Source organism: Protomyctophum bolini, assembly GCF_963924005.1.
Source record: "Protomyctophum bolini genome assembly, chromosome: 17".
In the NCBI taxonomy this organism is placed as follows: Eukaryota; Metazoa; Chordata; class Actinopteri; order Myctophiformes; family Myctophidae; genus Protomyctophum; species Protomyctophum bolini.
In genome coordinates, this window is record NC_137878.1 from 17,295,961 (window position 1) to 17,415,897 (window position 119,937).

General features: G+C 40.2%; 8 protein-coding genes across 11 annotated transcripts; 2 read left to right on the top strand and 6 right to left on the bottom strand.

The window, feature by feature from the left end:
* Nucleotides 1-720: 720 nt before the first annotated feature.
* slc9a1b (solute carrier family 9 member A1b) lies at nucleotides 721-17,160 on the bottom strand. The gene is made up of 12 exons (XM_080787759.1): nucleotides 16,070-17,160; nucleotides 11,706-12,166; nucleotides 9,239-9,489; nucleotides 8,928-9,145; nucleotides 8,574-8,770; nucleotides 7,590-7,679; nucleotides 7,127-7,197; nucleotides 5,488-5,658; nucleotides 4,273-4,387; nucleotides 3,266-3,370; nucleotides 2,080-2,149; nucleotides 721-1,627 (listed from the first exon to the last, which is right to left on the bottom strand). Exons 1-12 carry the CDS (start codon nucleotides 16,353-16,355, stop codon nucleotides 1,407-1,409), a joined length of 2,256 nt encoding a protein of 751 aa, XP_080643885.1. The 5' UTR covers nucleotides 16,356-17,160; the 3' UTR covers nucleotides 721-1,406.
* A 4,289-nt stretch (nucleotides 17,161-21,449) lies between these two features.
* On the bottom strand, nucleotides 21,450-23,371 carry LOC308331912 (putative transmembrane protein ZNF593OS). Its single transcript, XM_080787453.1, has 3 exons — nucleotides 23,244-23,371; nucleotides 22,714-22,809; nucleotides 21,450-21,605 (listed from the first exon to the last, which is right to left on the bottom strand). The coding sequence occupies exons 1-3, from the start codon at nucleotides 23,286-23,288 to the stop codon at nucleotides 21,456-21,458; spliced, it is 291 nt and encodes a 96-aa protein (XP_080643579.1). The 5' UTR covers nucleotides 23,289-23,371; the 3' UTR covers nucleotides 21,450-21,455.
* Nucleotides 23,372-24,419: 1,048 nt separating this feature from the next.
* cfap69 (cilia and flagella associated protein 69) lies at nucleotides 24,420-36,995 on the bottom strand (the record flags this gene model as incomplete). The annotated part of the gene is made up of 23 exons (XM_080787113.1): nucleotides 24,420-24,593; nucleotides 24,756-24,839; nucleotides 25,289-25,375; nucleotides 26,726-26,923; nucleotides 27,526-27,602; nucleotides 29,039-29,176; nucleotides 30,042-30,234; nucleotides 30,390-30,471; nucleotides 31,708-31,826; nucleotides 31,970-32,082; nucleotides 32,267-32,431; nucleotides 32,827-33,055; nucleotides 33,410-33,531; nucleotides 33,644-33,692; nucleotides 33,952-34,075; nucleotides 34,219-34,396; nucleotides 34,663-34,815; nucleotides 35,048-35,149; nucleotides 35,252-35,328; nucleotides 35,419-35,528; nucleotides 36,285-36,350; nucleotides 36,704-36,763; nucleotides 36,906-36,995. The coding sequence occupies 23 exons, from the start codon at nucleotides 36,993-36,995 to the stop codon at nucleotides 24,420-24,422; spliced, it is 2,790 nt and encodes a 929-aa protein (XP_080643239.1).
* A 357-nt stretch (nucleotides 36,996-37,352) lies between these two features.
* On the top strand, nucleotides 37,353-47,424 carry kdm1b (lysine demethylase 1B). The gene is made up of 21 exons (XM_080787423.1): nucleotides 37,353-37,492; nucleotides 38,073-38,215; nucleotides 38,538-38,659; nucleotides 38,786-38,875; nucleotides 39,128-39,239; nucleotides 39,589-39,702; nucleotides 39,986-40,024; nucleotides 40,458-40,650; nucleotides 41,468-41,652; nucleotides 41,881-42,051; nucleotides 42,525-42,599; nucleotides 42,701-42,835; nucleotides 43,208-43,379; nucleotides 43,561-43,688; nucleotides 43,822-43,953; nucleotides 44,044-44,118; nucleotides 44,235-44,351; nucleotides 44,599-44,724; nucleotides 45,158-45,280; nucleotides 45,577-45,729; nucleotides 46,073-47,424. The coding sequence occupies exons 1-21, from the start codon at nucleotides 37,477-37,479 to the stop codon at nucleotides 46,154-46,156; spliced, it is 2,505 nt and encodes an 834-aa protein (XP_080643549.1). The 5' UTR covers nucleotides 37,353-37,476; the 3' UTR covers nucleotides 46,157-47,424.
* A 6,175-nt stretch (nucleotides 47,425-53,599) lies between these two features.
* LOC308331334 (putative C-mannosyltransferase DPY19L4) lies at nucleotides 53,600-72,467 on the bottom strand. Of its 2 annotated transcripts, XM_080786729.1 has the most exons (19): nucleotides 72,051-72,467; nucleotides 71,522-71,740; nucleotides 71,270-71,394; nucleotides 71,090-71,180; nucleotides 70,781-70,902; nucleotides 70,345-70,490; nucleotides 69,079-69,202; nucleotides 68,796-68,930; nucleotides 68,364-68,495; nucleotides 67,203-67,304; nucleotides 66,815-66,888; nucleotides 66,425-66,583; nucleotides 65,671-65,790; nucleotides 64,716-64,836; nucleotides 64,085-64,141; nucleotides 63,462-63,544; nucleotides 59,566-59,695; nucleotides 56,073-56,231; nucleotides 53,600-55,902 (listed from the first exon to the last, which is right to left on the bottom strand). In XM_080786729.1, exons 1-19 carry the CDS (start codon nucleotides 72,121-72,123, stop codon nucleotides 55,738-55,740), a joined length of 2,337 nt encoding a protein of 778 aa, XP_080642855.1. In that variant the 5' UTR covers nucleotides 72,124-72,467; the 3' UTR covers nucleotides 53,600-55,737. The 2 variants fall into 2 exon arrangements, with proteins under 2 accessions (XP_080642855.1, XP_080642856.1); XM_080786730.1 differs by lacking the exon at nucleotides 66,425-66,583.
* Nucleotides 72,468-74,281: 1,814 nt separating this feature from the next.
* On the bottom strand, nucleotides 74,282-88,028 carry LOC308331536 (uncharacterized protein). Of its 2 annotated transcripts, none has more exons than XM_080787004.1 (25): nucleotides 87,896-88,028; nucleotides 86,579-86,698; nucleotides 85,832-85,948; nucleotides 85,595-85,711; nucleotides 85,207-85,326; nucleotides 82,974-83,102; nucleotides 82,628-82,756; nucleotides 81,840-82,061; nucleotides 81,609-81,710; nucleotides 81,388-81,516; nucleotides 81,143-81,259; nucleotides 80,885-81,001; nucleotides 80,375-80,491; nucleotides 80,156-80,284; nucleotides 79,819-79,935; nucleotides 79,561-79,677; nucleotides 79,034-79,150; nucleotides 78,815-78,943; nucleotides 78,478-78,594; nucleotides 77,112-77,231; nucleotides 76,436-76,534; nucleotides 76,198-76,290; nucleotides 75,964-76,071; nucleotides 75,725-75,835; nucleotides 74,282-75,102 (listed from the first exon to the last, which is right to left on the bottom strand). In XM_080787004.1, exons 1-25 carry the CDS (start codon nucleotides 87,948-87,950, stop codon nucleotides 74,897-74,899), a joined length of 3,054 nt encoding a protein of 1,017 aa, XP_080643130.1. In that variant the 5' UTR covers nucleotides 87,951-88,028; the 3' UTR covers nucleotides 74,282-74,896. The 2 variants fall into 2 exon arrangements, with proteins under 2 accessions (XP_080643130.1, XP_080643129.1); XM_080787003.1 differs by having other exon boundaries at nucleotides 85,595-85,714.
* A 44-nt stretch (nucleotides 88,029-88,072) lies between these two features.
* ints8 (integrator complex subunit 8) lies at nucleotides 88,073-103,900 on the top strand. The gene is made up of 28 exons (XM_080787727.1): nucleotides 88,073-88,214; nucleotides 89,126-89,264; nucleotides 89,622-89,796; nucleotides 90,120-90,260; nucleotides 91,407-91,478; nucleotides 91,880-91,931; nucleotides 92,133-92,315; nucleotides 92,821-92,928; nucleotides 93,673-93,825; nucleotides 94,474-94,574; nucleotides 95,176-95,317; nucleotides 95,768-95,838; nucleotides 96,081-96,256; nucleotides 96,640-96,770; nucleotides 97,041-97,151; nucleotides 97,322-97,526; nucleotides 97,952-98,073; nucleotides 99,778-99,953; nucleotides 100,499-100,532; nucleotides 100,635-100,694; nucleotides 100,827-100,888; nucleotides 101,337-101,455; nucleotides 102,007-102,110; nucleotides 102,488-102,538; nucleotides 102,629-102,702; nucleotides 103,023-103,087; nucleotides 103,317-103,360; nucleotides 103,703-103,900. Exons 1-28 carry the CDS (start codon nucleotides 88,191-88,193, stop codon nucleotides 103,817-103,819), a joined length of 3,012 nt encoding a protein of 1,003 aa, XP_080643853.1. The 5' UTR covers nucleotides 88,073-88,190; the 3' UTR covers nucleotides 103,820-103,900.
* Nucleotides 103,834-109,105, bottom strand: LOC308332093 (G1/S-specific cyclin-E2-like). 2 transcript variants are annotated; one of them, XM_080787729.1, is made up of 12 exons: nucleotides 109,036-109,105; nucleotides 107,979-108,012; nucleotides 107,816-107,873; nucleotides 107,586-107,633; nucleotides 107,198-107,346; nucleotides 106,748-106,883; nucleotides 106,359-106,505; nucleotides 105,903-105,998; nucleotides 105,588-105,722; nucleotides 105,209-105,320; nucleotides 104,936-105,090; nucleotides 103,834-104,697 (listed from the first exon to the last, which is right to left on the bottom strand). In XM_080787729.1, the coding sequence occupies exons 2-12, from the start codon at nucleotides 107,990-107,992 to the stop codon at nucleotides 104,620-104,622; spliced, it is 1,128 nt and encodes a 375-aa protein (XP_080643855.1). In that variant the 5' UTR covers nucleotides 107,993-108,012; nucleotides 109,036-109,105; the 3' UTR covers nucleotides 103,834-104,619. The 2 variants fall into 2 exon arrangements, with proteins under 2 accessions (XP_080643855.1, XP_080643854.1); XM_080787728.1 differs by having other exon boundaries at nucleotides 107,586-107,636.
* Nucleotides 109,106-119,937: the final 10,832 nt, after the last annotated feature.

Sequence of the window (119,937 nt, forward strand, 5' to 3'; positions counted from 1 at the left end):
ATTTCAGATAGACCAATTAAAGCTTATCTTCACTTTACAAGTCTCAAACAACTTCAATTTACATTTTATTTTTTAAATATAAAAAAATACATGTCTTGACACAAAAAGCAATACATTTCAAGGCAAACATGTGAAGAGCAAAGGGTTAGATATTAGTAACTAGTATTTACCAATACTGTGCAGGCAAGATGGACATTTATTTTATACGTGGTATGATGATTTGCACCTTTCTTCAACCACATAAAAATAAATCATGGTGGACACATAATTCCCAGGACAGCAGATTTGACGAGTTTCAGGCCAAAATGCAGATATCTTCCATTTTTAAAATGCATTAACTGAAAATAAAAAGAAATACCGGTATGTAATATTGTTGAAATCTTGTGAATGTGAAATAAAGATAAGTGCAACGCTTCTAAACAGTTTGTTTTAACCTGATTCAAGTAGTAAATGGGTTGAGTTGACCCAATTAGGGGTGTTAACAGTTAACTGAACTAATTCATTTAATCAATTATGAAGATCTAAATAATCAAAATGATGCCTGTAGAATTACTATTTTACCGACTTTTGCACAACACTTTGTTCTACAACAAAGTATAAGTTAGGCCATAGGTGCTTTGTTTTTTCTTTTTTGTGTCAATTCTTTGATAAATAATAAAAAATCACACCCGTGTGAACAGAGTGGTGCAACTCCACTCTCTCTCCCCCCCCCCCCCCCCCACTCTCTCTCTCTCTCTCTCTCTCATTAGCAGGCAACTGCAGCACTCTCTGTTTCTGGCACAACAGCGCCACTACTGGTACTCATTCTCGTGCTCATTAATGTCACAGGTGCACATAGGTGAACAACACATAGGCACGGACATTGCTGGTTGTAGGAGTGGCACTCAAAAACACAATTGTTCAATCTCAGTGCATTGTTTGATGGGACAAACCCCACCCATACTTCAACCAGCTAAAGCAAACATCATAAGGATTTTCTGAGACTATTTGTACCCAGGCTCAGTTTGTTAAGACAAATATTGATGACCTGACAGCTCTTTTCCTTTTGAGGAAAGCCACACGATTATATAAAAATCTAGAATCTATTTATTTCATTATTATTTTGATCTACTGGATGATAAAAAAATATATTAACTTGTGAAAAAAGGTACCAGTATGTCAATTCAGATCTCTGATATCATCTTATATGATCTCATATGATAAATGACAATAATGGCACCAATATTAATAATTAATTGCTTTGACTCCCATTCAGATAAAGATATGAATACAGATGATTATCAGAGGAGCTCCCATAAGTAGTAGCAGTAGCATTAGCTCATCCCTCATTGTCTTACTGTTGGCTTCAAGTATTTAAAAAAATGTGCTCCATCATGAGAGGAAGGTGCATCCCTGGTCTCTTCCACTCACTGATTTGGACCGGGGTCACTAAGGCAACGCGATAGCTTTAATTGGTCTTGGTCGTCCTTCTTTTCTGTTCTGTCCGAATCCATTTTGGCATTGTCTGTGCTCTGGGGGGCTTCATCCAAGAACCCAACAGTATCAGCTGAGCTGGGAGTCGGTTGAACAACGTGGACATTGGAGGCTCCATTGACGTGATCGTCGTCAGCACTATTAACCTGATGGTCTGAGAGACAGAGTTGTGTTCTCAAAGAGCTCTTGGAGACTAAAGCGTACTCAATAGAGATCCATTCCATTCTCTCAATCATGGAACGGCATCAACCTTTTTAAGACTTTAACTATTGTTTTGTATTAAAATGGGGGCTTTGTCAATGATTCCTTTAAAAAATAAAAACGGGGCTTTAAGATTATGTGCCAATTGGGGCATTAAGATATGCAAACAAATAACAAATTGTACTTTACACCTGATGCCCGCTGTCTAATCATATGACCTACTGAAAGTCTATGGAAAATTACATTTAGAATAAAGACACTCAAATTGGAACAATTATTTTCTTTTTTTCTGTCAAATGGGGTGCATCAACTTTCATAGACACAGCTTCAGAGTCACCACTAGTTGTGGATAGACATCCTGGTCAAACTGAACCACGAGTACATGTGTGCTGTAGCTGAACTGACCTGATTCAAAACGAACTCTCCTCCTGGGTACGTCTGGAGCTTTGGCTGGTACCGTGAGGTAGTGACTCATCTGAAAGAGTAGTTATTACAGTATATCAATTTATAATTTAGGCATTGCAGACAGTAAACAAGGACAACACAAGGTAGCATAATACATAATCTGTATATTGGGGAGCCCACTGGCCTAGCGGTCCAGGCGCATACCACATATAGGCACATGCCTGACGACCTTTGCATGTCGTCGTTGCATGTCATTCCCTGTCTCTTTCCACTATGTCCTATCAATAAAGGCAGAAAAGCCACAAAATATATATATATATATTTCAAACACATGTAGTTCACATGTAGTTCTTATATGAAGAGATGATAGAGATCTAATTGAAATGGGGATTTCAATGCAAATAAAAAGTACACAAACCTGTGGACTGGCGCCCTCTACTGACAGTGACGTAGGTGCTCTATCTATTGTATTATTATATTGTATATTGAGGTCAACCAGGTCACCAATGACCTGGCATCTGTCTACATAACATGCTATATAGTAGAGACCCTGGGGGAACACAGTCAACGATGCACTATATAGGGTTTACAGTAAGTTGTTAAAACAACCTCAACAAACAAACCTCTAGGGCAAAATTTAAAAATAAATGTTTGTACCCCCTCTTTTTCATTTTCTCTCCCTGCGAGATACTGTATTTTGTGTACAACTGCTGTCGGTATGAACAATAAAAAACTATACAAAACATTTGCCACTTTGCCAGCAAAAACCCATCTAGTGAAATTAGAAGATCTACAAGCTCACATGTTGCTTTACTTGATCTGCTATTTTCACTACTTCTTTCAATTTATGAATGGAAATTATTAGAAAATGTTGGAATTGCTTTTAATTAATGAAAATGTGTGATTTTTGTGTTTAAACTTTTATAAATATTTTGAAATTTAAATAATATATACAGTATATATATATTTATTATTTATTACATGGCTTGGTTGAATGCTTGATTCTGATTGGTCAATCGCTGAATTCAGCGGTATGTTATTTCTTGATAACAGACCGCTCTATAACAGCCTAATCAAACCCTCTGAGCACCAGATGTGCGGCTGCACCCCGCTTGATTTACTGCTGTTTCCTAGATGGGAAACAATGATCTAAAAATGATTAATATCTGTTGCCGTTAAATCGTACCCTCCTCTCCATCTCCACTCTCTGCTTCCTGAAGCGAACTTCACTGACGTCTTCCGCTGCGTCAAACGGATCAACCATCAGGTCATGTCTGCTATAGGAGCGCAGCTGAGGAAGGAGTAGAAGACATAGTATGGTTTAATTACCTTTTCAATAAATGCATTCATACTGTATACACAAACAGTACTGCGACTCAACTGAAAAGTATGCACCGTATATGTACAGTACTAACTGATCGCAAGTCTTATTGACCCTTTCTGAAGACTAATAGTGAAGTATGTCTAAATAAAAAACACTTGGAGTGGAGTGGACATTTTATGCTGTATAATACATTGTATTTATTATGGTCCTTACAACGTGTTATACAGAAAAGAAAATCACAGTACATCATCTCATTCCAGCAAAACACAATTTGCGTCCTCACCTTCATCATCAATGTTTATGTTAGGCAATGTGTGTCCAATCAAAATGGTCCATTCATTGTAAATCGAATGGCACTTTAATGTTTGTGTAGAACAAAGTTTGTGCACACACACTAAAAGCTGGACATAGGAGGGGCTAGCTCAAAAAACACACTGTTTTTCTCTCTGCGTGTTCTGAGCCCTTTTTAGCTGCAAGGATAAATGTCCTGTTCTAGCTGCTGGGGGTGCTGTTGAGGGAATTTTCAACAGGTATTTCCTGCAATGTGCATGACATTGAAAATGCTGTGGGAAAAGCTTCCCACGGGCGACTGTCCACCACAGGTTTGCTGATACGGAAAAGAGAAATTACACAAAGGGTGGGGCGTGCAAGCCATATGTACTGTAATAGATCCTTTAACATAATGTGTCTATGTAAAGAAAGTCCTCTGCCTATCCTAGATTGATCTAGTAGTCGTCCTTGTGAGGACAAATAAAGCAATTTACATCATGCCCTAAGTGCAAGCTAAATCTAGCAGACTAAAGTTGGAGTTGCATAATCTTTTTTAACTGTACAGTGTCTATATGATGAGTCACTTGTTTTGCCCTTACCCTTTGTTTGGTCTTCTGCAGATTGTACCTAAGGGCCTTTCGGATCTCTTCCTCTCTGCTTTTTGAGATCTTTGGTATAATCCGATCTCTTGGTTGAGCTCTGGGCTGGATGTTCCTGCAGAGACACACACCATACAGTACATTTTCCCTATACAGCACAACCATATAAAACCATATATGAAATAGCATGACAAATTACTTAGTATTTTATGGTTATGTGAAAGTTTGAAATGGAGGATTTAAGAGAAACGTCTACCGACTCCCTCAAGAGCTACTGACATGCTGCCATTCACTGACACACTATAAGTATATTCACAATTGCTCCAATTAACTAATTAAGCCCTGTTTTATACTTCATTGTACAACAGTGTATAATAATTTATCTGATCAATGGCTCACAAAGCTTGTAGGAAATGTGTGGGGGGAAAGAAAAATCACACAAGGAAGGTAGTGCATGCACAAACATCCGTGGCTCAGGTGCAAGACAAGCAAAAGTAGCATGCCAAAAAAATCACGTGACGTGCCCAAAATAGGTACTCCATATACCAGATTGAAAATATTTAAGCCCTCAGTGCCCAACAGTAACATCATTTACAGTAGTTGTCTAGGAACAGGGTACAGTATGTGAATATGTACAGTGCTGCTAAAAGAGTATATATTATATTGTATGAACTTCCCCTGGAAAAACGAATACATTTATTTCAAAGTAGATCTTTCATTTGCCTTTGTGTATCTTGAATGTAATATTTGTGAATTAATAACCGCAGAGAAATCATCCCTCCAGGCTTCCACACACAGCACCTGACACACACATACTGTACACAGAAAGAGAGAGGTAGAGCGAGAGAGACAGAGAGCAAGAGACAGGGAAAGAGAGAGAGAGACCTGCAGTGTGCCATTGCCGACTTCATCATTCGACATTAATGTGATTAGTGTCTAGGTGGGAAATTTGTGTAGACCTTATATGCCAAATCACAGTAATATGTTCAACTATGTTTTACAATTCATCAGAGAGAGAGACAGAGAGAGATGGAGTTTGACGTTATGATGTGAGACAATGTATTTTGCTACAAACACACTGCAACCATTGACTGATATCAAGTCAACAGAACTATTTTTTTTAATGGAGAGCAGGAGGCGTGGCTGTGCAGTGCATCATAATTGGAGCATGCCTCCAGGCAGAGAGCTGTAAAAGCTTATATATCTGCATGCTACCTCATTGAGACGGCAGTTAGCGAGGGCGACTTGGCTGAGCTTCCACTCTCTACTAGCATGATGGCCTGCTTCATCTCCAGCCTGTTGTAGAAGGAGATCAGCTGTGGCTCCGAGGAGCGATCCCCTGCTATCAGCCACTTCTTCACATAAGTCTTGTTGAAGCGGTTGAGCCTGGTGACATGAGTATAAAGCTAATTATTGTTGCATGAGCATGACGCTCATAAATTATTAAAAAGAAACACCTTTTATAGCTCAGCGACTGTGTCACTCAACAAAAATAACATAATTTCAGCTGAAAACATGTCGGCACAGTTGAAAAACGTTTACTTCTGTTCAAGCAGTGATAATAAGAAATATATGTTAACTAGAACTGCACTCTGCCGAGTGCATACTTGCTTGTTGCACACTAGTAGGCCATAAATGGCCTACTAGTGCGCAAGCAGAGCGCGCAAGTACTTTCGACCGTTACAAACCGCTACAAACTGTCAAATATCAGTTTCTGCCTCTATGTATATGTCATTTGTAAGTTGATTAGCGGTATACTGTGGTTACTTTGCGCCCTATGCACCGTCCCAGCCTTTTCGATGCGTATGCACCGTCCCAGCAATGACTAATGACTAGACATACGTATAACTACATTATACTATATAGAGTATGTAGTTGTAATTTGATTAGCAGTATACTGTGGTTACTTGGTGCCAAAAAGTGACAGCCGTCTTTTTCAACCGTTTTTATGTGTATGCAACTCTGTGCCTGGTTTGCTGGGACCAGATTACACATTACGTCATCGTTGAGAGCTGGGACCAGAGTACATGGTGTGTATATGTATGACTAGCTCTCAGTGATGACGTAAGAGAAATGGTCATCTGTGTAATCTGTCCCAGCAGACCAGGCACAGATTTACAAATTACAAATTTCAAATTACAACTACATATAGAGTATGTAGTTGTAATTTGATTAGCAGTATACTGTGGTTACTTGGTGCCAAAAAGTGACAGCCGTCTTTTTCAACCGTTTTTATGTGTATGCAACTCTGTGCCTGGTTTGCTGGGACCAGATTACACATTACGTCATCGTTGAGAGCTGGGACCAGAGTACATGGTGTGTATATGTATGACTAGCTCTCAGTGATGACGTAAGTGTGTATATGTATGACTAGCTCTCAGTGATGACGTAAGAGAAATGGTCATCTGTGTAATCTGTCCCAGCAGACCAGGCACAGATTTACAAATTACAAATTCCAAATTACAACTACATATAGAGTATGTAGTTGTAATTTAATTAGCAGTATACTGTGGTTACTTGGTGCCAAAAAGTGACAGCCGTCTTTTTCAACCGTTTTTATGTGTATGCAAATCTGTGCCTGGTTTGCTGGGACCAGATTACACATTACGTCAACGTTGAGAGCTGGGACCAGAGTACATGGTGTGTGTATATGTATGACTAGCTCTCAGTGATGACGTAAGAGAAATGGTCATCTGTGTAATCTGGTCCCAGCAAACCAGGCACAGATTTGTATACACATAAAAACGGTTGAAAAAGACAGCTGTCACTTTAAAGAGACCGAGCGAAATTATTACTTGCGCGCTCTGCTTGCGCAAGTAATTAGGATATCTGGATTAATTACAAGAAAACATACTTGTCCTTCCAGTGGTGATGTCCATAATGGCCACAAATGCTTTCAATGCCTGCGAGCAGATTGTCCAGGAACTAAAGCAAAGAGAAGATTTTAATTATCAGATATTTAGTCTATGTCTATGTTACAAGGTGCTAGGTGAAATTTGAGATGACATGTCTCTTTTACAGTATATCATGATCCAGGCGAAGAATTACATTACAGCTACTTTTTAAGCACTTCATTATTGACAGCCATCACTGATAGCAGGTGTTCAACATGAATAGCACATTTTGGTTCCAAACAACTTCAAAAACTACTAATAATAGAATTTGCTGTGCAGCTTCATGCTCACTGGAGAATTAAACAGAAATGTCCTTGTGACCTAGACCTAGTAGCCGTGTCTTCCACCATTAGGCCAAAATGGATGGTTATGATTACAGCTCACTTTTTATACTCTCAAGATTCCACTATGAGCTGCCTGTACCTGAGTGTGAATTTCCTCATTAATGGTATGTTTTGTCTCCTTCTTCTTCTTCACTGCCAACAGGTCAACCAGTGGCCTGATGGTCATACCCTGAAAACACAATCATGGACGTAAGGGACAAGGAAAGCATAACAGAGAAATTGGAAGAAACATTAAAACACCAAAAATGATATCCTCACACATGCATGCATCAACTTTCCTCTTGAGACTATTGAGTGAAATCTTCCCTCACATTTAAGAACCAAACGAAAAAAAAGTGTTTCACATGCCTTAATAATACATTGTTTCTCTCCGTTCTAAGAGACCTTGAACTATGAAAGACTTCTAATTCGAAAAGGAATGACTGTCTTTCTATCAGTTGTTATACTAACCTACCCCACACACATTTTTATTTAACGTTTATTTAGCATTATATTTATTATTGTATATTAAAAGGTGGTTTGGGATTGTATTCTGGAAAATGCAACATGTTGCATTTTCCAGAATACAATCCCAAACTTACTTGCTCCAGAGCAGGGCCAGCAAGCCCAGGGCTAAATGGGGTGGTAGCCCACTTCAAACTACGGTAGTCAGACCATTCTCTTGCTATGGGCTATCTCACAGGTACTTAACCCTGGGCTAAGTACCTTTTAACAATTATAGATAACTAGTCCATATACCCGTTTAGGTACGCATTATTTTTTCATTAACCCGTTATGCAATGTTCAGCCAATCGCAGCGCAGAATGGCACATCTTCCAGCCAATCGGCAAGTTCTTCACTTGGTGCGATGCTAAACCAATGGGACATCTCCCACCCAATCACGCCAGCCAATCACAATTTGCGTCACTTTTCCATCTTCACTTTTCTGCCCTCATTTGTTGTACCCACTACTAAAATTATTTGAGTAGATGAATACATCCTAATGAGACTTGAGATTTGAATTAGACTTTTGGTGAGCCTTAGCCCAAAACAATATTGTGAATGTGAACCATTATTCTCTCACCTGAACAAAGACTGTGAAGAAGATAACAGTGATGATGGCAGTGAGGAACAAGTTCTTCATTTTGCTATTGGTCAGCAGGAACCCCAGGGAGAAAGCAATTGCCCCTCGTAGGCCACCGTAGGCAACAATGAACTGATCCTTTTTCGTCAACTTGACAATACGGAATTGATTTATGATGAAGGTCAGGCCAATCACTCCTGAAATACACAAACAGAATATTATGATGCAACTAATACATTAAACAACAATGTTTTAGTTATATATTCATAGCCTTTTTTGACAAAGACAAAGCGTGTCAATTAAAGTTCAGTAATAGAATAATCATATTAATAAAATATCCCTCTTTAAACTGACCGAGTACTCTTGACAAAAGGCAAAGGATGACAGTGAGGATAACAAAGGTCCAGTTCCAGGTGTGAGGGCCAACAACCGTGGACACGCCCAGGAAGATGAATATGAGAGTCTCACTGACGCTGCTCCACATCTTTAGGAAGTATTTAATGGTGGTGTAGGACTTGTGGGAAATATTGGCTTCCACATACGGTCGCATTGTCACCCCACAAGCGATCAATCTGTACGGAGCACAGTTCAGGTGATTGAAAATGATTGAAAACGAAATTATTATTAATATTTGTATTATTATGATCACTTCTATAATCACTTACGACATGATCCCTGACAGATGAAACACCTCAGCGGAGAGGTAGGCCATGTAGCTATAGAGGAAGACGAAGAGGGGCTCGATGACGCGGGTATGCGAGGTGAACCGGGAGGTGAAGGCACCCAGCAGGCCATAGATGGCACCCACCATGATCCCGCCCAGCGAGACCACAAAGAAACACACCACGCCCAGGAAGGCATCGACCAATGTCACCTCTCCAGCGTGGCTGAACTCTTCAAACAGGTGGTACAGAACCTGTTTGTCATTAAAAATATATATATATATATTGTTATTTAATTAGTATACAAGAAATACAATATTGAAAAACTGGATTCTTAATAGGACTGGTTGTTAAAGATGGCTAAATATTCTATCCTGACTCCGCCAGATTGCGGCAGTATTGAGTTCACAAGTTCCCTCCTCCTGCCTGGATCTGGGCTCTCTCAAGCAGAAACGATAAACCGGAAGCAGTGGGACAAAAACGATGATATCTCCATAATAATTGCGAGTTGTAGTCTTGTTAGGTTGTGTTTACATTTGCACTGTGGTAGCGCTTCAATACGTCATCTGTCATCAGTATCGTGTTGATACTTTGGAGCAGGAGGAGGAACTCACTGCTGCTACCAGCTGGCAGAGTCAGGTTATAAATATTCAGCACAATTGAATGGATTGGAGATGTCCTCTTGGGTGGGGTGGAATTGTCAATGATCCCGTGGTGCCACCAGTATGACACATCTTCAGTTGTGTGCCCCGACCTCATTGGATGTTTCGGCCACTTATCACAAGACACCCTCTGCAGAGGTTTGGCCCACCACAGACCTGGGTGTGTGTTGCATGGTGGCACCACGTGGTCATCTGGAAGCCCATGTTGCGTCCCTACGTTTCAGCCCCAGCCAGTGACTGCTCCGTTCTGCCGCAGTGGAAAGTTCTTTGATTGCCTTCCGTTGGGCCTGACCTCTGATCCCTACTTCTTTCAGGAGCCTTGTGGTGGAACTGGCTACAGAGCCTCTGCTAAGTTGACATACCGCAGGAACCACTAGCAAAACTCCTCCTGTTGCTTTAATTCCCTGAAACCTGAAGTCTGACTGGAATTGGCCTGATCAAGTCCAGTCTAAACTCAAATGTTGGCATACTTATCTAAATTGATTTATTTGATTGATTGGATAATTTAGTATAGAGGTACGATTGGTGACTAGCCCCTGGCGGATGGAGAGGTTTGTTATGTGGGCAATGATTGGAGCAATAGAAGGGGCAGCATCTCTGAGCAATTTGGGTGGGTTATTGTTGGGGCCAGGGGCATTATTTTTCATCAGTTGTCAGTCACCATTGTAAAAAAGTACACTAGAGTGTACACTAGAGTTTTGTAGAATGCTGGGATGTGCTTTGCTCCATAAAGCCCAGAATGAGAGGGCAGTATTTTAACCAGTGTGGTGACTATGGTTGTAAAGAAGTTGTTAAAGCGATTAGCCACATCCAGCTTATCTGACCATGCCATCCAAATTGATGTTTGCAGATCTGGTTATCAATTTCTTACTGCAGACTTAGGCTTCACTCAAACCTTTCGATCTAGCATACAACATTGATGCATGCTAGATGTATGAAAGGGTTTGTTTACATCTTGCCTCAATGCATTTCCAATGGAAGTCACATGGTTTGACACAACATTTGTATGGCTTTCGGCTGTGTTTAGACTGCCCCCCACCCCCTCATACAACAAAAATGTTGTGTCAAACCATGTGACTCCCATTGGAAATTAATTGCGAGCTTGCATCAGTAAATAAGTCTCATGCATCAGCTATACATCAATCTGTTATAAACGTGTGAGTCAGGCCTAACAGTTTAAATATCTTCCAGAGCTCCTGCAGTTTTTTTACGTTTTTAATTGAAGCTTTTTGCAGTATTAATTAACCCATTGACGCCTGGCACAACCTATATGTTATTCTACCTTTGATGCCGGCACGCTCTCTGTGTCTCATCAGCTATTGCTATACATGTAGCAACATAACTATTTTAAAAAAGAATTAATTTGAGGTCAGGCCCTAGAAGGCGTTCCCAGATTCGGCCTCAGGCATCATGGTCATGCTAGTTACCTTAAAAGAACATTATGTTGATTCTCATCTCAAATATAAAAAGAACCCACTACTATCTACACACAACACCTCCAAAACGCAATTAAACTGCCTTTCAATGCAGTGTCCGTTTTCATTCAAATATGCATATTTCAACTCAAGTTCATACTGTATGGACACACTCCATGCACACAAACAATACACGCACGTACGCCATATACCACAAATATACCTATATCAAAATCCCTACTCTTTATTAGGAAATATTGATCTGAGATATTTTGTCAGCCACAAAGGGAAATGTGCTTCTAAACAGTCAGTGTGATATTAGTATCTCTGCATGCATATGTTTTCATAACAAGATCTACCATTCTGAAAGCAAATCTATCACCTGTCACTCACCACAGTGACGGCGTCATTGAGCAGCGACTCCCCAAACACCAGGATGTGAAGTAGCTCATTGATTTGGATCTCCTCGAACACGGCCAGCACTGCCACGGGATCCACGGCCGAGATGATGGCTCCGAACAGCAGGCAGGACAGCAGGTCCACACTTGCCAGCTGGTCGCCCTCCATCTGACACACAGCGTACATCGCCCCCCCCATGAAGAACGTGTTCCACAGGGTGCCCACCACGGCGAACACCAGGATGGTGCCCAAGTTTTCAGAGAAGGCCCGGATGGGCAGGAAGTAGCCTGCATCGAGGATGATGGGAGGCAGGAGGTAGAGGAAGAAAAGCTTGGAGTCGAGGACTGGCGCTGTCTCGCCAATGGCTTTGATGAAGCCGCCCACCAGCAGGCCCACCACGATCAGCAGGCAGCTCTCTGGGACCACGCCAGACACCCGGGGAATCACATGAAAACCTGAGAGAGGGAAGGACGAAGGAAAGAGAGTAAGAGTAACAAAGTTATTCTGAGTAATCACTTATTCTATGATGAAACTTGTATTTTTTAAGATTTGTTTTACGCTTTTCTGCCTTTATTGATAGTATCAAGTGAAGAATGCAGGAAAAAGGGAGAGAGAGAAGGGGAGAGACATGCAGAAAAGGTCGTCATGAACGGGACTCGAACATGCAACGCGCTGTCAAGCCAAAGCCTATATGTGGCATGCGCCCCCGGACCACTTGGTCAGCGGGCGCCCCATGATGAAACATTTCTATCCTGATGAGAGTGGTCATGGTCAGTGTTTCAGGAAGACAATGCCCCCCATACAGTGGGCATGAGGGGTCAATGAATGGTATTATTGCGACTGTAGGTCACAGATTACTATGAAAACCAGAAAAACCATGCCACCATATATGGCCGTCAGTCCGTCACGCCTTGTTCTGGCATTCCAGATGTTGATCCTTCCCCACCCGTCCTTCCTATTCGATACCTGTCCATTCAAACTCTAGACTGGCCTGCCCTAAAGTTATTAGCTCAGCTGCACCCAGCGAAAACTAGAGTTCTCAACAGGCCAAAAATGGCTTCTAACTGGGCCCTAACTGGGCTGGCCCAAGGCCCCGCCTGGCCTTACTAATTAGCACACATGTTTCGCCCTACCTGGCCCGAAAATGTCAATAAAAAAAACAATAAAGTACATATATGCCATTCCCAGACCTGTAGTTTCAGCATGCCCTCAGCAATTCTCGCCCTCAGGGTGTCTTACTGGTGAGCATATAGCATAGCATATAATTCAAGTTATTTTCATAACTTGAATTATATAGGCCTTTAGTCATTAGATATCAAGGTCTAAACCCAATTGAACACCTGCAGGAGATTTTGGACTGACGTGTTAGATAGAGCTCTTCTAGCCTGGTAAACCCCTCCTCCCCCTTGAAAACATTTCAAAAAATATGTCAAGGGGGAGGGGTGTACCAGGCTAGCCCTCATCACCACCATCATCAAAAACACTAATGAGGAAATATACAGTATTTTGTTAGAATGTGGGTTACTGCACATATATCGTCTATCTGTCATACATCGCTCCAGATAGAGACTTGTACAATCTACCGAGGCACACTAAAGCAGTTCTGGCAGACCTAATTGGTTTTTCCTATAATTGGCCAATGTCCAACGGTACATTTAGGGTCCATTCAGAATTTGAATACACTAGACCGGTGCCCGGCTGTAGAGCACTGAGTCAATAATGATGGAAGTTGGAGACACATGCCCCACCCGTGTCAGAGTACCCGTTCCACCCATCTGTCTGTGTCCCTTTTATGCCCATATATGGAGATTTCTGTATCTGTCTCTCTGTGTCCCTTTATTCCTATATGGAGTTCTGTGTCAGGCATGCCCAAATATGGAGTGTTGTGAACAGGCCAGCTCCATATATGGAGCATGGGCCTGTCTGTCCAGAGCCCAGACAGAGGCCTTTTGTGGCAGTTCTGGACAACCATGCATGGGTCCGACCGTCTCGACACTGGGCACGACACTGGGCACCCCAACGACTAATTTGAAGTCGTTGGGGCTAACGGTTCGCGAGTTACGTGCATTACAGCCGTACACGTCACATGTCTGTAGACGTACAGACATGCAGAGACGTGGTGCATTTATAGATAGATTTTATATTCATGAAGCAGTTGATAATCACTGTAGTAAGGTTATATCCTACTTATATAGGATGATGATCTTGTTAACGACTTGTAGTCTATTAGATGTGTGTGTGTGTGTGTGTGTGTGTGTGTGTGTGTGTGTGTGTGTGTGTGTGTGTGTGTGTGTGTGTGTGTGTGTGTGTGAGTGCTTATGCAGTACTTGTTTGGTTTTACGGTTCCTGAAAGAGGTTGACTTTTACTTTTTGTAATCATGTGAATGGGGCTCAGATTGCAAACATTTTGCCATGGATAATGTATCAGCTACACTCTTTCAGAACCAATCTGTCTATAAGTAGCCTTGCGTGGCCAGACAGTTATGAATGAATAGTTTATTTCGATCTTTTTTCTTTTTCAGAGAGACATTACAAATAAAACAGTTATTTTAAGGTGCTCGAAAAGGCATAGGCGGAAGCTTATAGCTTATTAGTGCCTATCCTTATCTGCCAGCACAAATAAATAAAATTGCCCTTGGCAGTGATATAGTCTGGCCATGCGAGGCTAGTCTATAAGGAAGTGGGGCTGGAGAACCTTGCCCAAATTTTGAGTCATACCATCATACGTCATAGAAAAAAAAATAGACAACTGCCACATGAAGCCATGCCATTATTTGTCTTGAACCCAGTCCACGTAACCAAGTAGCCCTTTGATATTAAAACATTGTGTGTGCTTTGATGGAGCAGTGGTTAAGAGTCGACGCACTTCTCCAGAACCAGAGAGACACACCTCTTCTGGCCTACGATCATACTATTTCCTGTGCCTGTCACACAGTGTCCCTCTCTGCTTTCCAACTGTCTTAATAAAGAACAAGTCAAGAACGCGCAGGGGAGTTTACTGCCAATTCTTCAGAAGAAAACTGTGTCCAACTGAGAGCCCTCATGGTCATTACAGCAAAACTGTGACAAGAAACGATTGTGAAGGCCTAATGTCAATAAGCAAAAATAGAATCCCTATATTAAGTTTAGACTAGCTGAAGGCAAAATAGCACACAAGCAGATTAAGGAGCTGCGCCTACTGTAAATACATCTTGGCTGCACAAAACAGGCGGCTCCTTATTTCTGCCTCATAATAACTATTATCTCGTCGCCAATTTCTTTTAGTGTTAAATCACCAAGTTGTCAGTGTGTGCAAAGACCACAGAAGAGCCGTTTTGTCTGCTCTCTGATGAATGAGGCCTTAAAGTGTCAGTGACACGTGAGTGGGTATTTGTAGGACTGTCTACAATATTATTGTGCTGTGATAGTGTTGTTTTGTTGTGTGCAACGACTCTTGTCCCCTCCTTTCCTCTTTGTTTTTGTACACTGGGGTCTTTGTTATCAAGGAGAGAGCACTGGGGCAGGAAGTTGGACCGGCCCTGAGAAAGAAATGCTGGACCAATAGATAAGCAGAAGGACAGCTGTTATGCATTCAGTTCAGTGATAAACCACCAGAGCAACCACTAATGTGAATCACTCCAGCAAAATGACATGCATTACAGTAATTCCTGTCGGCAGACAATCTGTATCCTATATTCCAGACATACAACACTGTGGCAGTGTAATTGTAATTGTAATATAAACTTATAAGAATTTAAAGGCCTTATGCTTACAATTTACAATATGTAGAGGCCAGGCCCACCAGAGAACTCTAGCAAGATGCACCCCTGTTCACTAATTTCAAGTTGTTATAAATACTTATATTAATACTTATATAATATGCTCACATAGTAGCCTATGGTCTGGAATTCACACATCAGAGAATACTTATGGGCATGTGTCTAAGTAAAATATAAAACACTGGCTAAGGTCACATGATAGATGTGAAGTTCAGTCCCTAAGGTGATCCATTTTAAACCTCTTGTGAACAACTGCTCCATGCCATGCCTTGACCCTTGTACCAATCATCATGGGTCCAATTACACTCCAATCCTTTAATTTAACTATTCTATTTTTAGTCGATTGCAGCAAACGTTTTGTGCTGAAGCTGGATGATAACGCCTGGCTGTGCTGATGTTAGTGGCACATTAATGAAAACGTTTTAGTGTGGCAGCCTATCATGTCACTCCTAAACAGCATTGCGCGTGAGACGCACACTGGCGTTGATGGCCCTGATCTGATGGTTGTGATATTGAATATTAATCAATTTGGTAGGCAGTTTTTTTTATTATTATTACTATAGGCTACATTGGGTAGGGAAAAAACTGTTGTGCACTCACCAAGTTTCATTAGCAGGGCGAGGAGGATCCAAAGTGAGACCTCGAAAGGGATTCGTACGTGGTCGTAGTTGAAGGAAAGGACGGGGAACGCTTTTCCATGATGGGTGTGGGTGACATTAGTTTGGTGATGATGGTCCTCTTCTGCAGAGGTCTCGTTGCTTGGAGTATCACGACTGTCACTTGCGGTGGCTGTGGCAAGGAGGAGCAGAACGACAAGACACTGGACTGGTAGACGGGGTCTTCTTGGTCCAGAAGACGCCGCCGGTAGGCTTAAGAACGCAGTCATTTCTGACTGGTCTGACAGTTTTAAACACAATTCTCAAAATGATCCTCTTCCTGGACAACTCGACAGCAGGGGAAGGTGAGGACGGTGGAGACTCGCGAAGTGATGACGATGCGCCATGGTGAAGCGCAGACTTTACGCAAAGGCTCCCCCGGTTATCTCTGGACTACACACCACGGCTGCAGTGTAAAAACTGATTATTAAATGTCGTGACCATTCTGACCAAATGAATTCTTTTTTGTGATAGTGACAAGTACATTTTGTTTCTAACTGACATTTTGCATGGCTACTGGTCGAATTCGCGCGCCTGTCAAATCGTTGTCCATTGTCATGCGACGAGCTTTTCTACTGCTGCGCCCATTGGTTGTGCCAACTTGCCAAGCCTGAACTGCCCTGCAGTCCTGTATTTAATTCAGCACTAATAGCACGAGTTGTTGCATTAACATAACGGGGCTCACTGACTACCAAAATGCAGCAGCACTTGCAGCAGCAAACTGGTGATAAGTGACCTCTGCTGGTGTGGAGGAGGAGCGAGCAATTTCAATAGCTCAATAACTCTGACAGTCAGTGTACACTGTACACTGAGAGTTACCGAGCTGTAACGGGCCATTGGAACCCTCTTAAGGAAGCCTGAGGGTACCTGCCTGGACCCTAACCTTGCGTCACCAGGCTTTCCACCTCTGGACTGTCTAATCTAATCAGATGCCATTCATTGACAGATTGGGTTTCTGCTAAATGCCTCAATTGTAAATTGTTCCTCTTGACAGAGTCAAAGACAGGTACATAAAATAAATTAATGGACACCTGGGAAGATTAAATGGTTCACAATGGTTGTGCCATTGTCACAAAGAAATTGTGAGTTGGGTCAAGCTGAAGCAATGATGACCATGTCTAGTCTAGACTAGTGTCATCATTCATTTGTCTTAATGTAAAACATTCTAATAGCTGGGTCCCAATTCGTTTTTTCCAATGGATTCTCCTGTTGGGTATGCTAAATGACATACAAAACATTTGGGGAAAAATTACTTCTGGAAAGGCATCGTTTTCAAGATGGTGTCCATGGTGGCTGCAGTGAGCTTAATATGCCTATATAAACTGGGTTGGGATTTATGTATGTATGCATGTATGTATGTATGTATGCATGTATGTATGTATGTGTGCTGTATGTATAAAGTGCCTTACATCACCAGCCAAATCAGTCCAGTGACTGTCCATAATTTACTGTTCACAATAAGGATTATGTTACATTAACCACTTAACGGGAAAAAAAATATAGCCTATCTATATGACCTTGCAAGCTTGTTGTTGCTTGCTATTTCATTTTTTTTAAGCGTTTCTATTTATTTTGCCTATAACGTCCAAAATTGGGATGCCAGTGTTAAAAGGGTTAAACACAAGAATTGAGTTTTAAACATGGCTGGTTCCCATAGCCTCAAAGTTCATATTCTCACTGCAGTTGAGAGCTCTGGAAATCTCCTGGGAGTATGGAGACTAATGTCTTGAAAGTTTGAGTAGCATGCATTATATATACAAACCTTTATGGACATTCATTCAGGGTTGAAGGAAATGGCTTGCTCTAATGCATGACAGATAGAATTGTGCTGCATAGGTTACATAATAAGTAGACACCATGCAAGCATAAACTGTAGCTATGGGTAGGCTACCCAAACATAAAATGTGAATTGTAAAGCCCAAACGACACCAGTTGCAACTCCTTTCAACTCGCAACTAGTCCAACTCCTTGCAACAAAACAGTTTTAAGGTCAACCATACCAATGCAACTCCTTGCACAGTGCAACTGATATTGAGGATAACGGTAAAGTATAGTTGCAAGTTACGATGCATTGTGAGCTTGTAGCTTGGCTATTTTCGGTTAGTCAAAGTAACTACTGTATTAAAGCTGTAAAATAAATGTAGTGCAGTAAAAGGTACAATATTTGTCTCCGAAAAATAATCAAGTAAATCAAATGTACCTCAGGGTCCTACTTTACATTAACGACATGAATGCTGCCTGTAACTGCAAATTGTTCCTGTTTGCTGACAACTCAGCACTCCTGATCTCGGGGGAGGACAAAATGCAGGTTGAGGAGGCTCTCAGTTTGGAACTCACCAAAATCCAAACTTGGCTTAATTACGCTTACCGATAACAAACTCTCACTACATCTCAGAAAAACAGAATCCATTCTTTTTGGGAGCAAACATGCTCTCAGTAAAGTAAATGTAAATGATTTCAAGGTCAGAGGGATGACATAGTAACTCCAGCAAAGAAGAGATTACATTTCTTGACAACAGCTATGTGAAAGTATGGCAACCAGGGTAAACCAAAAAGTAAACCAAAGAACAAGATTTCTGGGCATAATTTCCTCGTTTGTCAACAAAAGTGCTCTCAAGATAGCTGCTTTGACTATGCTTGCACCTCTGGGTTCTGTCACTAAAGACCAAGCTACAAACCTACCAAAACAAACTAATTCGACTACTCCTCGCCCTCGGTCTGGGGCCCATGACCCATCTTTTTGCAACCTATTTTAATAGTCTAGGGTGGCTCCGGGAGTTAAGCAATTGAAATTGGGACAGACATTTAAAATTGTAAATGCAGCTTTGCCCTTTATGCCCTCTGTACCCTCCCTCGACTCCCACAGCCACAATACAAGAGGAAGCGAGAACAACGATCTGTGTCCTTTAAAACAGGCCTGAAAATCCAACTTTCAGCATGCCAAAGGGAGATGAAATGATTACCCCCCCCCCCCCCCCCTTTAGTCTAGTGACTAGTTGACTACCCCCACCTCCTTATAACCCCCTTCTTTGTTCCCCAACCTGTACATATTTTAGTTATTTTTACTTTTATGATGATTTGATTATTTTGATTAATTTGTTGTAATTTTTCATGTCATGATTATGAATTGAATACCCAGGACCTGAATGGAAACAATACCGCAAGGACTTTTTTCGATGATCCCTTTGGAAGTGTGTTGATTTCTGTTTGACTGTACCAGTACTGATTACATTTCTGCCAATAAAGTATTCAATCCCTCCCCAAACGAAAAATCGGTTTGAGGGAAAAGGAAGTTCTGGAAGATTGATGACTACAAAACAATACTACAACATGACATAGCGATATCATCCGCTCCCGACCGGTTCATGAACCCGAAATGGAATGGTGCCCAGGCTAGGTGAATTGAACTTGTGCCTGAGTAAATGTACACTATAGTGAGCTTTCTGAGTGAAAGGAAAACATTTTGAAACATTATGTGCCTGTTAAGTAGAACTTGCCTCTCCACAATTTTGCCTGGTTTATTTTTACAGTATAATAGCCTGGGAAACCCAGACGTTTTCTTTCTTCTAGGAAATAAAACGTCTGGGTTTCCGAGGCTATTATTACAGTACCACCACATACCCTGTTTTTCATTAACATGTCAACTAACTTACATTTTTAAAGTTGATACAAACTTGGTCAACTTTCTCCACAAAAAGCCCCAAATCCACATTTCCATGAAAGCTCAGATTCATATAGTTAATATTGAAACATGCAGACATTGCGTCAAGTCTGTAAAGAGTAGTTTACACGTTAAAATGTTTACTGAAATCTGAGTGAGGAAAAAATAGTTTTAGTAACAACACTTTGATAGAGGATGTTTAACCAAGAAGATTTTCAGTTTGAATTTGAACAACAGAAAGCTGTATAGGCTAGTTGTTTGCTGTTATGGATGTGATTGTCATTACATCATGGTGGCATAACAGTATTTCAGAGTCAGACCTCTGAACTATATAGCCTATGAGTATACGAAAACACATGCATGAGCAGGCCATGATATCATAGATATTTTAGTCATTTAAAGTTACTATACCAGGTGCTCAACCACAAGTTTTGGCCAGTCATATTGGGACAGCGCTAGAAACAAGTTAAACCACAAGCAGTGTACAGTAAGTGCACCACCTGGTGTTAATGCTTTGGTTAACAAGATGAACAGTGTGGCTTCCTCCCCTCTATGGTTCTCGTTCGCAAATCATCAGAACCTCTGAGTATAAAATCACTTCCCTCTGCTAATTTCTCTCACATGAATCACTCCATACAGGCATACACTGTGTGCAGTCATCCAGTAATGTGACAATATCTGTCTCAACAGCACTGTCCACATGGATGGTTCCATTGAAGGGTAATGGCGTTATGTTACATAAGTGTTTCAAAGTGTGACAGATGCCAATATGTAAGATTCCCAAATTCTGCAAAGTACACATGCTAATCATGGCATTTGAGTTTTATTTGACATTTCATTAATCAAAAACGATTACAGTTATGTAAAAGATTATATCGAATTACTCAATCTTGAGTGCCAAATGCAAAGCAAAAACAGATCAAATAAAGAATTGGTTATCTTCTGTATTCTGCTTAGCAAATAAAAGCAAAAAACATTCAATTGGTTGTGTTTGTTTTGGGGATAAACCTCTACCATCTAAATCTAAGACACTAAGGTGCCAGAGTATCAATGCCAACATACTGTATTACGATGTTGTGAGTCAGTCCTTCTGGAGCCTTCGTAATATGCAGAGGATTATTCAGAATTGTGAAAATGTCAAGACAGAATATAAAGAGTAAATGATTTACAGGTTGACAAATAATTATTTCCATACAATTACAATAATCTGTGGAAACTGTGAAATAAAGTAATAATGAAGTCTTTGCACTATTATCAAGTAACTATCTTCATTTTGCTCCCATAAAGTGAAACATTGACATGGCGTTTAAATTAAATCAAACTAAGATATTTTCCTGATAGGACACTTACTTTTTCCTTTAAACACGATACAAAGACACATTCTTACTTCCTTCAAGTATAGTTAACCTAAAAACGTCATTTTCTCTCCATAGCGTGCGTCCATTACAAACCTTTTCCAACATACAAAAACAAAGTACTTTCCAATAAAATATATAATCTCTCATACCAATTTCCATTGAAACTTGGGAATTACAGAACAATTGCAACTACAGGGCAGAGTTCTGGTAAATTGTCTAACTTTTGCAAAGGATTGTAGCCTGGATAGGTATTCTCTCTTCCTCTCTGTTTAACCTCACCTCTTCCTAGTGACCAGTGAGGGCCCAACACTTCAGGCAGCTTGTTGTTTCAGATGAACCCTATCCGCCATTTGTCTGGTGCTGTACAATGACACTCCGATACCCACTGTGGCCATCGTCATGGCGATGGGGTTGATAAGGCTGCTCTGTGGCTGTATCTGGACCTCACCTGAGACCTGTCTCTGGAAATGGGGGAAGACAAGCACAATAATAATAATAATAATGGCAATAATAATAATAATAACGGTAATAATACTAATATACTGTATGACAAATATTCCTGTAAGCTGACACCAGCTGAAAGGTAACCAGAACAATAGGCCCCTCAGAACTCTGGGCTCCATTTTAATAATATTTTATATTTACATTCATTTTATAATGGGGAGACAAATACCGGTAGATATATTTCTACAATTGCTACGAATTGCTACAAAGTCTGTGGATGGATAGCCAGTCAGTTTGGACATAAACAAGAGGTTGAAGGGAAAATGTAGGTCTGATAACGATGTACCGTGCATGTTCAAATCATACTTTAGTCATCATTTCAGAACACATATACTCTCAGTGGCCACATTATTGGGTATACGCCAAAGTCACATCATGGCATGCGTCACATGCATTCTCTTGTTTAGCAGAACTGAATAGTCTGCGTATTACTAACTGCTGGGTTACAGTCACATGAGTCACTGTTTGTGGGAACAGTTTTGTTCACAGAATGTTTATTTTACATAATTTAATTTACTATAGCCTACAGTAAAACTACTGTGTTCAATTTAGGGTATTAACCCATGTCAAAACCTGCCTTAGTGTTGTTGGGAGTTAGTATTACGTTTATCACATAAATCATGAGGTTTGAGGTTATATATAATGTAATCTCCTGACAGCAGGTAGATGAAATATTAATTGCCATGTTTATGAGCTCTGCTCCTTCACAGCAGCATTACAGCATTTTTGAGTGGTGCAGCTACTCAAATACGTAGGATGATCCGGTATATATAAAACGCTGTCATTTCTGTTATTTCTCAACTGTTTCAGACGTGGGGCGGCTCGTCAGAACTGGACCAGCACCCTGGGTGCGTTCCTTTGGGTGTGGAAGTTCCAGTGAAAATGTCAAGACAGAATATAAAGAGTAAATGATTTACATTTACCCCCCCCCCCCCCCCCCCCAGGGACCCCAACATGGAGTTGCTTATAATCCATCAATTTCAGATAAATAATTGAGATTGATGTATGTCAGCTTGGTGTTTTATGTTTTATTATTATAAAACTATTATTTGCCGTGACACTAACCTGGAGAAGACGGAAGTAACCAGGGGTCAATCTTCCCAGTCTGATAATCATGTCTGCTGCAGGAGATCCGCACATGAACTCACAGTCCGACTCCACCTGCACGGGAACCATTTTTCTTGTCATTATAGGATTCAGCACAACTATTCTCAATCTAAAGCCAGTGTGAAATATAGCTACAAATGATGCATTAAGAGAATTTGCTCAGCAATTAAGACAAAACTTATTCACTTCTTATGTACTACATTGTCCATGGAGAGCCAAGTGAACCCACTTCTACAGAAAACTTTCTTCACAAATGACAAATAAAATAGCATTAAAATTCTGTTACTATGCACTTCTGCCATTCTCAACAATCACTTAAAGAAATATGACTCCAGTGACTATACATTTTAGTGTATAATTTTTTTTCATTCATCCAACACCATGGAATTGAATGGACTACCTTTAATAAAGAAAGCACAAACTCCTTTTACAAAAGTTGACAAGTTGTAAACCATGGGAAAGAGAAAGCATGCTGGCTCCATCCTTACCTTCATCAACCCCTGCAGCGCACTACGTTCCCAGACAGACACCATGCGTTAGCCCTGAACAAACAGTGAAAGCCTGTTGTACTGAGCAAGAGCCGGTATATCCCACTCCCAGGTCCTTTGTACAGTGCATACACCCCAGTCCCATCCAATGGGACAGACAGACATGAACACTCACAGTAAAAGCCCTGGGGCTGTCCAGTCAGCAAATGGGAAGAGAGGAGAGAAAGAGGAAGACATGCTTCTGTGCATAATGTTGCATGCATGATGGAATATGTGTGTTACTGTGCTGCAGTAGCTTATGTAATGTTAGTTAAACATAAGGCATTTCTATTCCTGTGATGTCATTGGTAGCTACTGAATTAACCACTTTATATGGCTCAGTTGTAGAGATTTACTATTGCACTGCACCATCACGAGCAGAAAAAGAAATGTTAGTAATTTATATGTTTCTAAAGTTCTTCCTATTTTTTCCTTAATTTTTCTGTTTTATACCATCCATGAGCCTACTTGCTCTAACCTGCAGCAGACATACTGTAGAGGCGAGCCTGCAGTGGTCACAAAGGGTAGTTCACCCCAATGGGGGAGGGTAGACAACAAGATGCTGATTGTGCAAATTCTGACCTCATCTCTGCATCTGTTCACCCAGTAAATTACATCACCACACAATATTTACAATTGCTGACAATGAACTGACAATGAACTTGAAAACATTCACATACAGTTTAATAATCGCAATATTATATATCTGCATCTTTTGTCTTCAATATAAAATGACCAAAACGTTACCACCATCATGCGAATACCGTAACCAAACAACCAAAACAAAAACAATGAATATAATCTTTTTCATGTAACTCGTAACCTAGTGTGAATACTAATGAATTTACAGCATGAAGACAGACATACCGCAAACTAAAAACTAAAGACAACAAAATAAAAAGGTGTGTTTACACTCCACTACATCCCTGATATTTATATGATTATTAATATTTACATTCAGTTTTATGCTAATACAAACTTACTGTAAGTGATTGGAAGAATGTTTATTGCATTTTCAATGTATCTAATAGTTGGGTGTGAGCGCGCGCGTGTGCGTGCGTGTGTGTGTGTGCGTGTGTGCGTGTGTGCGTGTGCGTGTGTGCGTGTGCGCGCGCGTGTGTACACATAATTGATTATTTATTTGACTGAGACAGTGCTGAAGTAGTCAGGGTCCTGTGTTAAAGAGGAGACATTGTCCTGTGCTTGCCCATGGATTGGCACTTTTTCCAGGGTCAACTCAGTGCCGACAAGGGTCCCCCCACTCAGAGGAGCACTGCTGTTGTTTAAGTTCATTACTCGGCCACAAAAATTCTGAAAAAGCATGGACGCACACGCACAGTATGAGAAGGTGCATATTTAGCTATTCATGATGTACAGTACATTCATGTGGATTCTAGTATGATCAATGTTAAATTAAATAGTTGTAAGCCTGATAGTGCACAGATTTATTGTGTTTAGTCTTTGTTGTGTTACCTCAGTAGGATGAAACACGGCATCCTTGTGCTTTGGTTTGGGTCTAGTGGCTTCAACATATTTTTCCCTTTGAGATTTCACTTCCTGGGGACAAAAGGCTTGATATAATTAAAGATGGAGTGCCATGATTTTTTCCACCCTAAAACACATCAGGTCTTATTGTTATAAGGAGGAATAATCTTTTCAAACAGTATCGTTTTTATGGGGGCACCCCCACCTGTACTGTAGTTGTATGACAAAGGGGGAGGGGTTAGGGGAGAGGCTGATAGTGTGATGTCACTATATTACTGTTTTTTGGCACGTTTGACTGTCAAGGGTTCAGCCTCTAGGAAGAAACCCTAAGGGAAGACTTCATTGCACATAAAAAGGACTCCAGGGTGTCTATAAGTACTGTCACTGTCATAGACACAAAATACAAAAGTGGCACTCCATCTTTAAACTATAACCTCGGCTCTAACTACACTGAAGCACCTAATTGAACCTTTGCGAGAACAGTTAAGTGATGTGTTTAATTGGATCGATGTGATACAAACCTTTAGTATATTGTAATCCGATGTCTTGGACACGAAATGGTCCCAGGACTTAGCCATGAGCTCCTGTTGCTTCCAGTGAGACTTTATCTGTGTGATACAATTTACAATTTACAATTTAGGCATTTAGCAGACGCTCTTAATCCAGAGCGACTTACATTAAGCAAGAACAAAAGCATGGGAATACATCACATAAAGACATTTATCATGAAACATGATACAAACACAGACATTATTAGGACTAATAAATAAGTCAGGTTCCCATTTCTTAAAATCCTATACCTTTGCAGTTTTTGTAACAAAACACGTTTGCATGTTTATATTCCCATGTTCACCTCTAAAAGGGTATTTGCTGTGATGACATACATAAATGTAACAGTTAGAGTACAGAAAGTCCACAGAATTATAGAAAATTAAGTGACTACTTAAAATAGTCACTTCATTTTCTATGGACTTGGACACTCCCATATGGTGCATGTTCATGTTCAAGTCCCTTTTATTAATTAAAGCAAACGTAATTGCACGCACATCGACAGGGTGACTGCCCCATGTGGGTGCTAGGCCAAATAAACTATATTTTTTCTTATTGTCTTTATGATAGTACAGTAGTAGGAAACGGGGAGAGAGAGAGAGATGGGGAGTGACACGCAGCAAAGGCCTTCGGGATCGAGACTCGAACATGCAAAATAATTTGCCAAAATATTTTGCCAAATAATTTGCCAAAATTATTTGCCAAAATATTTGACAAAATTATTTGCCAGACCACTACGCCAGCTGTCCGGGCCAAAGGATCACTTTATTGATCCTCACAGGATCTTCATCAGGTCAGTATAAAAATGCACGTTTCAATCATTTTTAACCCTTGAATTGAAACCCAGAATTGTGTACCACCCTCACTGTGTGCCACCCCCACAAACAGCAGGTGAGACTCATTACCCTTGAGGAACTGGGATTTTGACATGTCAAAATATACTACAATGTACAAACATACACAATTACAGAATACACAATGCAATTGTATAAAAAAAACATTTATAAAAACCAGATTATTGGCCTATTTAAGTTGTCACCTGACTGCAACATTTTCTGTAACTCTACTCAATACCATTATTCAAGTTCCTTTTATTGTCATTCATAACTTTACTTCAGGGATGCACAACAGAACCAAATTTGGTTGTAACTTGTAATGACTCCGTTAACACCACAGCTTTGTATGTATGCTCTAATGGATTTGTATGCCTCTGCTGCAGACAGCCGTGGCGGCCTGGCCTGAGGCATGTTACGCCCTACCTTGATGGCGGACAAAAAAAAAGAATCATTGCACCTTGGAATTCTCCCTGGGATTGACCAGATGAGCAATACCATTGTATTTTAGCCTTGCAGTTACATAGTAAAACCGACTCATCAGTGTGCAACTGAACATCTCTCATGCTCACTCACCTCTGTGTACATGGTGTTCTCCTCACTGATGTCCTCCTTCTGTTGGTGCTGCATGATGCGGCCCTGCTCTGCAGCCACCCTGCGGGCTGTGTCCTCTGTGATCTTAGAGATGGTGTCGAGGGCCTCCTCATCAGGGGTGACCGGTCTCACACCTTCCAGGGCCAATTCCCTGCCAATTTCGTCCCACACCTCTCCAACCTAATATTGTCACAGCGTTAGATTTCGGTTCAGGCCCATTTTCACAGGTTTAATGTTTGCCTTTAGTTCAATGTTTGTTTTGTAAACGCCATTGACAATGAAGGGGACATTTATATCATCATAATGTGCCATTTATGTCATATTGTCTCTTTATTGTTAATGGCGTTTAATGTTTGTGTTGGCACCGTTTGTTTTACATCACCATTACATCACCTAATCAACATGAGTTAGACTTTAATATATTAGCACCCCTCACTTCACACTGGTGTGATTTTTATTTATTCATTCAGCAATGGTTGTTGTGTTGTCTGAAATGAAAATAGATAATTTTACAAGGATGATGATGATGATGTAACTAATTGTTTGGTTGTATGTAAACCCTAACTAAATGGGGAAGTCAATTTGGTTCCACTTGTACACTCTCAGGTACTTAGTTAATTACTTAACTGTGCACATTATACGTATTACAATCAAACATGTGATATTTTTATATGACATTTACCGGTATTCTAACCACCCATCCAAAAATATGAATCATACAAATGCATGCCTGCATCATTGTTCACAGGGTTATAGTAACACATGTACAGTAGCCTATCTACCTTAAAGTCCAGATATCGGTTGACGATACAAAGAGTGACGTAATCCTTTGTTGACAATCCCGGAAGGTCTTGAAAACCTGATTGTATTAGAAATGAAGATATGGCAAGATAATGAAGCATTGACTTGCAACAATAATTAGCCCATCATATCTAACTTGTAAAATTAGATATGATGTGTCAATCTAATTATGCACCATAAAGTGTATAAAATGTATCAGTTTCGTAAATCAGTCAATTTGTGAGATTGTCTGTGAACACTGGTTCACAGACAAACACTGGTTATCAACATGGGGTCCAGTGATGCCTCATTAGGCTATGGTAAGATACAGATGAACCCATTATGACCCGAGGACGATTCTACAAATGGCTGCGTACTGCCCCTCTGAAAATGTAGCCTGGGCAGCATTCCATTTCGTGTTTATGATCCGGTTCGGGAGCGGATAGTAACTTTCGTCATGTTGTAGTCAATGATTTGTAGTCATCTGTCAGGAAACCACAAGGCAGAATCAGTACTATGAATGGGTACTTCTTATTCCGCCTTGTGGTTTCCTGCCTGATGACTACAAATCAGTGACTACAACATGACGTACATTACCATCCCCTCCAGACATTTTGGAACACAGACCAGGCTTTCCTCCGAGGTGGAAAGCCTGGTGACGCGAGGATACTGAAAATGTATTGTGCCAGGCAGGGAGCCCCAGAAGAGAAGACTTTCGATATTTTTAAAAAATGTTCAAAAGTAGCAATGTAATCCAGCAATGCAATCCACGTAACGAGAACCGTTCGCCCCACCGACTTCAAATTCAACACACACGGTCCACACCCCCACAGGGAGTGCAGTGCCGAGATCGAGTCCGTCTGACCCACGGTTGTCCAGAAGCGCCACAAAAGGCCTCTGCAAGGGCTCTGGACAGGGCCTCTCAATAATATGGAGCTGGCCTATTCTGAAATCACAACACTCAATATTTGGGCATGCCTGACACAGAACTCCATATATAGGAATAAAGGACACAGAGAGACGGATACAGAAATGTCCATATATGGGCATAAAAGGGACACAGACAGATGGGTGGAATGGGTAATGCATTATAGCCGGATGGGGCATGAATCTCCAACTTCCATTGTTACCGACTCAGTGCTTTACAGCCGGTCCACACACACACACACACACACACACACACACACACACACACACACACACACACACACACACACACACACACACACACACACACACACACACACACACACACACACACACACACACACACACACACACACACACACACACACACACACACACACACACACACACACACACACACACACACACACACACACACACACACACACACACACACACACACACACACACACAATATAAAAATACAAAAGAAAAAATACCACAAATCTTTTAACATGATAGATTTTAGTGCTGGGGGGTACCTTGCAATATCCTCACGACCCAGTGGGCCTCGGACAACAGGTTTAGAATCACTGAATTATACATTACCTAGTTTACAGAAGATGGAGTAGATCTTGGAGCGCTGGTTCTCTGAAACATCCATGACTGCTGCACTGCATCTGGTGCCAGGGTAGGACACCTGTTCTGCCTCCTCTTGGTAAGAACTTAGGATTGGCTTCTTGGGATCTGATCATAAAATACGGAAATGAGAAAAACAGAAAACAAAACATATAGCTCCATCAAACTTGGTTTAAAAGAGGCATCTAAAGTGTTGATTAGGGCATTAGGCTACACAGTATACCAGTAAAACGCCCTGAGGTCGCATGCACTCATCCGCCTGTGTGACGGCAGACTGCTGGGTGAGCGCTGGAGCTTTGGCATGGGGGGGTCAGGTCAACATATGGAATGAATTCTGTTCTTGCCATATGGCCATATGGAGCGTGTCTTGAGTGTACAGGGTTTTATGAGGTCAGCTCAACAAGAGTTGCTGACCGGCTCCATATATGCAGCTCTAGGATGATCCAGTCTTCTCCATGTATGGTTATCCAGGGTTAGATGAGGTCAGTGTCGTGATCTTCATATACAGTATGGAGATGGTCATATAATGGTGGCGGGACGTGTCACAAGGTGTCATGAGGCGTGACCATATATGGAGGCATTAAGGGTCTCCATGATGTCACTTGATGTCACGAGGTCAGATGGTGTGACGGACGCGAGACACAGGATTTCATAGTAAATGCGACCTTCGGTCTCAATTAACAAAAAACAAGTGAAAATGGAAGTGATGACACAAACAAGTGAGAAGACAAAATTAGAACTGGAACACTTTAGATAGCAAGATTAATATCATAATATATAGAGCTTTAACCTTTTAACAAAAAAACATATCAAATATCACTTACTCTACCTTTAAATGAGTGAGCATGTAGTAGTTTAGTGTATTGGTCATCGTGGCCCTCTGGTTGCGGGACAGTAGTCTAACCTTCAGGCACACGTAATAAAAATAATCTAAATCAGATCAAACAAAGCTGTTAACCAGCCATGGACTGACCTGTGATCCGTCCATGTGCATCTCTGCTGACCCTGAGCTCCGCCTCCTCCTCCCTCCAGAGATGTAACAAGAGGTGTGGTGCTGTCTGGCCCTTGTCACCCCTCCAGCTCCGTATGTGAGAGAGAGTGTTGGGGTTATCACTGAGTTCTAGAAGGGTTGCCAGCACAACACTGTGCACGCTCCTGGGGCTCGACTGAAAGAGACATTACAAATTGGAATCTCTGGAACGGCATCAAAGGCCTCGTGGACATTGTCTCATTTGTCTGACGTCTCTATAGTATCAAAGCCTGACCCCAACACAACAGCTAGTCTGTAGGCTGGTCCAGCAATTTGAAGAAAAATACTCACGTGGAGTAAGTCCAGCAAGAGAAATGCCCCTTCTTTGGCCAAAAAGTAATCTTCTGTCGTGTAGCAGCCCACGATACAGGACCTGATAATATGATACAGAACACAAATTACACATTATCCACAATGGAAACTCGAAAAAGTGCCCCTTGGGACACCTGTCTCCACCAGGATAAGAGCGCTGTTGCGTTCATGATTTGCAGCGCTTCGTACAAAACGAAAAAGTGCACAAACCAATATTTATTTACAACTTAATATGAATCAAAAAAACAATAATACAGTACTAAGGTGGAGTGTGTTAATCAGTAGATCAGTAGTGTAAGTGAGTGGATGTGTGGTACTGGGTGTAGTCACGTGTGGGGTGTTGAATGGTGCAAACAGATGCTGCTGCTCTCATGGAAGGAGAGAGAATCCGAGTGTGGCCACACCCAGCCTCTTATAGTGCACCCTGGGAACACTGGCCAGCTGCTCCCAGTGCACCCGATTGGCAACTCGGCAGGACCTGTGGGAAGCACAAGACTAGGCTTACCTAACAAACCACACAGGCCCTAGTAGACCAACTACAGGGGCTGTGACAGCAGTTATAGGTAAAACACGAATTGGCCAGTTATAGCGCCACCATGAGGCTGAGTGGGAATGTGCATGCCAGATATAATCACATGATGTATTCATGTTTTGCTGCATTTTGTTCAAAATGGAGCACTCCTGCGAACTTTGGAAGCCAATGTTAGCTAATCAGGGTGGAGTATGATTGGCCGTTTCGTTTAATGGATAGAGAGACTCTGTACCAATTTGGGTGATGTTTGGACAAAATCTGTAGTACTGTCAAAAAATGTGTTTTGCAAAAATCGGCCTCCTGGTGGCACTATAAGAGGCCCATGTGAAGAATTTGCAGCAGAGGTTCAACTCTGAGTGTGTGCAGACTGCATAGTTTCGCTGGGATCAAGCCAACGGTGCCAGAGATTAGCTGTCCACAGACGGACGGACACACGGACGGAGTGCAAAATACTCTCCCCATGCCTTCGGCCCGGTGGAGACAACGTCCCACGTCCCAAGTCCCTAGGACTTTTTGTGTTATCCTTTTAGCCCAAATGTATGACTGTATCCGGTGCTCTTTGCATGTCTGTCTAACAAAGACAATCAATCAAAAATGTCATGTGAAATTTTAATGGTACAGAAACTATTTTCTGCCCGTTTGCTATAAAGTCATATGACTTTATTGTGTCCTGAGTCCTGGGGGACCTATAATGTTGATTGTTAATTAATATGGGACTTTACTTCATGAATTGATTTATCGAAGGACTGTGATAGATGAACTGACCAGACACAGTCCACTGTGGAGAGGAGGAGCTTGTTGTGTCCCAAACCACTGTAGAACTTCGCAGGGTTTATCTTCAAGAAATGCACTGCCATCTCAACTCCTTCCGTGCCAAACAGTTCCTAAAGCATAACAAAATATTAGCAGTTAGCACAAAGGGATCTCCAATGATTAGGTTTGGGTTTCTAATGAAGTTTTATTTTGAAAAAGGTTTTAGATTCAAAATAATAATATGAATTTTCCCAGTTCATGTTCTGAGCGCTACCTTTCTGTGCAGGTCATTCTCACACAATGCTGAAAGGATTAGCTGAATATCGACTTTGATCTCCATAGTCACAATGTCTTCATCATGGCTGCTTTCCATTTGCATCAAAATCCCTACAAAAAATAAAAACATGATTAATTGATTAATTAATAAAAAATAAAGAAAGAAATGTAGCCTGGTATAAAAAAATTGATTTTGGTGTGGAGGTCTTCAGCAACAAACTAATGTCAATAAAGATTCTGATTTGAACACATACATTTATAATAGTTTAATCATGGAGGATCTCCCACTCATTACCTAGAAGCTGGCTGATGGTCCCTTGATCACAAAGGTCCTGGTTGACAGTATCATTTCCCAGGGAAGTCATGGACCTCAACACCCTGATACAGTAGCACATCTGAGCCTTCTTACTACCCTTCTCTCCAGTGCTGTGGAAACCAGGACTCTGGCCAAAGGAAGTATCTACACACCAAACAGAGCACAGAGATGATGAACTGATGGAAACATGTTGGTAGCCTTTGACAGTGGGTTATTTGTGTCTCACATAAACTTTAGAGTGAATTCAACAAACAGGGGAGAGTTATTTGGAAGGAATTCATAAACTAAAACTATCATTTAGTGTAAATTAATTTACCACCAAACCTGCATCAAAAACCAGAAGGTTTTTAGTTGATCTGCTATTCAAGAACAACTCACATAAGGTGAACAGCTAGGGATTCAGTGTATTGCTCAAAGGCACATGTTAATTGATGGACGCATTGGCTTTTGTAGGGATCAAACCGCCAAACTTTCAGGTAGTGTGCCTAACAGCTGGGTCACCCTACCAAGATATATCCTCTATTCTCCTTCATCCCCACCTTGTTCAGTGCACCACTCTAGCAGTAGCAGGAGGCAGTTGTTGCCCTTTAAGTTGATGTAGTCCTCCAACATGGGTGGTGCTACAGTGGCCAGTGTGGCCAGGCCCTGGAGCAGCAGCTCCTCCTGCTGTGTGGAAGACCAGTGGCTCACGGACGGCTGGCCTGACGAGGAGATGGGAGGCTTCACCAGAGTTATCAGAGCCAGCATTACACGGCCTTCTTTAAAGAGCTGAGAAACACAGAGGAAAGCCAGAGATACACAAGTTGAGAGTGACAAACAAATAACTACTGAATATCAAAACCACAAACATGACACACTGTGTAGCACACACCGACAGTTCTGTTGGTCTTGTGCATTGTGTCTTTTTTTTAATCCAGCCTCACTGAAATGTATAAGGTAAAACTGTAGACAGTGTCTATTTTGTTTCTATAAGTCAGAAACTGGAAATGATGCCAAATGTCAGAAAAATAAACAGAAAACACATTGTTCCTACTTTTGGCTCCTATTGCCTATTGGTCCACAACTATCCCATTGATTCAAACAATAGCATGTCATTGTTACAGTCTGAAAGCTCCAACTGACCTGCAGAGCAGATGTGTCCTTTGACAAGATAACCACCAGGTTTAACAATAATTTCTTCATCTCAAAATCTTCATTGTTATAGGTCAACTTCAGGTTGCGGACCAAAGGGTTGTGACTTTTGACTGAAGAAACAAGATAAATGAAGCTATTTTTATTCATTAGCCCACTGAAAGCGGTATTTATTTGAAATAAATTGAATTGCATACTGAAAAAATAACAACAAGGTAGCCTCACTCTCTGGAAATGTGACAAAAAGCATGAGCTGCTTGGCAAATAAACTCTCCTGAAATAGAGTCAAGTATAGAACAAAAGATGTAAGCGCAAAACAACAACATTAAATTACTGAATATAGTTATAAATTGCCTGGAATCCAGACAGAGGCACTCGTTCAGCGTTTCTTTTTTTTCCACTTAAGTCAGTGAACGGACTGCAAATCAGTCTGGATTCCATGGCTAGTTAATGAGCACAATAAGCTACACAGTTTTTGCTCAGGTTATGTGATTGGCTTATCAATGCAATCATTATTAATGTGCTCTACTTACAATGAGTGGGCATTTGGGATTTGCAGCTACAAGTGTTGTGATCACGAGCAGGTCATTTCTGAGTTGGAGATCATGATGTTGCGAACCATTCAGCAACAGATGAAAAAATGCTTCTTTTAAAGCCCTGTGATATAAATAAAATAACGACAATACAAAAATACAGACTAAACTGAATGAAATTAGCTCTGATCCATGAGAGTGAAATAATTTAAACGAAATGGACATCACCCATTCCCTTAACCTGTACAAATTTAAGTGTACACATACACCATGCAGTCAATGTTGCTTAGTTGAGAAGTGACCTCTTCCTTGCAGCCTCTTTCTAGCAAGTTCCACAGGATTTCTGTGGAGCGAAACAGGATTTGGCCGGACGGGTCGGGCTCATTCATATGTAGACATATTGTCTCCGCTCCCTGTGCATTCAGTATTAATGCACAGTTTATATCTAGAGTGGAAAATAAAACATGATTAAAGAGGTGTGATTAAAGCAACCCATTGACCCAATGACATTGACAAAATTAAGGACACTTAAAGTCACTTTTGATTGTTCCTCCAGATTTTTTCTTAGGTAGTAAAATGCTTAATGCACTTGACAGCCGACTACTTAATCTAATGAAGGAGGGTAATCTCTGTTGGATTGACATGAGTGATGGACTCCAACCGGCCTTTAACTCCCCGACCACTTGTAGAAGAATAACAGCAGTTTTTCACCTGAGGAGCTGGAGAGGATCTGAAGTGTTTGCAGGACCTGAAGTTTCACCTCAGGCTGGTCTTCTAGTAAAGCCATGGAGAGGACCATGGTCTCAGCCAACCCACTCTGCTCCAGCAGCTGGAGCTTGTAGCCAGCATTGGTGGGTTGGATTCCTAAAGAAGTATACGGTAGTTAATAATAGCATCAATCCTATATGTGAGATAGTACAGTAAATTTGAAAGAAAGAAAGAAAGAAAGAAAGAAAGAAAGAAAGAAAGAAAGAAAGAAAATAACCACAACACCAAAAGAGCAAAGAGAGGGTCTCACTCATTGACAGTCTAGAGATTGGGTTAGATGTGACAGATGTGACCATTGGCTTTGAGGGACAAGTTGGACAACCCATACCATCCAACAGCAGCTGTTTGGAAGCCACTGAAGTGTAGAATGATTTGACAGAGTCACAGATCTGGTGTCTCACTTCAGCATTTGAAATTCTCATCAAACACCCTGCAAAGTGAGAATACAAATGTGTCTGTCTTGATTTGGCCTTAAAATAATACGTGTAAACACCTGCTCTAAAGAAACTGCTATAACGGCTAGTACATATACCCATGTAGGAGAGGAATTCTTTGACATCACATGCATAAATCAACTCATCAGATGTCTTCTCCTTTAGGAAAGGAAGCCTATAGAAGTAGAGGAGCACTTCAATATGAGGCTACTTATATTGATTGAGATTTGAATTTGTATGTATGACTTTTGATTGAGACGCTTACCTGGTAATTTTGAGTGAATCACACAACACTGAGACATATTCAGGGTGGTCTTTCACTCTCTCAGCACAAATATTCAGAATCTTGGTCATGCAAACCAGCTCTCTCAAAAGCTTGACAGTTGATTCAAGAAACTATAACACTGAGTGAAAGCTTGCAAAGCACATTAAAAGCCTGAGTTATAATTTGTCGTGTGCCATGTCACACACTGAAAATAGCCAATCTACAAGATACAAATTGGCACACAACACCGCACAACTAATGTAAATCATCCATAACCCTACAGACACATGCATCATGACAGAGACAGGGCGATATGAGTCACCACAACACTGTTATTTTCAGAGTGAGGAAAATGCTGACAAAAAGCAATGCAATTTGTAAATTGGAACCTTGAGGATTATGTGCAAGTCCCTGTGGACAGCAAATCTATTAAAGGAAAATGAAACCCTATGCCGGTTTGTCGCTTATTTTATTGTACAGATTAAAAACAGCAGAGGAGCAAAAACACGACAGGCGTGTAAGCAACGCAGCTGCAGCTAATGAAATGAATAATGGGTATGATAAATGTTGGTGTCCCCAGAGCCATGGGTGTGCCAATTTGCAAGCCTAGACAGTGGTCAACAGTATTGTCATCATTGCTTGCATTGGCACACCTAAATATAACACAAATTCATTATCAGTGATGTATTCACATGTTTTACTTAAGTAAAAGTATCAATATACGGTAAAGTAGAAATGTCCATGTGTGTACTCTGCATTCAACTATAAATCAGTAAAGGGTTTCTTGTACCCCCCTTTAACATCACTCTGTCTGAGAGGACAAAAGTGAAGAAAATGTTCAGAATTAGCACAAATAGTAAGGATACAAATCCATTCTGGCATCTCTTCAACAGTTTCCTCAGTAGAAAAATGTGCCTCTCCTTCAGGGTAACCTTTAACAAAAGAACAATTGATTAATTAATTCATGTATTATTATTATTATTATTATTATGAAACCAATAACAGAGAAAGGGAAAAGACATCCATCCAAACAATTAAAAATGTATTTTATTTTATATAATGTAAAACCCGGAATTCAAACTCAGGTCTCCCGCGTCAAAGTCTCATATCTTTCTAACCAGTAGACCAAAGAAGGGATATCCCTTTAGACTTTTAGGATCATCAGGGTGAGGCTCTGAGCCACTACTATGCGCACGCACGCGCACACACAACACACATAACGTAAAATGTAGAACCCATCAAACAAGCAAGGAAATGATAGATAGGAAATTATGTCTTCACTTACTGTCAAGGGATCCTCCAGGAGATTAATCACCTTATTGAGATCAAGGCTTTTAGTTATGACCTGCAGAAATGTAATGTATAGAATAATTAAATTCAATCAATTAGCAGCAAACAAGACACTCATCAAATAAAAAGATACATTTGTAATGCAGTAATAGAACACACATATTCCAAACAAGAAAGCAGAATAAGAAAGTGTTTACCCCATGAATATACCGCTCCTTGTTTATTCCTGTTTGTCTGATCACCGGGATTTCAGGTTTTCTTCTTTGAGCAACTTTGCTTGAATCCATTTGCAGCTGACAAGAAACTTTTAGCTTATGACACTCTTAGGTAAAGCATAGCGAGAACATTTGGAGCCTTTTTAAAACAATGTGTGGTTTCTGCGTCTTCTACAGCTGCCTTCAGTTTGCGTTAGAATTATACAGATATGATGATATTGACCTTTATAGAGTATAGTGGTCTTTAAGCGGTGCTCCGCGGACCACGGTGCGTTTTCTAAAAGAGTTGTGTGCTTTTCATAGAGTTATGGTCCTTTTATGTTGAACAGAAGAGGGTATCTCCGTTGCTATGGTTACTCCCGTACGGCGAGCAGTAGACGTCAAAACTCAAAGCGCACCTCCTCTTCCTTTAAAAAAACGGAAGTGGTTATCTGGAGACAACAGCGCATTGATTGCTCCTTATAATAAAGGGAGCGACTAAATTAAAGTATTCTTATAATCCGATAAAACATTCCAGTAAATCCTGCGTCGCAGACCAAGAACACAGTCAGCTATGCTGACAGACACAGGTGAGTGTTGATCCCATGCTATTGCTATTTTTCGCCATGCTTGAAGCGTCACACACTCTTTCTGACAGTGTTATTGTTAAGCTGGCTGGGACAGCTTTGCTGCATATGGGCACATTATTTGTTACCATTCATTTACCCTTAAAGACAACAACAATAACTATAATAATGATAATATTTCGACTCACGCCATATCAAGGTTTTACCATTTGTTTTGTTTACCACAACAATTAGGTTACAGTTTTACGTCTGCTTTATAAGCAGACGCAAAGTGGCCACTTTAACGCAGGCGTTCCTATTTTGGGATGAACATTTTTTTAATTTTCGAAATAATACATTTCAGCAAAATGGGGCTTAAAGGAGTAGTTCACCCAAAAATGACTAATATTATATTTTCCATCAATCACAATTACACATCCCATGAAGCCTTCAATGGGAAATCTCCATTAGGCCTAATTCAAGGCTTCATGGGGTGTGTGATTGATAGAAAGTAAATATTATTTTTTTAACTACTCCTTTTAAGTGACTACAAAGGCCCCATATGTGTGCTTGGCTGTGTGTAATCATGTGTTGGATGTTACAGATTATACTGGGACTGCCTCTGGTGCTCGGCGGGGGAAGAAGAGGAGCTCAGGGGACTCCCCAGGAGATGGTCAGTCCCTGCGTGCGTCTGGAAGGCAGGTCAATGTCCGAGTGAAACGCACCAATAACCCTCCACCTGGGCAGGTAAACTAAGAATTATACTGCATATATTTTATATTGGATAATTTTAATGTCCCACAGCCTCGGGGGAAATTCTGTCGGTATCGGCTTCACCCAGCTGATGGCTACTTGGTATTTACAAATTGACCATGGAGGGTGTTTGCAGTCAGGGGTTAAATTGTTTTACTCAGGGAGCCATAACCAGCGGTGACCAAAGCTGACATTATTCTTTTAGTTTTTAATAGTACCTGAAGGTTACCTAAACTGTCAGTGGTTTAGGTGATGCAAGTGTTTATATAATATTACACACTATAGATTGCAATTCACACCAGATGACACATTTCAGGCCAAAAGGAAAGCCACAGACACGGAGGAAGAAGAAGATCAATCCGAGAAGAAGTATAGGAAATGTGAGAAAGCAGGTTGCTCTGCCACGTACCCAGTGTGCTTTGCAAGTGCATCTGAAAGGTATCAATCAAATCTCCACATTTTGAACAACTCCTTCAAAACACCTGTCCAATTAAGGTTGCTTATCATTTAATGTAATAAAATAAAAAACAATGTCCTTACTGTGTTCTTTATGTCTCTCATCAGGTGCGCCAAAAACGGATACACCTCTCGCTGGTACCACCTCTCCTGTGGTGAACACTTCTGCAATGAGTGTTTTGATTACTACTATAGAAGGTAAAAAGGGAGATATGGAAATAAAGACAATTCCCTTTAGCCACATTAAAAAGATGATCTGAACATGAGTTATGCTTAATGTTTTACTTCGTATAGCAGTGTGTGTTGTGCTGGAAATAGCAGATCTACAAGCTCACATTGCTTTGCACCACAACACGTTGTGAGCTTGAAGTTCGGTTATTTTCGGCGCACAAGACCGGCACTCAACAAAAGTATAAATCAGGCTTTACGTTTCTGTTCCTAAACTGTCAGCCACAAAGACGGCTACGAAACCTATTCAGCCTGGAAGAAGGTGTGGACCAGTAATGGGAAAAGTGAACCCAGCCTTAAAGCATTCATGGCAGATCAGCAGCTGCCGTACTGGGTAAGAGCAGTGAGCCATTTAAACCTTATATACTTTGTTGACTTGTTGTCCCCCAGGGCTCTATACTAGGCTTCCTCCTTTTTCCATCTACACTAAACTTGTGAGCTTGTAGATCTGCTCATTTCGAGTCGACAAACATTTGCCCCACAATAGGGATTCTAGGGTTCACGTGGTTAAACACCTGACACATGTTTTGTCTAAGTCTCCATATTCCTGTAGCCTAACTTGTACTCTGTTTTTAGGCAAGCAGCACTCACTCACTGTCATACGATGAAAAATAACTGAAGCTTGAGCCGTGTACGAAAGGTGTGGTTCTAAATACATGGTTTGGACCTCTGTTTCTGAGCAGGTTCAGTGCACTAAACCAGACTGCACGAAGTGGCGCCAGCTCACCAAGGAGATCCAACTCACTGCTTCTCAAGCAGCAACATATCGCTGTGGCATGAAGTTCAATAATGTCAAGGTAAATACACCAGCTCAGTGGCCTTGTGATTAGAGTCATACAAAAGAGTAAGACTATAAAAATGGTACTTGAATCCCTCCCTGCTTGGCACTCAACATTAAGGGTATGATTGGGGGGGGGGGGGGGGGGGTAAGCCTCCGTGCTTCAACCTGCCTCATGCTACAGAAACGGAAGATAGGCGCCTGACCTATTGCCATGGCAAAATTACTTCCATAAATACATAAGAGAAAAGGGTTAACAGGCTGTTCAGCATATTTCATGCTTGTCACAATGTTGCTTACAGAGTGAAGGGTCAGACCAGTGCTCCCAACCAGAGGACTTGGTGAGTGATAAACAAATAATAATACAGCTGAATGTGTGGTATACCACTATAATGTATACCACTGGTATAACACTATAATCCCAAGCAACTTTCTAGGCAAAGCACTGCTATATTATTTTTCTACTTTAGGTTCCAGTCCATTTTTCCCAATAATGTTTTCATAAATCATTTACCAAAACATATGACTAAATACTGTATGATGCAGTACTTTTACATGGTTAATGCTGGTTAACTGTACACTAATTCCTAGTTTAGGCTTGTCATTATTGGCAAAAACCTGGCCAAATATTTACGTTTTGTATTGTATTTTGTATTCTTCTAAAAATAGCCAATTGTATGTTCACAACGTGTATATCGGCTATCGGTCTGTTGTTTTAGGACAAACCCATCCAATGTATAGTAACTGTTATGTTGTTTTGTCTACACTGTATAGAGAGTGGCTGAAGTGATAGACAGCTGGTGGCATTCAATGCTGATCTTGCCACCACTGTTTAAAGACAGTCCAGCCAGTCCGTTCCTTTCTGCCTACTACCCTGACTGTGTTGGCATGAGTCCATCAGGATCCCCCATTAACACTTCTCTGTCAGACCTGAGAGCAGAGCACTGCAGAACCGTCCAGCCTCAAAGTAAGTTTGGGACATGGAAAGGAATGGTCTAATTTGACTGTTTCATGTTCTACCTGGCATTTGAAAAATCTGCACACCAGTATTGTGCTCAACATTTTCACTGTGGAGCTAGAAATGGCTTAAGCCTTAAAGGACCACTTCACCACTTTTCAACCTATCTTCATATAATTAGTCCTCACTAATGTTCATGATAAAATGCCACCATTTTTGTCTACTCCGTCTGTGTCTCATAGGAGGGCTGGGGGCAGTTCAGAAACCCGTCCACCAGTGACATCATCGATGGGGAATCCAAGCTAATAGAAATTGCAGGCCTTATATTTCTGAAAAGTTGCAATGCGATAATGAAAGCCATCGTTCTCATGATAATAAGAATCTAAATATTTTTTCAAATCAATCTTATTTAAAAATATAATCTAAGCCTAATGATGATTTCACTGGTGGATGGGTTTCTGAACTGCCCACAGCCCTCCTATGAGACACAGACTGAGTGGGAACAAATTGTGGTATTTTATCATGAACATTATTGAGGACCAATTATATGAAGATAAAAGTGGTGAAGTGGTCCTTTTTAAGGCAAATTATTCCCATTTGAATTTCATGCAATACCTCACTCAACCATTTCTCTGGTTCATGTTTGGCATTAAATGCAATCCCTTTATGAAATGTATTTAAGTCTAACCATTACAGGAGAGCAGCTTACTCTGAGCTCCAAATTGTGCCATTAAATGAATCCTACCAGAATGTACCTACCGGTATGTGTATGTATATTACTATATTCTTATATTTTAGCCATTACAATAATGCTTGTTTCCCACAGTTCCAGGTATGTGTCCTTACTTCCAGCCCTTCTATCAGCCCAATGAGTGTGGTAAAGCCCTGTGTGTGCGACCAGATATGATGGAACTGGATGAGCTGTATGAGTTTCCTGAGTTTTCTCGAGATCCCACCATGTACCTGGCACTGCGAAATCTCATTCTGGCCTCCTGGCACAGGGATTGTACGGTACAGTACAGATTACTAACAAATAATTATCTTTTTCTTGTTTGATGCATTTAAAACTCTGTGCAAATGTTTGCTTCCTTTGCATGTAGCCTTGAAGTGACCACTGGCACCTAATGTGTATGAAATCACAGTTGCAACAGATGGAATAAAATGTTTCAGGAGAAACTTACCCTTGAAACAGTGAAAAACAATTGAACCTCCTTTGTTTCATTCAATCGACTCATTCAGGAGGTGCTGACTCCCCAGAAGTGCGCTCAACATGTCATCGTCCGTGGCTTGGTTCGTGTGCGCTGTGTGCAGGAGCTGGATCAGGTGCTTCGCTTCATGACCAGGAAGGGCCTCATTAACACTGGAGTGCTGGCAGTCAAACAGCCTCTCCTGCCTGAGAAATACCGCTCTGTGAGTGTTGACTCCTGTCATTTTTCACCTCCTTTTGTTTTTTGAAGTAGCAATTACTTTGGCCCTCTTTTCTACCCAATTTAGTCGTTAAGCCAATTAATTCCCCCTCTGCTTGCCACTACTGTTTTACTCTACTGGCTCACCTGCCAGTGAGGAGCCCACACCAGGAGGAAGTAGAGCCTTTGTCCTACTCCTCCCACTCAACATTACCCGCTGAGAGGAACCTCCCCAGTCTATAGGACTACATGCAGTGACAAATATCCCCACACGGCTTTCGAAACCCCTAGACTCTGTGGTGGTGGTACTATACCGCTGCGCAACCCGAGCGCTTTTCACCTTGACTTATTCATGAAATAATTTGACAGGTGTTGACTCTTGATTTGAAGCATCTCAGCGATGGTAGAGTATCTTGCTTTGACAATTTTAGGTAAAATACTGCATAGTATCTCTGTACATTTTTCTTGTCTTCGCAGAAAAATGTGATTGTGATCGGAGCGGGGGCGTCGGGACTGGCTGCTGCACGGCAACTGCAGAACTTTGGCACGCAGGTTAGGCTGCTAGACCATCAAACTAAAGTATCTTAGTAAATTATCTTCCAGTAGATTTCAGCAATGTTCCCTAATCCTGTGCAATATGAATGATGTTCCAGGTGGTGGTGCTTGAAGCAAGGGACAGAATTGGAGGCCGTGTGTGGGATGACAAATCTCTAGGCCCCACTGTGGGCAGAGGAGCTCAGATTGTCAATGGCTGTGTGAACAACCCTATCGCTCTGATGTGTGAGCAGGTGAGACTATTTTTTTTCTTAGACTTATGTGTGAAATCCTTTGAATAAAGTTTGACTTTACCCACCTAAAGTAAGGAAGTTAATGTTTGTTTTACCAGACAGTCAAAGGTTGCAATTTGAAATGTCTTGTTTTCTTTGCTGGCACACAGTCGTGCTGTATGTCATCTGATCATCAACAATATTGCTAGACAAGTTGACAGTCAATTGTACATAAAACTGAAAAGTAATGGCAAGTAGGATGAGATATACACAGCTATATCTGAAAGGTGGTAGACCATGGATTGAGAGATCAGACCTGTGTCTATGTTTGGGCGAGACACTCCGCGTGAGATAAGAGAGGCATAGATGTCATCTTACCTTTCTTGTGAGCAGATGGGTGTCAAGATGCACAAGCTAGGAGAGCGGTGCGACCTCTTCCAGGAGGGAGGGCGGGCCACTGACCCAGCCATTGACAAGCGCATGGACTTCCACTTCAACGCCATCCTGGACGTAGTGTCGGAGTGGAGGAAGGACAAGTCACAGAACCAGGATACCCCTCTAGGAGGTCCTGCACTGACATTACAACATTATTATTATGAAGATTATTATTACTCTTTGTTCCACACTAAATAAATATTTGGATGCTAATAATAATAATACTAATAATAATTGTATAGAAGAACATGCATTCTCCATAAAACCCTCCATATAATTAATTTGTATGCATTTTCATCCATTCCTTACAGAGAAAGTCCAGGAGGTCTACAAGAACTTTCTGCAAGAGTCTGGTATCGGCTTCAGTGAGTTGGAAGAGAAAGTGCTTCAGTTCCATCTCAGCAACCTGGAATATGCCTGCGGAAGCACTCTGGACCAGGTCTGACCATATTTGAAGCTCTTCAGAGATTGTGCATGCAAAATAAATTTCAATATTTTGTTCTGATGTTTTCACCAGTGTTGAGTTTGCATCATGTCAGCCATATGATTTAACATTAATTGTATTTCTGTAGGTGTCAGCTAGATCCTGGGACCACAATGAGTTTTTTGCCCAGTTCTCAGGAGACCACACCTTGCTCACCAAGGGCTACTCTGACATCCTCCACAAACTGGCTGAAGAACTTGATATACGCATTAAGTGTCCGGTTTGTCATCTCTAAGTCCCTTTTCAAATGTCACTCTTGTCTTACCTCTGTTGTGTATATATTCAATATATTGTAATGTTTTTGTTTAAGGTTCAGTCTATTGACTACTCAGGTGATGTTGTCAAAGTTACCTCCACCAATGGCTCTCAGTGGACAGCACAAAAGGTAAAAGTTAAATTAAATGCTTTCCATTGTGAGATAAAATGGAATTACAGAATGAGTTTAAGTGAAAAATTATGAAATAATTAATTTAATTTGAACACTTTTGCACCCCTTTTTAGGTTCTTGTTACAGTTCCATTGACTTTACTTCAAAATAACTTGATTCAGTTCAATCCTCCACTTCCCGAAAGAAAGCTGAAGGCAATTCATAGTCTTGGAGCAGGTATCATAGAAAAGGTGAGTAATAGTTTTGAATTTTACTGGCTGTCGACTACCACCAGCTATCATTCAAAACTTTGTAATCTTTGACTGGTAACTGTGGCGTAACCTCAAATTTGCTGTATTGTATAAGTCATGCTGCTTGCTAAAGTGCCTGCAGAAGTTGATTTTTAGCAGAATTTCTGAGATGTACTGTACCACAGTGAATTTCCTGCCATGTCTTGGTCACTTAACAAATGAAACATTGCTTTAAAACATTCTGCAGATCGCGCTGCAGTTTCCATACAGATTCTGGGACAACAAGATCCAAGGAGCAGACTATTTTGGTCACATCCCACCTAGTCCGGACAAGAGAGGGATGTTTGGTGTCTTCTATGACATGGATCCACAGGTTTGAATTTGAATGTTTTTACCTGATAAGCTGTGATTAAAGAAGCACAACGGCTAATATTACCCAGGACTTGTCTTAACCTATGAGAGAACAAATGAGATTTGATTGCTATTGGCTCTAATGGTCAGGGTGGAAAATAGAAATAATTGACCGTAATGGGGTTGCAACTATCGATTATTACTTTTTCAATTAAATCGAATAATTTAAATCTGTTTTAAATTATGAACCTGTCTAATTATACTATATCGTACGACAGTATTAAAAATGGTGAACTGTCTATATACTATTTTCTTATTTACGTCATAAATCATTTATTAGAGCTTTCGATTGTTTATGTTGGAGAGTCCTATTCATTTGCTTTTTAGGAAAATGAGATCCTTGACCTCTATGAACTATTAATGTGGCACTAATTCCATCTTTGCATGATCTGCAGGGTAAGCAGTCAGTCCTCATGTCTGTTGTCAGTGGTGATGCTGTAGCTTGCATCAGAGAAATGGAGGAGAAAGAGGTGGTAGAGGAGTGCATGAAGGTCCTGCGTGAACTCTTCAAGGAACAGGTAACACCATCACATTGTGCAAATGAGTAGACTAATCCTCATTTACAATAGTTTACCATTTGAGTGATCCGGTCATTCATTTAGAATGACTGGATCGATAGTGTTTATACTGTAGATCGGCCACAATACAAACTACAAGCGCTCAATTGTTGAAATAATGCAAGTTGACTGAGGATGGATGTAGGACTGCAGCTTTCCTTAGAAATTACCTGGCTGCATTCACTCGCATGCAGAGTTTGCAGTCGGTTTCTATTTGCTTACAATCAATGTAACCTTATTTCTTTCCTTTTAATTAGGAGGTCCCAGATCCTATGAATTTCTTTGTCACCCACTGGAGCAAAGACATATGGGCTCAGATGTCCTACAGCTTTGTGAAGACCGGAGGCAGCGGAGAGGCCTATGACATCATTGCTGAGGACATACAGGGAAAAGTCTTCTTTGCTGGCGAGGTGAGTTTTTCAGTTAACTCCGTCCTGTTGTATGACATGGTGTTTGAATTGGGTGGTCCCTGGTTGGCTGGGTGTCTCAACGAACCCTTTTGAGGGTGGAAAGGCAGGTGGGGGAGGGCACATGGGGAGATGAACTGCATGCTTTATGTCCTCCTGAATATGAAACTCCTCACTGTCAGATGGAAAGAAGCAGACTGCCTACAGGGGTCAGCAGCAACAAGGGACTGTAGTGCAGGGGGACTTGAAGAGGAATTGACAGGACTGAATTGGGGTAATTGGTGGGGTGGGTACACTTTTTTGCCTTTTTTTTCATGCAATTATTTCTATGGCTTTATATTGTCAGGCAACCAACAGACACTTTCCTCAGACTGTGACGGGGGCATATCTGAGTGGGGTCCGAGAGGCCAGCAAGATGGCTGCCATGTAAATCTTCCCAGAGAACACTCCAAACACCAGCACAGACACATTGCACAGAACAAAACCATCAGGCAGTCTCAACCCATTCCCAGTTACCGGATTGTTCTGCATGAAAAGAATGGACTTTTACCCACTGTTCTGTACTCTGTACTGATCGGTAAGACTGTTTCCAAACAGCAGGAGCAAAGAGGGCTTGTCAATTAATAGGTTCAAATCATCAAAGCAGGAATTAAAGCACTTGTATTTTTCCAAAACTAAATAACAAGAAGGAAAAACATGAGATTGTTTCGACAGCTGCACAGTAGAATTTGTTGTGTTAATTTAACTTACCCTTTCTGGTAATTTTTTTCACTCTGGCTACACTAGCTCTTTTTGACCCCCAGTGGTGTATTAATGGTGATTTATACTTGGTTGGCAATAGCAGATCTATAAGCTCACAATGCTTTGCAAGCTTTTAGATTGGCTATTTTCCCCCCAAGTCTAACACAGATAAGATAATATCTTTATTTGTCACTGTATGAGACATACAACGAAACTTTGTGTCGTTGTATGTCTTTATGTGTGGCTTTAAAGTTGGTCTGAATATGCCATAAAAGCATTTCTATTTACTGAGATTTTCATAACAATTCCGTTTTGAGTGATAAGGATTTATGAAACATTGGCATACTCTTAATTGTTCACAAACTAAGGATTTTAGGTACAGTATATATACCAATGATTTCCACATCTTAAAAGGAGTATGGTAGGCTGTGTGTCCACCTGTTGGTACAAATTGTGAACTTAAATGGCCTCAAGGATAGTGGCCTCTGTAGTCTTTCTGCATTAGCACTTTTTGATTTAGAATGGGTCATAACTTTGTGACAGGCTGACTTTCCTATAAGGTTGATTATGTTCATAAAACACCAAATAGTCCACTTTCTCAGGGATGTGATCAGGACGACACCAAATTGCAGAACATAATGAGAGAAAAGCAAGGGAACAGGACATCTTCAATAGAAATAACTGAGTGTTGTCAAAACAAATAGTAAGAAAATCACATCCCTCTTAAGGATTCTTTGAGATACTTGAGAATTTGTGTCCACATCTTTGGAATGGGACAATATTGAAAGTCATCTTTGAGTAATGTTAGCTATTGAAGCTTTATTTGTAGGTTCCTGTATAGCGTTTACACTTTATTTCCAAGTGTCAATACATCTAGCTAATCACGTTCTACCATCATGTTACTATGCCTGAATATTTATCCTGTACATGTGTAATAAAAGGAGCTAATAACTGCCATCATATTGTCTTGCTTCTGTACAAGTTACTATGCACAACTACATGGAAAATGCTATAACACCGGACTGGCAATGGTGCTTGCATCATTAGTGCCCGACTGCCCGTCGTTGATGACATATCCTACAGTGGTTCTGCTTAAAAATCAGTGGAAAAGTGAGTTCACTAGAAAGCACCAGGAATCCAGAATGAAACCGGTGGTAGAACCAACATTATCATGTGGGAAAAGTGTGTTCAGCGTGTTGCTACCTAATGTGATTACAAAATGTAGACTGCAGACATGAAATCTTTTTGCCCATGTTGTTCTGCAAACAGCTTCAACCTCCACTGGTACCTCATGGAAGGGCATTTCTTATTTGTGATGATTGTAGACTAATTTCCCTGCCTCTCAGGCAATTTGCTAAATTTGTGCGTATGTGTTTAATCATTAAGGCACCCCTAAACACATACGCACAAATTTAGCAAATAGTATATTATACATTATATTTGACACATTAAGGCTTAATGTGTCAAATATAATGTATAATATACAGTATGTATATGTTTTTATTTGGTTTACTTATGTAAACAAATAATAACACCTTCAAGATTGTTCTTGAAAATGGCAGATTTTCAAATATCCATGGCAAAGGTTTAAAGTTTTAAGTGGTTAAACCAATTTAGAAGCTATATTAACAATGTTGCTGGCCCTATACTATAAAACTAACATCATCTTCAATGGTAACTTGTTGGGTCCATTTGGTTTAATTGTGTAGTACATTCTGAGAGTAGCCTGAGGAAGGTCGCACAACCAAAACCTTGCTCCTAAAATACATTATTCTCTTGAACCAGCAAGTGGCAGTGTGCAGGTCAGTAACCATGGGAAATTTAAAATGACTAGGGTGACATCTGGTGGCCAGATACCTTATTGTTTAATTGCTTGTCATTCTTTGTCCCTTAAACCGGGAATTGTACCTTCCTGTAAGTGTTCATAGACTGCTTTACTAATGAAACATGGTTCTATATCAACACCTCATTGTGGTACAAGCATCAAGGCATTATGATTAGGGTATAATTAAAAACTGTCTTTATTTTATTCACCTTTCCCTTTTTGCTGCACTGATTCTCTCCATCTCCTTGCGCTCTTTCCCTCTCTCTTACCTTCCCCAGTTATTCTACAATCTCGGTTTTGTGTAATAATGGCATGTAGCTTTGAAAGTCAGTTTGCTGTTTCCTTATCTTGGCACTGGGATATTTGTGTGTGGACTGGATGCCTTTGCACAGGGAAGTGTATTTTCTACATTTACCCACCCAACTACAAACCTTGTTTCTCAGACGGCATCTTTACTCTGTTATGGCCCCATTATACGTTATATTTACTATTTAATTTTGAGCATTCCAAATGGAGGCACATTGGTCACCGTGTCAATTATATTCAACCCCAATACTGGCACTACTAACATTACAGCAGAGTGATCACTTGTACCTTAGATCTTACATTAATATTCATTATGTTGGGATATTAATGTGAATAAATTAACCACGACTCCAAAACATTTGTTTTATATTTAATGTTAGTGAAAACAACTTATTCTTTAACTATATACAATATATATACACACACACGCATACAAAAATGATTACAAATTAACTGATTTCTACATGACATTTGATAAAACATTACTGAAAATAATTGAAAATGAGTGGTATACAAAAAGGTCTGTTTCTAACTATTTACAACTGTACAATGTGAATTGTACTAAAAGTTTGAAAATATCATGTCCAGTTCATGATGAAAAACTCACAAGTAGCACCTCTGGTTTCCGGTTTCACCTTTCAGAAGCCTTTTCTTCTCGTCTCTCAGTGCCCTGCGCTCTGAGGCAAGAACCAGCAGTCTATCTCCTCTCCGTCTTGGAGACTCGTTTGTGGTATTAGGGGTGTGTGTGTGTGTGTGTAGCTCTTTTGCTATGTACAGTATGTTCAGAGTGTCTTTGCAGTTCATCGAACGCACATAGTCACAGACTTCGGGGGTGGGTGATCTGGGGATCCTCTTTGGCTGTAAAGATTCTCTGGGACTGAGTCTATCCAGAGAGCCATACCCGTCATCAGACTCATCTTTGAAGAGGTGACGTGTATATTCTGTGTTGGGGTTGTAGGATTTCACCTGGAAATCGACCTGGAAATTAAACAGAATATTGTTATTATTAAATATTCATCTCAGATTAACTTAATTGAAGACCCTATTTATTTTAATAGTGTAGACCAGGAAATTAAAAAGACAGGGTAACAAATGCTTGTGAATTAATATTTACTGATTATACTATGTGATACTGTACATGTACTGTTGCACTTGCTATGTCATTGTTGATGTTAATGAAAACATCAAAACTATAGTATAGTGTTAGATTACACTTTGGCAGAGGTTTGGGTTGCAACAAATGTAGTAGTCTAGTAGTTTTTTTCTTTAACATGCCAATGTCCTTTCTTAGTAAAACTAAATAAGTCAACACTTACATCTGCAAAATGTTGTGGTGGGTCCATGACAGGCACTGTGCAGACTGCCTTAAAAGTACTAGTAGTACTAATGGTAGCTGCTGAAGAACCACCGCCCATTTCATGCCACTGTAGGTTGTGTTGGGCTGGAGGTAGTAGCACATTGTCCTGGAAATCCACCTGGAAAATAAACAGATTAAGAATTATTAACCTGATAAGATTATTTTCCTTTTCAAAATAATACATGTAAATACATGCTTACTGATTAATATCATGTAATGCTGTAGGCCTACAGCATTTTAGTAGTTACTGTAGCTTTTTTATGTTCTTTAATAACATTTGGCCTATCTTGTATATGTACCAAATTCATGTTATAATTTTATTTGAATGTGTCTGCAAATTATTTTAATTTCTATTTGATTATGCAGATTTAATTGAGACATGCAGATTAAACTGAAAAACAAATAGGCTAAAGGGGTGATAGTCCAGCATCTGCACTGCATGGTGTTAATTTTGAGGCCTATTTTCACCATGCATTGTAAATAATCGTATTTCGTACTGTTAGGGAGAATATTTTGATTTGAATCATGTTATAACGGTTAACATGTGGAGATCTCATTAATGTTTTGGTTGGAGACTGGAGTTACATCGTCATGGCATGCAATGATGCAACTACTTACTACACCCTTACCTTACATTATGGAAAAAAAATTGTATCAAATGTGCCAAATGCATGTCCGTTTGAAAAGTACCGTATTAATATTCAAGTGCTGTGCTATAAATGAAATGTATCATGTAACGTAGCACGTAGGCTGCTACATTATCTCCTCAGGTACACGACGACAAGTTAACCAAAGTGTCTTATCTTTAACTGACAACGATGAACATGTCAGTAGAGTACTGTAAACTCATACTTTAGTGAATATACAAACAAACAACACGGTGCATTTCAAACGAATGCATGTAAATTTATCGTTAAAAACCTAGTTCTAGTCGACGCTTACCTGAACAAACGGTATCAACGGTGGGGACTGGGAGACTGTCACGATGGTCGTGTGACGGTCATGAGGAGTCAAACGGCTGAAACGGGGTTTGCTTCCACCGTGTCCCATGATAACTGCTGCTAGCTCTAACTTTCTGTAACAGTTACAGGATAACTGAACCGAAATAATTCAAGCCGGATCAACAGATTCGAGGGAAGGCTGGGTTGTAGCTACAACGTTACTTCCACTATGCGTTGTCGACGTTTTTTCTGGTTGAAGCTAAGATGATGAGCGAAAACAATTCCGTGAGAGCTGGTCGAGTATTGCGATGAACACTGAAGGTTTAAACCGCGCGCTTCTACTTTTATCTGTACAGAGGCACACGGCTTGGCCAATCCTAGAGGCCGGCAGGTTGGGTTGGCCAATCAGGGAAGCCGCCAAGCGGTTGTGCCCGCCCCTAATATGGCATGCAACGTTCTTCGCGTCACCAGTAGTCTCGCGGTACCAGACTGTTGCCTCCGCGATTTCCAAACGCTCCATAACGTGAGACTACGGCACCAGGCATAGGTATAAGGCAACCTTCAACAGACCTATCACCTGGATGGATGCGGTTGATATATCAGGTCCAAGTCCATTACCGAAAAAAATAAGTCTCCCGATAAATAAATTACCTTCCGTTAGTGGTTGTTTTTATGTAAGTAAGTTACAAATGACACAGTGCGTGTGTGCGTACGTGTTACGGTTAACTTCAAAACAGGGGGCGCTGTTTTTCCTTTATTTGCCGATGGGATTCTCAGATTGACTTCACGGTAGTCTCGCCTCTCGCGTAGCCAGACAACTATTTACGAATCTGCTATTACAGTAGGAATAGAATGATGGAAGTTTTTCTTAGGTAAGGTTGCCTTTTTTTGTACAGAAAACAAGACAAACAAACATCAAAATAATGAGATGAATTAGTTAATTAATAGCATACAGTGTTAATGTGCCTAGTATTAACAACACAGTCCAAGTGCCCATGATGTAACGTCAAGCAAAGCCATTTGACATCAGGTAAAATAAAAAGACTGAGCAGGAGTTCAGGAGTTCCAATTCCATGATGACCTGTTATGTCGTATTAATAAATTAGAACGCTACACTTTAACACACTACTAGATAACAGTGTAGATAACTAGCACTTTAAGGCCTATCAATAGGCCTAAGTGCAAAAAGTAAGCTTCACTTGCAAATATATGGTAATTTAGGTAGGCTATAGGTAAGATCGCAGATGTGACAACTTAAGTAATGGCTCTTTGTTTGATGCTTTCATTGATTAGAGAGCACTAATTAACAAGTACAGAACTAGTTTGACACTTTTAATGGCTCAATTAATCAACTCACTGCACAACCCCTTGAAGTTTAAAGGGATCAACCGATCAAGTACCACCATCACGCCCTGACGCACCTTTAAAAACAAATACGATTATGGTAAATGAAATGGCAATGCAAGTGGTGCCACAAGGTGGTGGTGCGTAGAAGTTCTGCTGTGTCGACTCGACTACACGTGACGTCAATACTAACCTCAGTAACATTGGCTCAGTGTGAACTAGCATCTCTAAACTAACTGTTTTAATACCGGTACTTAAAATCACAGTACACAATTTAGCTCTATCATGTAGGCCAGGGATATTCAAATAGATTTACCTGTGGGCCACATTACAAAAATGGCAAGGGGCCAGGGGCCAGTAGATAAAATTACGACATTAATGATACTTGATAACTTCTCTCTTTCAATTGCTTTATTTTCGCAAAATGTATCAAAGTACAATGCTGTCTGTCTGCCTGTCTATGAGTAGCTGTCTGACTGCCTGCCTGTCCAATTCTCCATGAGTAGCTGTCTGTCTGTCTGCCTGTCTATGAGTAGCTGTCTGCCTGCCTGCCAGCCAGCAAGTTGGTTAACAGAAAATAAATTGTTATGGCTGAGTAAAATAAAATACAATAAACACAATTTGCCTGAAAATAGATTACCCAGCTATGACCTTTTTCATGAAAAAAAAATGAGTAGTGATATGGCTGACTGAGTAAAATAAAACAATCTACCTGAAAATAGATAGCTATAAGTGAAGAGCAATTTCCGCAATTACCATTTCCGCAATTTCCTCAATTTCCATTTCCGCAATTTCCATTTCCGCAATTTCCTCAATTTCCATTTCCACCATTTCCGCAATTTCCATTTCCGCATTTCCGCAATTTCCACCATTTCCGCAATTTCCATTTCTGCAATTTCCATTTCCAACTATTAATGGCAGCTGGGTTTCATCATTCAAATAAAATAGAATTCTGTCCGTTTAGCTATAAAATTATGTCAGGGAATACACAGTATATGTCTTTCATTTGCATTGCATCTCCCCCCCCCCCCAAGCTTTTATTTTCGTTCGAGTAATAGTACAACTCTAATAGTATTACTTATAATAATGTAATTAAAGATAACTTCATTCAGATTTATTTATTTTTATTTCATTTTCCAGATTTTTTTTTAGATTTTCATTGGTGGGCCAGTCATAATGGTCCCGCGGGCCTGAGGTTGAGTATCACTGATGTAGGCCCACCCATTCTCCACTTTTAGGTGGTCTCAAGAGGTAGGCCTATACTGAAAAACAAAAGGGTGACCACCTAAAATAGCATGTAGTGGCCTTGTCATTGTCAACTGTCAAGTTATCATAAAATGATTAAATGCAACAGGCAGGTTAGTTTGTACATTTTATTCGTATGTAATTGGGCAGTAATAAATTTAAATTTGATTGCACTCCCTCAAAGCCAAGAAACCAGAAAACTAAACCTTCAAAACATCAGGTCAGGATTCTGGAACTGTTCGACATAGGGCATTTTGCTAGTAGTGGTCCGTGCATTTTCTTTTTACAACCAACAGAATTGCATGTCTAGTAGCTTTCAACCTGACATCACCACAGGTTGTGTGTCTTGTGAATTATGCTCGGAAAATGAAACTAATTGACTCAGAATACCAAAAATAAGAATCATGTCAAAGTATAAATAATTAGGATTTACCGAGTGAGCACAGCTCATCCTGTTTGTCAATGTCCCCTTTACAGAACACACCATCACACCACAGGCAGCAAACAATCACACACCATCCTAACAAAGGCAGAAAATACTATAAGCAGCTATCTTAAAATCCCACAGTGCATTCTGTACACATGTGCTGCATTAAAAAAAAGATTAAAGTTGTACTGAATCATGGACATAATAATCGCACACTGACATCTGCTTTTACATAATCCGTCACAGCTCCAAGAAAAGAAAATACAGTACAGTGATAGACATGGCATACTTGAGAATCTAATGTGATGACATGGGACCCAATAAATACAGTGTGAGCCTCTGCCCAGTATGGGAAAAACCCCATTAAAGCACAACATCCGATACACATGGACATGTGACTTGAGACACACATAAGTGGGTATGAAATCCAGTCTTGGCTCAGTGGTTACTGGTTAGGCAAGGGGTGTCAAACTCATGTTTTAACATTCTTAGGCAACTGATTTCTGGTCTAGGACTAAGAGATATATTTCATGCTTTGTCAAGTGTATATATAGGAGTTTCCACCTGCAGTATCCGATGGCCTTTCTGACAGAAGCCTAATGGTCTATACATGTACAGAAATATTTTGATTTTTGATAGGCTTTGGCACTGCACTTTGTAACACAATCTTGATTTTGCTAGGGTAATTTGGGTTGATATTTCTTTTGTTAAAATGTTAAATACTGTAGCTCTACATTGCGATAGTAATCATTGCTATAGTGTTTGTTCAGTAACTGGCATCCTAGAATTCATACAGGATAAACAAATTCACCAAGAAATTATCCAAATTTGAAGCTGATCAATGGGTAATGGACACAGTATTCCCAAGATATATATCTAGATTCACCACACCAACAAGTGGCAGTACATCATTTTAAGTAATAAGGGGGTTTGGAGGGAAGCAAAAGTGAGTACAAGTGGTACTCTGCTCTGATGAGTACAGCACAATTCTAGATTCATAAGTCAGTCTCTAATCACTTTGCTTAGCAATCAGTATTTTGGGCAGCTCTTCATATTGGGGCATGACATATACAAACATTTGTTTGTATAGGTGGAGATCTCCGATCTGCAATCATAATACTAACACAATTCAAGCTGTTGTTCATGAATAGTCAAATTTCCAGATGTAGCTTAATTGAAAGAACTGTGTGAGCACAGCAACTCTGTTCAACCAGTGGGCATGAGTGTGGCCAGTAAGACATTAAAAGGTTACTTTAGAAAACAAATCTGATAAAAAGAGCCTCAAATTGCTGATGGGCAAGTCCATTGGCATCCTGTAATAAAACTAAATGTTTTGATTACTAAGCTGGCATTGTCTATTTTCAGGCTGTTACTACATAACACTGTGGTACCAGAACCACAAATGTCTCAGTGACATTCAAAGATGCATCAGCACACTAATACCGTTATTCCCATTTGAGCTGCATTTGTATATTGGTGTTCATAGAGAAAGCAATAAATGACTTAATTTAGTTTTTAGTTGACAATAAAAATCTCCTGCAAGGACACTATTCTCTCTGCCTCACAGGGATGAGAAAATGCAATTGTAATCCTTGTGGTAGGTGCTAACGCACAGTGTAACTGCTGTCTTCAATGTACACACAACAGCCTCTTTGCCAGTGTGGCAGAGGCACGAGGAGAGTGGTTGCCACTGAAAGATAGAGAATGGATGCAAATATTGTGTGTACAACACATTTTGTAATGTTTTTTACCCTTCCCATAAAAATCATCCCACGGACCAGTTCAGGCTTGTGGGTCGGTAGTTTGACACCCCTGTAACTTGTAATTAGTACTGGAATGAGATGACAGAATTCACTTTGTACACATGAAAGGAGCGGTTCCAGAAAACTCTGGTGAAGTAGTTTGTGTAAGGCGAATAGTTAGACTTTATCACTTGGCAGAACCTTCCGTGCTTGGAGAAAGAATATATCTCCCCTCTGTCATACACCACCTGATTGGGAGAGGAAGATAGAGACAGTCAGTGTTAAAAAGAAGATATAAATGTAATCATTATATCGGTACCTCATACATTACAGCATTTGTACATGGTTATGTTTTAACAATGGGCACCTTAATATCTACTAAGAATGGGGGGGGGTTACAGTACATGTCCGTACTCACATGTCCATTTGCAACGTCTAACAGTTCTTTGATCCTGCAGCCCTTGCTATGATTAAGCTCATTACAAAGTGCCTCTTCAATGATCACATAGTTTGTCTTGTGAGAGGTTAGAATTTTGTAGACATCCTCTGCTGACCTCATTGCGTAAACTTGGTAAGTCTGTTAAGAAAGGAAAAATAAATGGGTTTGGTAAGGTTTCATAATTTGTCAATGTCAACGAAACATGTGAAATGACAAAAACAAAACTCTTCAATTCAGTCCTTTCATCTCCATAAAAAATAAAAATAACACTGCTTGCCACTTGTGGAGGTGTGTTTCTTTGAAATGGGAGCATTTTCAGTGAGAAAGGCCAAGCAGACCAGGCTTGTTCTAAAACAAGAATACCTTTAACCCGTTTAGACCAAGAACCCATATAGAGGGAGAGCGTAGTGACGCGTTCAGTAGGATTTTGGCTTATTTGGGCGCCATCTTCCTGCCTACATGTAGGCTAGTAGGATGCTAGGCTACTTGGCTGCCAGTCTGTAGTTCGTAAGTTTGCTTGTCAGTGACGCTGGTGTGTACACTGTCTCTGCAGTACACCATCTTCCATCTCTCCTATCTTTGACTTGTCACAACTCTTCTACTCTATGGCTCTGGATCAACGGCGGTATTATTATTATTCGCCGTTAGAAAATGTTCGGGTGCTCTGATCTCATAGGCGCCTCCCCTCCCCTCACGTCAAAACAGTTCTCAATGTTTACATCTTACTTGACGAGAAGACATGTGGACATATCCTTATGGAACCAGGGAGAGGGGGAAAATGCCACAAGAGTATCAGTTCTCTCCACAGTAAATAAATAATCTGTCTGTAGGCTATGCGATCTGACCATTATTATTTTGATTTGAGGACAGGTATTTTGTCAGCTGACACCCAAATCAAAGAAACCATACAGCGTGTATTTAATTATTTGATAATTAAGCAGCAGCCTACTAGTCTACTGGTAGGCAGGAAAATGGCTATCAGAATAACCCGTTCTGAGCGAAACTCCCTACGCTCTGGCCCTATACCGGTACGTAACTTAACTATACCTTTCAATCCGGGAACCCCTTTAGAGGTTGTCATCTACAGTATATAGAAACATACATTATTTTAATAAATATTAGAAGTTTTTCAGAAAACGTAGATTTAGAAGGCGTTATTAGAATTGCCCTGAGGTCTAAATATGGGTTTGCAACAATGCATTGTTCTGTTGTTAGAGCTGAACAATACTATCCATTTGCAAACTATCTCTACATGACCAATGAGGACCAGGACAGATGTTCATGAGACCATGTGTAGTTTAGGATGTTCATTGTCTAGGTTCGGTAAAGGTCGGCCTGTAATTGATACCACATGTTGACCCGAGATGAATATAAAGCATCCTGTGTGACTGGCTGAGTTGATCAATTTTGTGTGAGGAAAGCATACAGTAAACCCTGTATTCTCTATGTTCTTTGCAGAACTCTCCAGACCAGTCTGTATAAACTGACACAGATTTGACTCTAAAATGTCTTTTACCAGTGCTATATGAAGGATTCGTATTATCAGTTGCTGTGAGTTGTGTTTACCAGTTATAAGCAGCAGAATGCTTCTCAGTATGCTAGAATGCTAGACAGTAAAACATTACTACAAGTCCATCAATCCATTTTTTGGGGTGGGTGCTCTCTATATTTCTATATACCGTATATTACCAAATAGTAGCCCGGGCTGTTAATATGCAAAATTGATTCGGACCCTGGGCGTTTATAAGGACCTAGGCCGTTATTTGCCGTTATTTTGCACCGGCCTGCACAAGGCCATTATTTGGTTTCAGTATATACATACAGTAACATGTAGTGCAAATATTGTCTGGAACTGGTATTACCATAATACTACTAAAAAAAACAAAGCTACAGTACATACAGTAAAGCGTTTACAAGTATACTGTACAAAACATATAATAATACTGTACAGGGTTCCTACCGCCATGAAATTCAATGAATTATTTGTAATTTTAAAATACAGGCCTAGAAAAGCTAATTTGGAATTTAAATGTTTGGATATTTCATTTCATAATAATAATAACAACATAGTGTTAGTTACTTTTTTTTTTAACATCTGTTCTTTTTTCCATGTTGTTGTTGCTTGGGGGGATTGATAGCATACTACAATATACTCATTAATGCATAGGCCTGGAAATGGGGTAAAAATAAATTTGGAAATGTTGTAGAATATGAATTGTTAAAAAAATAATTGTGGGAACTAAACTTGTGGGAACCCTGACTGTAGCAATCTCAATGCTATACCAATACTCATCATCCTCCTCCAATTTAGTGCAACAATATTGTACAAGACCTACAAGCTCACAACGCGCCGAGGCTCGACGCATTGTGAGCTTGTAGATCTGCTATTTCTTTGCACACCGGCCACGGCTTTTTGCACCGGTCTGCACCTGGCCATCATTTGGTTACATACAGTTCCATGCAGTCATCTTTTTTTTTAGTATGGTAAACAATAAACACAGCAGGCAATGCATTTTTATTTAATTGTAAGAGGGAGCATATCAACACACAGGTGTAACCACTACATGTTCTGATTGAGCAAGGGGAAGCAGCGGACAAATACATTATTTCATTATAAACTGTAGGCCTACGTACCGGTAGATTGCAATTGAATAAAACCATAATTTATTGGCCTACACTACACATAGCCTACTGTAGTACTGTGTGTAGTCAAGTGGCTAAACCCCACAGGTTAGGTTACAGGCGATAGAAAATGTAATGTCAAGCAGAGCCATGCGGTGCACGTGAATTATATGCCGATAGCATCTCACTCCATATAATTTAATAAAAGCATATAAAAAAACATGAATTATACACCCAATGAAAATTTACACTTCACGGAATTTGGAATTAGAACAATCTGTTGAAGATTGGCGAGAATAGCACGATTTAAATATCAACCTTTTTATTGTGCTATGAGGACTTGAAAATGGATGATCTGCTCTGCAAGCTCACAAAGCGCTGTCATGAAACACTTGTAGACACGGATGACAATAAACATTTCACAGAATATATACCACTTTGCATTAAAACAATTGGTTGTGCATAGGCTGCATAGGCACTTGTGAAACTATAGCCTATAGATTTATTTTATGGATGTGGAGGACTGGTGTTGCGCTGTTGTGAGGTCGTGTGGAGATCTGCAAACTCAACACGGTGAATATAATATAATATATATAATATAATATAAATGAGGGCGGCTATTTGAAGGAGGCGGTTATTACTCAAAATGGTGTCAGAACCTGGGCCGTTATTAGGTGCTGGTGCTATTTGAGCATGGGCTGTTATTTGGTAATATACGGTAATATATAAATAAATATAAATATAGTATTTTACAAATTTGTAAAATACTATTTTGTCTGCCTAATACTTGCGGTACCCGGGTACCATATGGTCCTGGTTATTTTGCAAGAAATCTGTGTGTGGTACTCACATCTTCACTCCTCCTCAGCAGGCTGTCTGAGTAAAGGGGCAGACTGGTCACAGACCACCCTGAACATAGCTTCACTGTCCCCAGCAGCTGAGGACTGCCAGCAAACACCGCTGCCATTGGCGCATGTCTCCTGCAGTGAAGAGGAGTGGGTGGGGGAGGAGACAATTACAACACAGTTATTCGATGCTCAGCCAATCACAGCGCAGAATGACACACCTTCCAGCCAATCCCAGCGCAACAATACATGTAAGATCATCATTATCCATACATGGGCTGATGGGCATAAAAGGGCGCCAAATCCGTCCTCAATTTTTGAGGACACAATTACGAATATTATTATAATATTTTTTTAAACATATGTTTATTCATTTTCTTTACAGTACAAAGAAGTATATTCAAAACAATTGACATATATTTTTTACCCCCCACATCCCCATGGCAGCACAAATACAAACAAAATCTTATCACAAAATGTTTTGACAATAATAAATACAGAACAAAAATAAAGAAATAATGACAAAACGAAAAATAAAACGAAAATAAAACGCATTACATACAGTTAAACAAACGAATACAAAATGTCCGTCACAGTTCCCTACCCCCACCCCACAGCTGACTACTCAGTTAACCACTATACATCCAAAGCCTCTTCAATATCACCTCGCTTAATGAAGTCCAAGAACTTCTCCCATATCTTATAGAATACCGCAGGTTTCTTCCTAATTACATTATGTTAGTTTCTCATGTGCCAAACTGGTTGTTAAGTTCCTCAGCCAAAAGCCGATCGTAGGGGCATTGACATTCTTCCAACATAGCGCAATTGAGCGTCTGGCCTGTAAAAGGCAAAGGTCGGTCATTATTTTTTCATTACTATTTAGTGTACAATTTAATGGATAAATACTGAGTATACATAATTTAGGACAAAGAGGAACTGGACCTGACATAATCTGAGAGACATAATGGACCACAGACGTCCAGAATGTTTTAATCTCCTCACATTCCCATAAGCAGTGGAACAGTGTACCTTTATGTTCCCCACATTTATAACATAAATCAGGAATGTTTGGATCAAATTTATTTACTTTCTCCGGGGTTATGCAAGTTCTCATTATCCAATTATACTGAATTAGTCTTAATCTAGTATTGATAGTTTGTGTTTGTGCCTTGGAACATATTAAACCCCAATCAATTTCTGAGATTTCCACTTGAAGGTAATTACGAATATTATTAGTTAGATTATAATAACGCCCTGAACGTCGGGGACCAAAGGTCGCGGTTAACTATGAAATCTTGTGTTTTTGTCACTCAAAATCCCCATGCATGGGGAAAGCCCCCATATACTGTAGTGCCCAGGTCTCATGACATCACTATAACATCATCAGGGATGATAGTAAATCAGGGATCATATAGTAAATACAACCTGCTGTCGCAATTAAGCCCATATATGGAGATCCCTGATGTCATCAATATTAGTATATGGATATATGTCAGAACCTGTTCTGACATACCATATGTTGATCCTTCCCCATCCATCCTTCCTCTTCGATGTCTCCCTTCGGACTGATATCTGTCCATTTAAACTCTAGAGGGGCCTGCCCCAAAGTTATTTGTGCAGCCACGCCCGGCAGCCGTCGGGCCCTTTAGGGCGAGGTCGCTTCTCGCCCTCAGGTGTCTTCCTGGTTAGTTAGATAATGTAATTGTAAATCAAACAATACTGTAACCGTGTTGTTACCCTCTTGGTGTGTTACACACTTATTCTGGTTTTGAAAGCTGTGCTTGGTACGCACTCTGTTCATGTTTGAATAAATATCCCCATACAAGTAGTTATGTCGCTGGAATGGTTCGAAACTTCAAATGTATGTGTTGTGTTAGAAGTAATAATTATTTCAGGGGTGAGATAGCCCCTCCAAAGCATGGCTTTTGAAAACTACGTGATATGGTAGCAAAGTATATGGACTTTTTTATGTTTGTTTAGAGCACTTACGAAGTAAATCGAATGGCAGCCAAGTATATGGATATATATTTTTGAGGGGCGCTAGCTCCTCCTATATACAGGTTTAGTGTTTGTAATGTTGTTTGTCTGGTGCTCCGATGCGTATGTTCCATCTCTATCTGATAATGTCTAACTCCCTCTCTAGGACACAATTTGCAATCATGTCTGTCCAATATAAGGTCTACATGAGTGTCCCACACTCCCACTAGTTAGTGCCTCTTGAATACAATATGTCAGATGAAGAGACACGGGGGGGAAGGGATATAATAAAGGGCTGTCAATCTGTCATTACATCATTACCGTACAAACCAGAGTGATGTGGCATGTTGTCATCAGGACAAACATGATATTAAAATGTTTGTGATGCGAGAGTGTGGTCTAGCCAACACCAACTCGGGACTCCTGAAATGTTATAGAAAATGCTATATACGAAGCGTGACTGAAGGACTGACTGACTGACAGGAGATGCAGGTGCAGGTGTAGTAAACTGCGACCTACAGCTTAAAAGCAAATTCATAGTCTGGACGTAGCAAATACAGCCCAGGCCTGTGTGGACTAGGGTTTAATATTTTCCCGGATTTGGCTCATTTTAATTTGTATTCATTTGCGGACCTTTTCCCGGGCTCCCGCAGGAATTCCCGTCAGAAAAAAAAAGAAAAAGAAAAAGAAAGTGCCCACCAAAATGCATTTATATGTATAGATACTTAATATGTTCAATAGAATATTGATATTCTTTGGTTTAAAACGTTTTATTTGAACGAAATATAGCCTGCAATAAAATTATTAAATTAAAATATGAATAATGTTATAGGCCTACTACGCTATTCAGAAAACGTGACACTTAAGGAGTTTGCACTAATGACTGTCGAAGCACGGGGGGGAAAATAAACGACCTCACGTCTTTCTTTCACATTAGCTATAGGTCTTTCACCCTTTAGTGCTGCTATGGGTCCCCTTCTCCGCTGCAGAGAATGTGATCATCCTGCTTTGTACTTCTAAGTCCGATTGGGTGTTAAAATAGCCAGAACGGCCAGTGCCCAGCACAGCACACTGATGATTAGTGATTATTATATTGAGAGAGAGAGAGAGAGAGAGGGGGCTGCGTGCTGGTGGTTATTATAAAACAAATTGTAGCCTATACTCATCTTTGTTTGTGTTCCGTTTCACGTTATTGCTGAGTGACGCACACATGCAGGCAAAAGCAAAAAGGGGTTTAGAAGTGACAATGTCCATCACGGGGAAAGGAAACTCCTCGCTCCGTCGGTAAAACCCTCCTTTTAATACTCTATGGGTAAAACACACTTCTCGACAGGTGCAGCAGCTTTGGGAGTGTGCCTGAAGATGTCCAACACAATTCTGGAGAGAGTGACTCGGTGCTTGTCCAGCGCAAACAGGAAATTATACGTTCTCCTCAGACATTCATATTTTGCTAAAGTGTATAATAAGCTCTGTATCTGGTTAATTGCGGGACGATGCAGGATTCGCGGAGTCCCGCTGATTTTATCTTGACCACCAGTGCCTGCCCGCAGGTATTTAAATACCGGCTGGCTCCCCCGTTACAGCCCTTGAGTGTGATCCATAATTCCATATAAATATCATCAAACATGTTTGAAAATGATGGGAGGGTTCAGATTGGACATTTGAGCACTCATAGATCAGGAGAAAGAATGCGCACTGTGTGAAAAATCCTTTAGTATAATTTCTAACAAGAAAAAACAACAACCGGGGATGACGGGTCCCGAAGAAATTTCCGGGCGGGAATTTGCGTGCCCTATACCCGGGAGGCCCGTAATCCCGAGATCCCGGCATTAAACCCTAGTGTGGACTGAATGATGCAATAATGTTTTAAAAAACAACGCATTCTTTCATGCCTTGTATATAGTGGATGATGTTGATGACTTACGTGATCCAGGTCATCAGCTCTACTGTATCTGGGTCATAGAACTCCTGAAGTTCATTCAGCTCTGCTAGCACACGTGGAAAGTACTGCAGAGGGAGGGGAAGGCAAATGAGATAAAGACACTGCAATGCTCAAGTATTGAGCATTTATAAGTACATCCACACAGAACGTGAATATTATGCGGGAATAAGGTGAAACAATAAACCGAACAATAAAGATGATTCTGCTTATTAACCTAACCCATTTTGGGCGGGAACCCCTTTTGGTGTTTATAGCATTATGTTACGCTTTAGCTGTTGAAAAATAGCAGATCTACAAGCTCATAGCGTGGCACTCGGTGCTGTCTTAACTGTCTGCTATTTTTGAAAAATCGTGAAAATGTGGTCACAAATCTTTGAATTCTTTCAGACTGAACGTTTTAACTCAAATCTTTGCTTCTGGGGGGTCCCTGAAACAGCATATTTTCAGATGGGGGTCAGTGACCAATTACAGATAATTCTGGGGGTCCTTGACATCAAATATTGAGTACCACTGATATAGAAAATTAGGTATTTCAGAAAACTGTCATGATTTAGAAGACATTTTTTAAATTTCGATGTCAGGCCTTAATAAGGATCAGCCCTCACCTCTCTCCACAAACTGAAACCAATGATGGTCGGCACTGCTGTACTCAATATCAGAGCCTGCAGAGAGACAAATAAGACAATACTTCACTCTTAACAGCAAGGAGGTACCTTAAACCTACAAACTTTCATGTCCTAACCTGGATTTGAACCCCGGTCCACCACGCAAGTGATTAAGGTTATTACCACTAAGCTAATACATCCTGTCTGTTTGCTTAGGGAAGAATTGAATTTGGATTGTCAACCACTAAAGAAATACAACCGTCAACCACCCCAATTGTGTAAGTCTTATTGTATTAACATACCGTCGTCTACTGACTCTACCATACAGATTAGTCATGATTTAGTCACTAAAAAGTTAGTGTAGCTTAAGAATCACTTTGTAGTACTTACACACTGTACATAAAGAATATGAAATAGTAAAATACAGTTCCGCCTCAGCCACTTGCAGTGCAACATAAAATATCAATCCTATCTACGAAACATAAAAAGACCAAAAGTAAAGCAGAACATAAAGCTTTAAGTCTGCTGCATGAATGCGTAAAACTGAGTATTACAAGTGCAAAATAACTTTGATCAAATAGGAATACATATTAGACCAGTCACCACTAGAATGGCATTCAACGTGTCTCACCAGCACAACAGGATGAATGGACTTGAGTTTGAGCCACCTGAACATAGTCATCCAGAGTTCTGGAGAGCACACACCAAACGCTGTGAACATACAGACGTATGGGGCCCATAAATACTTCATCCTGCATGGCAAAGAAAGTTAACAAATCAACCATTAACGACTGCATCTTGCTGCCATTTATGGTGAATATAAAATATAGACAATACTACACTGATACGATAAATTAAAACATACCAATTAAAAAAAAAACAATGGATATTGTTTAAAGCAGAAGTTTTTTATTTAATTTTTAAACTTTGCTAACCTTAATTGTATCTACATTTTCTCTATCTGTGCCGTGTTTCATTACTGCTGTACTGCCACTGACAACTGCAATCAATAAAGGTCTATCTAATAAAGGTTTATATAAGGTCCCTAGTTTGATCCCCCTTCAGGCTTAGGGCTGTATTTTGCGTGTCTTAAGTACCAGGTCTTATTACCTAACTTGAGTAAACTAAAGACCTGGAGGCGTGATCAATGCCATTTGGCTATGCTGAGTGGCCAAAGAGCATTGATCACGCCTCCAGGTCTTTAGTTTACTCAAGTTAGGTAATAAGACCTGGTACTTAAGACACGCAAAATACAGCCCTAAGTGTCCTAAACGTGTACTGCCTTTTCCTCCCAATACTTCACCAGTGAGGGTTAGGGAGCACTCCGCTACTACTAGACCGCGACGGCGGCGCAACGTCTCAAGCAAACTTGAGCCACCACCGAGTCGAACGTTGCGAAGTTCACTTGAGCTGACTCAGCACCGTCCGAGTTGCAACCCAATAGGCACAGAATAGTAAATCCTCGTCCCCCCTACTTGCGTGTGGTCCAAATGAACACAACACACTGATGTCACTCACTGATGAAAGTATTGTGAGGAAAGGGCAGGTTGCGTCCTAAACAGTCAGGATTGTCTGCGTAAACATACCCCTCAAAAACCATAGCCAGTCCTCCAAACAGCAGCGAGTGGAAAACATGATAGATGACCTCAGGCTGCTCCCCTATTCGCCCATCCTCAAGTTTGAGGTCGGTTTTCATTGGCTGGCCACTGAAAAAGATTTAAAATATACAGTATTATTACATAAATGTAACTTTGGATAGGGGTGCTCTGAGCAATAACAATATAGTAAGACGCCCTTTACACAACAGGTCTGAGAATGCCCATATATGGAATAATAATAATAAGGCCAGCCCAGTTAGGGCCCAGGTACGGCCAGGCCTTCATTTTCAGGCCGACTTTGGGATGCAAAAAATAACAATCACACCTGTGTGAAGTGAGGGGCGCTCTTATCATCATACAACTTCATGATGTATGATGATATTGTCAATGGGAATTTAGGACAAAATGTTAGGACAAAATAGCTGATTTGCTCGTCCACAGCATATATACATAAATTCTCCATTCATTGTCAATGGCATTTAATGTTTGTATTAACACAAATATAGCAGATTTGCTCAGAAACATATGACGTAAATTCTCCATTTATTGTCAATGGCATTTAATGTTTGTGTTAGGACAAGAATCTACACTATAGCTGAATATACGAGGGGCTAGCGCACCTAAAAAATAGAAATGGCTGATGAAAATGGCTGTGAACAGAAAATGAGACGCACTGACCCCAGTATGGTCATGTCATCCCTAAAAACAAGAGCAACGTCATGGGTTTACTGCAGATTCTAACCTAAGTCTTCTGTAGATGGTCTGCAAGGTGGACAGCAAGCAGACCATGAGAACCAGGATGTAAAAAGGCAGCACTGAGGCCTGGGTCAGCCGCAGAAACAGGTCCTGAGTGGGGGTCTGGAAACCCTCTTGGCACAGCAAATGGTTGGTGACAAAGTCACTTAGAGAAATAAATATTTGATTATTACAGATATAAAAAATGCTAAATGAGAGATATTGAGAGTCATGGATATATACGGTAGAGATGTGAAAGTGATAGGGACACATACTATAATAGAAGGGGTGTACTGATATAATAAAAATGGCTGCAGTATTTTTTCCTATGTACTTCAACAGGGAAGCATGGGAAGACATGCAACATAAATATACAAATGTTGCCAGTGCCACTCACGTTGTTGAGATCATCCCAAATTTTGCTTCAAGGAACTTCAATATGAAGTCATCTTCATTGATTGGTAAAAGCTTCTGTGAATGAATAAACAGTCACTATTTAAGGCCAAACCACACAAATGGGTCGAGACACTATAAAAGCGGTTTTAGCGTTCGTCCCAGCGATGTGATATAGTATGTCCTGTTGCACGTCGGCGCAAGTGATTCAATTGGTTCAATAATTCAATGGCTGCTTGCAACTACATGTTAACTACAAGGTGATGCATTGGTGTGGTTTGGGTAACACAAGTGTTACCGAAAACATGCAACCTGTACAGACAGAAGCAGTCAGACTGCCCCCAACTGATGTAGCACAATATTAAATACAGCATCCCTGTTTTTAAGTATACCTTGATCAAATAGCTGAAGGTGATTCCTGTGGTAAAAACCAAGTAGAAATGCAGGAACAGTTTCCTCAATCTAGCCATCAGGGTCCCTGTCTTCATGTTTTTCTGAACAGAAATGGAGAACAATAAATGCAAATTGCAAAGGTACTTGAGTGGCTCCATGCTAAGCACTACCTCCCCACATCCAGAAGGTCCCGATTGCAAACCTGAATATCGTTGCTGTCGGGAGGAACATTTCTGGGTCTAACATGGGACCTATGGGGGCTTCCAGTAGACTAATACGCACTCAGAGGAAGTGCACCCGCACCTAGAGATGATTTGAAAACAACATTACCCTGGTCTGATGGTAGCCATGCACATCACAAAATTATGTGATGGTAGTTTTGCTGTTGGTAAGTCTAGACAGCATAATGATTTCTAAAGCTTGGTGGATTCATTTGTAAGGATAGATATGTTAATAGAAAGAATGTATACATTCTTGTGCACTTTTCTCTCCTTCATAAACTATTCAACGTTTCGGTTCCATAGGGACCTTCATCAGGATGAAGTTCCCCATGTTTGTTCTTTAATGAACGAATGGGTGACTCGAGATACATTTACTCTCAGCAACAAACAGATATAAAGACAAAAATAAATAAATGCCTAGATGTCGTCTGTCATATCTGGACATTAGAATCAGACAGGTTTTAAAGAGGCTGCAGCATATGGGAGGCAAAACAGACCAGAGACGTTCCAATTGAAATGGGGGAAATGTTACCTATATCTGGGGGTGTGAGGTCTTGGGCTAGTTCTGGGGTCCTTCTGCTTAGGTAGAGGGGGCTTGGGCCGACCCAGGGTTTCAACCCTCTTTGGGCATTAATAGCAGAGACCAGGCACGTAGGTGTGACACATAAATATATTGTACATTCATCCTGTCACGTAAGCGTATTGTGAACTGAGTGAGTGAGGCTTCATTTTGGCAGAGGTGCAATGCAAACCGTCTTTTGTTTATTTGTCTGTTAGTTTTGTCTTCATTTTTCTCTTGTTGCTATTTTTTCATCTGCCCTCAGTTCTGTCAATGTTATAAAATGAAAAAGCAAAATAAAAAATATAAATCATAAAAAAAGCGATGTCGTCTATCCATGTCAACTACTGTGCAATGGTTGAGAGAGGATCTAACTCTACCTGAAAGTACCTCGCAAGCACTGAGCTTATCAGGAGGCTGAGCATAGGGGAGCTGAGTAGAACGGGGTTCTGGAACTGGAACACATAAGCCAGGAACATGGCACTGAAGTACACTTTGTGAATGTCAGCCATCTGTGCATCATAGATTTAGACACAGAGAGAGAGAGAGAGAGAGAGAGAGAGAGAACACATTTGGAAATTGTATAGGCCCTTCTAAGTCATAGGCTGTGTGCACATTTTTTATTGTTTACACACAAGTCCTTGTAATGAAAGTGACAACAATTTTTGATTATATAAAATAAAATATTTCACAATCTAAACAAAGGACTTTCAATAAGGGAACAATATCATAATGGAGGTGGGTTTGGTATTTAACGAGTTATGAAATGTATTCTTAATAACAGGGTGGGAGAAATGTAAGGAGCTTATTACTTTGCGGGTTGGAACCAGGTCAAAGGAGTCCAGCAGGAAGAGAGCCAGGGCTTGAAAGAAGAGCACATAATGGCTGTGTTCCCAGACCAGAAGGAAGATAAATGTGGTGGCACTCATAGAAAGATAGCAGAACATCTAGAGGATTGAAGAGAAATAATATATATATTTCAATGTAAGTCTTCAAAGGTTAGCAGTGGATATACATTCTAAATAAAAATATAAAAATATTGTTAATAGTGGTTAAGATAATAATAAAGATAGATCAAGATAACGAGACACTCACCTCTGTGGCAGAGCTGATGTTGTTACTAAGGAATCCTGTCAAAGCTGCCACTTGACAGGAGAAGTAAGGCAGAGCCCAGTTTTCTCGCAGAGGAATGGCATAGTCCACTTTGGTTGTATCTGATCTGGGATGGTAAATAAAATAAATATTGTTGTACACCTGCAAAAGTAAATACATGCATTCCCCGAAATTGACACTTTACAATTTCTATTTTGTTTCTGTTGGTAGGGCGTTCCACATTTTGGTGGCATAGGAGCGAAATGAATTTAGTCCCTTTTTGTGCCGAATCTGGGTTGCACATGGGTTTGTTGAACTCCCTCTGGTGTTGTGGGTGTGGACTTCGTTGACATTAAGGAAGTATTTAGACAGGTACATGGGTATCTTGGTGGTGTATCGAACCTTGTGGACCAGACCCATTGCAAGATGCTGTACTGTCGTCAACCTTAAGCCATTCCAGCCTGTAAAAGTGGGCAGGGGTGAGGTGGGTTCGGTGAGGGCAAGTAGCAGCCTGACCAGTTTGTTTTGGGAAGTCTGGAGCCTTGTTTTCAGGGCCTTTGAGCCTGAGGTGCTGTGGTACCAAGAGCTGAGGGCCTTTTCAACCTGCAGTTTGTTCCTGTCCGAGACCAGCAGTGCTGAGTCATCTGCGAACAGGAACAAGTTGCAGTCACAAGCTGATGTCATGTCGTTTACATATATTAGGAATAGGAACAGTAAAGGCCCTAGTATGCTAGCCTGGCTAATAAGCCAGATCGAATCAGCCGTTGGTAAAAATAAATTGCCTGCCGGCGGATTACGGTCGGGAGAGGCTCAATTGTACGCCCATTTCCTACACCAGAGAACTGGTGTGGCCAATCGGGACACGGTATGCAATATGGGCGGGCTTTGGTACAGTGACGTTCAATGCTTGAGACCTTTGACTGACAGTAGCTCTGACCAATTGCATCAAAGAGAAAATGTTTGAACCTGCCCCCCGGGAAACAAGATCCATACACAGCATCTCCAGACTCAAATACCACATGACAGTGTGATTTGAGTCTGGCTATTAGCCAGGCTACTAGTATGCTTCCTTGAGCAGCTCACGGGGGGTGACTACAACAGTTATGAATTGGATATAAAGGACTGGGCCAATAAGGGAAATGAATTCTAAAAATTTAATTGAATATGTTTTCTCATAAAACAGGAATGAGGTTCTCAGGTTTGTATGCTAAAGTGCAGCAAACAGTTGCAGGTGGAAATGATAAAATGACCAAATGGGATTCCACTCACCTATTGATGACATACCAGGCAACAGCCAGCATACCTGCCACCCAGCTACCACTCATCACCCAGCTACACACGAACAGGGCAGTGACATAGACCGCCTGAAGGCCTAATACTGCTCCGATGTAGAAATAAATGGGCTCTATCAAGTCCTGGTGGATGCAGGAAGAGAATACTCTGACATCTCAAGTTTTTCCACACACACAAATTTAAGCATGTACAATTAAAGTATACATTATACAAAGTCACTTTTTATTTTTCCATGATGTCACATTTGTCTAATTGTGACTCATTTTACCAGTGTCAACACACAGCCCTATAATACACTAAGTCTTATGGGGTAAGCTGCTACCAGTAGTATGTCACAAATTAAATGTCTAACAAGTCTAGAGAGATGTACAGTAACTGCGACCCGTGTTACCTGGAGAGGCACTGGACTGACCTGGCTTTCTGTGACTCTGTAGATGAAGCTGGTGATGACCTCTGGGTACAGAGACAGCCGCTCCACTACATTAATGGTCTGACCAGCAACTGTCCTATTATCTACAGTCAGCTCATAAAACCCTGAAAAACACCATGAGGTTAAGAACCCACACAAACCGAGAAAGAGAAAGCAGTGTGTAGTGCACATTCAGGGTTTCAAAATGAGCCTATAAAGAGGTAAGATCATTCAAATTCAGGAGAGCCAAAACAATAGATCTTTTAACATTTTGTTCTAGCAGTATATTCAATAGAGAAGAAATGACTGCACCTCTTTCGAAAGTTGGTGCTGACAGCATGTGCTTGTAGTAGTAATAATAGAGACCACTGCCTCCCTGGAAGGTGATTTCACGTTCAAACTCCTGAGGTGCAGGACAAAACAACAGCAACATGCAGTCAAATGTGGAAGTTGCAGTCAGGTGACATGGCAGATGAAAATAATACAACCTACCGGTCTACTTGAAAACCAAAACTTCCTGTCATGGTAGGCCGAGAGGTAAGCAGCGTAAAGCATGCCGCATGCAACCGCTGCCAGACACCCAAAGAACAGTTTCACCACCCGCTGAAGAATCACCGCTGAGAAGTGAAGAGATAATGATGGCAGTGACATTGCCTGTTGTAGTGATTATTATGTTCACAAAATTTCAACTATTGCTTTGAATACAAAAGCCTGGAATATATTGTCAACGACATATATACTTACCACTGGAGGTGCCGCTGGAACTTTTAGCAGTCAACGTATTGCTGGCGGCCTCTTCTTTAGATTGAGCATCCTCATTCTCCACCTCCCCGTCATCCTCCACCTTCACATCCTCCTTATCCTTCACCTCCTCCTTATCCTTCACCTCTATGCCAGCTGCAGCTGCTAAGACACTTCCCACATCCTCCTGTGGGTTTACCCTCAATGGACCTTCATTCACATCTGCACCACACCAGACACCGTAGTTCAGGGTCCTTTCCTTTACTTATAGCATATAATTAGTACCAAGAATTAAAGTATTTTCAAGTGTATTTGTATGTCTTTAAATGTTCTGATGAATTGATGAAATGGTGGACCCTTTTGTAAACAAGTCTTAAAATGAGTTTTTGTATTAACTTGTGCTTTCATTTGAAATGTACCCATTATACATACTGTGAAATAGAAATGTAAATTAATAAATACAAATATAAATAGCTCCACCCACTTGGTTACACTCTCAAAGTTAAAAGGATTTTACTGATAGTCAACTTACTTGTAGTAGTGTACGAGTCCTCATCTTCCTCCCCTCCAAGCTTTTCAGTTTTCCGATATCTTAACTCAGTCATGACTGGAAATTAAAGCCCAAGTCGCCCGATATGACCAGACAACAGCATGCTAGCTGGCTGCTAGTGTAAAGTCTATGGTGGTGTTGCTATGAATAAACAGTGTTCCTCCAGGAAGGAAGCGGTTAGCTGCGCTGCCTGCTAGCTGCCTTGTTGTGGAAACGTCAAGTAAACTACAAGAGCTCGGCGCATCAGTTACATACATTAAAGACAGCTCCTCAAAGCAGGAACATGCAAACCTCGTTCCCGGGCGTTCTACAGTTCACATAATACCATAGATAAATTCATATATACGGTAGATGGATATACATGTCTGACAGACAAGACAGACTGTGCTCCACAAAGTCAAAACATCACCACAGGACATGGCGGAAGTTGCGGGTGCAAATAGAAGAAGCGAAGAAGAAATCTTTGATTGGTTCACAGAGTGAACTGAACTTAACAATGATAAATTAAAATTAATATGATAACTTTCAAATGATCACAAACATGAATTATGTTTGTTATTTACAGCTAGGTAGAGTAGTGGGGCGAGATGGAAAAGGGGCGAGCGCTCCTGTTACCGGTGGTCCATAGCTCTAATGACTTTGCAAAGGCATTAGATTTAGAGCTATTTTGAAGTTAATAACAAGGAGATGCAAAGATTCAAAACAGCAAAATATATTTTGAAAGTACATAAGTTAATAACAAGGAGATGCAAAGATTCAAAACAGCAAAATATATTTTGAAACAAGCAGTTCCAGAGTATAGTATGGCTCTGAGCAGTTCTAAAGCCACCAAAGCTTTTGAACTGCTTCACCACTTTTCAAGATAAAATATCTTTTCCCCATCTGTCTCATAAGAGGGCAGATTTTTTTAAACCATATTAAAAAAATATATATACACATTTATCGTGCCAACGATGACTTCCAATATTATCGTATTGAAACTTTTTCAGGAATAGAAAAAGCCTACAGTTTCTATTAGCTTAAGTGGATTCCCCATCGATGATGTCACTGGTGGACGGGTTTCTGAACTGCCCACTGTCCACAGCCCTCCCATGAGACACAGAATGAGTAGGAAAAAATTGTGTCATTTTATAATGAACATTATAGTGACTAATTATATGGAGGCTAGATTGAAAAGTGGTCCTTTAACCTGACTCCGCCAGATGGTGTCGGTATTGATTCAAGTTCACACAGCCACTGAAAAAAAAGCTAAAGTGATTGTGAAGCAAGCTTGTCTTCCATCTGGCAGAGTCAGGTACTGTACTCAGGTTACCACTGTATTATTCAAACAAAAACGGTAGTTATAGGCCTATACATTCATACCGGTGTACATTTATATGCTGATCCATTTTCTGTCAATTGGGTAAAAGAAAGCAGAATAGAAACCATGTTTATAAAAAGTATTCTTACAATAAAAACATCCACGTCATGTCAGATATCTGACCAAAGGCTATAAAATCACCAGTCACACTCACAACTTTGCATTTCTCCAGTGTTGGGAAACTTGGGAAAGTTAACTTTCTACATGAACTAGTTCAGTTCAGAAATTTAAAAATTAAAAATGCAACTTTTCATGGTTCTACAGACTTTATTCCTATTGGGAATAAAGTCCAAACCTTAAAAGAAAATCCCGTTGGGATTAATAATGTGACAACCTTTACAATATATCCAATACCATTATCCAAATTAAATCATTTTGTATTTATTTTTTACATTTTGGAAAAAATAGCCAATTTAACACAGAGGTGCCCACTCTTCCAATGTGAAATGCCAATGGCGGTATTGTAGTCTGTACCGCACTGTTGTGACGAAAAGAGTCAGAAGGCAAAGCTCTCAGTCTATCCGCGCAATCTTCGTTCCTACGCTCACCTATGGTCATGAAGTGTGGGTCATGACCGAAAGAACAAGGTCACGAACACAAGCAGCCGAAATGAGTTTTCTCCGACGGGTGGCTGGCAATTGGCATCTCACTTAGAGATAGGGGAGAAGTTCAGTCGCACGGGGGAGACGCGGAGTAGAGCCGCTGCTTCTTCGCCTGGAAAGGAGCCAGCTAAGGGCCGATTCATACTCCTCCAAAATGATTTCGGCTCGTCAGAAATTTTCAGTAGCACCGAAGAGACGACTTTACGACGGTACCCGCCCCGCCCCGCCCCCCCCCCCCCCCCCCCCCCCCCCCCCCCCGAACCTCAAATGACGTCAAATTGTAGGCCCTACAGAGCCGAACAGACTTTTATTCGGCTCTAAAATATGAGTATGAATCGGCCCTTAGGTGGTTCGGGCATCTGGTTAGGATGCCTCTCGAGCGTCTCCCTAGGGAGGTCCTCGACACACGTCCCACTGAGAAGAGACCTCGGGGCAGACCAGGAGGGATTACATCAATAAGCTATTGGAAGCGCACCTGTTTTTATTTCAGTTTAGTACTTTACCTCAGTGTTTGGGGACATGTTCTGTGTCTGCTGTCTCTGTAGATTGGCACAAGCGTCATCATCCAGTTGTAAAATACATGCTGCACGCTCCAGAGAAAGTGCACGGCTGAGAGAGATTATGTTGATTTGGTGTCAAAGTTGGGCTTATTGGTGGTTTTGTTGCTACATATTAAGACCTGTTCATGGTGTGTTTTAGCTGGGTTTTCGCCTGGAAGGCTCTATAGAAATCTGACACATTCTTGAACTGTGAGAGTGTGTCGTTCACACAAGTCAGAATAGAAATGAACGCGTTCACAATAACGTTCATCAAGCAGAAATAAATTCAGGTTCACCCAAAATATGAACGGGTTCGTGAACTATTGTTCATTGAACGTGTTCAGGGACAACACTACATTTCTCCAATATTATTTTTAAGACCGTGGTCATTTCCAGAGGTTTGGCAGTCCTCTTCTTAATGTTTATCAAGGGCTCATCATCAGAGCTGTCAGTTGATAATATGAGACTGAGTTCCCCGAAGTCCTTGTCAGTTACTGCATTCAAACAGGAGCGGTGAGAAACACTTGATGACTCTGGACAAATGTGAGAGGGGACAGTATCACATGCAATTCATTTCAAATGAGACTTAGAGGAAATTTAGGCAATAAGATTTTAAAAGGCATTCTTGTCCCTTCTATTAGAGGACATTTAGGATTTTAAAAAGCTTTTTTTTTTTTAATAATTTTTATCCCACGATTTTGTAACCCATTTTTCACCCATGTGTCAATTGTCTAATGTGATCCTGGGCTCTACACACCCTCCGCCAACCTGGGGAGAGCAACTTCATGCCCGAGTGTCCAAGTTGCTCCTTTACACCTGACAGGGGGGAGTTTCCCTGGTTGGACGTAGCGCGTGGAAGGAACACGTTATTCCAACCAGTTCCTTTCCCTTCCATCAGGCTCCCCGGCTGACCAGGGGGAGGCAGTTTAGAGATCAGGATTACTGCATGTTTTTTGTGAGGGTACCTACCCTAGGGGACACGGGGAGAACATGCAAACTCCACACAGAAAGGCCCTTTCGCCAACCCCGCCTCGGGTATGGACACTGATGACGCGGAGGAGGAAACACGCCGCCAGCACCCACAGCGCCCCGAGCGGGAATCGAACCCAGGACCTTCTAGCTGTTAAAAAGCATTCTTGTCCCTTCTATTCTTACCCAAAACAGTACTACTCCTTGCTGGTACAGAGGTCCTTACAGGTTTCTCCTGCTTACATATCAGTTTTGCCAAAGGCACATCATCTGAACTGCTATCTGAGCACAATGGAACTATCATAATGGAAAAGGTGAAGACATGAACATTAAATTAGTAATTATTCATACATTATATATTTCCAATTTACTGGACACAACAATAATATTTACTAAATGTTACAGTATATCCAACTGGTCACAACCTTTAGTTTTTGCCCTCCTCTTGTTGCACATTGGACTCCCTTCTTTAGAAGGGGCCTTTGTCGTTTTCTTTTTCATCAAAGGTTCATCATCTGAGCTGTCACAATATTCTAGACATGGAACAAGAATGTTATTATTAAACATTATATTAGGGGGAAAAACGAAACCTTGGCACAAAGAGATGAGATATGAATGCAAAATAAATAATTGAGAACAGTTATCATATTCATACGTACCCTGTTTATGTGGAATAGCTTTGCTCTTTTTACGTAAGGTAGTTTTCTGCGATGTTACAACACGTGGCGCTCTCTGTTGTGCCTTGCGTCTCTCTGAAAGTTAATTTAGGGGTTCATCACTTGAACTAACATTATCATGTGATGCTTCTGTGTTACAGAATTAAAAATGCAGTATTCAATAATATAAATATCAAATACAGATGTTTTATTTTTTTGTACAGTTATTCTGTAGTCTCACCTTTCTGACCTCTTTTGAGAGTTGTTGGTTTCCACACAGTTTTGAAGGACACTTTGGTCACTGCCATCAAATGATCTGAGCTAACTTCATTTTCCTTTCCTTTGTCAACAGTTTGGATAAAACAGACATTTACAAATAGCCCCTTTCGTATCCAGACACAATGCAACCCGTTAAAGAAAACGTGCTATGTACTTAAATGTCAAATACAATGAGATTTATACAACTTTACAATTATAGTCTCCACACTTTACTGTAAAAGTGATTTGGACAAAATGAAATACCATGATACATTTGGCCAAATAGCACAACCTCAATATTGTGATGATTATATTGCTTCAAAAACTCAAGACGATATATATATGATATATCATATCACAATGTCAATGTAATATCGCCCAGCCCCATTACAATGTGCTAAAATGTTAAATGTCAACCTAAACTACAAAATAGCATAGTTTGCACATGGTAGGTGCTATATTAGAGCACCTTACAATAGTGCCAGAGCAGCATCACGTGTGTATGTAAAAGTGTGTATTTGAATGTTGAAAAAGAGATGAAAGAAGAAAATAAACTTGGCATATGAGAAAAGGTGCGTACGGGAACTTCCAAACAGATTCACAACATCACAAAACTTAAAAGAAAGATCGGTCATAGATCAAAAAATAAATATTTGTACCTGCTCTCCTTTTAATCTTGGAGTTGCCATTGCTGCTTTTCCTTTTAATATCATTACTTGACGATTTCTTTGCCAGAGGAGAACTTCTGTTTATGAGGGGTTCATCTTCAGAACTGTCATCTGATCCATGCAACACAAAGAAAAGTTATTGTAGCAGGTGCAGTACTGAGGGCTTTTGATCACACAAAAATGTTCATCAGATCAGAAGATCTGAGTGTTCAATAAGGTTTTATAGTCCATTCATTGGGCGAACTCATTACCAATCACAGAGTCAATTTACATTTCTATGCTGATGATACTATATCTTTCTGTTGCTCCAGATGATCCCTGTGCTTTAGACCCGCTGTTGACCTGTTTGTCTAGCATTAAATGTTGGATGAGTGAGAACTTTCTCAAGCTAAATGAGGATAAGACAGAAGTTCTCATAATCGGTTCTAGTGAGCAGAAACAATCAATAATAAGCAGACTTGGTAACCTGACTGTAGAAAGTAACAGTACAGTAAAGAACCTGGGGGTTATTATTGATTCTGAATTTAATTTTAATTCTCACATTAATCATGTTACCAAGATTGCCTTTTTTCACCTTAGAAATATTGCACGAATCAGAGCCCATTTGTCCTTGGACGATGCAAAAACGCTAATCCACGCCTTTGTTTTCTCTCGGCTTGACTACTGCAATGCACTTTATTCAGGACTGCCTAAGAAAACAACTGACAGATTACAACTCGTCCAAAATGCAGCAGCCAGAGTTTTAACTAGAACTAAGATGAGAGAACATATTACTCCAGTTTTGGCATCACTGCACTGGCTTCCGGTTGTTTTTAGGATTGTTGTTATTTTACTTATAAAGCTCTCAAAGGTCTCGCACCTTCCTACCTACATGACTGCCTGCCTAAATATGTCCCAAACCGCCCCCTAAGGTCTTCCACTGCTGGCCTGCTCGCGTTGCCAAAGAAAATGGCAACTAAAAAATACGGGGAAGCAGCTTTTTGCTTCTATGGGCCGTCGGCATGGAACAAGCTCCCACTGTACCTTCGTCAGGCAGCCTCTGTAGACATTTTTAAAGCTCAGCTCAAGACCCACTTCTACAACATTTAATTTGCACGTTCCTACCCTGCCCTGACTGATTTGCTGCATGTGGTGTTTTTATTATTATTTTATTTGTATTTATTTATTTTTTATTTATTTTATGTTCTTATTTTAAATTTTGTCCTTTGCCATTGTTTTATCATTTTAACTACTTATGTTTTATTGTATTCTATTTTTTCCCTGTGAAGCACTTTGAGCTACATTTATGTATGAAAGGTGCTATACAAATAAAGTTTATTATTATTATTATTATTATTCATTTCTCTTCTATTCTTACCCAAAACAGGACTCCTCCTTGCTGGTACAGAAGTCTTCCTAACAGGTTTCTCCTGCTTGCATTTCAGTTTTGCCAAAGGCACATCATCATCTGAACTGCCATCTGAGCACAACGGGACTATGATAAATGGAAAATGTTAAGAGATGAGTCACACATGACCATCAAATGATTCATTATAATTAACCATTTTCCCCTATAATGTATATAAAACTTGACCAGTGATACACCCAATAAAGTAGAGACCACCTGGGGAAAAGGCTATGCATTTGGCCTGTCTTCAAATTACACTAGTAAAAACATCTAAATAAGTCTAAATAAATGCATGTAAAATAATCACCTGTTGTCTTATTTTCTGTGCCATTTGTGCAGTCCAGTTTTCTTCCATTGCTTTCTGCCTTTTGTGCTAGTGAAGATGTCTTTGTTTTCTTTATCAAGGGCTCATCATCTGAAGTGTCTTCCATCCCTGCTAATAAAAGAACATACACAAGCATGTATTATACAATTCTCATAACATCTCCATGTCTGTTCATTCAATTCTCTTCTATTCATTTCTTACCCAAAACAGGACTCCTCCTTGCTGGTACAGAGGTCTTCCCAACAGGTTTCTCCTGCTTGCATTTCAGTTGTATCAAAGGCACATCATCATCTGAAGTGCCATCTGAGCACATAGGGACTATATGGAAAATGTTAAGACATGACCATAAAATTATTAATTATAATTAATTTCATTGAAGAATACAAGAGCGTAGACATCATACAAATGATAAAGAAATGCATGTAAAATAATCACCCGTTTGTCTCATATCACAATGTCAATGTAATATCGCCCAGCCCCATTACAATGTGCTTTAATGTTAAATGTCAACCTAAACTACAAAATAGCATAGTTTGCACATGGTAGGTGTTATATTAGAGCACCTTACAATAGTGCCAGAGCAGCCTCACGTGTGTATTTGAATGTTGAAAAAGAGATGAAAGAATAAAAACTTGGCATATGAGAAAAGGTGCGTACGGGAACTTCCAAACAGATTCATAACATCACAAAACTTAGAAGAAAGATCGGTCATAGATCAATATTTGTACCTCTCCTTTTAATCTTGGAGTTGCCATTGCTGCTTTTCCTTTTAATATCATTACTTGACAATTTCTTTGCCAGAAGAGAACTTCTGTTTATGAGGGGTTCATCTTCAGAACTGTCATCTGATCCATGCAACACAAAGAAAAGTTATTGTAGCAGGTGCAGTACTGAGGGCTTTTGATCACACAAAAATGTTCATCAGATCCGAAGATCCGAGTGTTCAATAAGGTTTTATAGTCCATTCAATTCTCTTCTATTCTTACCCAAAACAGGACTCCTCCTTGCTGGTACAGAAGTCTTCCTAACAGGTTTCTCCTGCTTGCATTTCAGTTTTGCCAAAGGCACATCATCATCTGAACTGCCATCTGAGCACAACGGGACTATGATAAATGGAAAATGTTAAGACATGAGTCACACATGACCATCAAATGATTCATTATAATTAACCATTTTCCCCTATAATGTATATAAAACTTGACCAGTGATACACCCAATAAAGTAGAGACCACCTGGGGAAAAGGCTATGCATTTGGCCTGTCTTCAAATTACACTAGTAAAAACATCTAAATAAGTCTAAATAAATGCATGTAAAATAATCACCTGTTGTCTTATTTTCTGTGCCATTTGTGCAGTCCAGTTTTCTTCCATTGCTTTCTGCCTTTTGTGCTAGTGAAGATGTCTTTGTTTTCTTTATCAAGGGCTCATCATCTGAAGTGTCTTCCATCCCTGCTAATAAAAGAACATACACAAGCATGTATTATACAATTCTCATAACATCTCCATGTCTGTTCATTCAATTATCTTCTATTCATTTCTTACCCAAAACAGGACTCCTCCTTGCTGGTACAGAGGTCTTCCCAACAGGTTTCTCCTGCTTGCATTTCAGTTGTATCAAAGGCACATCATCATCTGAAGTGCCATCTGAGCACATAGGGACTATATGGAAAATGTTAAGACATGACCATAAAATTATTAATTATAATTAATTTCATTGAAGAATACAAGAGCGTAGACATCATACAAATGATAAAGAAATGCATGTAAAATAATCACCCGTTTGTCTCATATCACAATGTCAATGTAATATCGCCCAGCCCCATTACAATGTGCTTTAATGTTAAATGTCAACCTAAACTACAAAATAGCATAGTTTGCACATGGTAGGTGTTATATTAGAGCACCTTACAATAGTGCCAGAGCAGCATCACGTGTGTATTTGAATGTTGAAAAAACTTGGCATATGAGAAAAGGTGCGTACGGGAACTTCCAAACAGATTCATAACATCACAAAACTTAGAAGAAAGATCGGTCATAGATCAATATTTGTACCTCTCCTTTTAATCTTGGAGTTGCCATTGCTGCTTTTCCTTTTAATATCATTACTTGACAATTTCTTTGCCAGAAGAGAACTTCTGTTTATGAGGGGTTCATCTTCAGAACTGTCATCTGATCCATGCAACACAAAGAAAAGTTATTGTAGCAGGTGCAGTACTGAGGGCTTTTGATCACACAAAAATGTTCATCAGATCCGAAGATCCGAGTGTTCAATAAGGTTTTATAGTCCATTCAATTCTCTTCTATTCTTACCCAAAACAGGACTCCTCCTTGCTGGTACAGAAGTCTTTCTAACAGGTTTCTCCTGCTTGCATTTCAGTTTTGCCAAAGGCACATCATCATCTGAACTGCCATCTGAGCACAACGGGACTATGATAAATGGAAAATGTTAAGACATGAGTCACACATGACCATCAAATGATTCACCAAAAACCAATAAAAGGCGTAAGCCGCAAAAAAAACATCTTAAAAAAAATCGAAATAATCTAAATAATCACCTGTTGTCTTATTTTCTGTGCCATTTGTGCAGTCCAGTTTTTTTCCATTGCTTTCTGCCTTTTGTGCTAGTGAAGATGTCTTTGTTTTCTTTATCAAGGGCTCATCATCTGAAGTGTCTTCCATCCCTGCTAATAAGTAATAACAGAACATACACAAGCATGTATTATACAATTCTCATAACATCTCTATGTCTGTTCATTCAATTCTCTTCTATTCTCACCCAAAACAGGACTCCTCCTTGCTGGTACAGAGGTCTTCCTAACAGGTTTCTCCTGCTTGCATTTCAGTTTTGTCAAAGGCACATCATCATCTGAACTGCCATCTGAGCACATGAAAATGTTAAGACATGAGTCACATAACCATAAAATGATTAATTATAATTAATTTGATTGAAGAATAAAAGAGAGTCGACATCATACAAAAGATAAAGAAATGTATGTAAAATAATCACCTGTTGTCTTATTTTCTGTGCAATCCAGTTTTATTCTATTGCTCTCTATCTTTTGTGCTGGTGAAGATGTATTCCTTGCCTTTATCAAGGGCTCATCATCTGAAGCTGTAGTCTCACCTTTCTGGTCTGTATTGAAAGTTGTTGTTTTCCCCACAGTTTTGGAGGAAACTTTAGTCACTCTCATCAAAGGTTCCTCATCTGAGCCATCTTCCTTTGTCAAATCTAAAACGGTTGGTTAAAACAGACATTTACAGATAAGTAATTTATCTTTTTGCAAAGTAGTCAGAGCTAAGGATTGGATTCTCTGTCAGTCTCCGTTAGCTTGTGGAGAAAGGTTATCAGATGTACACTATCATCATTCATCAGCATTGTCATGAACTGAAAGGCCTGCCCTAAGACACAGTATAGTATTGTGATTTATTGCAATGTAAGAGTGCAGTGTAGCCAACACCAACTCATAAATCCTGACTTGCTGCCATCGCTGTAATTGTGTGATTGATTGAACATTTGATGTTAATGAATGGGGATACATACATTTATGTATGAATATTGCATTTATTATTATTAATATAATTCCCCTTTTAATCATAATGTGTTTAAAACTTGTGCCAGTTTAATAACAGAAAATACCACCTGGCATCGTTTTGCCATGGAAAAAGCGCAATAATCTCAGTGTAATGGTATGTCTTTGCATTTGGCCTGTCTTCAAATGACACTAAAGTTTCATTTGATTGAAGAATACAAGAGACATCATGCAAAGTCTAAAAAAATGCATGTAATATGATCACCTGTTGTCTTATTTTCTGTGCCATTTGTGCAGTCCAGTATTTTGCCTGTGGTCTCTGCCTTTCGTGCTAGTGAAGATGTCTTTGTTTTGTTTATCAAGGGCTCATCATCTGAAGTGTCTTCCATTCCTGCTAATAACAGAACACACACAAGCATATATTATAATATTCTTATGCGTGTTCAATAAGCTTTTAGTCCATTTCGAACGTGTAGCATCGTTTTGCCATGGAAAAAGCTCAATAATCTCAGCTATGCATTTGGCCTGTCTTCAAATGACAAAAGATTTTAATTTAATTGAAGAATAGAGACATCATACAAAGTCTAAATAAATGCATGTAAAATGATCACCTGTTGTCTTATTTTCTGTGCCATTTGTGCAGTCCAGTTTTTTTCCATTGCTCTCTGTGTTTTGTACTAGTGAAGATGTCTTTGTTTTGTTTATCAAGGGCTCATCATCTGAAGTGTCTTCCATTCCTGCTAATAACAGAACACACACAAGTATATACGGTATTATAATATGAGAAGGAGAAGTTTGAGGCCTACTGCTCCTCTTCTAATTCCAAAAAAAATGTGGGAATCTATGAAGGCCATGACTAACATGGCTCCAGCTAAGAAGGGCCTTTGTGTTGCAAATGAAAAGGCCAATGAATTAAATAACTTTTATGCAAGGTTTGAAACAGCTGACTTTTCGCATGAACAAAATGCTGCCCTAGAGTCTGTACCCACACACAGTGATCTGGGAATTACTGTGGATCAACGTGAAGTCCAGAGGATGTTTTCCCACACATGTCCCCGGAAGGCTTCAGGTCCAGACGGGATATGTGGCCGGCTGCTGCATTCATGCAGTCAGGAGCTAGCGGAGGCTTGGTGTCCCATCTACCAGAAATCACTGGACTCATGTACTGTTCCCCCCACCTGGAAAGACTATCATAATTCCTGTTCCCAAAAAGGCAGGCTGCAAAGAAAAATAATGACTAACGTCCTGTCGCCTTGACTTCAGCAGTCATGAAATGCTTTGAGAAGATCATTGTCAGTCTGCTGAAGGCAGCGGTAGGCTGCTCATTGGATGATTTTCAGTTTGCCTATAGGAGCAACAGGGGTATAGAGGACGCAGTCTTGACCTTGGACAATTTTTTTTTTAAACACTTGGACAATACCAAAGCCTATGCACGCCTTCTTCTTGTAGATTTCAGCTCAGCGTTTAACACAATACAGCCACACCTATTAATAGAGCGGTTGAGGGACCTAAATGTCCATCCGCTTATTATTAGATGGTACCATTCATTCTTAAGACAACGTACACAAAGGGTCAGTGTGAATGGCACTATGTCAGAGAGCAGAACCATGAGTACTGGAGCACCTCACGGCTGCGTTAGCTCACCTGTCCTTTTTACCCTGTACACTAATGAGTGTAGAAGTGGCAACCCGGACAATTACATCATTAAATTCTCGGATGATACTGCCATCTTAGCCCTTCTGGATAAGGATAGGGATGTAGCTGACTACTTTTCAGAGGTACAGAACTTTGTTAAGTGGTGTGATGACAACCACCTAACTCTTAATGTTAAGAAGACACAGGAGATGGTGTTTGACCCCAAGAGTATTGGTGACCACAGGCTTGTGGTCATCCATGACTCGACCATCTCACAGGTCTCCTCATATAAATACTTGTGGATCTGTATTGACAACTCAATTACTTGGAATACACATGTTGACAGTCTCTGTAGTAAACTACAGCAAAGACTGCACTTCCTCCGACGTCTCAGGGTTCATGGTGTTGACCAAAGATTTATGTTAGTGTTCTATCGAGCAGTCTTGGAAAGCCTGGTCAGGTTTGGCATCACAGTTTGGTTCGGTAACCTCTCAGTGCAACTGAGGTCCAAATTGTTCAGATTGGTGCAGACTGCAGGGAAGATCATAGGGGTAAGACAACTCCCCTCTCTTCAGTCTATTTATGAGCAGGCTACATTAAAACAGGCTCAAAAGATTGTCAGTGATGTTACCCATGTTTTACATGGCAAGTTTGTACTTCTGCCCTCTGGGAGAAGATACAAAGAACCAAAGTGGAAGTACATTAGATTTTAAAAATCGTTTGTATCAGCATCAACTAAGATGCTGAACGAGGCTCTGAAACAGCGGTAACTACGTGAGTCCTGATTATCCACATCATGTGTGCAATTGTGTAATGTTGTGTCTTCCTCTGTAATGTATTTTTGTTGTCATTGATGTTTTATGTGTGGCTGTAGCTGGGGTGAAAGCCCAAGACAAATTTCCCTTGTGGACAATAAAGTTTACCTTGACCTTGACTTTGTCAAATCTAAAACGGTTGGATAAAACAGACATTTACAGATAAGTAATTTATCTTTTTGCAAAGCAGAGTCAGAGCTAAGGATTGGATTCTCTGTCCGTTAGCTTGTGGAGAAAGGTTATCAGATGTACACTATCATCATTGTCATGAACTGAAAGGCCTGCCCTAAGACACAGTATAGTATTATTGCAATGTAAGAGTGCAGCGTAGCCAACCTTGAAGAATACAAGGGACATCATGCAAAGTCTAAAAAAATGCATGCAATATGATCACCTGTTTCTGTGCCATTTGTGCAGTCCAGTATTTTGCCTGTGCTCTCTGCCTTTTGTGCTAGTGAAGATGTCTTTGTTTTGTTTATCAAGGGCTCATCATCTGAAGTGTCTTCCATCCCTGCTAATAACAGAACATACACAAGCATGTATTATACAATTCTCATAACATCTCTATGTCTGTTCATTCAATTCTCTTCCATTCTTAGAACACAGAACACACACACAAGCATATATTATGGTTTTAGTCGTTGTGGCATCATTTTGCCATGGAAAAAGCTCAATAATCTCAGCTATGCATTTGGCCTGTCTTCAAATGACAAAATATTTTAATTTAATTGAAGAATAGAGACATCATACAAAGTCTAAATAAATGCATGTAAAATGAACACCTGTTTTCTTATTTTCTGTGCAGTCCAGTTTTTTTTCATTACTCTCTGTGTTTTGTGCTAGTGAAGATGTCTTTGTTTTGTTTATCAAGGGCTCATCAACTGAAGTGTCTTCCATCCCTGCTAATAACAGAACACACACACACACACACACACACAAGCATATATTATAATATTCTGATAACATTTCTATGTGTTCAATAAGGTTTTATAGTACATTTAATTCTCTTCTATTCTTACCCAAAACAGGACTCCTCCTTGCTGGTACAGAGGTCTTCCTTACAGGTTTCTCCTGCTTGCTTTTCAGTTTTATCAAAGGCACATCATCATCTGAACTGCCATCTGAGCACATAGGGACTATCATAATGGAAAAATAAATGACCATCAAAAGATTAAATATAATTTTTCCATTTTTACTTATACTGACAGTGACATGTAATGTATTTACTAAACCCGTTATCTAACTAATAATTTTAGTAATGTTCTCAAAATAGATGAGAAATTACCATGTATGGCGCCAAAATTTGAGGACCGAATTGCCCAAAAATTACCATGTATGATGCCGAAATTGGCACTGTGATTGGCTGGAAGGTGTGCCATTCTGCGCTGTGATTGGCTGAGCATTGCATAACGGGTGTGGCACAGGGGACACCCGTTATATATAAGTGGCAGATATTCCGTGCTCAAAATTTGAGGACGGAATTGGTGCTGAAATGTGTAAGTAGGTTAATGTATAAATCTATTAACCTACTCAAGTGGATTTTAGTGAATGAGGAAAGACGAGAGAGGACAGAGCCCGGACCCTCCTTCACCTGGGTGAAATGTACTCAAAATGCACTAAACCAAATTCCCAGCATTCAGCAAAAGAACGAAAAAAAGAATATCGTCATATCCCCAAACTGGTATGGACTAGTATTCATAATTTTCTTATTAGTTAGTCTTCATACTCTAAATATTTTATAACGATACCAATTTTCTTTTCCTTACCACTTTTGTCTTTTCCTGAATTATTGTTTGATTCCATGGTTGAGCCGTTTGTGGCTTCATGCAACAGGTTTTCATTATTTTGTGGCTTTGTTATAAGCGTTGCGAGAGGTACATCATCATCTGAGAAGAAAGACATGATTTATTAAATGTCTAACTCTTATAGAATCACACACACACACCACACACACACACACACACACACACACACACACACACACACACACACACACACACATTCAGTAGCCGCAATTTGCAACTCTAGATTGTTTTTAGTCCAGGCTTGAATTATCCTCTTTCAATCTGCAAAGCTTTTGTTTCATAAAAATCCACCGTAGAAATGTTATGAGCTACTTTTTGTTGTGGTGCTGCCTCCTCCAATTATGTGAAAATTTGAAGCAGGGCCGTTCAGTCACTTCGACAAGCGCTTCCAAACTGGATTTCAAACAAACACTTTGCAGCTTGAAAGAGGATTATTAAAGCTTCCCCTACAGCTGCAATGTTGGCGAGTTTAACAAAGCAGATCGCAATTGCAAATTTGAATGGGGACTCAATGGAGGGTATTGCAACTCTAGATTCATCCCATTATTAAAAAAAGAAAGAATCTACAAGTACAAATTGCAGCTATGGGTTCTGCCTCTTTCAAAAGGACACTAACACAAACTCAAGCCTCAGGGGCAGCCCGCCCCAGGGATTGAACCCATAACCTTCCACTTCCCAAGCAGCCGCTCTACTTCCTGAGCCACAGCCGGCTATTTCTTGCCATGTTAAAAATAAAATTCTGTATGTGATTTGATTGTGTATATACACATGAAATGTTATATATATCCCAGCCAGCTCTGATCCATAGTATAGCTGGAATGCCTGCAAAGGGCATTAGAGCTATGGACCAGAGCTAGAATTTAGAAATAGGTAGTAGTAGTAGTATAGCCATGGTTCGACGCTCGTGATTATGACAGTCATGTTTCATGGCTAAAGATATCCTAAATAACACACAGCAGTGACAGCACTGTCTTCTTTGTGTGGTGGGAATAATCCCACCACATCTAATCTAATGCAACGGCAGACGACCAGAGCTAATGGGAATCATATTATAATATCACATTATTATTCTGCCTGTAAACTGTCGCTTTCATAGTTTCCTCAGCAGACAACCATTTGTTCTTTTTTATATATATATTCTGAGGGGGACTGGGACACCCTGTGTGGCCTATAGTACAGAAAACAACACAAACAGCATAGCATTGTGAACAATAGCTAACATATCAGTATATGTTGGGTCAATTATCGATACGATAGCAGTTAAATTGTGACTGTTACCTGATGCTGAATAGCCTGCAACACCTGTGAGGTGTCGCCATAAACGCGTTACCATAGAGAGTTAAGAGTTATAAGATTTAAAAAATACAAGCTTCGTTGGCCGCTGAATGTTGAATATGGCGCGACGACGAGGACTGTAGGACAACGTGTGACGCCATCATCAGTGTGAGACGGAAACGGAAATACATTGGAAATAATAGACAGGCAAAGAAATAAATTAATGTAATATCAAAGAATCCTTTGAGTATCAGATTCGGACCCTTTACTGTGATTCCCGTACCCGTTTCCACTATTCATGACATTAATGTTGCCTACCAAGGTAAGATAATCGACCAGGCAATAACGGTAGACGATTAAACTAAAACTATAATGTTTAGACATTTCTTAGCGTTGTCCCAGGGAAAGAGAGTGGTTGTGTTGTTCTGCATGACAAGGTAGCCCACGTTTGTTTCCAAACTATTCTGTTCATAACCGTCCATTTATGATAACTGTTTATATATCCATGTTGGCATCTAGTAGTATAGGCTATGTATCCTGTAGCCCCTTTCGGAACCCTTTTCTGAATTGGGACGTCCTAGGCTAGGGGGTACCGAGTCTACCGACATCACAAATTCAGAAAAGGTAACCAAGGGTGCCGAAAGCGGCTATGCAGCAGCATCCTTGATGTTCCGTTATTGCTTTTTAACTAAACACAGCATAGACTAGTGAAGCAGCTGTGAAGGGACTTGAAGCAGGTTAGTTAGTTAATTCATTTTGAAAATCAACTGTACAATAAGTACTACACGGATTTAGGGGTTATATCCAATTAAAAAATACACCCCCATCTAGGAATTTAATGGGTTACAGCAATTTATGAATGATGCTTGATGATAGCTTGATGAATTGAATACAATACATAGACCCACAAACAAGCCCAAAACAAGCCCTCATGGCTTTTTGTGTTATCCTTTTAGTTAGGCTACTGTACTTGCAAACTGTTTTCATGAATTTCATTTAAAAAAAATCTCATCAAATATAAATTGTGTCAAACGTCACTAGTGCACAGATTTCTGATGATTGACATATTTGCATCCAGGATTTATGCAGAGAAAATGACATATTTAGAAAGTTAAATATGCTTTAGTTAATTATTCCCTTCTTTTATCTTGCACTATTGAGCACGTTGGCACAACAATTTCCTGTTGGACCAATACCATTGCTCTTCTTAACACATACAGTATGTCTGTGCAGGGTGCGATGAGTTCGGAGTCATCAGACCGGGTGGCAACAGTGACCACTAGCAGACCCGGTACTCCGCTCCAAACCTCCTGGTTTGAGTTCCTACTGGACAGCACACTGCTGGAGAAACACCTCCAGAAGGACTTCCCAGGTAAACTCATATACCTTTTATTCTAGATGCAAATGGTGCATTTATATTGCACCTTTATCCAAGGATCCATTCATACACACATCCATACACTGATGGCGGAGGAAACCACGCAAGGCACCAACCTGCTCATCGGTAGCAATTAGGGGTTCAGCGTCTTGCTCAAGGACACTTCAACACTAACTCTGGGGGAGCCTGGAATCCCGTTGGTTCCCAAGAAGCCGCTTCACCCCTGATCCACTGCCGCCACTTAAGCGTTTAGCCCATTTAGACCTGAGGCCGATTCTACAAATGTCTTCTAAATTTCTTTTAAAGTTTTCTGAAAAACCTGTTGCTATATTAATCATTTGTTTTTCATAGATCCAACCAACGTGCAGCTGATCATCCAGTTCCTAGAGCAGGCCTCCAAGCCGTCAGTAAATGAACAGAACCAAGTTCAGCCTCCAGTGGACAACCGCCGGAACCGTACTCTGAAGCTGTTGGCGCTCAAAGTGGCAGCATATATGAAATGGGACCTGGACACACTGGAGAAAGGGTTAGCCTGGGTTTGTTTTGTTTTGTCGAGTGCAAAATACATTTTGTCGAGTGCAAAAGACAATTGTTTGACATTGTTTCCATTTCAGAATGCATGATCCGTCATTGGTCGGTCTCATCTCCTCCATCTTTCAAAAAAACATTAAGGGGGGAATTGTCAAGGGGAGAACTGTCTTCACCAAAGTAGCCATTACAACAGTAAAATGACCTTTAGTAAGGGATGAAAACATAATTCCTGTGGCCGTGTTTGTTCAGCAAGCTGTAATAGTTAATGAGATTAAAAATGCCTGAATCTTACTCAATATATTGACTCTCTCCTCTCAGCTTGACCATCCCTGTGCTGAACATGTTGCTGAATGAGCTGCTGTGTGTGAGCAAAGTGCCCCCAGGGGTGAAACATGTGGACCTGGATCTGTCCACTCTGCCCCCCACCACCGCCATGGGTGTCATCATCTACAACCGCTGGTGAGTGAAGCCTAATTTATACTTTGTCGACCAACCGCATCATATGACAATAACATTACAACAGTATTGAAATTACTTCATAATCCCAGTTTGGGATTGTGACACAGTTTAACCACTAAAGCCCTATAGAGCGTCGCAGTCCCGACCCCTACCAGGGCCCAGGAAATGATTCCCTGTTCATTTTCCACATTTCCACATTTCAAAAAGTATTTATTTAAAGACCTTTTAAGCCTCGTGCAAAGCCAACTCGAGTTGTGACAAATCATGACAACAAACAATTTTTTTCGGGCCGAACAAATCATTAGAAAGAAGAAGAAAAAATTATTTGTTTGGTCCAAAATATTGTGTTTGTTGTCATGATTTGTCTCGGGTTTGTACGACGCTTATAAGGTCTTTAAATAAATACGTTTTGAAATGTCTATAAGAAAAATGCATTGGGAATAATTTCCTGGGCCTGGTGTCGTCATGAAAGGGGGTGGGGCTGCGACGCTCTATAGTATAATATACTTCAGGAACAAGGGAAATAGCTGATCTCTGTCTGAGCTCACAACGCGTTACATTTGTGTTGATCAGCTAGTTCCTTCTATTAAAACAAGATTTAGCTGACATTTGACCTAATTTCTCGTTTTATTGTCAATGGCAAATATTGAGACGTGTGGGGACAAAGCTGTATAGGAGGGGATAACGCCCCTCAAAAGTCACACCCGTTTGAAGTGAGGGGCGCTCTTAATCATCGTACATCATCATGCCGTAAAATAGACACTATGCCTATTTGCTCAGACAAAATTCTCCATTAATTGTCAATGGGAATTTAATGTTTGTGTTGGACAAAGTTTGAACATACACTAAAAGCTGGATATAGGAGGGGCTAGCGCCCCTCAAAAAAATATAAGATTTCCACCGATAATCACATGCCCAAAATAGGTGCCATGTTCTGTGTCTGTCATTTTCTAGTCGACTTATTTCAACCACAACCTCATACCTGGTTTGGGTTAAGATTTTTGAGAAAAGACAGGAAGCAAAATTCACTGGACAGTTTGACATTGACTTTAAATTATTATTAAACTGCTACAAGAAACTCACAATGTAAAATATATCTTCATTTTGCCTTTCTAATTACAATGTATTTTTCTTTTTGTCATGAAGGGCCATCAGAACGATAGTGCTGAGCAGTTTTCCTGAGAAACAGAACAAGCCTGGGCCTCACCAGATGAACATGTAGGCCTTTTAAAATCTCCTCTAGACTTGCAGCTTGTGTGTGTTGCACTGAAAGGGAAATTCTTGGCCGAAACCGAATATAGGAAACAGTTGGCCGAAAACCGAATATCCGAATATTGCTGTCATGGCCGTACCTTAAAGCTACCTGATTTATGGCAATTTAAATAATAATCACTAACACTAAACATTTATTCAGCTCTTTTGAATGCATTAATTGCATACACTATTGAGTGATATATTTTCTGCCTATTCGAGCTGTGTGTGTGTGTGTGTGTGTGTGTGTGTGTGTGTGTGTGTGTGTGTGTGTGTGTGTGTGTGTGTGTGTGTGTGTGTGTGCTGAATTACAATGACAAGGATTGACATATTACATAATATCGATGTGTTCCGGTTGTATTTCCCAGGTTGAGTATTGTGCAGCAGGAGAAAGAAATGACGGAAAATATCCTCAGTGTGGTGAGTATACAACAAACTTTTTTCTGTCTTGGGTAGGGCTGGGCAATTAATCCAAAATATATCAAACTATATTTAGAACCAATAAATAATTGTGATATTACATACTAGCGTCATGTCCAGGGTGTGTACAGTACTTTAAGCTGCTAATCGCTACAGTCTGCCCTATTTTGAATAATGTTTTCAACATGTCGCCACCTTCAGTTGAAGGAGCAAGCAGCCGACTCCATCAGTGTCCTGGAGGGTGCGTTGAGACTGAAGAAGGACTTCTACATCCACACACTGAGGACACTGGACCTGCTGGCTGCTGATGCCAGCACCACCAATGGAGAGACAGAGTCGTCCACCGCAGGTCTCCGCATCAGTGCTGAGGAGCTACACTGTCAGGTTAGGTCTATAGCAGTGTTTTACAACCTTTTTAAATTCAAGGACCCCCAGTTTTTTGTATTCGGGCACCGTTTCTCAACTTCTGGTTGAGGATATTATATAAGTGGACCCCTAAATAACTGACACTGAAACACTATGATTTTAATAATGTATTGTAAAATAATAAATAAATGGATAAACTTGAAAAGTGAGTTTTCATTGATACAGATAAATGGGAACTTAAAGTATACTATGTTAATTCCATTGATTCAAACCGGAACACATTCATACCAGTTGATGCTTTTATGTGGAGCAAAACATTGGCCTTTCTGAAAGATAATTATATTATTTTATCTACCAAATTGTGTATTTACTCATGACGCAAACTGCAGTTTAAATTTGCACAAAATGCACAAAATAAATGCCCCTGGTGTGAAACTTAAGACATTTCCTATAAATGGATTCTGAATGAGTAATTCTCAAAGTTAATCAAACCTACCCTTGATGTAACTTTTATCTTTAACAGGTGCATTATGACTTGGGAGGCATTTACTTCCAACAAGGCTGCACAGACCAGCCGGCTTATGAGAAGGCTTGTGAACACTTCAGACAGACCAGGGAGCTGTTACAGAAGGTACACATATGTGTTCATTCTGCACTTGGTAATGGGTAATGGACCTTTACTAAGTACAGTACATAACTTAGCCTTTGTGGACATTTCTACCAAGATTTAGAGGAATACCTCATTTTAAACAATAGGAAATTACTCAACCAGTCTGCCCTGCAGCCCAAATATTGGTTATCAAAGTAAAATGAGCAGTTACTTGCTTTGCTGTTATTAATTAGTATCGCATTAGCTTGATTGCATAGAGGTGCCTGTCGGTTGGAAGGTTTGTGTGGTTGAAAATTGTGAAATGACACTGGACTGACGGAGAGAGAGAGGTGCCAGTCCCTCGTTCCTCTTGGACCGGTTCACTTCACTCGTTTGGTTTGTGTGCGCACTGCAGCAGCTCTCCGCTCCAGATTAATGAATGTCATGTGCTCATGTGTATATATACTGTACTTCGACTTTGTTGTGCGGCGGTACCGCACACCCAAAACAGCTGCTCTACAAGCTGACTACGCATTGTCTGCGATGCGTTGTGAGCTTGTAGATCTGCTATAATTCTTTGTGTGTGCACTTTGCACGGCACCACGTTAATTAAGCTGGTTGTTAAAGTAGCTTGTGCCTAAATGATTGTACATATTAAAGAGATTAATTGGAATGATAACACATTTGATTGCCAATGGCAAAGAAATTTAATTATGGTTTCATTACATGTGGAATTTAATATAGAATGTGTTCCCAAACTAAAATGTATCTTTATCTGACCTTTAGCTGGACTCAACTCTCCATGTGCACCTGGATGAGAAGCGCCTGGCTGGCTACTGGAATGCCTGTAGGGCCTTGACAGGAGTGTTAGACCCCAGTGACTCACACAGTACACCCTATGGACAGATAAACAGCCTGATCAGGACAAACAAATACCAGGTAAGAACAGAACAGACACGCAACAGATCTGCACCCCTTTCATTTCAACTTCATGCACAATTGATTTGCCACATAGAAAATTATTTAAAAACTCAACAATTAGTTATACCGGGTAAATATACAGGATATACCGTATAAGACATATGAACACAATAAGTACCACAGACGAAAAACAGTCTAAGTCCAAATTTCATTCTGACCCCTCCACGAAAAGGCCTCGTTGTCCTGAACCCTTATCTATCATTTATACATTATGGATCAATAGTGTGGACTTAGACAGTTTTTCGTCTGTGGCATTTAATGATATATTTACCTCATTGACTGAGAAATGTAAAGAAGGGAATACAACCGTTAACTGAATACAACGTATATTAACAAGAGTAGGCGGTAGACACATTTCTATCACTTTGGACATAATTCTAATTGCATTGTAATGCTGCTATCACTTTGGACAGAATTCTAATTGCATTGTAATGCATTGAATGGAGGGGTGTACCCTGTAATGTAATGCAATGCATTGTAATGCAATTATACATTTTTTATTAAGTTAATTTATTTGACAAATATATGTACTGTATATATTCAGGTCTAGTGCTTTGACACGTTCTGAATCTTTTAAAATGTATTGTCATTCTTAAACTCCTCTAGGCTCTTATTGAGGCCTTCATCAAAGACAATTTGTCTCGTAGTTTGCCAAACCACTTCAGACAATCTGTTCTCAGGGAGTTTCTACATAAAGTCCAGCAAGGGTGAGTTGGATATCATCACACTGTTCAGTGTAGGGTGTGCCAAAATATAAATCTTATATCAATATAGTCTGTTGTGATATACAGTAACATTAGATATCATCTTGGATTTGGGACATTGTAATATGGCATAATCGTCTTTTGGTTGCCAAATTACATCCACAAAGTGGAATTTATGTATGAAGGGGAATTATTTGTATTTCAATGAAGCAGGACTTGGTTTGTAATTGTATTCATAGTGACGGCTGTGGCTCAGGAGGTAGAGCAGGTCGTCCAATGACCTCATGGGTCAGCGGTTTGAATCCCGGCTCCTCCTGTCTACATGTCGAAGTGTCCTTGGGCAAGACACTGAACCCTACATTGCCTCCAATGAGTCGGTCGGTGTGACTTTGCCACCATTGGTGTGTGAATGTGGGAAGTGAGGATGCTGGCGTCGACTGTTCGCCACTTCACCTCCCAATGAATGAATGAACCATTGTAAGCACTTTGAGTAGGCACGTAGTGCATAGAAAAGCGCTATAAAAATGCAATTTATTATAATGCAGATTATTATGATGCTCCCTGATCCTGCCTTTTTATAATGTCTATTTGTTGCTGTGTACAGCGAGCGAGGCATTGATGAGGTGTGCCACAAGCTGTGTGTGTGCAACTCCGTGCGAGACGCCTTGGAGGGAGAAGTCCTCAGTGTGCGTTTCCAGCAGCTGCTCCTGAGACCTAGTAAACGAATGGTGGACTTCATTCTAGAGGTGCCAACTTCTCAGATTGAATTGCATTATAGATTAGATTTAATTATTTTACCTACTGGAGAGTCGAGCCTGAGTTATACCGTACTTAGTTGCAATGTCAAGTGGTCATAGGACGTTCAGGTGTGTCAGTAGGCAGGTTCAGGTTGTCTTGGGTTTTAATTTGGTCTAGATAAAAAGGCTACTTATACTATACTGCACATTTACAATTAAGGCATTTAGCAGAGACTCTTAATCCAGTGCGAATCTTGTGTACATGGTAATACACCAAATACATAGATGTTAGGTTCGTAGCTTGCTTATGGTTCTTCATGACTAAGTTACTAACAGTAGAATATCTGTAGAGTGAAGCTATGGGTATACACTATAGAGTGCTATGTCTACATAGAATCCTATGTAAATTACCTACATTTAGCAATAACAACATTTAAATGTTATTTCCTTTCCCTACAGGTGTGTACACGATCACTGGATAAGGATCGTCCATCTGAAACCTCCAGAAGAAATATGGCCAACTTTATGAAGTGAGTTACACCTCTTTTAGTATAGTACTGTACTTTTAAACACCTTTTTTCCCCTGTGCAAATAATGTAAACCTTTAGCATTGCATTGCACTGTCTGCAACACACATAATTACTACATTTGGCAAATAAGTTATTATAAGTACCGGTATTATGTATTACACAATTATAATTATGTGTATATTTATTTATTTAGTTCCCACTTAAAAAAACGTACCTTTGGCTAAAGTGTCCATTCCTTTCAGGACCTTGTGTGAGAGCCTTGAGGAGCTTCCTCTGGTGTTCATGGTGTCATCTCACAAGCTGTTCATGGAGCTTCTGAAGGAGGAGGAGAGGAAGGTCCTGGTGGAGCAGATGAGGAAGAGGTCGGCCACTATCAACCTCAGCGCCAAGCCCCTACCTTCTTTCTATGACATACCAGGTACCTCCAAAGCCCCTGCTTTCCTTCTGTCACATACCAGGTACCTCCAAAGCCCCTGCTTTCCTTCTGTCACATACCAGGTACCTCCAAATTTTGGACATACAAAATTTCCACCCAAAATGACAATACTGTACGATGGAATGTAATTGTAGCGACATGTTGATAGTCTACACTACAGTGACACTGTACTATGCATTTAGGTTACAGTAGGAGCACTAAATCAAGGTTTTATTTTATAAACACACAAATAAATAGGACTGGTGAAGCCAGCTTCCCTGCACTTGGGTCCTTGAGTCCTGACTTTATTTTCCAGTAATGACAGGCTGTACTGTACTAACATGCTTGGCTGATCCTGTGATTGACTGTGGTCTTTCCTTTCAAAGCCTCAGCCAGTGTGAACATTGGCCAGCTGGAGCAACAGCTCATCCTGTCCTTGGAGCCACGGAGGATCAGGCAGCTGCTCATTGAACTCCATGGCATGGCCGAACGGCCCTTCTGGAGGGTCAACAGCAAGGTAGGGGGAAACGGATCCATATACAGTACTCAAGAACTCCTCTAGCATCAGGATGATGAAATGTGGGATTTCATCAATTAAAATTAAAATAAAGGTACAACCTTAGAAAACAAGCTAATAGATTTACTGTAATATTTTGCTTTTATCTTGAACCAGTGATTTAGATCACGTGCATTTACTGTATATGCTGAAGTAGATCTCTGCTAAATAAATTCATGAGTTATTCTTTTTGTTTTGTTAAAATAAAGTTCCCCCCTTTTGTGTTAACAGTGGGAGGTTCCTTCAGACTACATCAATGTGATCCTTGGTATCAAAGACAACCTGACCAAGGACCTGGTATACATCCTCATGGCCAAAGGGCTCCACTGCATCTTAATAAAGGTCTGTTTGAAGAAATATTAGATGATAATCACATTATCTTATTATTAACGTGACATAGATTTTCTGATGGTGTTTTGTGTGCAGCGCATGCTTGCACATAAATCCTTTGTTATTGCAAGAAATACATAACGATACCGACTGATTCCTGATCTGATCCGTTTTCCGGGCAGGACTTTGCTCATGCCAGGCAGCTGTTCTCTGCATGTCTGGAGCTGGTGACTGAGTTTTCGCCCAAGCTCAGGCAGGTGATGCTGAACGAGATACTGCTGCTGGAGGTCCGAGCGCACGAGACAATGGCGGCCGAGGGCAGCAGGGAGAGGCCGCCCCCCGACCTGGTCAGCAGGGTCAGAGGGTACCTGGAGATGAGGATACACGGTGGGTGGACTTTATGGCTTCACACCTGTGGGACGTGTTTAACCACTTTAATTTTAGGCGAAATGCTTTAATATTTTTTAAAGACAGGAGATCTACAAGCTCACAACATTTAATGACGCATGGTGAACTTGTAGATCAGCTACTTTCATTATTCATCATACGACAAAGTATATAAGGCAAAGCCTGAGATCTACGAGCTCACAGTGCGTTGGTTTGTAGGCTTGTAGATTAGCTATTTTCGGTGGAGAGATTTGGTTTAAAGGGAACAAACTAAGGGTCCAAGGATAGAGACGTAGGGGACTAAAGTCAACCATGTACATAGGGTTTAAATGGTTAATAATTTAACATGCTACACTAAAAGTGTTCAATCAATCTATCATCGTATATATGGTCTCACCCCTGATGGTTGGTGTGGTTGTTTTCAGATCTGCCTCTGCGTCAAGTCGTTGGGGAGGAGTGCGTCGCCTTCATGTTGAACTGGAGAGAGAACGACTATCTGACTCTGCAGGTGCCACAGTCTCTGGTGATGAACAACCCTTACATTAAGGTGAGCATGTGTTATTTTTCACAGTCTGACCATTTTTATAGCACCAGTACATCACTGGTATTCAACTATTCATCATCATTTTTCGACCACGGTCGAGATCGTGGATTTCACAATATTACGCCAGACTTCATTGCCATCACCAGTTCCTGCTTATATTACTGATGCCTGTGTCCCTAGCGATGACATCAGGGAACGACGGTTGTCTACCTCTGGTCTGCTTTGAGGCAGGACTCCAGAGAAGAAGGGAAGATATACTCTCATTGTCAGCTCTGTAGCAGTGGTCGGCAAACTGTGTTCTTCTGGATCGGACTAGTGAAGAAACACAGGGAAGGTTGCCGTATATTAGATTAGTCGATGGGTGGCTCTTCCAAGACGGATTTAGTAACACTGGTAGTAACTGGTAGTAATACACAGGTATTAACTTTTATCTATGAATATATATTTTTTCCATAGAGCTACCGCCTAGTCTTTAAAACATGACACACCTTTGGGTGATGCAATAGCCAAATGGATAGGGCACATACCACATGGGTGCAAAATTCCTTCTTCAGCGTGTTCCTATCCTGGTTCTACACCTGACTGGCCAGACAGTTTGCTGTGTGTCTTTCTCTCACTGACACAATCGAACTAAAGCAGAAATCTACTACTACTACTGTACATAAAGTATCATACTTTATGTACAGTAGTAGTCAAGTCGGCCTCAGAGCTATTGATTTGGCAACTGGGTCTGCACTCTACTGTTGTATGGAGTACATAGGCATTGCAGCTTATGTTGTATAAAATGTTTAAGAATGTGGACTCAAAGGATTTAAAGGGTTTGAAAATGATGGTTAAAATTAACGACATGTACACGTTATGTACAGGGCCGGAAGAAATACGGGTATTTTGGTTTAATTTGGGGGTACGCTGACCAGGGCAGGTCAGGTTGTGGCCTCCTGGTGGTGCTATAATAGGCCAATGTGAAAAGGGTGCCATTTCTTCTTACCTTGGATGGCAATTGGATGATTTGAGGCATTTTGTTCCAAAAATCCACTTGTTGGTGGCACTATAACAGGCCAATGTGAAAAGGGTGGGATATATTCCTCAGCCTAGTAGGAAAGTCTGCGAAGGATTTCACGTAAATTGCATGCGTTCATGATTTGAGGCTTTTTGTTCAAAACGGGCCAATCCTGCAAACTTTGAGATCCAATGTTAGCCAATTAAGATGGAATATGAAATATCGGACAGATCCGACGTAAACACATGACTATAGAGATAGTGTGTAATGATTTGCTGGATTTTTGGACAGAATGTGGAGGAGTAAAAATTGGTTTTTCAAAAGTCAGCCTCCTGGTGGCGCTATAACAGGCCGTTCTGGAAAATTTGGCATCCAGGGAGTGTGTGTGCAAAATTTGGCATCGACCGGATTAACGGTGCCGGAGATGAGCTGGTAACAGACGGCCACACACGGACGGAGTGCAAAACACTCTCTCCCTATGCCTTCGGCCTGGTGGAGACAAAAATGATTTTTTGGGAGGTTAGTTGGGCCCCCCGAGCTGCATCCCACCCTAGCCCAATGGTAAATCCGGGCGCGGTTATATAACTAGCTCATGATGATTACTGGAATCTTCCTCATTCGTCCAGGCTAATGAATTGTCACATCAAGCTTGGCTGCTTGACTTGATCTCTTATCTGATACCCGACTTCCATATTTTCCCCTAATAGCTCGGCCAGCTTCTGGCCTCCACCTGCAAGGAGCTCCCAGGCCCTAAAGAAAGTCGGCGTACAGCCAAAGAGCTGTGGGAAGTGGTGGTGCAGATCTGCAGTGTGTCACTCCAGCACAAGAGAACGAGTGACGGCCTCATTAAACAAAGGGACTCCAGTAATGGCATCCTGCACAGGTATATCCTGATTTAACTTTAAGCACTGGTGTCTTGTGCTTAAAATAGCCAGTCTACAATGTTGTGATCAAGATCGGCTATTTTTTGAATGACACGCAACAGAGTGACACAAGAGGCTGCTGATATGTACATATTGTTTTATTATTGGTGCTTTATATAATCTACGATGTCATAATTTTGATCAAGGACGGCAGGAGACTATTTCCAAAGCATTCCACGGCCGACATCGGCGTGGCTTTATTTGGGGCCTCTGCCTAGCATTTGTTTCTCAATTTGTTTTAGCAATTTTGGCACCCTCTGGACAAATGTATGGATTGAGTGACATACATACACACATACACACAGATACCAGCTACATTAAAAACTAAAGTGTGTTTTGCATTGTTTTATAGTTCAACTAATTAATGTACTATTGAAGCATGTTAGGGTACTGCTACTGTACATAAAGTGTAATAAGTGTTAAAACAATTATTTGTGTTTGGCAAATTCACATTGTGTTCATGCTATCTATTACAAAAAGTCCATTCTGTTGTCTACCTATTTAGGAGTAAATTCATCACTTTCATCAAGAAGCTGAGGGTGAGTCAAGCTGAACTTGTGCTTGTATTGTCTTTAATTAAATGAATATATTCTGAATGGTGAGATGTAGTGGAATAATGGGTTTTCTTACGATTCTTACAGGAGCCTCTAGTGCTGACCTCCCTCATCTCCCTGTTTGTGAGGTTTCACAGCATAGTACGGGTATGCATTGCTGCAAAAAGCGCAAGTTTTGACCAGCCTACCTCATCTTATGGCCAATTTGTACTCAGCTTTATCATTTTTATTAAATGTATGTAATGTAAATGTATGCATGACCAATGACTGTTGTTCCAGGATGATATCGTCAATGAAGTGACAGCAGAGCACCTCTCCATCTGGCCGTCTTCTCTCGCTAAGTAAGAGCTTCTCTCTCTTGTTGCTCATCTGGAGGTTATGCCATTAATAATTGTATCATTACTGTTGGACAGAAACTATCTCCATTTGTCGTTTTTTTCCCCACAAATGAATTCCTTACTATACTATTACAGTGTCACACAAACATTGTCATTGTATACTATAACGCATCGCATTGTGACATATTGTGAAAATGGTCTATTTTTGCTATTTTGCTAAATTTGGAAAGTTTTCAGTCTTCACCAATCATCATCTTTTCCTCCTGCGTGTTAGTGACAAGATTTAAGATGAGATCAAACAGTAAAGTTTGATCTCATCTTGATCCACAATGAGAAAACTATAAAACTAGCCATTAACAGCAGCCAAAGCTTTGAAGTTTTGATTGTTTAGATTAGTGTACTTTGAACCTTGACCCAACCACTGACTGAGCTTGTGTGTGTCGCGTCCCAGCATACAGGCTGTAGATGTGGAGGCGGTGGCTGTGACGGTCAAAGAGCTGGTGTCTTATGCGCTCACTTTGAACCCCAACAATCAGTCCTGGCTCATCACACAGGCTGACATCTACTTTGGTAGGAAACATGTACTGCACAGCACATTCAGGGTAGACATTTAGTTTGTTTGGGGTGTTAAAGCTTTAATAAAGGCTTCTGTCCTCTTACTACCGTGGTGAAATGTGATATGTATTCAGTTATCAGTCATGCAATCTAGGTGGCCAGTCCACATGGACTCCATACAGTACATCATGTTTTAGTTGTGTAACAACACCTGAGCTGTATTATTTGGAAGCTGTTTAAAAGCAAGTTCTTTGTCTGTAAAAAACCATAGCACTGACGAAGGTCTGAGGACCGAAAACGTTTTGCTTTTTAATCTCACTATGAGCACAGAGCACCATGAGCACAGCATCTTAAAATAAAAGAAAATATATTTTTCTAAGTCTCAAGTCTAAGGAGTTTTACTTCTTTGTTTATACGGTGAGCAAGTCTTTTCCTGTCAAAGTTCCTTTAGTTGTGTAACAACTAAAATGTCCAATACAGAATGGACACCTTATGGAAAGGGATGCCTTTATGAAAAACATTCAGTGATTAGTTGATCCACTTATATTTCTGTTGAATCTCTTTAGTGACCAACCAGTACCCTGCAGCCCTGCATTTTTATCTCCAAGCTGGTGCAGTGTGCTCTGACTTCTTTACCAAAGCTGTGCCCCCAGATGTCTATAATGACCAGGTATAGTCCCCATCCTTGGCTCAGGTGACATATTCAATATCCAATGAGGGGATTGAGGGCACTCAGTCTGGCTTTCTGGACAAAACTTTGGCCCGTACCAGAATGTACAATTAGGGTGTGGGAAGGGCATGAATGTTTGATCTATTGGGTAGAATAATGGTGATGTACAAGGTTTTGGTTACTTGATATAGCTAGCCCTAATCATATTACTGAAAGACTCTCATAGCTGTTAAGGTGATTGGCTACATGCAATTTTACTTACGTTTTAGTCAGTTCCTGGGATCCTACAAAGATTTGTTTATCCATCATTAATTAACAAATTAGATAATTATGGCTCTATCCTTGTAGTTTATCACAAGACTGACCCTTTCTTACAGGTCCTGAAGAGAATGATCAAGTGCTGTTCGATGACGAACTGCCACACACAGGTCAGACTTAAGCAAAGATGTCTCTCCCACCAGATTATTTTGCTGGTTGATGTTTAACATCAAGCTATCCTTCTCCTTTTTGATTGTTAGGTTGCTGTCCTCTGTCAGTTTCTGAGAGAGGTAGACTATATGACGGCATTCAAAGCTCTTCAAGAACAAAACAGGTAATTTACTAACCTTTAAACCTTGTTTACTTATTTACCTGTATTTGGGGTTTCTGTTTTTGGTTAGACCATATTTCAAATTAAAAAGAGATATACAAGATCACATGTTCACATTGTACATGGACACATGCAAAAATAGAAATAAACCTACAAGCTTGCAAAGTATAAACACTGAGTGTAAGTGATTAATCAATTTAGACAATCAAAAAAAATGATTCCTTGATTTTTTTCCCCCCCTTGATAATTAAATTCCAAAAAAGTAGTAGAATAATTTATAATTGTATTCCTAGACTTATAAGTTCTGTTTATTTTTATTTCAGTCATGATGCCATGGACTCACTCTATGACTACATCTGGGACGTCACCATCTTGGAATATCTCACACGTATCCTTTACAAAGTTAAAATATTATTTAATAATACCACTAGGATAACTGTATTACACCTTGGAGAACTAACGTTTGTGGCAATATTTTCTTTTTCCACTTCTGTATTTTTGTTGTGTACAAGATTATATAAGCTACCACTGGAAAAAACGTAATAATGCTGAAGCCTAGTTCATTGACTTCACCAGTGTATAATATACTTTAACTGTCCCCTTAACTGTGTGTTCAGATATTCACCATAAAAGGGGTGAAAGCGAGAAGAGACAAATAGCTGTAAGTAATTTTTTCTTTCGTCTAATCGATTTAAACACAAAGGTGATTTGTTTAAGTAGAAAACTGGTCCCTGACGAGTTACGTGTACAGACCATTATGGTCTTGTGAGCCATGTAGATCTTAGCTTAATAAACCCTGACATTTTAAAGATTGCACTGATTTTATATCCCTCGCTGTGAAAGGGATACATATTTTACTGAGATCTACCTAATGCAATAAGGATTAATCTCAAATGAGTATTACATTGCCGCTTACTCACATAATTGGATATTGTGTACTTAAGGCTATAGGGTTGAACGTGTATGTACAGATGAGTTAGGAGCCATTCGATCTTCTTTTCAGGTAAAAGCGATTGGTCAGACAGAGCTCAATGCCAGTAACCCAGAGGAAGTACTACTATTGGCTGCACAGAAGCGGAAAAAGAAGTTCCTTCAAGGCATGGCTAAACTGTACTTCTAAAACACACAGGACCATTTCTCTGGAGGAAAAAATACTGTACATTTTATTTCATTTGGTAAAAAATAAACATTTTCAAATAAATACATTTTGTATCTGTACAAATTTTCATACATGTTTAGTTTCCCTCCATGGGAAAACCTAGGAAACTCCCTGAGGTATAAATTAAATACCTTGGCTGGCTTTATTAATAAATCATAAATATGATAATGCTTTCAACTGAGCATTGACAGATTTTTTTTCTTCCCTTTTGGCTATACATACAGAATTCATATTTGACATGGTATACAAAAGAAATTGCACCACTGAAATAAAGGAATGTCAACTACACGTACACATTCAGTTCGAGTCACAGCAAACAAAACATGTTTTAAACACTTAAGTGTTTAAAGATCTATGCAAAAGTTATATGGAATACTTGAACATTTTAACAGTACTAGTAAGGGAACATCAGGCTGCCATTGTGTTTACCTTTTAGTAGATTCACTTACCAAGAGCAATGTCTTCAAAGACACATTGCTGTAGTGAGATCTTAAACATGGGGCCCTTTATCGCAACCCCCAGTCAATTTTAACTTTAGCAAAGATTACATGCATCCATATTCACTCAGGATGTTGCATTCGATCCCAGTTATGGAGATTCAGAATCCCAGCGCAAGTAACCTGTTCAGAAGGGTAATTTAGCTGATAACAGCAGCCCTTTCTTCATCTCTTGGCCGTAAACTATCCTTGTCGTCGTCCTCTCTGGACCCGAACAGTTAAATAAATCCAGTCCAGTCCTTTAATTCTTGTTCTTTCCAAATGTCAGTGTGCAGTAGACTTCTCTGTACTGTTAGGTGGTGTCAGGAACTGGCTCCGACTCTCCCTTTGATACACCTCATCCTGAAATGCACACAAAAGACTGTTTAACCACCCTTTATATTTCATCAGTGTACGCTGAATAGCAAAAATACAATATTGCATTTTCCACCTATGACGTGCCCAGAATAAGGACACCAGGTTGAGAATGGAACACCCAAAAATGCTTATTAGTATTTATTGCACTGTTTTGCATCTCTGACAGTTCATGCCATCATAGCCAAATTAAGTATAAAACAAGACTTAGTGGCTTAATACTAACCAGCATGGTCATGTAGTTTGCATGTGTCTGGATGTTGTGTCTATTGTGTTTCACGTTAATAAAATCCTTTAGCATGACTTCGCCATAACGTGCTACTGTCTCCACATAGGGAGCCATCCAGTCAATACAGGGCTCGATGGCATCCCATGACAAACCTGAGGAGAGTAAATAAAGTTCAGTTTAGGGTTGTATTCAAAGACAACGGAAATTGTTGAAAGAAATGAACAGAGATGCATAAAGTGAATGTGCATTCTGATTCAGTATTGTGCTTACGTGAAACTTCCTCAACGGTTTCAAACTGGATGAAATGGCACAGCACTGATGCAGCCAACACGCTGTACTCGAAGTCCAGTGAGTTTATATTTAGGACACACAGATCTAAAAGCTACAAATTGAGAGACAAAAGTGACCGGTGAGATTTGAACCAACAACTTCACTACAGGCACATCCCTCACATCACTACGTTTTTATTATGGCAATGTCACTTTCAATGGTGCCATTGATGCATTTGTTTTTTGGTGTGTTGTCAATCGGGTATTTTTGGGACATGACATGGCTGTACGATAAAGTATAAATTATGCTTTAGAGTAGATTTCTCTTAATATGCATTGTGGCTCATTTGAGCCTACCGTTCTCATTATACAATACATACCCGCGTAACTTGCACATAGATTTCCTGTGGAAACTGAGGTTCTAGAAGATCAGAGTTGTTGTTCATTGACGCCATCTGCATGTAAAGTTTCAGCCATGACACTGCAGTCTCGGGACAAAGGTTCCAATTTAATGCCTAAAAAAGCAACAGAAAGGCAGAAACATGAAAATCTGTTGTGGCGATTTATGCAAACATCCTCATTTATGTAAAGTAGCTTCACTTTGTACAGAATCATGTTATAGAATTTAATAACTGCCACAAAAGGAACATGTTAAACAAATCTTGTTGTGGTACACTTCCAACCCACTATATTACCTTCAGAATGATCAATTCCATTTTGAGAATGTCATATTCCAGGCAGGCCCCATCTGTCACAAATGCCAACTCTGCCAACTTGGGAGGATATATTTCCTATATGGGGAAGGGAAATATAAAATTAGTTACACTTAGCATCACAGTTAAAAAAAACTTGCATATGCTAATGTTTTTGTTGTCTTGGTGCATTGTAGTGCACTAGTAGGCAAATGAGACACTGGATCTCATGATTGTTTCAACTGATGGCCTGCTGAGTGTTTAGTGCCAAGCTGAGGCAATGTGTGAAATGTAGCAAGTCTTTCAAATACAGTGGAGTCTTTTTTTAAAGGGGTTGTGAAGTGTACTCTCTTTAGCAGACAATCCATTCCCAAGCCATTAGCAGTCCAGGGTAATTCCCAAAAAGCATACAGATAGTTGTCTGCATCAATGTAAGTTTTCATACATGCAATAGCTTACCTCCATCTTTGATGCAATGAACAGACAGGTTATGCCAATAAGTTGCAGCCTGTCTTTATCAGTGTTGTCTTGGGTCAACATGAACCGGTCAAAGTAGTCCTGTGCCAGGTACGCAGTCTGTCGATGCAGGGTGTAAACTTCACTCACCTTGGGAAAAGAAAATATAAAATGTAGTCGTCTACAGCCACAATGCCGCTCCACAACACGATATGAGATAGAACAATGAATAAGTAAAACCTCTGAGATTAATCACAATAATATACTATAATAAAAATAGTACAAGAACCCCCTGACTCTTCAAATCGTTAGCTGAACTATTAAAATGTGGTTGCTGGGAAAAACGGGCGTTTAAAACATAGATGAATACAATAAATCATATTTTGCTTTACCTCAAATAACCAGTCCAGAAGGACTGATCTCATCCTGGGTGCTAATCTGGGGTGCAGCTGCATGAAGCTCTTGCTGTGCGTGTACTTCTGTTCTTTGCCCAACATCTTTTCCCACACATCCTCAGGTGTACCCCAACTACATGAATGGGGAAAAATAAACTTGTTTCAGATGTGGAAACGGTTCAAGTCGCTGCTGATGAAAGTACTTCAGACATAACACACTGTTTTGGCAGCAGACACATCTTTAAGTATTTGAGCAGTACAAACATCTCTTTGAGTCTGTCAGCCGAGAAAATCAAAAACATTTTTTATTTAGTCGCGAAAGGGGATAATTAACGTCAACCGGCTCAAGTTGCCGGCACAAGCATAATTATTAGTGGCAGGAAGACCTTGGAAAGGAAGTTGTGACAATAGTTATATGACGTGAGCCTGGGTTACTTTGTTATTCACCTGAGTAGTGGGAGGGGGGATGGCTGTATCCGATTGTCTCTGGTTGTGAGGCTCACATAGCTGGACTCTTCAGAGGGCTTGTTGACACTCTTCTCAGGGGTCTCAATGAGAATACAGGGATTGGTGACACCTTCAACAACCAACTCGTTCTGAAATGGAAATGATGCTTGTTGAGAGTTTTACAAGAAAAGTCAGAAGAACATTTGAATGACATATAGACCGAGCAGGAGCATAATTGATCTAATCAAAGCCACACCGGCTAGTCAGTGGATAGCCACTCTAGAAGTGGCTATCCACTGACTAGTGACTGATAAACAAGCAGAGGTGAGACAGACAGGATATGTATATTTGTTGGGTTGATTCAAAATAAAGGAAAGTCTTGCGTTACCTTCTCACTTTGCCGTTTTGATAAGGGCTGATAGAGCTTTTTTCTGTTCTGCTGAAAGGAGGAGTTACATTATGTCAACATATTACCTGTTGCACATACAATTACAGCAGAAAATGTATTCATAGTGGTTCACGGGTTAAAAGCACAGAGTGCAACAAATGCATTCATATTTCTGTGTCTCTAAATGTTCATGACTAAGAGGGTATCTTTAATAAACCAAGGATTCTTACCTTTGTTATCTTGCCTTTCTGAATTTGGGCATTTTCAGATTTTGAGTGCAGGCGACCACTGTGGAGATAAAATGCACTTCATGAAGTATACTTAATACATCGACCAATTATTAAAGTTTAAAAAACAAAAAATACATTCATATGTAGGAGCTGTAGCCATTACCTTCGTCTAGTCATGTTTATGGATAGTGAGGCTTCTGTAAAATGAAACAAACACAAAGTTAGAATGTAGTCAATTATGTTGATTGACAGTAAAACACACTGTACAGCTCATCTTGCAGCAACACCAGGAAGTGTAATGTCTGGCAGCATTTCTAGCTCTCTTGGTTTCCAAAAAATTACATTTAATTCTAACCCCAAGACAGTTAACAAAATGTACTAGACAAGAAGATACTTGTCCAGGCAGCAACTATGATATTTTAAAGTATTATCGCATTTGAATGTAGACGCGCCAACAATAATTAGCGCGTAAACTTGACAGGCTCTACAAGTTCTACCGGTGAAAATAAAACCCGACTCTCAATTACAACACTCCGTTAGGAATAATCACACTACAAGTAGTAGTCCTGTCCACGGTATTATTCAATTACACAACAGAATGTGACAAAATACCACACAAAGGAGCATGTAACGATAGCCTAGCTCCCTCCAAAAAGTAGCCGCAGCTGCTGGACCAAGAGGCACAGCGCCAACAACACAAAGACCACAGAAGATCATTCATCATATCATATCACATTGAAAGCTGTGGTTATCTAATGTTATCTGTCCCCCTTCATTAATTAACGCTTAATGATGATTTAGACAACACCATTCATCAAAATAGAAGCCGGACCCGCAAATACCAGCTTAAAATCAGACTGCACCAACTACACACATTTATAAATGCACTAGTTTCATTTAGTCTCAAATGACTAACTCTAAATTTCAGACTGATCTTATGCGCTACCATTATGGTATGTTAAGTTAAACAAAATGCGTGCTAAAGTTAACACTAGCTTGTTAAATAGCTATTAGCTAACGTAAATAGTAGAAGCAAAGGCAGCTCAAAGATTATTTATACTTATCTATAAAACAAAAATAATAACAAACCGTCCGAGCCCGTATAACGTTGTTATATAATACACACCTTACAGTGCAGCTCAAAGAAGCCGTGTGGAACATTAAACATAAACAGTTAAACTACAGTATAGTAGTATAGTGATAATATGATTCAGACCTACCAGCTGTTGCAGCTCAGTCCAAATGAGAGAGAAACTGAGCCGACTAGGGTCTGTCTGTTTGGCGCTCGCGCCAACAAGTGTGAGTGAGTGACTGCAGTGCGTTGCACGGTCGGTGTCTCGCGCCACGAATAGCCGATCTACAAGCTCACAACGTGTCGCGGCTGATACACGTTGTGGGCTTGTTGATCGGCTGTTATCGGCGCGAGCCGTGCACGAGCCGTTGCGCATGCGTGTCAAAAACTACTACAAATGTCAAAAATCGGTGGGAATGTGTAGTGTACCGTAGTAATAAACCGTACACAAATTTTCCTCCGAGGTGGAAAGTCTGGTGACGCCACTGACGCGAGGTTAAACATGATCAACTGTGACAATATATATAAAGTTATATAATTATATAAATCATAGGCCCAGTAATCCATTGGCTTTTAAACTTTTTTTTAAATTCGTTTAATGTTAGTTCATTATTTAATCATATCATATTTCACAGGAAAGTGAAATCATACACGTTACATGTTTGAACATCACATTTATTATCTTATTCTAATGTTCTGTTTAATTTCTAGATTTTGTTTTACACACACACACGCACACACACGCACGCGCCACCGAAGCCACGTGACCGAAGGCGCGCGCGCGCCAGAAGTGTCAACCAATAGGAATGGGTGTTAACACAACGTGCGTTTGGCTTCTCATGTAAACAAACCAGCAGAGAAGCGACTAGCGAGAGAGAGAATCTGACACAGACGACACTTCACAAGTTTGCTTTGGCAAATCATGCAAAACGTTACGTTATGTGGACTATGCAGTCGCGGCTGATCCCAACAGGTAAAACGCGCTGATTGTTTTTGTTTTCTCGCACCTTAAATGCAAAAGGCATTCAACTTTTCTTTAACTCCCATGATCCCATCTCCCTGCTTTCTCTTTTATGGAAATAACAAAAACGACGGCGCACCCTATGACGTTTTACACCAGGCACAGCAAATGCAATGACAGTTGATTCTAATTCTGAATTGTAGACAGACTGACTGAGTGAGTAAGCCAACACGTGCAGGCGGTTCCATGGTGTAATGGTTAGCACTCAGGACTCTGAATCCTGCGATCCGAGTTCAAATCTCGGTGGGACCTGACTTCTTGCCTGCCTGTCACTGTCTTAGAGTATAATAACTCTATGGTCACTGTACGATACAAGTAGCCTCGCGTGCTACTACCGCTTTCTTGACTACATACCGCCGGTAGTACAAGCTAAGCTAGCAAGCAGAACAATTCTGGGGAAATCGACAGCCAGAATAACCATACATCTTTTACATTTGGTATACGTTTTTGTACCGAGGTTCTTTTATCATGCTACTTGTCCAGAGCGAATTCACGCTCTGGATCAAAGCTAAGCTACTAGACTAGGCTAGGCTACTTGACCGCAACGTTTTTGAGAAAGAGTCAACCATCTATTATCATGATGGGCGAAATGTCCACGTGCTCAACTTCATATCACTGTCAAACACTCTGTCCACCAGAGGGTACTGCGGCTCAACTACAGTGCACTTCTCTGGGATGTCGTTTTCCATTTCGCATTAAACAAGCGATTGTTGAGGGCCCCTAGCCCTGGTCCAGCGCTTACAGCGAGTCTATCAGTGAGAGAAACAAGCTGTAAGCACTGGACCAAGGGCCCCTATTATATATTATATTATATATAGGCTACGTACTGGCTTCATCCAGTTTTCTGTTTTCAAGACATACTGGTAACCATGGCATATTGAAGATGAACAAGCTGCCGTCTCAATATTATATGAGTCTTTTACCATCTGGTAAGAAAGGGATAAAGAGGATTATGGCCTGTCATATTTATGTATTCCACATTATTTCCCCCAAAATAACTAAACTGAACAATATTCAACTTTAGAATTTACACCAATTGCTTTTTCATGCTACACTTTTGTGATGTTGACAAAATGGCAAAGCCATAGGCTACATGAACTTAATCATTAATTATAGGTAGGTAACAGTCTATTTTTAATTTGGTAGGGAACAAAGATTGAGGTTGAGTTGCAACCATAGTCCATAAAATATCTATATTTTCTCCAATTAGTACTCACCTTTATCACTCCCTTTATCCTGTTCTATCCATAGCCATGACAACATTCACCTCAGCAGATGGCATTAATTAGTTTTTATTTAATTTATATTCTTTTGATTATATTCTATAGGCTACAGGATTATACATTTAGCATGAGGTAGTTGTATTGTGCCTAGTTACATTATACTTGGCTGACACTGTCTATTCTAATTTATGTCAGCCATGTAACTTACTTGGTTAAACAAAACTTATTTGAAAACATATGTAGGCTATAAGTGCTTCATGGCTTACGGTTCTCAAGTTGCGTGTATTACAGCCGTACAGACAGACATATATTTCATTAACACACTACAGTCCTTACTATTCACACGTTGTATACATATATTGTTCATTATAACATTTCTGTAGGCCTAATGATTCCAATATACATTTGGGTTGCATCCTGGAACATTATCAGGGTGTCAATTAGACATGCATGGCCTCATTTCCTCTCTTGCAGTTCATACCATATTGGAAGTGTCAGTGGTGATATCATAAAGCACAACAGGAAGCCACAGTTGGTCTCGGCAGCCAACACTATAGCTCTAACACTATAGTTGGTTTCAGAGATGGAGAGCAGTTGGAGGCTTTTCCTCTTAATTGCCCAAAAAATGAAGCTGATTAATTTTATTATCATTGTTCAATTGGTCCATCATTGTCAAGGTAATGACAATTGGTTTTATACATTTTAACATTTTATATTTAAAAATGTGTTAATGGTTCATTTGACAACATTTGATTCTGTGTGGTCTAATTTAGAACATGATTTTGTATGTTTGTTCTATTTCCATAAAAAGGAAAAAAACATGTGATGTAAAATTCTGCCTCTACACCACCTTCTACTTCTTTACAATTTGGCATTGAAGAATCTTGAGCTAAAAACCTTAATGACTGTCAGAGTTGGATTTTATAGTGTAAAGAATAATTCTACCTTTGTGCCATCATCTGCCAATTGCCATGATATAATTTGTGATGTTTCATTACAATATCAAAATGAAATATCTCTAAAGATATCCTGCAGCCGAGTACGTAATAAGTGCTGTTACTTTCAATATGTTGGTGGTGTGATTTTGGTTTTATCCGCATTGCATGAAATCCATGAATGCACTGAAAAGAATACCAATTACCAAAGAGACTCTTGCTCAAGTGGTTATTTTCCCTAAGTCCCATGTGGTTACATGTAGGCTATAAGATGGAGGGGTAGAGGTTTACCATGTCAGACCGTACATGGCACTGCACTTAAACAGCCTGCAACCCTCCTACAAATCACACTTAAAGAGCCACTTGACTCAAGATGTGATGTCAAAATGACATTGGTTGTGAAGAGTTTTGGCTGTGTGAAGAAGTGTAATTTGTTTTCCCCGTTTAATTAAGCATTTAATTCCACATTTTAAACAGGCCAAGCTTTCCTTCAGATGGAAGCAGATGGAAATCATGCAACGCTAAATGATGGTTTAGCGGTAAGTGATACATTTGCTCTATCAATCCACTGTAATAAACTGAAATAATCTCTCCCATGTCTAATTACTCACCCCGCATCAGTCTGCTTGCATTCAGTAAACCACAACCTGACCTCATTCTGTGCAGATTCGCATCAACTTTTAACTGTGTCACAGGATGTGGAGGAGGTTGTAGATATAGAGCAAATGCAAGGTGCTGCAGGTCAAACCGTGAGACATTGTAGCAAGTAGGGGTGTAACGATAGTAACTGCATCGAAAAATCGATTTTAATTTCAAGAATGGAAGTATATCGAAATGAAAACAGCAACATTGACTATGTATCGTATCGTTTTGCAATGCAAATAATCTGTATCGAATCGTTTTGCTATGCAGATAAGCGATTGTATTATTTAATACTTAAAATAATACTTAATAATTAAAATAATGTCAATGTATTTTAAATAGTTACTGTATCGATTTCAAATCATTGAATCATATCGTATCTCCATAATGAACCAATATCGTCCATGTATCGTATCGTGATACGCAAGGCATGACCTCACTGCTGCAACCTTTGGCCTGTAAATAATGCATTTTTCAGTTGATGATGCTTAAGGGTTTTTTCCATCCATCTTTTCCTAATGCACTTCAACTGCATCAATGATGATGCATCCACATGATAGCTATATGTTGTATACAGTATTATACATATGTTCAGAATCAACCGTCTCTCAAATAATGCCACAGAACTCAAAACCAAGTCCACTCCAGACTCTTAAAAAAGAAAAGAAAAAGTATTCAAAAAGAATAAAGAAAAGTATGTTGCTATATACCGTATATTGTGCTGAAATGGGTTCCCGTCCTGAAAGATATAGTTACAAAAAGGGGTTCCCGTCATGCCACAGCACTGAGCACTAGAAATATAATTAATATACCCTATTGTATTTTTTTGTAATAGTTTGTGTGAACTCTGCCATCCACTATATTATGAAATGACTATGTCACCCTCACAAATAAGAGTGAGGGATCCCATTACAATATAACTGAACATGGTAAGGTACTCCCCAATTTGGTACGGGTTCAGAATGAACAGAACCAGAGGCTGGTGTAACAAAAGTGTCAAGTTTATTCAACATATAGAAAAATATATTAAAGTTAAAATACAGAAGGGAAGATGACCTCAACACCATTATGGCAAAATGACCCAATAACCATTCTGGTAAAAAGTCTCAAATGAAATACAATATGGCACAGTGGGGAAAACTGAAAGATTGTATAGGTTAAGTTGGTTGTCCTCCTACAATAGATCACAATACATCTGGTAAGCCCTCAATACAATTTATTACATTATGCAAAATGACTTAATAAAATACCTAAACCTACCCAGTCAATATACTCAAGGCTCCCACTGAATACCCACAGCTGTGGTTAACCCTGGAAAGGACATGGATGCTCTGGAAATACACCGGATAAATTACAGTTGACTAACATTGTCCCCATGTCAAAAACCCTCTTAAAACCATTCCCCTACCCTTTAGAATCCCAGCTCCCACCCCCCAAAACATCACACCTGCCGAACTCAGTAACTGGAATAGAAAATGTCACTAAAATATATCCCCATATAATCAAAATTATTTATGCAAGCATCAACATGTTTGATGTTTTCTTACCAAGTACTAGGCTCAGTAGGCTGTATACCTCATGTCTCCAACAAACACTCGAATCAGGCTTCTGGACAAACACAAGGCCTCAAACCTGGTCACCCATTTTATGCACTAGCCTTAAAGGGGCAGTGCTACATAGTTATAGTTCTCAGTGTGAATGGCCTTTAATAGGCTAAAAGCACAATTAGTGATTATGGTGAATATGGTACAGTAGTTATATTTTGGAATAGTGAAATAGCATTAAACTCATCATTCTATTCTATTTTATTTCTGCAGAGTCATATGTTGTCCTACAGATCCACATGCACAAGGTGTTCTTGGTCTCTTGGTCTTGGAAGTGGTGATAGTGTTTTATTGCCACTTACACCAGAGACAAGAGACACACTGACTGAACAGATCTGCCAGGATCATGGCTGTGGCGCATTTAGTCACCTGAAGGAAGACATCTCACCAATCAATGCCACCTGCCTCCAGGCTTGTGTGCACCTGGATCGTCAACTTAATTGTTCTAAGACCATAGAAAGAAATTGTTCTGCAATCTCTGAAGTTGTTTGTGGTAAGGATGCTTATCCGCTAAAGTGGCTTGCCTCTGAAATACAGCTATTCCTATTCTGTACAGATACACGCCAAACATACAGTGATTTGACCCATTTCCCCTGACTTTTGTGTGTCCCCGCGCAGACCACCAGCTTGTACAGCTAGTAGGCGGATCGGATCGCTGTGCTGGTCGTTTGGAGGTGTGGAAACATGGTCGGTGGGGAACGGTGTGTGACGACCAGTGGGACCTGAGGGAGGGTCATGTGGTCTGTGCTCAGCTCGACTGTGGCTATGCCCTGAATGTGACTGGGCAAGGTGGATCCTTTCCACAGGGCAGTGGTCCTATCTATCTGGATGAACTGAACTGTACTGGTGCTGAGACGAACCTGTGGGCGTGCCCAACTGTAGAAGAGAGCCACGATTGTGGACACAAGGAAGATGCTGGGGTGGTGTGTGCTCAGGTATGTACTGTAAAATGTGGGCAATTCAGTAGTTCAGTTCAAAGTTAATTATAAAAAGAAAAATGTTATGAGAACAGAATTTGTGTGACATAGAATAACAAAGTATGGCATTAATTACAACAATGTTAAAATATGGAGATAAGAGGTTTCTGCCCGACAGCAATGTATGTGGCCCTCTGGAGTAAGTGTGGAAATATAGTGGCCCTCTCCATCATCAATGTTGCCCAACCCTGTTCTATAACTTTTTATCTATTAAAATACAGTAGTACTGTTTTTTGTAGTATCCATCATTTGTACATTAACTAGAAACCCTAACCATAAGGCCTGGGTTCTACCAGAAGGTGGCACTATAAGTCAACAGTTCCTTGCAGCTTCAAGCACTTAGCTGGGAAAATGCCCCCTTCATGTAAATAACAGAAATAGCTGGTAAAACCATGAAATATTTAACATACCAACATCTTGCGAAAGAAAGAAAGAAAGAAGAAGCTTTGAAAGAGGCACTTGACAGTGACTAGGTCCTGAGTCTCTTGACTGAGAGCCAACATAAACCGTCACTGTGGCTTGAAACCAAACCTGGCACCGGCCGCTCCTCCGCATCGTCCATTACACATCTGCAGCCCAGCAGCTGCAGAGTATCAGCCCTGTGTCTGCTTGGATGATTGCACGAGCCATTGTGATGACTTTGTTCTTTTTGGGAGAAAAGTAAATATGACAAATTGATTCAAAGTTTATTTTTTAACCACTTCAGCCCTATTTTATTCTTAGGCTATTTGAAAATAGCCAGGCGGAAAAAATCATTTTGGAAAAGTTTGGAACATTTGTTATATCTTAAGGGAGGTTAGATGGTAATGGTGAATCTTAGATAAAGTGTTAGATTTAGCTGATGGCATGTGAGAGGTCGTTGTGATCATGCATCAGGCCAAAAAGTCTGGTGAGGAGTAGAGGAGGAATATGTAGGAGGAAAAGAGGGAGGGGGTGAGCCCATACGTCTCACTCGTCCTTTTTTGCTCACAGCTTTACATTGAGATAAACAGATGAATTAAGCGACCAATCTTCTTATGAAACCCAATCTCTCTAACATGCCAGAGAGCCGGGTACGTTCACTGGCCCACCCACCACTTGACGGGAGATCTCATCTCAAAGCACGCAGTGTGATACATCACAGACGCTCCCTGCACTTATGCTCATGTGCTGGGTTTACTTTCATTTGATTCCACACTGACAGGCTGATAAAGAATTTTAAAGAACTGCAGATTTACGGCAGCGACTCAACATCAAGGGGAAGAAATTAAGTACTGCAGTATTTCAAGGAGCTTGTAGTATTCCAGGGATCAAAAGATTAGACCCTCTCTTTTTTTACTTTATTCATTACATCAATTACACACAAAGGATTACAGTTCTATAAGTCCATAAGTTGCTTAGTGTGTCTAAACAATAGATCCTGCCCTGTTTTGAACTTTTGAACTGTGGTACATTTGTACAAGAAGTCTGGAAATAATGTAGGGCAGGTAATGTCTGAATCAAGAAAATAAACTATATATTCACCACAGAGACCAATACAGTTTGGATTCCAGGAAAAGTGAAAATGTTTCGCTATTCATTTCCCTACTAGAATTAATCCCATATTGAGTTCTAGCCACATTAACAGGTTAAATAAAGATAAACAACATACATGTATTGATCATATGGGCTGACCATAAGCTGTATAGGAATTCTTGAGACTGTTAATTGGTGAACAGGGTTTTAGTGTTAGTCGGTGCAAATCCCAAAAGTCTTGACTTAATGCTTTGCCGCCGGTGTTCGTTAGTGGGTTGGGGGGGGGTCTTTTTTATTTTAATGGAATATCTATCTATCTGTCTGTGATTAGAATTCCATCACCAAAGTGTCTGCAACCTTTCAAATACAGTTATCTCTGGATCATTACTGATATTTCAAAGCTGAAGCAGCTTGGTCATTCCATTAAAACAATTGGAACAAAACATGTCTGCTACAGTAACATGGTTATATAGTCAAAGTGTCTTACTTCACTATGACCTTATTCCTTTGGCTCTTGAATTATCCTTTGTATTGGCACCCAACACTGATTGTCGGGAGTAAGTTCTGGGGTGGACTTTTGCCAAAATAAGCCAGTGAAGTCATCCGTTTAGGTAGAACCACAGATGGTGGCTACAGACTCAAGTTAAAAAATACACTGCAGCTCATTAATCAAAACATTTTCTTTGGCTTGGAAATAGCCAAAGATTTATACAAAAGTCATTACATTCAACCAGTATTTCTCCCTGCCTTCAATGCAGATCAGTAACCACTGATGCTTGAATTAGCCTGGCACACAGCTATAGTTTACTGTAGCTTTCACTGCATGTTGTAAAATGGCTTTAGCGCATGCTGGGCTCAGTAGGCTGGCTCTCGGCTGCTTTGGTGCAGCCTGGTAATAGTGTTGATTACTTATCACTCATTAGGTTGCTTTCACTGCTACCACTAAGCCCTCATCAGGAGGACTTGGGCCAAGTGACTGAGTAGGGGCCCTGATCCAATTCACCTTTTAAGTTCAGTGGCCCTATGTGGGTTTCCATTGCATTCCATGGGTCAGTGCATTGCTGTACACGCTGTGTGCCCTCACGGAGAGGCCCTCATTACCTCATTTCCTGTGACTACTGTACCAGACACGTATTAGAAACCCACGGGGTGGTTATATCAAGTTTACAGTGTTTATCATACCGAAGACGGAACTCTCGAATGAAATGCTCAAATTCCTTCGTGCCGACAACTTGGGGGTTTATTTGAGCCTGTGAAGAAGAGAGGACTCTCAGAATTAGACTTACTTAAACGTTGCTTTGTTTTTTTACAAGACACCTTTATACGTCTTTATAGAGAAATGAAGCCCAACTTGAAAGGCGACCTGGCAGTGTGATGTTTAGGTCATTAACCTTTCTCCTTAGCACCTTGCTGCAGTTAACAGTCCCTGGCTGCCTGTCCACCAAGACACATTCAGTGGCCCACTAATCAGGTCAACACCCAGAATTACGCTATGCTTTAAACTTGGTCAGTGGTGCTTGGAGACCATAAAGTATACTTCCGTTTGAGTGTCAATGGAGCCTGTGGTGCTTAAAGCATTATTTATGGGAGAATACATTGTCTGTAGTCAGTGTTAACCAGTCTGGTCACTGGGGGCAAAAAGGTCATCTAGACTGTAGAGTACAAGACGTTCCAGTGTGTCTGAAATCTCTGAATGATTTTGCAAGATCTCTATGCCATTATTAGAGCTTAACTGGTAAGATAATTCCAGTGGCAGCAATTTGACACAAACACTGCCAGGTTCCATACAGTATTCATCAACTACCAACGTTTAATTTTCTTATTTTTAAAAAAACAAGTTCCACTTCCGATTCCCCAGCCCCGATCCAGAGTAAGAATTTATGGGTGCGTTTTCTTGTTTGTCTCTGACCAGACGGACCAAGGTTTATTAGTGTGTACTGCATGTTGGACACTGTCACTAACATAGAGCTCTGTGTGGCAACCACTCATTCAGGGTCAGACTCAGCGCCATCAATCTCACTCTGCAGTGTATAGCAGATGGGTTGCCATAAAACGAGCAGTGGTTGTCGTGTGCGGTTCTCAGCAGAATAATTTTACTTAAAAAAAACTAAGGCAGGCATGGAAACAACAGTGTGTGTGTGTGTGTGTGTGTGTGTGTGTGTGTGTGTGTGTGTGTGTGTGTGTGTGTGTGTGTGTGTGTGTGTGTGTGTGTGTGTGTGTGTGTGTGTGTGTGTGTTGCGTGTGTGCGTGCGTGCGTGTGTGTGTGTTTTCATCACAGCAGTATGAAATGTAGGTTGCATTTACTTTCTGACTTAGTCAATAAACCCAGTCCCTAAACAAGACAAAAACATTTGTAGTCTATAACTACGAAATAAATATAATAGTACAAAAATACTACAATATAATAATATAAAAATAGAAAGACAAAACTATGTATTACCATTAACATACTACGGTCCACAACCTTTGGCCCATTGCCAGCCTCTTTGGTCTTCTTTGCCCACTGTACAACTTTTTGCCTGAAATTCTGTAGGCATTTGATGTGCCTCTCCTTAGCCAACAGCTTCCCACAATGTGTAAGTGAGAGAGAGCAAGGATGAGAGCACTATAAGAGGTGCAATAAAGATACAAATGGGTTCTCTTAGCTGTGATACTTTCTTTATAGACTTCTATGAAAAATAAACTTGGGTGTCTAAATGAAAATGAACGTAACGCATAAAATATGCTGTTGAGTTAACACTAATATATGCTGTTGAGTTAATCATATTAAAAGGTAGGGTGGTAGAATCCAGGAAAATGTCAATGTCCATTATCTGGCCAGTAGCTGCAGACATTATGCCATAAGCTGTCATTATTGCAATGCTAGTAGAGAGATGCAACCATTTTCTTGAATTCATAAACAAAATATGGATCATCTTAAAGGACCACTTCACCACTTTTCAACCTATCTTCATATAATAGGTCCTCACCAGGGGGGCAGTCAGACGGATATTTTGTGAAGCCACTAAGGAAATTAAAGTTCATATAATGGCCTGTTGTGGCGCTATCATTGGGCTCAAAAAAACCCATAGCCCCATAGAAGTCCATGTATTTGGGCCCAACTTCACCTAGACTGTATTACCTTAATAAACATGGTCATGAATACTTTTTGCTT

Excerpts from the sequence above, each read along its gene's own strand:
- slc9a1b (XM_080787759.1), bottom strand. The coding sequence starts at position 16,355 with ATGACTGCGTTCTTAAGCCTACCGGCGGCGTCTTCTGGACCAAGAAGA. Across the intron at positions 12,167-16,069 it reads CGCCCTGCTAATGAAACTTG|GTTTTCATGTGATTCCCCGG; the intron begins GTGAGTGCACAA and ends TCCCTCTCTCAG. Across the intron at positions 9,146-9,238 it reads CATCTGTCAGGGATCATGTC|ATTGATCGCTTGTGGGGTGA; the intron begins GTAAGTGATTAT and ends TGCTCCGTACAG.
- ints8 (XM_080787727.1), top strand. The coding sequence starts at position 88,191 with ATGACATTAATGTTGCCTACCAAG. Across the intron at positions 100,533-100,634 it reads CTTTCATCAAGAAGCTGAGG|GAGCCTCTAGTGCTGACCTC; the intron begins GTGAGTCAAGCT and ends CGATTCTTACAG. Across the intron at positions 102,703-103,022 it reads GCTCTTCAAGAACAAAACAG|TCATGATGCCATGGACTCAC; the intron begins GTAATTTACTAA and ends TTTTTATTTCAG.
- kdm1b (XM_080787423.1), top strand. Across the intron at positions 38,876-39,127 it reads TTTGATTACTACTATAGAAG|CCACAAAGACGGCTACGAAA; the intron begins GTAAAAAGGGAG and ends CTAAACTGTCAG. Across the intron at positions 42,600-42,700 it reads TGCAGAACTTTGGCACGCAG|GTGGTGGTGCTTGAAGCAAG; the intron begins GTTAGGCTGCTA and ends ATGATGTTCCAG.
- LOC308331334 (XM_080786729.1), bottom strand. The coding sequence starts at position 72,123 with ATGACTGAGTTAAGATATCGGAAAACTGAAAAGCTTGGAGGGGAGGAA. Across the intron at positions 69,203-70,344 it reads GCCTGGTATGTCATCAATAG|ATCAGATACAACCAAAGTGG; the intron begins GTGAGTGGAATC and ends TTACCATCCCAG. Across the intron at positions 66,584-66,814 it reads TTTGGGATGATCTCAACAAC|TGACTTTGTCACCAACCATT; the intron begins GTGAGTGGCACT and ends TATTTCTCTAAG.
- LOC308332093 (XM_080787728.1), bottom strand. Across the intron at positions 107,637-107,815 it reads AGAAAGGCAAGATAACAAAG|CAGAACAGAAAAAAGCTCTA; the intron begins GTAAGAATCCTT and ends TCCTCCTTTCAG. Across the intron at positions 106,884-107,197 it reads TCCCCCCTCCCACTACTCAG|TTGGGGTACACCTGAGGATG; the intron begins GTGAATAACAAA and ends CCATTCATGTAG.
- LOC308331912 (XM_080787453.1), bottom strand. The coding sequence starts at position 23,288 with ATGGTGTCTGTCTGGGAACGTAGTGCGCTGCAGGGGTTGATGAAG. Across the intron at positions 22,810-23,243 it reads CGCTGCAGGGGTTGATGAAG|GTGGAGTCGGACTGTGAGTT; the intron begins GTAAGGATGGAG and ends GTTCCCGTGCAG. Across the intron at positions 21,606-22,713 it reads GTTACTTCCGTCTTCTCCAG|AGACAGGTCTCAGGTGAGGT; the intron begins GTTAGTGTCACG and ends CCCCATTTCCAG.
- LOC308331536 (XM_080787003.1), bottom strand. The coding sequence starts at position 87,950 with ATGGTAACGCGTTTATGGCGACACCTCACAGGTGTTGCAGGCTATTCA. Across the intron at positions 85,327-85,594 it reads CACAGAAAATAAGAAAACAG|CAGGGATGGAAGACACTTCA; the intron begins GTGTTCATTTTA and ends TTCTGTTATTAG. Across the intron at positions 76,291-76,435 it reads TCTCAAAAGAGGTCAGAAAG|AGAGACGCAAGGCACAACAG; the intron begins GTGAGACTACAG and ends ATTAACTTTCAG.